This window comes from Azolla caroliniana, unplaced genomic scaffold, assembly GCF_043228905.1.
Source record: "Azolla caroliniana isolate FFs.n. ecotype wild unplaced genomic scaffold, voAzoCaro1.0.p SCAF_2, whole genome shotgun sequence".
In the NCBI taxonomy this organism is placed as follows: domain Eukaryota; kingdom Viridiplantae; phylum Streptophyta; class Polypodiopsida; order Salviniales; family Salviniaceae; genus Azolla; species Azolla caroliniana.
In genome coordinates, this window is record NW_028230437.1 from 23562438 (window position 1) to 23706616 (window position 144179).

The 144179-nt window shown below is 36.5% G+C and overlaps 13 protein-coding genes across 17 annotated transcripts in view; 6 read left to right on the forward strand and 7 right to left on the reverse strand.

Moving 5' to 3' along the window:
- The first annotated feature begins 13796 nt into the window (after positions 1 to 13796).
- Positions 13797 to 23876, forward strand: VPS34 (vacuolar protein sorting 34). Its single transcript, XM_087315481.1, has 17 exons — positions 13797 to 13947; positions 14916 to 15009; positions 17726 to 17822; positions 17908 to 18066; positions 18270 to 18479; positions 18631 to 18809; positions 18903 to 19050; positions 19117 to 19212; positions 20136 to 20271; positions 20530 to 20651; positions 20752 to 20943; positions 21280 to 21450; positions 21707 to 21844; positions 21950 to 22104; positions 22853 to 22996; positions 23073 to 23220; positions 23567 to 23876. Exons 1-17 carry the CDS (start codon positions 13839 to 13841, stop codon positions 23702 to 23704), a joined length of 2436 nt encoding a protein of 811 aa, XP_087171607.1. The 5' UTR covers positions 13797 to 13838; the 3' UTR covers positions 23705 to 23876.
- Positions 23877 to 25500: 1624 nt separating this feature from the next.
- On the reverse strand, positions 25501 to 29904 carry LOC147867692 (expansin-A10-like). Its single transcript, XM_087315482.1, has 3 exons — positions 29674 to 29904; positions 28411 to 28744; positions 25501 to 26391 (listed from the first exon to the last, which is right to left on the reverse strand). The coding sequence occupies exons 1-3, from the start codon at positions 29822 to 29824 to the stop codon at positions 26088 to 26090; spliced, it is 789 nt and encodes a 262-aa protein (XP_087171608.1). The 5' UTR covers positions 29825 to 29904; the 3' UTR covers positions 25501 to 26087.
- Positions 29905 to 37994: 8090 nt separating this feature from the next.
- Positions 37995 to 41680, reverse strand: LOC147867693 (pentatricopeptide repeat-containing protein At4g18520, chloroplastic-like). The gene is made up of 2 exons (XM_087315483.1): positions 41652 to 41680; positions 37995 to 40974 (listed from the first exon to the last, which is right to left on the reverse strand). Exon 2 carries the CDS (start codon positions 40920 to 40922, stop codon positions 38652 to 38654), a length of 2271 nt encoding a protein of 756 aa, XP_087171609.1. The 5' UTR covers positions 40923 to 40974; positions 41652 to 41680; the 3' UTR covers positions 37995 to 38651.
- A 15420-nt stretch (positions 41681 to 57100) lies between these two features.
- Positions 57101 to 63610, forward strand: LOC147867694 (uncharacterized). Of its 2 annotated transcripts, XM_087315484.1 has the most exons (9): positions 57106 to 57369; positions 59113 to 59228; positions 59837 to 59905; positions 60386 to 60501; positions 60597 to 60651; positions 60975 to 61095; positions 61181 to 61228; positions 61558 to 61652; positions 63233 to 63610. In XM_087315484.1, the coding sequence occupies exons 2-9, from the start codon at positions 59154 to 59156 to the stop codon at positions 63344 to 63346; spliced, it is 693 nt and encodes a 230-aa protein (XP_087171610.1). In that variant the 5' UTR covers positions 57106 to 57369; positions 59113 to 59153; the 3' UTR covers positions 63347 to 63610. The 2 variants fall into 2 exon arrangements, with proteins under 2 accessions (XP_087171611.1, XP_087171610.1); XM_087315485.1 differs by lacking the exon at positions 61558 to 61652 and having other exon boundaries at positions 57101 to 57369.
- Positions 63611 to 66170: 2560 nt separating this feature from the next.
- LOC147867695 (pentatricopeptide repeat-containing protein At3g02330, mitochondrial-like) lies at positions 66171 to 68789 on the reverse strand. The gene has a single exon (XM_087315487.1). It carries the CDS (start codon positions 68752 to 68754, stop codon positions 66529 to 66531), a length of 2226 nt encoding a protein of 741 aa, XP_087171613.1. The 5' UTR covers positions 68755 to 68789; the 3' UTR covers positions 66171 to 66528.
- Positions 68790 to 70847: 2058 nt separating this feature from the next.
- Positions 70848 to 74268, forward strand: LOC147867696 (uncharacterized). Its single transcript, XM_087315488.1, has one exon. The coding sequence runs from the start codon at positions 71121 to 71123 to the stop codon at positions 73818 to 73820; it is 2700 nt and encodes an 899-aa protein (XP_087171614.1). The 5' UTR covers positions 70848 to 71120; the 3' UTR covers positions 73821 to 74268.
- Positions 74269 to 76974: 2706 nt separating this feature from the next.
- On the forward strand, positions 76975 to 80184 carry LOC147867697 (uncharacterized). Of its 2 annotated transcripts, none has more exons than XM_087315489.1 (3): positions 76975 to 77534; positions 79637 to 79759; positions 79890 to 80184. In XM_087315489.1, exons 1-3 carry the CDS (start codon positions 77027 to 77029, stop codon positions 79946 to 79948), a joined length of 690 nt encoding a protein of 229 aa, XP_087171615.1. In that variant the 5' UTR covers positions 76975 to 77026; the 3' UTR covers positions 79949 to 80184. The 2 variants fall into 2 exon arrangements, with proteins under 2 accessions (XP_087171615.1, XP_087171616.1); XM_087315490.1 differs by having other exon boundaries at positions 76976 to 77534; positions 79900 to 80184.
- Positions 80185 to 81645: 1461 nt separating this feature from the next.
- Positions 81646 to 86831, reverse strand: LOC147867698 (SUMO-activating enzyme subunit 1B-1-like). Of its 3 annotated transcripts, none has more exons than XM_087315492.1 (10): positions 86691 to 86831; positions 84591 to 84642; positions 84263 to 84452; positions 84081 to 84160; positions 83867 to 83986; positions 83499 to 83552; positions 83349 to 83415; positions 83064 to 83167; positions 82336 to 82443; positions 81646 to 81938 (listed from the first exon to the last, which is right to left on the reverse strand). In XM_087315492.1, the coding sequence occupies exons 1-10, from the start codon at positions 86783 to 86785 to the stop codon at positions 81834 to 81836; spliced, it is 975 nt and encodes a 324-aa protein (XP_087171618.1). In that variant the 5' UTR covers positions 86786 to 86831; the 3' UTR covers positions 81646 to 81833. The 3 variants fall into 3 exon arrangements, with proteins under 3 accessions (XP_087171618.1, XP_087171617.1, XP_087171619.1); XM_087315491.1 differs by having other exon boundaries at positions 83499 to 83555; XM_087315493.1 differs by having other exon boundaries at positions 83499 to 83555; positions 84567 to 84642; positions 86691 to 86707.
- Positions 86832 to 91159: 4328 nt separating this feature from the next.
- Positions 91160 to 93347, forward strand: LOC147867699 (RNA-binding KH domain-containing protein). Its single transcript, XM_087315494.1, has 2 exons — positions 91160 to 91482; positions 92872 to 93347. The coding sequence occupies exons 1-2, from the start codon at positions 91243 to 91245 to the stop codon at positions 93292 to 93294; spliced, it is 663 nt and encodes a 220-aa protein (XP_087171620.1). The 5' UTR covers positions 91160 to 91242; the 3' UTR covers positions 93295 to 93347.
- Positions 93348 to 95695: 2348 nt separating this feature from the next.
- LOC147867700 (ubiquitin-conjugating enzyme E2 22-like) lies at positions 95696 to 100593 on the reverse strand. Its single transcript, XM_087315495.1, has 6 exons — positions 100479 to 100593; positions 97566 to 97710; positions 97379 to 97456; positions 97022 to 97134; positions 96500 to 96603; positions 95696 to 96344 (listed from the first exon to the last, which is right to left on the reverse strand). Exons 1-6 carry the CDS (start codon positions 100479 to 100481, stop codon positions 96041 to 96043), a joined length of 747 nt encoding a protein of 248 aa, XP_087171621.1. The 5' UTR covers positions 100482 to 100593; the 3' UTR covers positions 95696 to 96040.
- An 8794-nt stretch (positions 100594 to 109387) lies between these two features.
- Positions 109388 to 118180, reverse strand: LOC147867701 (uncharacterized). Its single transcript, XM_087315736.1, has 10 exons — positions 117692 to 118180; positions 116694 to 116893; positions 115181 to 115224; positions 115029 to 115098; positions 112599 to 113369; positions 111463 to 111815; positions 111171 to 111382; positions 110326 to 110582; positions 110027 to 110205; positions 109388 to 109471 (listed from the first exon to the last, which is right to left on the reverse strand). Exons 1-10 carry the CDS (start codon positions 117817 to 117819, stop codon positions 109388 to 109390), a joined length of 2298 nt encoding a protein of 765 aa, XP_087171862.1. The 5' UTR covers positions 117820 to 118180.
- Positions 118181 to 124138: 5958 nt separating this feature from the next.
- On the reverse strand, positions 124139 to 131793 carry LOC147867702 (U-box domain-containing protein). Its single transcript, XM_087315496.1, has 16 exons — positions 130850 to 131793; positions 129544 to 129748; positions 129309 to 129460; positions 128037 to 128340; positions 127780 to 127932; positions 127423 to 127626; positions 127182 to 127294; positions 126973 to 127102; positions 126798 to 126887; positions 126376 to 126579; positions 126189 to 126284; positions 125976 to 126098; positions 125523 to 125615; positions 125264 to 125431; positions 124826 to 124915; positions 124139 to 124715 (listed from the first exon to the last, which is right to left on the reverse strand). Exons 1-16 carry the CDS (start codon positions 131746 to 131748, stop codon positions 124611 to 124613), a joined length of 3129 nt encoding a protein of 1042 aa, XP_087171622.1. The 5' UTR covers positions 131749 to 131793; the 3' UTR covers positions 124139 to 124610.
- A 10334-nt stretch (positions 131794 to 142127) lies between these two features.
- The window catches only part of LSMT-L (Rubisco methyltransferase family protein), a 4805-nt gene continuing 2753 nt past the window's right edge, over positions 142128 to 144179 (forward strand). Inside the window, exons 1-4 of the mRNA XM_087315497.1 lie at positions 142128 to 142658; positions 143239 to 143267; positions 143369 to 143583; positions 143879 to 144001. Of these exons, the coding sequence (XP_087171623.1) occupies positions 142141 to 142658; positions 143239 to 143267; positions 143369 to 143583; positions 143879 to 144001 (885 nt within the window). The 5' untranslated portion in view covers positions 142128 to 142140. The remainder of the gene's footprint in view (positions 142659 to 143238; positions 143268 to 143368; positions 143584 to 143878; positions 144002 to 144179) is intronic.

The window sequence follows — 144179 nt, forward strand, 5'->3', positions numbered from 1 at the left end:
CCTCCCCAAAATATGATGTAGGTAACCACTTCCATTCCCCTGGATCCCATTCCAATGCACATAATGGTTTTTTGCCCACTACCATAGATCCCACCATGGATGAAGAACATTAGGATGAAGGTCTAGGATCCAAATCTTATCTACCTTGGCTAGAATTCTAATGGGTTTTACTATAGCCTCAGCGAGACATTCATCTTCTAGGGGGATCAACACTAATCGTCCATCTTTGTAAAACATCATAACTCAAGAAAGAATCCTTATCTCTAAGGCCATAGACTCCAAGTAAATTTTGAAAATTTGAAAATAATCCCACCCACTTATGACAATTAGAATGTATGTTATCCATCAAGGGTAGTTGCAATTTCCTTAACTCATCAACTATCATCTTTCCTCCTCTTAATCCTCTATATTCTTGTTGCATAATATCAGTAGGATTGTGAACAAAGTGTTGCCACTTACTAAAAGATGAATCCACTTGAGCCCAATTGAATCTCACTCTCCTCCCAAACATAGATCCTTCATCACCTAGAAATAAAGGATTCCAAACCAAGGGTTGATCTAACCATTCATCCATCAAAGTGGGCCAGGCTTGTTGCAATTTATCTTTTAGTGACCACCAGGCTCACTTTATTGCAACAAAGAACCTATCATTCTAAAATATTCTATTACGCAACAAGAATATAGTGAACAAGGTCAAAAATAGTTATTACTTGTGAAATAAGATATATAATCAAGGAACACAATTGGTGAAAGATAAAATCCTCCAAAGCTTATTCCTATTGTCATGTCATGATTCAAACTCTTGACCTACTGTATTTAATCAATATGTTTTAACCAATACACCCAATACATAATCATGTTACCTTACTAGATTATTGTAGATTATCTATTCTAAATGTTGCCCCATGCAAAGACTCATTTTCATGCACAAGCTTCTAGAATGTTTTAGCTTCTGGAGCTTTCTGGAAGCTTCTAAAATCCTACATGTAGAATAGATCATCTACAATAATCTAGTAAGGTAACATGATTATGTATTGGATGTATTGGTTAAAACATATCGATTAAATATAGTAGGTCAAGAGTTTGAATCATGACATGACTGTTGTCATGTCCATGACATTATTCCCCTACTAAGGCCGCCTTCGAAGATGCCTCCCCGGTTTTTGTGGATATTGGTGATGAAATGCATGAACAATATCCGGTGCATTCTCTAAGTGTTGGGTTGGTTCCCAAGTTGCATCTGAAATGGGATACACTTTCCATAGGACTAAGTATTGAATTTGTCGTCGATGCCAATGAGAGTCTAGAATCTTGTCCACCTCATACTCCTCACCTGTGGAAAGCTCAATTGGAGGTGGAGGTGGAGAGTGTCTTCCAAGAATAGTAGATGGATGATAAGGTTCGAGAAGAGAGGCATGGAAGACATTATGAATCCGGAAATGTGGAGGAAGTTCCAGCCGGAAAGTGACGGGATTGAGACACTCAATGATGCGGAAAGGCCCCAATTTCTTGTAATCCAACTTTCCACAAGGTCGAGTAGTATCGACATGGCAACGTAAGAGCCAAACATGATCACCAACTGCAAAGGCGGGTGTAGCGGAATGATGTCGATCAACTTGTGCATTAAACTGGTCCCTTGCAAGGATGAGTTCGAGGGAGAGGTCTTGATGAGTGTCGACTAAAATACGAGCATGTCCTTCTGCTGACGGGTTGACAAAGTTGCCAGGGATGGAAATACTGAAACGGGGATGGAAACCATAGTTGGCGAAAAATGGGGTGACCCTAGTTGAACCATGTCGCGCATTATTATATGTGAACTCTGCCAAGGGTAGGAGGTCAACCCAATCATTTTGTTGGTAGCTAAGCGAACGTCGAAGGTATTGCTCAAGAATTTGGTTAACCCGCTCAGTTTGGCCATCGATTTGAGGATGATAGGACGAAGACAAATTCACTGTTGCGCCCAATGTTTGAATGAGCCACCGCCAAAAATGAGAGACAAATTGGGGTCCGCGATCTAAGGTGACATCATTTAGGACCCCATGAAGCTGCACCACATTCTTTAAAAATAGATCGGTTGTTGCTTCTGTTGAAATAGTCTTTGCACAAGGGGCAAAATGAGCCGTCTTTGTAAACCGATCTACCACGACGAGCATTGTGTCCTATCCATGGACAAGAGGCAAGTCAGTGATAAAATCCATGGAAATTGATGCCCAAGGCCAGTTGGGAATGGGAAGTGGTTGGAGCAACCCATATGGCCTATGGTGGACGACTTTGGATCTAGCACAAGTATCACATGTCTTGATGAATTCCTTGACGAACTTCCATGGTTGAGGCCACCAATATCCTCGTGAGATTAATTCGAGTGTCTTTGTAACGCCAAAATGACCAACCAAGGGGTCATCATGACACTTTTGAAGAACTTGAGTTTGACATCGGCCCTTCGGAACATATAAGAGTTGGTCTCGGTAAAGCAATCCCCCCTCAAATTTGAAGCAGTCAAGGTCTTGCTTGGTCTTGGATTTAGACAGATCAATAAGACCTTCCTGAATTGCATTGGCAAATTTGTCGGTGGGAAGTGCTTTGGCTATCTCCTCAAGCAAAGAGTCTTCATGGAGCATGCATGTGGCGAAGAGCTGGAATTGATCTGGTTTAAGCAAACATTGAGATTGTTGAGCATAGGCATCATCCCTTGGGCTCAACTGAAAATCCGACCATCATGAAAGAGCATCAGCCTTCATGTTTTGTGCCCCCGGCCGAAAGACAATTTCAAAGTCATAGTCTGCTAAGAAAGTTGACCAATGGGCCTGTCGCCGATTCATAGTACAGGTTGTTGAGAAATACAATAAATTTTTATGATCTGTTAATACCTAAACCCGATGTTGCGCCCCAGCCAAGTAAGGTCTCCACTCCGTGAAAGCTGCCACTATAGTCGCAAGCTCCTTGTCGTAGATGGGATAGTTGATTTCTGGAGTTGTGAATTTTCTGGAGTAGTATGCCACCGGTGTCGTGTGAATCTTCACACACTATGTAAAAAAATAATGAAATAATTATTATAGATTAGATTAGTAGCTTACTATAGAAAGATGGATATACTCAAGAGCTTCAAAATGTATTTTACTATATACAAAATGGAGAAATACATATCAAGTTATGAGAAAATGAAGTTTGATTAGATAGAGAAATTAGAACTATCCCACATAGATAGGAAAGTTAAGGCCCTGGCTATATAAACACCTTGAGCTCCCTCATTTTTCATTTGTGCTAAGAGCACTTTGGCCACTTTGTCTTGATGGATGATGGTGGCCAAATTCCCTAAAACCGGAAACCGGCCGGTAAGCAAATCTGGAAACGGGCCCGGTAAGCAAATCTGGAAATGGGCCGGTATGCAATCCGGAAACCAGCTGGTATGCAAAATTGGAACCGGCCGGCAAGCAAATTGGAACTGGAACGGGTATGTAAACCGGAAATTGGTCGGCAAGCAAAGCTGGAAACCGGTTGGTAAGCAAAATCGGAACCGGCAAGCAAACCGGTACCGGCCGGCAAGCAAAACCGGAACTGGAATCGGCCGGCAAGCAAAATTGAAACCGGAACTGGAACGGGTATGCAAACCCGAAACCGGTCGGCAAGCAAAGTTGGAAAACCGGCCGGTAAGCAAAACCGGAACAGTAACCGAGACTGGTAAGCAAACCGGAACCGACCGGCAAGCAAAACCGGAATCGGAACCGGCCGGCAAGCAAAATCGAAACCGGAATCGGCCGGCAAGCAAAATCGGAACCGGAACCGGCCGGCAAGCAAAATCGGAACCGGAACCGACCGGCAAGCAAAATGGAATCGGCTACCGGACGATGTTGGACGCGGACGGATGAAAGATTGGATCATGCAACAAACTAAAGTAAAGTGAAGAGAACTAAAGTAAAGGCCATGTGGACGCAAGCAACTAAAGAAGGGAGTGCATGGAAAAAGTAAAGGTCACGTGGACAGTCACATGCAACCAAAAGAAAAAGCTAGGCAACTAAAAGTAGAGGCCATGCAACAAAAAGTGAAAAAGTTATGATCAAGGGAGAACTCCATTTTTTTTCCATTTTTTTTCCTACACTAGGATAGACTCTCCATATTAATATTATTATTTTTTTCTTCTCAACTCCCTTATCTTAGGGAAGCCATAACTCTCGAAAACCCTAAAATTCCCTACGGAAGCCATAATACTCATATAACCTAATCCTAATCTTCCCTACGGAAGCGATATCTCTCAAAACCCTTAATTTTTTTCTTTTCTATTAATCTTAGTAAACCTAAAACTTCTAAATCCCAATCTTGGGACATATTGTAATTTCTTTTTCCTTTGTTAATGAAAATTATTAAATTTCTTCTTTATGTTAATTGTTAAAAATATAAACGCACACATGTGATTATCCTTCGGTCGGAGGCCCCGGGGTCCTGCCTCAAGTTAGCGTATCCTCGTCGTATTTTCGCGACACCGGATGTAGGATGCCATCATCATCGGGTTGGGATAAGATGGCACCAATGGCAAAGTCAGAGGCATCTGTTTCAACTTGAAAAGGCTTAGTAGGGTCGACGTGAAGGAGGACTGGAGCCCGGGTTAAAACTTCCTTGAGTAGGTCGAAGGCGTGTTGAGTAGATAGAAATTTGCGAAACCAAGGAACGACTGGACATCCTTTACTCGTTTTGGAGTGGCCCATTCTTGAATTGTCTTGATTTTCCGTGGATCCATGGTGATGCCCTAGAGGAAGATAACAAAACCAAGACTTTCTATGGAATTGCAATCAAACTCACATTTTTCTCTCTTGTCATAGAGGTCATGCTCCCTAAGTTTCGAGAGAATCAATCGAATGTGGTGAGTATGCTCTTCAATGCTCGACGAGAAGACAATAATGTTATCAAGGTAGATAACGACAAAGTGATCGAGATATTCTCGAAATATGTCGTTCATCATATGTTGAAAAACAGGGGCTACATTTAGAGCCCATAAACATGTATAAATACAGGTGTTCACCTTGGCCTTAGTCAAGGTGAACAACACCAATTACGGAATCATAATTTAGTTCTTGTTCTCTTGACTACTTTCTCTCTCTCTTTCTTATTATCTTGTCTATGATCTCTCTCTCACTCTCTTAGTATTGAGCCTCGTCTACTTGTCCGTGACACCTATTAAACATGAATTGACAAGAATAAAGGGGCGACATAAATTACAAATTAGGGAAGGTTAACACCCACATACTAATAGGTCAAGTAGCACATATTCGACTCCTTTAGAAGATGATATGCTCGAGAAAGTTCCCCAAATGCAAGATATTGTACAAACTCGAGGCGAGGATCGAAATCCTACTTAACAATCAAACTCAAATCTCGTTATAGCTCTAAAATCAACACAAGATCTAGTATCTCTGGTGTAGAAGGAAAAACAAATTATAATCCCCACAACAACATAGGTGAAAGATAATGATAAGACCAATCAATTTAGCAATTTGGTCCCAAGTTTTGTGAAGTATGAGACCACTTGTGATCACATAGAGCATTTCAAACAAATAATGTGAGCTTATAAGCCCTTACCAATTTGAAGTAGGTGGCCGCTTTTGATCTCACCTTTGATGATAATGTAGGCGTATGGTTCATGACACTCTTAAATGATTTGTTACATGACTTTGTATACATAAAGGAGGAATTCCTCACCAACTTTGCAATGTGGGGGACTAAATGGAACGATCTCACTCAAGCAAGAGGTGAGAGAAAAGGCACATGATTATTAGGTGTACAAAAAGCTTATGCGTTGATGTGAACATGATACAATATTTCCAATAAAAAACTAATGGAGTGGGTCATTCGTGAGTTGTATGACTCCACATTGCAAAAAAAAACATAGTGTAGATCCTTTTAAGCTTCCATAATCATGACCTATGATAATTATATGATACGACTCCCAATGTTGACATTAGCTACCATAAACCCAAAAGAGACATTAACTTCCATGCAACCACCAATCGGGACCCAAAAGATAGTTAAATGCCCTATAGGTTATGCTATATGTGAGAACATAAGGTGCCCCACATGCCAACACCATCATAGGGGGCAAGTGGACGATCACAAAGTGCCCCATATGCCACCCTATCAACATATGAATTACAAGCTTATTAGAATGGACTACAAAACAATGAGGCAGATGTGAGACCTAACAATACAATGAACAAGTGGAAATTATGCTTGCACATTTAGCAACCTAATTGAACCTTGGAGAAAAAACTAGGCATGTAGAAGAGTACATAGACCGCCTTAAACAAAATAAGTCTAGCGAGGTATCGAGATCAAATTAATGATTGGCAAAAAGAATAAGATATTAAGGAGAAGTAATAGATTAAGGGTGCTTAACCACATTGACCATCCTTGAGTGAAGGACATGAGACAATCATAAAATACCATAAATGACCCATACCATTAAATATTACCTTATGTTATACCTTGTCTTTAGAAACAAAAGATCCAAAGAAGAGAAGTTGGCCTCACTAATAGAGTTTAGACAATGTCTCAATATGGTGTAATGAAAGGGGTAGCTTGTGCCCTCTATATATCTCAACACCTAAAGTGCCAATACCATCATGTGTTTCCACGTGTCATAGGTCCTGATGGGTTTCTCCCGACTCATAGGATAATTGGAATCTTAAAATTCTACTCTTAACCCATTAAATTTTAGATATAGAATTAGCCCATAAGGTTATGCCCATAACACAAGGCTAGCCTACATTTTGACCAACTCAAAGGATGGGCTTTCCGATAGGTAGAGTCTAACCACCACGTGAAACAAATCATAGCGATAAGGAGGTTAATGTAATGGCCAAGCACCCCAACAAGTTACTAAACTAAATACTAAACATTTTGATGGTGAAGTGAATTTTGCATTATTGGAACAAATTCTCATGGTAAAGTCCAACTACCCATACTCGAAGTGTGTCAAATGGCTTGACACTTAGATTAGGAGAATAAGGACTTGGATCATATCTTAGTCAAACACATTTAACTCCCCACCCAAGAAATGCTATGGTTGAATCCACATCCTTGATATAATGTGCGTAGGTTGGTCAAGGGAGAACTTTATGTTGGATACAAGGAACCCTTAGTGACAACACTACAAAGTAATAGGGCATCAATGAAACCCCTGAGATTGAAGGACAATTTGATTCCCAAGGAGCACGGCATGACTATATCCGCAACACTAGACACGAAGGTAGGAGTTAGTCTCATCATCCATTATTGTTGGCAAAAGATGTTACATAACCAAAAAATGGTTGTCTCTAATGTAAAATCGAGAATGGCAAATGCTTCCATCCAAAGAATTGAGGGGATGACAACAAACCATAAGTTAGAGGTATATGGGGTTGAGTTCTAGCTTACGTTTATGGTGATGAGTTCAACAAAGTAAGTGGCTTACAATTGTTTTTTGGGATGACCTTCCTTAAGGACGAATCAGTTGCTAATGGATCTTGGATGTGACGTACTCTATATGTGAAAGGGTAACCTTGGACGTGAACACCTCATTGAATATGAATCGGATCCATGGACTTGTCATGGATGGGATCTACCTAGTCTATACAATGTGTTTTGCCTAGGTCATTTTTATGTAAAAAATGGGTATTGGTCAAACCTTTTACCACACCCAAGTCTTGAAAGAATCATGCCATAGGATTGGTGCAAAGGGAACAAATGCATGATAGAATAAGGAAAAAGCACTAGAGCCACATGGCATGTTTGGAAATGACTTAGGGCTAAGGAGGGTATTAGTCAAACCTTTTACCACGCCCAAATCTTGTAAGAATCATGCCATAGGGTTGGTACCAAGAGAACAAATGCGTGATAGACTAAGAAAAAAGCATTAGAGCCATATGGCATGTTTGGAAATGACCTAGGGCCAAGGATGGCATAAAGGTGCAACCCAACTTTGCTTCCCTAGACATAGTTGAATTTATTGTACAACTAAACACGGATGACACAATATGCCAAACAATCACCCATGCACGAAAATTAAGTTCTTCCAAAGCATAGGGGCCTTAGGCCAAGGATATCAAAACTTGATGAAACCCTCAAAGGAGGTTGTCTGATATAAACAACGTTCGACACCCCACTCATGGATTTGAGATCGGTATAACGGCATACCACATACCTTGATGAAACCCTCAAAGGAGGTTGACAAATATAAACGACGTTTGACACCAAACTCATGGAATTGAGATTGGTATCACCACATACTAAACCAATTTTATCAATCCAAGTGTGGGTGCCCAAACATGCCATTTGCCCTAAAGGAACCAAGGTCAACAATGGGTGGCAAAAAGTATCTTGAACCTCACACACTCTCCAATATAAGGGTTGATCAACATTAATTAGTAGAGGTTCGGTCACCCACACCATCATCATCTCATGTCAAGTTGTTCCAACTTGAACAAAGCCCACACTCACAAAAATAAGGACGTTACCACGAATGAACAAGCAAGCTCTTGCGACACTTTCAACTTTAAGTACTTTCACCTTAAGACACGAATGATGTAGTTGTGTTCTTTTTGTTGCCTACCAAGAAATGGTCAAATAAGTTGTAGGACCTTCATTGCCATAAAGTATCTTAAGTGATGGTACCTAGTTTTACCAAATATTTCAATTGTGTGGATTGATTGGTTAATAATAACATTATTATTATTATTAGTTTCCCATTTATTTTCTCTTTTCTTTCACAATGACTAATTTTCCCTTTTTTACATTCATGTTTTATGTCACGACCAATGTGATGTTAGACATGAAAGTCGAATAGGTTATAATAGCTAAGATATTGTATGGTTAGTCTAATGTTAAAAGAATCATCACAAGGTAACTTGCATCCATGGACTTGTTGATGGCATGTTTTTCATAGAGAGGTGCAAATTGGCACACATTCATGGCCTACTTTTTGGATATTTGGTGTATGTAAAGGGGGTTCTCACCCTAGTTGTCCTCAAGAAGTTCAACTTTAGTTATTGGGTATATTAGATTCTATCTAGATTCTAGTCTCATCTTCCTCTTTATTGTTCTTGCTTCTCTTTTTTTGATTTTTTTGCGTTACGGTATCCATGCTTGTTTCGCTCTTTGAACATCGTGCAACAAGCATGATCATGATTATTTAATTGTTTATTTTTCTCCCTTTTATTATTCTCTGAAGCACCTCTATTTCTCTCTATCGAGTAATTAGACTTTTAACCTTTGACCTCTCCCGTAATTTGTCACATAATCTATTTTCTTCCTATGTGTTGTCTATCTCTCCTCTCCTATTTTCTTATTTATGCAACTCCTATCTTTATTGCCTTCTCCTTCTCCTTTGGTTCTTTTCTCCGTCTTTCTTCTCTATCCCACACTCTCCTACATCTTTTCATGCTCGTGCTTACACCTGCGAAGCATTCACATGACCGTTAAGAGCTACCAACTGTTCCACAACAAATCATCCTTTTTCCTTTGCCACCATGCATCATCTCTATCTAATTCAAGGACTCCCTTGAGATTATGATTCAAATTCCATGAAGCCTAGCAAATTACACAAAGGCTCAATTTTACACACTGGTAGAATCCCACGAAGAGCCCAAATTATACAAAGAAATTCCTCGAAAGGCTTTAAACAAAGCCTCAATTTGCGTGAAGGATTTCTACAAACCTCAAATCAAGCAAACCCTTTCCACAAAGACCAATTTACACAAAGGTTTTCCACGGGGTGTCATATCTCATGAAAGATTTATACAAAGGTCCACTTCCACAAAGGCTTTCTGTGAGGGCTCATTTTCGTGGAAGCTTTCAAGTTCCAATGAGGAAATTACACATGCAAATGCCATAATCACATGATAGCTAACAATTTACATGAAGCCAAAATAAATAAATGAATACACGATATAGACTACAAAGAACACAAATATGTATATTGTAGCAATAATATGCATACACAAAATGATATATAAGCAACATCCATAATATTGCTAATATGAAATACTAATGATAAGAATAACGCAACAACACTATTAATATTATACAACAATAACAACGTTAAATATATAAATAATAAAAATAGGAATGGGCTATTTGCCCCCCCCCCCCAAAAAAAAAAAAAAAACCTTTTTGGCCTCCTAAAAAAAAACTTTTTAGCCCCCCTATTTTGGCTAAACTTACAACACTTCTTTCCCAATAACACTTACAACAATACCTTGTTGGAACAAATATGCTTGTCAAGTGATTTGGTTGTTGTAATGAAGTACCAAATAGCTAAAATGAGTTATATTAATGGAAGTCAAATACAACCTTCTTGGTATTACAAAAATAAAAATAAAAATTTGATAGTTCTCACCTCAACCAAAATGTTTTTGTGATATATATAAACTATTACACTTTACAACCTCATAAAAAGGTTTATCAACTATTACATAAAAAGGAATCGTCGTCAATAACATTCTTAGTATTGTAGGGGCAAATAGCCAAAATGGGGGGGCAAATGCATATCGCAAGTGCGTGCATTGTGACCAGCTTGATCACATTTGGAACATTTGCGACCGGTAGAGTACTCAAATAGTGACTTCTCCCTTTGGTTGGCCTTTTTGTTCTTCGACCCTGCAGGGCGACCTCGCTTCCTAGTTACCACCACTGGATTGGAGAGAGACTGCAGTGGTGCTTGACTTGCTTCATCCAATCGTGTCATGAGAACAGCAACCTGGTCATCGTCAGTTTCATACAATCTTTGCTCGATTTTCCTCATCAAACGCTTTCTAGGAGACAAATATGGCTTAGCTATAGAGGCGTGTTGAACCATTGAACACGCAATCAAGTGCCATTGACAGTGAATATCTTCAAGATGGAATCTTTCATTTCTTTGGATGCATCTCAAAATGTCATGACAACATGGGACACCAAAACTTGATCGAAACAACCCCGTACATTCATCACCATAATTGTTGTCAATAACTTTCTTGTACTGCTCCAATAACTTGTCTAATGCGTGTTTGGATATCTTCTTTACTAGCGGCCTCATGAACTCGAGTGCACGTCGATGTGCCTGTGTAGACTTGTCATACTCCATTTTGGTGTTCAATTCTGTCAGTTGTGTGTCCAGTAGTAAACGGATTTTCTTGAATACAGTGAGCAGATCGTTATTAACAATGCCTAAAACCCTCTTGACAACATAATGGTTGCCTTCAATGCGAGAGGTGCTGGTCATTCCAAAGTGAGGGAAGCGACCAGTCCAATAACGTACAATCTTGTCTTTGTGAATCAACCAAGTCTCGTATACATACTGCACCAACGCATCGTGACTTGGTCGCCATTTCATTTGAAACGTGGCCCAATTAGCCTCAAAATCTAGCTCGCTGGAAGAGTATAGAAGCTAGTTCCAGTCGTCCATATAGGCATTTGTGTCGTCAGTGCTTGCAAACTTCGTCGTTGCATAAGCCAGAATGTTTTTGTTGACATGCCAGATGCAAAGCAAATTCTTTGTAGAAGGGAACACGATAGCAATTGCACTCATCAATGCAAGTTCTCGATCAGTTACAATTACTGATGGTTTTGTCACAAATTCGAATGACTGCAATGCCCAAACATACATGGCTTCTATCTCGTTGCATATGAACGCAAATCCAGCATTGAACGTACTATTTGTAGCCGTAATTCCAACGATGTTGAGCAATGGCATGCCAAATCTATTCGTTTTGTAGGTGCAATCCATGACAAATACCACATTGAACCATCTGGCAAGATCTGCTGACTTTTGATGACAAAAGAAAAGGCCACTGATTGAGCCGTTCGAGTTCACCTTGGAATTGAAGATAAAGTCGCCAGTGGAGATCTCATCGTATAACGCTTGAATTGGCGAGCGCCCGTCAAGAAACTCGGCTCTTGCAACCACTTTTTTGTTGTGGATTTCTTTCTTGGTGGTCCATTGATTTCTGGTTTTTTCTCTCAAGTAGGCCAAAGTTGAAGCTGCACCAGTTCCAGCATTTGCCAGGTCGTGAACAATGGTTTTTTCTGTATCAGTTAGTCTACGAGCCGTTGATATACCATCGAGATTGTCAGAAATAGGATGATTGTGTACAATAGCTGCCTTTTTAATAGTCCATTGTCCCGTTTTCTTCGAGAAGTTTGCTCTAATGAAGAATGGGCAGTCCATTAGGGGGGGGGGGGGGGCAAATAGCCCATTCCTAAAAATAAAACAAAATCAACTAAATAAATAATTTTATTATTCTTAGTTTGAAAATATAGATACTCTTCTAGACATACTTCTATTCCCCGCCTTATATACATACAATATCCATATATGGTCTACCATCATTCTCCTTCAGTCTAGGGGTTGGTTCCACGATGTATCAACTTCGGTTACAAGATCCCCGAGATGCCTCCATTTATTCGACAATAGATACACTAGACACCAACTCTATGGTGTTTTCCAAGACATCCACACAAAACCTATCTTTCTGTCCTCTCCCATGGCATTGGTGTTAAAGATTATTTCTAATGTAAGCACAAGACAAGGAAATAGATGATACATAATAAAGATAAAGAGAGAGAAAGAAGGGCGTCGATCCACCTGACCACCCTCGACTGACGGGATCAAGCCAAGCTTGAGCTTTGAACAATGTCATATACCACCACAGTGGCTTGGAGTCGTACATGGTACTAGCGCTTGCTTGCCACAAGAATCTGTTCACCACAAGATCATTGTCTCAACGTAGTTGAATAATGTCTCTAATGAGGTTAGGTAGGCCTGATCTTTATAGCCAAACCTGAGGCCTCTAGGAAAATTCACACTTGGGCCTTATGGGTTGTCTCAATCCCTAGGATTAAAAGCAATCCTCTTTTCTTTACACTCTCGATTAACCCTCACTCTTTTTATCCTCACATGTAGAATACTAAGATACAAACTGCCACGAGATAAATTACGGTCATGCGCGTAACAATTGGCGAGCGTAAATACGCGCATAACAAGCAAGGCTTGATGTCTCCAACTTCGGAGAAGGTGCCCAACAACCCCTAGATAGATGGAGGCCTCACATCAGTGTGTGAAGGTGGATTACTCATCCTCCATATCATGAATAGGGTAGAGAGCAAAAATATGTGTACGTGTAAAGGGAAGGATTTGGGCATGTCGAAGCCCGAAGAGGGTAGCTGAGATGGGGGGGGGGGGGGGACCTCGTTTGCAAATGTGTCACGTGGTAGTGTGAGATTGCTCATATTGGGTCACAAAGATCAGGGAAGAGAGGGCCAGGTAGAGCGACGCTGAGCAGGCAAGCGCGAGGTTTCTTTAGGGACTGTGCTCTACGAGGTTCGGTGTAGGCTCCATGTGAAGAGCATGAGTTACGTATGAGTGTAGAGTGGAGCGTGCGATTGGAGGTCCTCTCCAGTTGTCCAACATGCAAATGGTGGTTCTCTCGAGTTGTCCGGGAACCAACCAATGAACCAGCCAACCCACGAGGATGAGGAGGAGACTTGGGGGGCGATTAATCATCTCCACTTTTGTCTACATTACATTATAATTTATGCACATACGTTTTTATTTGTTCTTTTACATACATACTTTGTTCACTATTACTACTTCTTCCTCGCCATCGCCATCGCCATCGCCATCGCTATATCCATCTCCTCCTCCTCCTCGTTTTTTTGCGATGCTCAGACAGATCCAAACAGGATCCTATCCTCCGTAACAGAATTTTCCTTCCCCGTTCGGATTTTCCCTATTTGGACGAAGGATCCTTTTCAACACCAGTTTTTTTTTTTTTTTCTTCTTCTTCTTCTTCATTCAGACACTCGAAGTGTATCCTTCCCTTCCCCCTTTGGTCATGAACGGCCATGAGTTCAGGTTTTTCCTTTCTTGCGATATCAATCTTCCTGTTACTCTGCGCATAGAGACTTTGGAAGGTCAGATTCCTCTCACCTCATCTTCTCCAGGTATGTAATACTATGATCTTATTCTTCTATCTTCTGGTTTGTTAATTTAGTAGCTTTTTTCTGAACGAAATCCCAAATACTTTTCTTGCTTAATGTGGAGCATTAGAAAAGAAATTTCAGTCTTTGCTTGTTTAATTTAGTTCCTCGTCCAAACAAATATTAAACTTTTGATTCCTAATTAGCACGATCCCAGTTTTAATCCTGTCCGCACAGAAATTGCAATATTTTCTTTTTCAATTAGTAGGTTTTGAAGGAAATTTCATACTTTTCTTGCTTAATTAGTAGCTTTTGAGAGTACATTTAATATTTTCTCCCCTAATTAGATTATGGAAAGAGAATAGCTTTTCGGTTCTAACTATTAAACCTGAAAGGAAATCTCAATTGACTAGAAATCATTTCTGGAATGGGAATTACATTAGATTCTGAAAGAAAATCTCAATAGTATTTTAGCCCAATTAGCTTATGGAAAGGGAATTTCAACATTTTCTTGCCTAACTAGTAGATTCCCAAAAGAAACTTGTGTTTTTTTTTTGCATAATTACTTTATTGAAAGAGAGTGTCAATCTTTTCCTACCTGATCAGTAGATTCTGAAAGAAAATCTCGATATTGTTTTCACCTAATTAGCTTCTGAATTTTAGCTCTCATAAAATTGTTGTGAAAATACACATGCTTATGCAATTTTTCTTCTTATTATTTTGTTTCCTGTTTGCTTCTGGTGGGATATCTCAGAAGATGAATCTGGACATATACACGTGCTTGCCATACACAATTTCAAATATTAGAACTTGCTGGTTAGAAATGTTCATAAAGCTCTAGAAATGTGTAAATTTTCTGCTAAGTTACTGGTATTTCTTCAAAATTTCCTAGCATTTCATGCATGAAAAGTGTTCTCAGTTGAGTAGTAAAGAAAACAGTAAATAAGTACATGAGATTTTAATATAGTTCGGTATGTTCTGGTTTGTTTCAGATGAGGCAAGCTTAGTTGGACCATGCCCAGAGCTATATGTTGAATGTGGATTATATATTGATGGAATTCTTTTTGGGTTGCCTACTAGAACAAGGTAATAGATTATTTACCAGAAGCTGTCTAAATACATATTATACTGACTAGCTCCTAACATTACAGATGAAAGGGAAAACCTCTGAAATACACCTGAGTTCGCTTTATTTCCACAGATGCCCCTGGTAAACTCCCTAAAGAGAGAAACAGGGACAATTTTACCATACAATTGCTCAGATAAGACAGATAATTTCTGGATAATGGGTTGCGAAGAGAAGTTGGGGAAATAGCAAAATCATGGTAGTAATTTCGGGAAATAAAGACAAATGCAGAGTATTTCAGAGTTTTTTTTACTCTTTGCCTTGAGTCACATAATGTTGTAGCTTCATCTGATACTGAACCATGTTCATTATCGATTTATGAAGATAGATAGATAGATTCTATTATCATCTTCAGAGGTCAAATATGACCTATGAGACCTCAGAAGAAATAGAGGAGGAGATTGAGATAATCAAAGACCTATTACAAAACTCAAATGAGAGCCAAATGGTTGACGTTAAATAAATGTGGGAAGTGGAATGGTTTGTTTATAGCTTTTTTCTCTGCCATATATATCACATCATACTACATCACAAGGCAGTGAGTGCATCACATTGTGCTTTGCATGTAATTGTTAAGCGTGTCATAGGAACCGACCTTCAGGGAACAAACCGACGATTGCATCAGTCAATGTGGGAAATCAATAAGAGTGCATGCAATCTCAAGGCCAAGTGCAAATGAGGAAATGCCATTGACAACACTTGGCGCAAAACTTCAAGGAAATATATGTGAAGGGCAGGCGAACTGGAATGAAGAGCAGAGCAGTCCCCGTGGGCCACTATTCAGTCACGGCAGCCAGGTGTCAAGGGAGACTATATAAATATGAGTGATGCAAGGAGAAATGGACCGGAAAAAGAGAAGCTGAATTAGTGAGCAACTTAGCCATGATTAGGAAGTTTGTGATGAGCCTATGGCATGATGCAAGGGTGCAAGTCCCATTGTATTAAGAGTGCAATCTCTGTTGCATATGGTGAATACCACTTGTTCTTGTGGTATCTGATGTGTCTATAGAGTAACTAAGTATTGAATGAGAAAGTGCTGGAGGCATCCCTCTTTAGGGATTCCAACCTTTGTGTAATCAGAAAAAGAGATGATTATATATGAACAACCAGGGGGCCCAATGTGATCCATAGGACAGACAATTGTTACAAAGCACTGATCCCAGCCATGTAGATATGGGGAGATTTTTAAATGGTAAAACAAAAGGAAAAACTGAGCTTATTTCCTAATTTCACTGTTTGGATCTTCCACGAGTTTGGTTCTGTGATAGAGTAGACAAGCAAAGTGCATCCTTAGTGTTGTTGGCAATGGTTCTGTCCTTGCGAGGTGTTCTTGAAAGCTAGTACAGTCTTTTAGGAACCCTTGAAAAACATGCTCGACGCCTCATATGCTGGGCATCCCAAAGTGAAATATTCCTCTTTCTGGTACATTGATGCAGTGTAGGACACGTTCTTTGTTTTTCTGCTCAATATTCATCCACACCATGTGTTGCCCTTATCTGCGGGATATGCAATCTTTTTAAGGACCCAACAATGCATTACACTTATCGAACCTCTTCATCACCTGTGGGTACCATGATCTATCTGCATGTTCTGGTGTTTCCTTTTGCTTCAATGCGTCAAATGCCTTACATTTAATTCTTGGAGGTGGCCTAATACAAATCCGGTCGATGAGGTTTGCTGTCTGGAATACAAATGCTTCTACCAGAATGAGAACGTCTCCAAATTCAGCTGGATGATTTCGTGTGGGGCGAATGCTTTGCTATGTATCATCCGTGACATCATGACTAGTGGATACACTATTTGTGTCCACGTGTACATGGGGAGTCCTGGAGCCCATATGGCTGCACAGTACAAGAGGGCAGAGGTGACCCTGGTGTCAAATAATCATACTTTAGTGTGAGGGTCCTGGAAGTTTGCTTGTGGTATTGTTCTAGCATGACTGTAGCTACATATCCATGACTGAGTTGATCCTTGGTGGCTTGGATCATAGAGATGCACTGATTCATGCTTGTAAATTGGCTCATAGATTTACATAGAAATTCACTACTTCAACGTGCCACTCCTGATAGGGTGAGGATGGCTTGTCTGCGAGTCGTTGCAGATATGTGGAAGATCATGGCGTTAGCCTTTCCTATGTTTACCGTGGGCCCTTTTTTGTGGAAAAAACCTGTGGGTTTTGTGATCAAGGAGACAGATAGGAGAGAGGAAGAGTGTGATATTGTCTGGATCTCATTTGAAAGCCTGTTGGAGTATGGCAACGCGATACTGAGGTTGACCAGATTCAGCTTATTACTGTGCCTGTTTTTGCCCATTCCATTAAAGGGAGCAAACAATCTCTTGTTTATACTGTCCCAAGCACCCGTAAAGTGGTTCATTGAGCAGTAGCTCTTAGCTTTTGCTGCAGCCTGTGGTTTTGAGAGCTCTTCCATTTGTAAAAGCTTAATTCTCCTTATCGTTTAGTAGTGCCTTCATTTTCTACATTCACAAGTAACTCAACTCCTTCCTTCTGCATTGAATAACTAGAATACTTGTTACTTATAAAGCTTTAGGCTTTGATTATCATACCTTTAACATTCTGTATTAGCACTAATTACCTAAGAGTTTTGAATTGAATTTATAATTTAAGAGGATTTGATAGTTATTTATACTAACATAAGTTCATTATTCCTTTTGCAGACTTGCATCAGCTGAGAAGCCATGCAGGTGGAAGGAGCTTATCACATTAAGTGCAAAATATCGTGATTTGACAGCAGATGCCCAACTTGCCCTTACAGTGAGTAATTCATGCTTTGGTTAGTATAAAAAATATCAATTACAGTATATAAACATTTTATCACAAACTTTAATTTAGTTTATAGGTATGGGATGTTTCTTGTCCAAGGCAAGAAGTTGCTGTTGGAGGAGCTACGTTACAACTCTTTAGCAATAAGAAACGACTGAAAACTGGAAAACAAAAGCTTAGATTATGGCGCGGCAGAAGTGCTGATGGGTCATTACCTTCAAGCACACCTGGAAAGGTTATTTCATAATCTTTGATATTTTTTTTGTTGTACACATCGACTAGAAATTCAAAATGTCAGTTTAAAAAGAAAAATAAGACACTAACAAATACCTTTGTTGAATCCCTGGGGCTTTAATGTGGTTTATATTGTATTCATGGGCATTTAATGTAGGAATGTCTACTGTAAATGTAGTTGAGAGAGAGTGTTTTGAATCACAGGTGCCAAAGCATGAAGGAGGAGAAGTGGAACGATTAGAAAAGCTTCTCAATAAATATGAGAGGGGACAACTTAGACATATTGATTGGTTGGATCGGCTAGCATTTAAATCCATTGAGAAAATTAAAGAGACAGAGAGCAAGTTGAATGGAGGCACACATCTTCATTTGATTGTTGATTTGCGTACATTTGAACATCCGGTGGCGTTCCAGGTATTTGCTTGTGTTTAGCTTTCTGATCAGAAGTTTATAATCATTCCCATGAAATAAGCTAGGTCAATAAAATAACTCCTGAATGGGGTTGTGAGGTCAAAAAGAAATAGTTGATTAAATGATATAACAAATTATTTTCTATTTGTTTCAGGAAAAAGGGGGAAATTTACCTGTACAAGTTCCCATTCTTGCAGCAAACCAACTAGTACTTATTTGGGATCCAGAGGTTGGGAAACAAAACCCTTCTGAGAATAAACATTTGAAGCTTGCAAGAAGTGTAACAAGGGGAGTCATAGATCGTGACTTGAAACCAAGCAACTCAGAGAAAAAGTATGCATTGAAGTTCTGAACTTTCTATTAATATTTCTCGTCTTTTGCTTTATAATTGCATTTTACAGAAATATTTAATAATTGTGTATATAGAGAAATTGAAAAGATACTCAAGTACCCACCTACCAGAAATCTAAATGGAGAGGAAAGGCAGCTACTTTGGAAATTTCGATTCTCTCTTATGTCAATGAAAAGGGCACTCACTAAATTTTTACGATCTGTTGACTGGAGTGATGCTCAGGTAGATTTTTTATTCATTCCATTGTTAAAGTTTATGACTATTGATATCTATTAATGACTTTTATAGGAAGCAAGGCAAGCTATTGAACTCATGCATAGATGGGCAACTATTGATATAGCAGATGCATTGGAACTGCTTTCTCCAGTATTTGAGAGTGAAGAGGTAATCAGAGATTTGTGTTGTGTATTCATATTCTTATTCCAGAGATTTTACAAGCTACTCTATTTATTGTTTCATTCATCAGGGTTTATATTTGATTCGTAAGGTGATACAAGTTCACATTTTATTAACCTTAGAATCTATAAAAATGTAGCCTGCTGATAGTCTTTCTCATTTGAGGGTTTTAATGTATGGTTCTACTTGTTAGAGACATGATAGAAACTCTAACGCAGACTTATTGGGAATTATTATAACCTTTCCTCTCCCTCTTGTTGTTTGGATCAATGTTGGAGAAAGCATGAGGATGTATGCTGATTTTGGCCAAATCGTGAACACCTCTCTTCTCCACACCCAGATAACAAAGAGAAAAGATAAATAATCCTTGTTGTTCTGATCAATGTTGGATAGAACACGAGAAAACCATATATAAGTTGATTTCCTGCTAATTCATATTGGTCTCTCTTCCTTTCCCAGAACAGCAATGAGAAAACCACATATAAACCTTGCTGTATGGACTGATGTGGGGAGGACATCGGTATATAGGTTGGTTTCTAAGAAATGCAGAATGACATCTCTTCTGTATGCACATAAGTGTTTTTTGAATTGACATTGGAGAGAAAATGATAACATGGATTGATTCCTAGAGATTCAAGACTTTTTTATAGAACCTCATGCTTCTATAGTTTGGACAATGTTGAAGAGATCATGTGAACATAGGTCCGTTCACAGCTATTCATGATTTTTACATAGGATCTTATTCTGTTGTCCCATGTACTGTATTCAGTTTCAAACTATAAACTCTGTAATTTATATTGCTTTCTAGCTAACTCATGACCTTTTCACAGTATCTTAGGCCGTTATCCTCTGTATTGCATTAAATCTTAAATTATAAACTGTTTCTTTTACATTTTTTGCCTATTGTGCAGGTTCGTGCGCATGCAGTGGCAGTGCTTGAAAGGGCAGAAGATGTGGAGCTGCAGTGCTACCTCTTACAGCTTGTACAAGCCTTGAGATTTGAGCGGTCTGATAAATCTCCACTTGCACATTTTCTTGTGCATCGTGGTGAGTTATATTAACTGTTGCTGTTTACTCTCTTAGCAAATGCAACCTCAATGTGAAGGCATAAATTTCTTCTTCTATCAAATGAATTAGATTTCTAGCATTTTTTGTGAGACTGTATAGAGGGATTAGCATATATGATCTTACTTCTCTTTAATATCATGCCTAGGATTGTCTTCCTGATTGTGTCAAATAATAATGGTATGATTTCTTTGGGAACATAATATTTGTTTTGTATGATTTTTCTGATATTTTCTGCAGCTGTTCAGAATGTTGAGCTAGCAAGTTTTCTAAGGTGGTATGTAACAGTTGAGTTGTATGACCCTGCATATGCCAAACGGTTTTATTCAATTTATGAGCTACTTGAAGATACAGTGAAAAAGGTACAGACTGCGATTTGATGATATTGTTTTTATGTAATAGTTTCTATAATGTTCTTAAAAACTTTTTTGACTTATGCTTTTGACTGTTGTGTTTTTGAAGACGAAAATTGATGGAAAAGAAGATGGAGGTGAAAAGATGTGGCAGAGTCTTGTACGCCAAAATGAATTGGTTGCACAGTTATGTCGAGTCATGCGAGATATAAAAAACGTCAAAGGAGGAACTCAAAAAAAAATTGAAAAGCTCAGGCAGTTGCTGTCAGGTCTTCTCAGTGAGCTTACATACTTTGATGAAGTATGTAACTATTTTTATTTTCATGTTTATGTAAGGAACAATGCCCAAAATATGCGTATGTTTTTCTTTATTGCTCCAAATGCCCTTGTCAACCTGCCTTCCAGCAATTTATGTGCTATTTGAGCAATTATATGCTCAATTCATTGCCTTCCCCCTTTTGTCAATTACTAGCAGGACATTTGGAGAAATGATGAAAACTTAATGTTGTTTGCTATACAAAAATTAAGAAGTATTTCAGGAAATAAGGAAAAATGTGGGAGCGTTTTGGAGGTTTTCCCTTTATACAAAGTCTCATAAAGAATGATTCTGAAAACTGATTTTATTGTCATATTGCAGCCCATTCCATTGCCGCTGGATCCCAAAATAGTTACTACTGGGATCGTTCCGTCAGAATCTTCAATATTTAAGAGTGCCCTACATCCCTTGAGACTGACATTTCGTACTGCGGGTGGAGGAAAATGTAAAGTTATATTCAAAAAGGGTGATGATTTGCGCCAAGATCAATTGGTGAGGAAGAATAATCAGTAAAGATGATCTGTTTTTACTGGAGGAAAAGTAAAGGTTTAACATAATGAATGGAGTACCAGCTATAGAAAGGAATATAAATATGAGGAATATTGTGAATAAATCATATCAGAGATTTCAGGCTAACCAAGAAAAATAAGAAAATTCTTGAGCCGTCTCATGAGATATAAGTTTTCTCATATGGTTATTTATATGATCTCATGTACAACCAAGGTTAATTAGTTTCATTCCAATGCAGGTGATTCAGTTGGTTTCTTTAATGGATAGGTTACTCAAACTTGAAAATTTAGACTTGCAGCTTACCCCTTACAGGGTTCTTGCAACAAATCAAGACGAGGGAATGGTTGAATTTATTCCTTCAAAATCATTAGCTCAGGTTTATGAAGCCTATACAATGAAGTTTGTTACTTAGGAGAAGATTACAGTGAGCATGAAAAATTCTATTTCTATTTAACTTATGCAAATGTTTTTTAACTATCAGATACTGAGTGATCATAGATCAATCATCAGCTACTTGCAACAGCATCATTATGATGAAGGGGGTCCCTATGGAATCAGTGCATCTTGCCTTGATACGTTTGTAAAAAGCTGTGCTGGATATTGTGTGATCATGTATATTCTTGGTGTTGGTGACAGGTTCTCTGCTTCACTCACTCTTCGTGTGTCATTGCTAAAGTATTTACTCAAATTATATGTGTGTAAAGTATTTATAAACAGGCATTCTGTTTAGAAAGGTGTGCTGATTTTATGCTTTCAAACTGTTATGAAAGAAACGCATAGGGCAATAATGTGTCATAAAAAAAAATAGAATCAGTTATTATTGATTTACTGGGGGCTAACATGATCTGACTCCCCACAGTATTAGAATCTATCGTACTGCAAATGAAGTGCTCATAATTACATGCAAAATGAAGCAAATGATTGCGCGTATAAGAAAAGCAAAGATTGGAACCTTAGAGAGTTTTAGAAGAAGAGAGATATAGGTTGGTGGTAGAGATTGGTAGATATGAGAGTGTACGACCTGAGCGATATGTGCATAGTTATCACATTTAACATATCTGATTTGTGAGTATTTATTCTGCGTCATATAGTTATCTGTGTTGCATATTCTTACACTTTGTATCCTATTTTTAGTACCTTGTTTTCTGTAGTGGATAGTTCCAGCATTATATGTATTTTGGGAGAGGATTAGAATAATTGTTCCAATGGTTTCCAATGTATCTTTTTAATCACCAGATGCGTTTATGAGTTGCATGATATTGCATCTTGACACAATTGACTTTCACAGTTGTATATGTCATGCTCTTGCTTATGAATGGTGTTGGGTGCATATGGAGACGGTTCTGATCTATGAAATCAGTTGATTTTCCTATTGTTAATACAGGCATTTAGATAACTTACTTCTGCGTGAAGATGGCCGACTTTTTCATGTTGATTTTGGGTTTATACTTGGTCGAGATCCCAAGCCATTTCCACCACCGATGAAATTATGCAAGGAGATGGTAGAAGCAATGGGTGGAGCAGAGAGGTGAGAGGTTATCAGGACTAGTATTATTCATAATCTAAAAAATAGAAGAATAAATATTGAACTTTTCATATTACAGCCACCATTATGGACGTTTCAAATCCTATTGCTGTGAGGCATATAATATTCTGAGGAAATCAAGCAATCTGATTTTGAATTTATTCCATTTAATGGCTGGAGCAAACATTCCTGACATTGCCATTGATCCAGAGAAAGAGATTTTGAAGGTACACAAAAAACTGTCATCTTTTTATGATTGTATAAAAATGTACAAGCAAAATGCTATTGTAATTTTATCTTTATATACCACTGATTTTTTCTTATTTCTCCAAAACCCACGGGAAACCCTCAAAAAGAGACAAGGGGATGAATTGACCATATATTTGCTCAAGTAACTCATAATTCTTTTCTGGGGATTGGCTAGGGGTGTTTTGGGAAAATAATCCATTTTTGGTAGGAAAATTCCAGGGAAAATACCTGCCATTTTGGAGTTTTCCGAACATTGAGCAGACTTGTATATATATATGTTTGTAGTTCAAGCTTTTTTAAGTTCACATATATAAACTTTTGCAGCTACAAGAGAAATTTCGTCTAGATTTGGATGATGAAGCAGCTGTACAATATTTCCAGACACTAATCAATGATAGTGTCAGTGCATTATTTCCACAAATGGTAGAGACTATACATAGATGGGCTCAATACTGGCGTTAGGGTATTGGTTGCACTTGTGGTGCACAAAAAAATCATTAACTTCTAGCTTGACTTCATACTTCACCAAGAATGTATAAATGATGCGTATACATACATGACATTCTCAGAACAAGTTTGTTGTAAAATGAACTTTTTGTAATGTAAAAGGAGCATCTGCAAATATTTCTGAGTATGTTCTCTTGAAATGGAACCATATGGCATGGTATTTTCAAATCGACTTCTGTAGTTTTAGTATAGTGGGTATTTATTTGACAGGTAATCTTAATTATGATTCGGTTTGTTATGGTGAATTTGATTTCTTGTATGTATATATTTCAATGTGTGCAGAAGTTTGATTGCAAAACATATTTTAATTTCCTTGACACTATTTTGAGGTAATTTGAAGACAATGAAGTGTAGGTGGCAAAGCATGAACTATAGTAAAGGCCACAAGCGTCACTGGTTCTTCTCTCATTCTCTGTCAGACTATAAATGCTCATTTGTGGTTTCGTTGTTAATTTTGACAAACAGTTTTTGTCCTTCTCTTTTTGTGGTGTTGTGATAGTAAAGCTTATGCTTTTCCACCTTAGGGTTGTGAGTTCAAGGTCCCATGTCCCAAATCATGGTTATGGCTTCCCAAGGATGTTCAAATATTATCATCATCACGATAACCATCTTAATGCTTCTGGCCTTCTGCATCATCTCTCGCATCATCTCTCTTTATGAATCAAGGATATACTTGAAAATGTGTCTATCCCCACTTCAAACTTTCAGATAGTGTTTTAGTAATGATTATGGAATCGAAATAAGATGTTCATTTCTCTTTCATACATGAGATTTATACCATACATGGATTAATTCTAGATTTTCTTGGTCTCGTAATTTTTATTATCACCTTTCAACTCATTTAAATTGGTGGACATTTGATGATCAGGTAATAAATACTATGGGGTTATTTCATCCAAGTTCATTTTGATATGCTTGATGCATAGCTCATAAGCATAAGATTGTACTAGAACTAGGGATGAATAAAGACATTTCGTTACTTTTGAAGTGGGCGAAGAAGACTTATCAAGGTTCCCAGGAATTTTGAAAGTCTGAAAATGGGATACATAGGTCAAAATTCTATCACCATGTTATCTTTGACCCTTCTCAATTGTCAAAGGAATAATACATACATTTATTCATGTCATAATGTGATCAGTTAAAGAGCCTTTTGATGCGATCCTCCCACCAACTCTTCCACTAGAGCTTTTGAGGGCATCATTGTTATACATGAAAACATATTTAAGTGGAACATTAGCAAGTTCCCCATGAAATTTTGTATCCTTATTTTCAAGGATGAATGCATTTTGGAAATGAGGGAGTAGTGAACTAACTAATGCTATCTATTTATTTATGTGTATGTGTTGTAATAGTTAAGATCGTAATGACCTTATCATTCTTTGAGGATACTTGAGAGTCATGGGGAAATATTAGGGGAATTTGGCCATGAAGTAACAAGCTAGGATTGGGAAATAGGATAACATTTAGGTTTGCTTTTGTATTTGTGCATGATACAATGCATATTTAGTTTATACTAGATAACATAGTTTCATTGATTTGGATTGTATATTGTTGTGAATCACCAAGTCTAATATCATTGGAATTAGAAGGGCACAAAAGACAAATGTTGGCAACAAATAAACATGAAGATAATCGAGTGGAACAAAGAAGAAAAGATAACATTCAATATTCTTTATGATTACTACTATTTTTGCATCGATGTATATCCTTGACCTTTGAAATATGAAAGTAAAGAAAAAGTGAACAAAGATAACAAATGACATTCATATGATGTAGTTTTTATATTAGGGAGAAGGAGAATAAATTTTATAATAAAGAATGAACATGCACAAAATGATGAGTGCATTGTTCCTTGGAAATACATTAAGGGGGTGGTTAAGTATCCACCATGGCATCCACTATAAGGGGTAAACTACGAATGTATCAATAACAAATAAGAACTCGAGGAAAAGTTAGTGGAGAGGGTGGAAGTGGTAGAAATAGAATGCATAAAATAGTCGAGCGATATTGTGTATATGATTTGACTATTGTAATGATGAGACAAGAATCAAGATACATCACATAACATGGTTTTACTATAAGGTATGGTTTATGACTATATTTATCATGAATATAATTTTGTACAAGTATACATTTACAAGCATGATAAGAAATTACCTATATGGATATGACTTGGTATGGTAATGAGTAATTCAATGTCAGTGTGGTAAAATTATATTTAAATCTTGATATTTATGTGATGCATTCTAGATATTGTGAATACTTATTTATTGAGATTAAGGGGGTATGAATAATGATGTACTACATGAAAAAATTATTGAGAAATAGGTAGTTGGGGCTAGAATTGTGCCCCCGAAAATGTTTGGCCATATTGCCAGTTTGAAGGGGCAACGTTGAATGAAGTAAGGGTACGACCGTCACTTGTGGTGACACGAAATGAAAGTGCCTGATTGTTGAGGATGGCATTGGTTTGCCAATTTTGTCCCCAATTACGCCTCATTACTTGCCACCCTGTTCTTGTACCCTTCACAGACATTGCATGAACTGCCCCTAGACCACCAACATTTGTCACCAACACCAAATTGAAGTAGGAGTGTCCGTTGATGGTGAAACGAATGCCCCCTGTCTTCCTACATGTCACTCTGTGTCGACAAACAAAATTAAATGTAAGAAAAAGCTTTACATTATTATTAGAAGGCAAGACCATTATTTGAAATTGTAATCCACTCACTCTCACCTTTAGTACATTTAAATTATGTAGCCAACTTAGGATAATTTGATGGAGCATGTAAATATAAGAAAAAAAATATAAATATTTTAAAGTTGAGTGCCCATGATTGAGTTGAGGAGCATCAATTGTGTCCTACCACTATGAGCACTTCGAAGGTTATGATTTTGCATAGAGGAAACAATAGAAGTGTCTTTTGTTGTTGTACGACTAGGGATGTTGACCATAGATTTCTTGAAAAAAGAAGTTACATTTATGAGTATACTGATGCCACGGAGAAAAAGGCTGATGAGGAACATGTGGATCTCAGCAAGCCATGTGAGAAATAATACCATAAGCCTTGCCATTTGTTTGGCAAGAGAAAGTCTAGACCTTGATGTTTGCACATGAACTTTGAAGGATGCATTAGGGAGGGGTTGTGGAGGAATTTCAAATATATATATTGGCATCAACCTTAGTATAAGAAAGAAATCTTACTTGAAAAGGTAAAAAGAGTATATAGGATCCACAAAACTTACAATTCAAGACAATTCAGCACATTGTTAAATTTTCTAAAAGAATACATCAATATGATGTGCAAGATGCCAGAAAGCATGTGAAAGCAAGAAATCTTGAGGCACGAGACCTTGTGTATGCCAAAGGTTCTATTGAGTATGCATCTTTGAATAAATATATATAAATAAAATCAAATGGAGTTGGGTGATCATGAGACTTCTACGTTAAGTAAACTCGTGAGAACACATAAATGACAACATGTGAGTTTTGTAAAAGATCAATGCATTGTTGAGCAATAAGGAAAATGTATACTTATTTGGAAAGACACACACATGCACGCACGCACACACACACACAAACACACACACATACGCACAAACACTGAAATACACAAACACAAGTTGTATCTTAGATGGTAAGGTTGTTTCATGTGTTGATCCACAAAAGTTATGTGTTAATCCCTTCCCTATATACTCCAATGGACACTACTAAAAGTAGCCCCATATAATGTGTTTTGAATTCGTGTGCATGCACAGGTTCGTATGATCAATATGATGGGACTCAAGCCATGGTGAGGATCAAACTTGGGGCCTCTCAAAAGCTAATGAATTTGATAGGTTTGAACTCGAGTGCTTGCATTTGGTTGATCTTTTTGATGGAACTCATGATGAGGATCCAATATGGGGGCTGTCAAAATCAACTTGATGAGAGAGAGAGAGAGAGAGAGAGGGTGGGAGAGGAAGAAGATTGGCACATCCTTCAAATGCACTAGTTTGTCTATCTCTTCAACAATTGGACAAATTTTTAAAAGCTCGAGCCTATACTTTAATACCTCGATCCTCAACTATGCATCCTCCTATTAATATGGTAGGTAGTCCAAGAAGAACAAAGGAACTAGCAAGTGTGCATGAGATAGCACTATGTCCGAGTCTCTTGGGACACACTAGAATAATGGGGTAAAATGTCTCTCTTTCAAAACAAAGCAGAGGTTTTGGTTCCCCCCCAACACCCCAGCATATAACTCCAATGAAAGCTATATTAAGTACCAAGAGTGAAAATGAATTAGCATAAAGTTAGTGCAATAATTCCTACATTATACACAAGCATGAATAGATCTAACAACCATAGCTTAATCCACCTAATAACCATAATGACATCTACCTCAAGACAACGGATCGACTCAATGGCATCCAATCAATCCCATTTCTAATTAAGATTGGTTCATATCTGCTCAGCATTGAATCTTTTTTGTCTTTGTTTTTCCGATGAGAATCATATTTAGAGAAGCATATGTAGAAGCATAAGTAGTCAATTTTTAAGCTCTAATTCTCTCTCCATTGATGCACATTGAATACACCACCTACTAAATTCTAGAGAACTCAAAATAAATTCATTAGCAAAAATTAGGCTTCTAATTCTAATTCAAGCATACTATTACCGTCGGTACTCGACGGGGACAATGCCGCCTTTGTATCTTGCGATCCGGAGGAACGCGGGTTGAGCAAGGTCAAAATGTGGCAATGGCGGGTTACACCACCCGCCCGCGTTGTTGGGTTGGGCATAGTTGGGCGGACAAAAGTTGGTTGCCGTCACGACGATCCCTGCGTTGCGCCCACGGGCCCCCCAAGCTAGACACCAACGTGGGTCATCGACACATCGCAAGTGGAAACATGCGCCACATGAACGCCCCTCATCGAAGAGCACACTGCTTAATGCTGCCGTTTGCGTGCCGTATCCACTACTGTATAAGTTCCCATATCCACATGCTCCTCCTAATTCCATTTAAACTTGGATATATTCAAGAATCAAAACACATAATCCACATCAAAGTGATATATATATATATATATATATATATATATTCCATATTAGACTCATGAACTAGCCCTAACAACCTCAGTCCACAATGCACATACATCAATGAAGTAAGGTCCACAACATCATCAATTGGGGGTCTAAACAACAAACATTAAATTAGATCCATCATGGACATGGTCATCATTGATCAATGCACAAACATCATCCTTCATAATCCATTGTAGGGACTAAGCACAATATCATTCCAATGACCATAAATTTCCTACATAGCCTACGTTCAAATTTAAAAAACCTTCGTACAATACATCTACATCACCCATCGATGTGCTCTCGATGTATACACATCATCACATGCCCATAGCCAAACAACCTTAGACTCCCAAACATTTGGCATACATTGATGGACCTCAACAATGATACACAAAAAGTGTACTTACAGAATATCTCACTATGATTTCCACATTACAAAATAGAACCTAACATTATGAAGCCATGCAAGAGGAGTTATAGCATATAAAAACCTAGTGAGCTAGACTTACATGCCATGACCACATGACCTAAATAGATTTTGAATGCAAATAGTATGTAGAAGTTCATATCGTCAAACGTTGTCGGGAAACATGAGGGAATTGTGCCTATTTTATGCATATGAGACTTGAAGGTGACAAAAGCTAAATAAACATAAATGTCACATGAAACATGGTCCACGACAATAATCTTAACACCAACTTTTAAACGAGTCTCTAACACTGATGAGAATTCTCTAAAACCTAATCTCAAAACTAACATTAGGCCAATAAATAACATTCGTTGAGGACACTAATATTTTGAGGATGATGGAACCAAAGTAAAGTGTATACATCTTAAATGTGAGAAGATATACCCATTGTGCCCGATGCATCAGATCCTCCATAAAACGTTGCGTGTGCCCGACTCCATCTAATTCCTAATTGACCCTCCACTAGTACACTTACTCTCTCAAGTAACACTATCTCGATAATCAATGCAAATGTTAGAAGATAGATTGCTTCCATGTTATGCTCAATGCTCTATAACACACACTAGCACACATGCTCTTGATCTTCCTTTTCTACGTTCCTAGAAGTTTCGTCCTTTTTATAACATCACAAAAGTTTCTCCACTCACTTTCCCATTTCCTATTTGTTTGTGCCCATGTTACTAAGTTCTCATGATTCATTAGAATTAAGCTTAGAAAGGCTAAACAAAAAGAGCATATTGACCCATACCTAGTACTCCTATCCATCCACCAAAAGTATCATATTAATTGAATTTACCATGAAAACCAAGGATACCGACATTGACCCATTCTGAGTGTTAGTGAAAGAAAATGTATAATGCAACATGAACTTGCATATATTCAACAATTGCCTTTAATTTTTCGAAGCCGTACTTACAAATACCAAGTTTTACGCTTGAGATAATTAAAGCAAAATTATAAAATCTTTGAGATAATGTTTTAGGTCTTGGATCTATTATCTTTAGGTATATTCAACAATTGCCTTTAATTTTTCGAAGCCGTACTTACAAATACCAAGTTTTACGCTTGAGATAATTAAAGCAAAATTATAAAATCTTTGAGATAATGTTTTAGGTCTTGGATCTATTATCTTTAGGTAAAATTATTTTATTCGAACATAATTTGACCGATATTATAATTTAACTTTATGCAAATGCTATTATCTTCTCATGTGAGGAAGGCCGAGAATGTTATTATTTTCAACTTTTGCATAATGTTATTGTATTCCCAACCCAAGAAGGCAATGCTATTATCATTCAACTTTTAGATTGTAATTTTAAAGTCATACTCTACAAATAAAGATAAATTGTTACATGGTGATTTATTTCCCAATCAATAATGGACTCATGACGTGTATTAGTGTGGTTTAAATCTTCACCTAAGGCCATTATTAGATAATAAAGAATGCATTAGATATTGCTTCACAACCAAGTGATTTATCTATTGCAAGGTGTATGTCATATCGATTATGGTGTGTCTACACGTTATATAGATGACAAAGAATTTTATATATCAATTGTATATATGTGTGATGGAAAGGCAATGACCTTCACATTGTGCTTTAGCATGTGATGTCTTTTGTTTTACTCCATAGGCCCTTTTTTTTCGAAACGCTCTATTCCTTGAAATAATCACGTATATATGCTCCCAATGCATCACCTTACGTCTCAATATATTAAATCTCATGCATGTAATTGTTGATTCCAAAATCCCTATCGTGGTTGGAGGCAAAAAAAAGTTGGGACTTACAAAACTCCATATAAGATAAGGAACTTTGCATTTTAGGGCACCTATTACCCCATTTGAAGTTCAATTCAATTCACGATCAATCTAGTTTTTCAGGTTGTTGAATTGAAGAATGTCTTTGAAAAAAGTAGACAAATTTTAGGTATTGTTTAAAATGCAAGTTGTGGTGCATTGACATAAGACAATCATGAGCCAAGATTAGTATAGACCCAAAACCATGACTTCATGATGAATGAACTTAACATGGTAACCAAATTATTGAAATTCCTAGGTGATTTTGCAAAGTGGTATTATGGCCCATAACATTATTCCTCTACAATGACATTTCATCAAGATGTCATGAAAGGTGTTCCACATGTGGGGGTTTCCTTATATTCTATGTTAACAATATTATATAAAATAGGTATGCTAGAGCTTACTCAAAGGTAGAGCTTAGCCGCCCACCCGTCCCCAATGGGCAATCCACTCCCTTGCCAATTGTGAAGTTAGTACTTTGGCAAATTGTAACTTGTACCATTAATTTACTTAGACTAGCTCTAATTATTATCATGCTAATTTAAACCTAAACCCTAAAGCTTCAAAGAGTTCAATGAGAAATGGTGTTGTGATATATAAACATTTCTCCAACATTATAACGACATATAAAAATCTATCATCCATGAGCAAAATCAGATAATGTCATAAGTCATGTTGTCGTGATATATCTTGTTTAAATGTATTTAATGCCTGAGAAATGGTGGCATAGAATCCTCCTTGCATGAGAGTTAGTTATGCATTCAGATATGTACATATTTTACAATTGGATATTATAACATTTCTTCTCTCTCTTTGTAGACTATAATCACTTGGAAGAAAATAGGGTAATCATTTGAATTTGAGCACTTAAAAAGTGCACTAAAATATGAGACTACATTCTTGAAATGGAGATCAAAGACACAAAGAAGTAACAACTAAAAGAAAGTTTAAGCAAGCTAGTGTTTATGAAGAAATATTTCTAGAGGAGCAATTAAAGAGACCATCTCTCTACAAACTAAAACTGAATAGCTTAATACATATGCTGGGGAGTATTTTATATGAATTTTTGGATTTTAACACATCTCAATATTTCGAAACCAACAATTCACAATTGAAATTCCTTGCTCATTTGTCAAGAGTAGTTTTGATGTAGCAAACTAGATTAAAGGAAATGTGGGATGGGGTTGCACCCAATGCATGGAAATAGTAGAACAATATCAATGACTTGGGTGCAACAGATTTACCCATTGCTATAAGGGATATTGTGCTAATATGTTTGATCCAAACCAACGACGCCTTGTTTGTTTGAATTGTATCTAGTTCTTCATCTATATTTAGAGAGCACTTTTCTATCAACATCCTGTAGTTGTGTTCAATTATTCACATATGTATTACAGCTTTCATATTGGTATTTTGAGAGTACTTTAGAGTTGGCATCCTACATTAGTGAAATAAAGCGCTAGTATCCTATTATGAGTTATGTCAAATCCATGATCTAGTCCTTTACATTATATTATTGCCATTCGAAGATACGAAAAATTTCCCTCCCCCAATATTTTTATGGGAAAAATACCAAGATACCCCCGGAAGTTCGTCTATTTAATAGAATGCCCCTGGAAGTTCCGAATTTACCAAACTACCCCTATGTCCAAAAAAATACACTCAAATCTACAAGGCTTATTTACCAGAGTACCCTTAAACCTAAACTTATTTACAACAATGCCACTATATACCTATTTTGACCAATTTCTACCACTTTTATTTTTCAAAATACATCATAAATCAAACTAAATTATCAAAATTATATTATATATAAAAAAATTCAATTGAAAGGTCACCTTTAAATCCAATTCTATGAATTTACACCGAGTTACACTGGCTTAATCCCATAAACCCAAAATTTGTGATTGAAGTGACCAAAACTTAATCTTAAAACCAAAACACTTAATCACACACCAAATTTTACCATTGGGACACCATTTTGAAGCCAAAATCCATGAATTTGCGGATTCATAAACAATTTGCGGCCAAAATGTTAAACCAAATCTCACGAAAAACTTTGCTACCAAAATGTCATTTTAAACGAAATCTCACATAACACATTGCTATTAAAATGCCATCTTAAACCAAATTTCATGATTTTACACTATATTTTGTTAGCAAAATGCAATCACAATTAAATCTCCTCAATCTCATCAATTTCAAAAATACTTGCAAACCAAAATTAATTATCGAAATATAATAATTACATGTTAATTTTGATCCATCTATAAAAAGTGTAATTCCAAAAATATCCACAAAATCAAATATATCTATCGACTCAACAAAATATCTAATAATGCACAAGGTAACCCCATATCCTGATGATGAAAACGATTGATCAACCCAATGAACAAGAAAGAAAAGAAAGACTACATTGTTAGGTACAAAGGACCCAAAGAATCGCTTAAGTAAAGAAATTTGAGTTTGAAGGGTATTCTAGTAAATAGGGCTTGTAGATGTGAGTGTATACTTTATAATGTGTATTTTTTTGGACATAGGGGTAGTTTGGTAAATTTGGAACTTCTAGGGGCATTCTGGTAAATAGACGAACTTCCAGGGGTATCTTGGTACTTTTCCCTATTTTAATTTATGAATTAACATATGTGTGGAAGTTTAATTCCTTGCCACACGTTTTGTTTTTCTCATAAAAAACTATCCTCCATTGGTATTAAAATTAAAGTAGGCAATATACAAGATAATCCAATATTGCAACAAATATTGTATAGCCATGTCGAATGACTATAGCCAATCTTTCTAGGTAAAGATAAATAATATTTCTAGCCAATCTTATTCATGTTCGGCATATCCAAGAAAAATGTTCATTCAACAACCCCGTTCTTTCAATCTCAGTAGACATCTCATCGCCACACGTTGTTCTAGCTAGGCCTAACTATCTTAGAAGTAAAATATACTCGGATTGAGACAATTTTGACCCTAGTGTTGGTGATACAAGTAGGAGGATGATGTCAAACCACTCTTGATCCTATAAGAAAACAACACGAATGAGTTAGAAAGCTATAAACGTAGTTCCTTAATACACCCAAACAAGCCTTCTTTTTTTTCCTTTTTTAAAGAAAGATGCACCTTAGTATATTATTTGAGAACTGTACATAGAGAAAACAGAAGGAGACATTTCATCACCCAAACAAGCTTAGGCTCACTTGATCACTCTTAATCACTTAATGTTAACTATTATGGAAAGACATAAATAAGAAGAAAGCCAAGCACATCAATATTATAAAGGGTTTCGTCCAATAAGTTTTTTTTCCCAACAATGGTTTAAAATTTTATTTTTTTTCCAAAACAAAACTCCTTCCATTAGTTATAAAATTTTACAAATGAGATGATTATGTACAAATCCCTATAGGGACGCGATAGTTCCATCTTATGTGGATGCCCACTAACTCAAGAAAGGGAGAGGACGACCATTGTTAGATGAAGGCTATTTGTTGTCTTTCAACTCCGTCGAAGCTACCCTTGAGGCCATCATATTGGCTCTTTAGAGAGGCTACAATTTCACTCCATATCTCTTGCAATAACATTGTTGGATGCATAGTTTGGTTGGAGAAGACTCGTCTACACCGTTGTTTCCATAGAATCCAAAGAGTTATTGTGCTGACCAATTCCAACAGAATTTGAGATTTGTCATTAAGAGGAGTTGAGTGGACATTGCCGATGGTGGATAAAAAAACTTCTTGTGCTTTTATCACCAAAGTCATCCCCTCCTCCTGATGCTCGTATCTGCCAACTGGGGTCTGCCATGATAGCCAACATATATTTCCCCACTTGATTGAGCCTTGCAGCTGGTATAATTGCAACAAGAGGCCAACCCCCCGCCATATTCGATGGGATGTTGGGCAGTCCCACAGAGCGTGTCGTATTGATTCTATTGCATTTGGACACTCTACACAATTAGGAGAGCTAAGGTTCCCACGTCGCCATGCTCCCACCGGTAGTGACTTATGTATTAATAGCCATTGGAACGTGGTAATTCGTCTCGCGTGTTGTTGTTTCTAGATTTTCTGCCAAAACTTGGTGATAATTGTGTGAGGAACTTGATACGTGTGTCAAACCTTTACAACAGTCGGCTCTCGGGCAGTTTGAGCAACTAGGATGTGGCGACCAAACACTACATAGTTTAATCTTGTCCAATGCTCATAATTACTACCATGGTAAATAATATATCTTGATAATGTTATCACGAAACACTTCTATAACAATGGAATCTCTTATAATTGAGTTATCCATAGGTCAATTTTGCCCAAGTAGCTTGAAGGGGTTTGTCTACCTTTTGAAGGCTTCAATAGCTTCTTAATTTTCATCAACTCTATGTTAGCAATCCAAACTCTACCACTTCCATCCTCTTAGAACCAACTTTATTGAGTATGAATGCTAAAAGAAACAATTGGGACAACCTTTGAACATCACGATAGGGTTGACGAGGAAATAATATTGTGAAAATCCTACTCACAAAAAAACCGCACTAAATGCCCTCCCCACTAGCTTTGAATTAAGACCTTTGACTTTGGGACCTTTTGTTTGGTCACTTAATTTACCTAAAGTCACAAATCCTTCAATTGACATTAAGTTTGGTTTCTTTGTTTACTACATGAATCATGATGCATTGAGTTTTCCAATACTTCGAAGATAGTACATTCATTCCTAATGCAATTGAAGACATCATGAATGTGAAAAAAAATCCTTGTCTAAAGAGGGAAAATTATTTCTCAACAAGGTACAAAAACAATGGGTACAAAGATTATTTAGAAACAAGCTTAGGTTTACATTGCCTCAATGTCATGTTTGAATAAACATTTCCATAGAGAGCATATCGTGTAAAGAACATTAAGATTTCACAAATGATATGATTGTGCTTATATGCAACTAGAATCTTGCATTTGCAAAATCCTATTTGGATTCTTAAATTTATGAGAAAAAAAGTTTGACAAAAAATCTTGTCTCTTAAAGAAAGAAAGTTTGACAAAAATTGTCACTTAAGCATAACAACCATTGACTTTCAATCAAGTTCTTTTGTCTCATCTTTTATACAGGTATAGAATGTTTGCAAAACTCAAAGCAAAGTGAGAATAGGTCAAGAAGTCTTGGATCTCCAACAAATACAATAGAAATTACTTCAAGCAATAAGGATTCAATATGATTCTTTCTAACTCACTCCAAGTTCCTCTTTGTTACTTTGATTGAAAGTTAAAACCAACATCATCATCATAGTCACGAAGCCCTTTTGTTCCTGAGCATTCTTCTTAGAATCATCCATGGTCAAGTGTGGGAAATTAGATTGTGACGCATCAAGACACATATTGAGTGACCCAGAAACAATCATGGATTGTCCAAGCATAGAGTCTACAAATGTTAAGACCATAACACATGTGATTCTCTCTAATGGTTAGATAAGATAGTACAACAAAATGAGTTAGTGAGACATATCAGGTATCAGAAGGTTTGGAATGTGAGTGGGGTAAGTTTCCCTTGTGAAAATTTGTGAAGTTGAGTATGATACATTATATGATTTAGCCAAATCCACAATCCATCTCCATGGAGATTCTTCGTTTTGTACTTCATAATGATCCTTAAGGTTGGCTATTAGTATTAGAAATGATTTACTTTTATTAGATTTTATGGCTGATGTGGATTTATGCCTTGAACAATGATATACTCAAAGGTTTTGTCTTTGTAAATTTGATCCTCAATCTTGCCACTAAAGCAAATCATTCCAAGGGTCATATGAGTATCATACATTGCAATAAGAAATGTGGGAGATCATAAATGATGTAATGCATATCCTTTATCATCATGTTTGTCAACTTTACTTGGCAACATAAGTAACAAAATCAACAATATATCACATGATGAGGTTCCAATTTGTATGAAGGCCAAGATTAAGAATAGTTTATTTATATCTAGATATGATCAATATTACACATACAAATTGTTTATCCACAAGTCAATGATAGTCCGTGTATCACTGAAACATAGATCATGTCCACGTCTCCTAAGAGTTTCATAGACGTAAATTTAAGCACTCGACCTCTCTAGCCAATGCGTCAATTTATCTCAAGAGTTAGGACATTGTCGTACATCCATTGAGACCATCTCTACATCTTCCCAAATCCCCATGTCTAAATTCTCAATGAAAGAATATGAAGTGATTCATATACTAAGTTATAAAAAATGAAATCTCAAAATGCCGTTCAAGCTCATCAATCTCCCAAAATGCCAACAAATAATGTGTTTGAGATAAACAAGCAATGATGCCATGTCAAATCTAACAACCAAAAAACAATCCCATATAATAAAAAGCTTATTCCATCACATCCGTCATTGCGCAATCCATGGTTAGTTTCTTGTAACCTCATGGTTTACACTTAGCATTCCATGTGAATGAATAGCCAAACTACTTCTCCCAAAATGGCATTCTTCACAAGCCCTAGGCATGCCCATGTGCACCTGTTGTACTAAGAGAAAGGGCATGCATTAAGAGATTGGAGAGCCAACATGTGAATTTACCCTACCATGCAAGTAGTAATTAACATCTCTTCAATTCCATTCAGGAGTTTGAAACTCTAAATTGTTTCAACCGGAATTGCTTAAAATTTTGAAACTTCAACCAACCCTAACCTTGAAACCTTTTAACCAAAACCATTTAAACCAAAAATCAATCAATCTAAACCATTTGAGGAATTTTCACATGCAAACCAAATGTTTCAAATTGTCTAACAAACCATTAAGTCGCACTTCGCAATTCAATTTCAGTTTGAATTGAATTATTGGTGATTGTTTACATTTAGTTTTCACATTTTCAGGAAAGAAAACCAGAACTTAAAAAGAATTATTAGGGGGTTAAAGTTAAAACTTCATAATAGTATTACATATGACATAACTTATAAAGTTAATTTTTATTTATTTATTTTAAATAAAGAATAGTCCCCCAATCGGTTAAGCTGTTAAGTCTTACATCGTTAAGACAATAAAGACTCAAGCCAAACCCTTAAACCCCCCGATCTAAAACCGTTTACGAATTTTGGAACTCAAACTGAACCAAACCAAACCAAACTGGTTAAGCTATTAACTCGCAGTTTCGCAGTACTGTTGTCTATTACGACATGGGGAGGTGTTAAGGGTCCCATAAATCAAAGACCTCAACTCCTTGTTTAGGTCATCGAATGAGAAGCACTCTTAATGTTCTTGCATGCGTGGCCAAGAGTTGCTAAAAGATTGGTCCTACATTTTGTGAATGTACCCCTTACTTGCAAAAAGTTTAAGATGCCCTATAAATAAGACCTTGAGTTATCTGGGATCATTGCATGATCACCATTCTTAGACTCTTGCTGGAGTATTAAGATATTGGATCTCCCGTGTGTAAACACACCCGTAATTGGAGAGAGGTTACAAAGCCCTATAAATAGGAACATAATTCTTCATTTGTATTACCAAGTGATCAATCTTGAGAGTGAGCCCAATATCCACTCTTATTAAGTGATTAAGTGGTTCTTGGCATTGTATCATAAAACTTCATAAACATTGTTGTTTTGTGCAATCTTCCATGCATTAGAAAGCTTCCGAAGCTCTTCAATTTCCTTCAGGTCTTGCAATTTTTGGCTGTCAACGTATATGTTTGGATTCAAGTTAACAATTTCATTAAAGCACGCCCTGGCTAGGTCAGTTTGACCATAAGTTTTACAGGCAGTGAGTAATGACATCCACCCAATGATACTAGATAAATTTGGTATACTTTGGAGCATTTTTATGGCTTCACCCAAGCACCCGGCCCTTCCTAAGAGATCAATCACACAATTCAAGTGTTCAATAGTTAGAGCCATATTACCCTCATTGATCATCAATTTCAATGATCGATGGCCTTCCTCAAGTTCACCCGCATGACTAAATGCAGCAAGAAGATTTGAATAAGTCCGATGAGCAGGTCTAAAACCTTCTTTTTGCATGTTCTTTGTACATTTCCATGCTTGTTTCCAATGACCTTGTTGGGCATAGCCACCAATCATTGCATTCCATACAACTATGTTACGATCTGGCATGCTTTGTAATACATTTTGAGCATCTTCTAGGAGACCAAGTTTTGAATACATATCAACAAGCAAGCTTCCGATGGCCACATCAACTTCAAAATTATTTTGGACAATCTCCATGTGTATAAGTTTTCCTTGTCCTAATGCACCCATGCTACAGCATGCTTTTAATACACATAAAAGTGTTACTTTATCAGGTTTAACATACTCTGATACCATTTTCCAATACAAATCAAGAGCCTTGTAGCTATCCCCTTGAAGAGTATATCCGGCAATCATTGCACCCCATGAGAAAAGGCCCCTATTTGGCATTCTATCAAACACTTCACAAGCTTCTTCAATGTGACCACACTTAGCATACATGTCTACTAGTGCACTTCCAATTACCATACTCATTTGAAACCCATCTTTTACCAGCTTTTCGTGTACACGTTTTCCCTCCAATATGGACCCGAGTCTGGAGCAAGCTTTTAGAATGCATGAGAATGTGACTCTATCTGGAAGCAAGCCTTCTTTTTGCATTTCATCAAAAGTCTCTAATGCATAAAGGTTGCAACCATGATGAACATAGCCAGCAATTAATGCATTCCATGAGACTACATTATGTATGGTCATAGTCTGAAAGACAATATGTGCTTCTATTAGGCTGCCACATTTACAATACATATCCACTAGGCTGTTGCCAACAATGACATCTTGCTCAAATCCACTTCTAATAATTGTATAATTAACCAACCTACCATATGATATTAATGTGGATGTTCCACATGCTTTCAATATACTAATCATGGTAGTTTTCTCAGGCTCAAACCCCTCATAATACATCCTGTCATAGAGTTCAAATGCAGCAATATTTTGTCCATAACGTGTATAACCAGAAATCATGATGCTCCAAGATCCTATACCTTTCTGGGTTAAACAATCAAACATTTTTCGCGCAGCATCAAGCTCCCCACATTTGGCATACATGTCAATAAGCGCATTCTCAAATATAGAATCCAAATGAAACCCATGTCCAAGTATTTGGTCATGTATTTGTCTACCCTTCGGTAGGCATTCAATGTTACTACATGCTTTTAGGATGCATGAGTATGTAGCTTTATCTGGCTCAACACCATCCTTCTTCATTTCTTCAAAAGCCTCTATAGCATCTTGATCAAGCTCGGCATTCATATATCCTGATATGATTGCATTCCAAGAGTAAACATTCTTATTGGGTAAACTCTCCAACACTACATCTGCCTCATATAGGATGCCACATTTTGCATACATTTCTACAAGGCCACTTCCAACCATAACATCTTCCTCGTCACCACTACATATAATATTATCATGTACCAAACGACCTTCCTCTATGTCTTTCCTATTGCAGCAAGCTTTCAATATGAATATAAGAGTGACTTTGCTTACATAAACTCTCTCGTTTTGCATTCTTTTGTATAGTGAAAGGGCAGGGATATCAAAACCATGTTGCACATACCCTCCAATAGTAGTACTCCATGAGACCACATTTCGGTTTGACTGAAAATCAAACACATATCGTGCTTCTTTAAAATAGTCAAAGCTGAAATACATGTCAATAAGAGTGTTTCCAACTATGGCATCTGATTCATACCCACTTTTAATAACATTTTCATGTATTGTTTTCCCTAACTCCACATTCTTAATGCTCCCACAAGCTTTCAAAACACATGAATAGATGAATGGATCAGCAATAATTCCTTCTGCTTGCATTCTCTCAAACATCTCAAGTGCTTCAACACCCTTTCCATATTGAGTATAACCTGTGATTATAGTGCTAAACGACACTACATCATGATGTGAATACATACAAAACACTACGTTTGCTTCTGCCAAGTTACCACATTTTATATACATATCGACTAGCATAGTTACAAGGGTACCATCTCTTTCTACACCACTTCCTATGATATGGTCATGGATGACTTTTCCTTTTTGAGAACAATAAGTTACCTTCAACATAGACAAATATATAGATTTACATGGTTTGATACATTGTTTTCTCAATTCATCGTACAAACTAAATACAACATTAGATTCTCCTAAAGTGGCATGCGCTAATATAATAGAAGACCATGCATATATTGATGGTTTCTCGATCCTTAAAAAAACTCTATCCACTTCTTGCAACTTACCACAATAAGAGAAAACGTTAATCCAATAATGGCCTAAACTTGGGATAGAATCAAGTCCATTATATACGATCAAAGAATACAAGTGGTTTCCACACAACAAATCTTTATGCTTTTTCTTAAAGCTCTGTATGTACTCACATACATTTTCAACAAGCAATGAGCAGTCATCTTGAAGAAGGGGGAAAGGAAATTTAGATTTTGTCAATGATGGGAAAACTTTGACAGATGATTCGACCATGTCTAAACTGAGTCAAGGACTCAAATTTAAAGAAAGATACATTACATATATACCTCTTCTTCAAGGTTTTTGAAAGCATACCTGTATTGGGTTCTTGTATATCTGAGTACATCATCATCATCTTGTTGCATAGTATCTCTCTTTATCTGGTTATTGGATTGATTATTTATACTTAGATCATGCTCCGACAAGGCTCATTCAGCCTCAAATCTAAGTAAAACCAAAATCATTGAGGAGGAATAAAGACTAAATCTACAGAGATGCCCCTATGTTTCAAAACATGTACCACACATAAGGGTACCCTTGTCATTTTTTTTATAGTCTAGAGGGTATTCTAAAGATATCGAAAACATTAGGCCGAAAACAAGATTAGCGAGATCCATATGTTGATGTCATGTTCATATTGCACAGCACCACTATCACATGACTTACCGAAAAGACTAAGAAGCCGTTGATGATGCCTTTGCTTAGATCACCAAAAAGTCAAGAAGAATGAGAAGATGTTGATATCTAGAAGGGTTATCGGGGGTCAAAAGAAGAGGGTGGTGACACTTGTGCTTCGACTTTGCCCATTCGCAAGTACCGTCATTCATGTTATAGAGGTAATTGTTGAATAAATTGGTATATGTGCCGAGAAGACATTGGGTCACTTGACCAGGGAGAGGCTTGAGCATAATTTCATTTTCAAGAACAATTAGCTTCCCAAAGAGGCCGAACAACTACTTATCGAAAGAGCGATGAGCACATGTGTTTAGAGATAGGCCCATCACCCCATGATGTTTAAAGATTTTTATAACAATGTTTATGGTTGTGGTTTTGGTATATGAAAAGGTTAGCTCATGGGGTAAAAACCATCACAAATGAGCACTTGGTCAAGCTAGATTTAACCCCAAAACACTCCATAGTCTGTCGTTTGGTTACACCAAGAATAATTACGAGAGAAAGTCAACCTAAAGGGAAAATGTTGTATTGTTGTTTTGGTGGACTTCAAAGAAGCCTTTGACACTATACCAAGGAATGAGCTTTGGAAAATAACAATAGAGATCAAAATGTCATTAGAATATAGAGCAGTTGTTGCATGATTGTATGAGCAAGTTGGGTGTCAATGGAAAATGGATGGTCGTTTCTTGAAGTACTTCTTGAGCAACACGGGGATCAAGCATAGGTGTCCACTCTCTCCCATGCATTGTTAGACTAGAAGAAATACTAAACATGGTTGCAAAAGAAGAAGGATTAGATGGCCCAAAACTTATGCAAGAGCAGTATATACTCATATATTACAGTGATGAGTGGGCTAATTGTTAACGTAGACAACAAAATTGATGGAAATAAAGGCAATACAACCAAGAAACTACCCACTCCTACAAACAATGGACAACAAATACGAAGTGGTGTAAAGTTTCAAATATATTGGTATTGATGTCCCATCAACAAATAGGTAGAATGTATGTCATGAGTTCGGGCGCCATTCGTGTTGGAGTTGTATAATATGTTTAAGAATCAATGCAACCAAAGCGATGTTGGGTATGGGAAATGAGATTGATGTTATTAAACATTATGGTTATTTGAGTGTTGCTTTATGGAGTGGATGTATGGGGTGACATGACCTCACTTAGTACATGGAATTCGTACTTACGTAAACAATTGGGAGTTAAATCCTTGATGTCTTATTGTTTCATGCTACTAGAAGCCTGTGCTCATCCTAAAGAGGTGTTACCCATACAAAAAATGTATAATTATATCAAAAAGTCAAGAATATGTCCAATCACAATTTGCCAAAACATACTTCTAATATAGAATGCAAGGTGTAAACAAATAATAAGAGAAAAATCCTCTCATTTGGTTGGATGCTTGACAGTACTAAATGGTTTAAACAATGGAGAATATAAGATCTATTGGCATTATTAGGTGACATTATAAAGTATGTGATCGTTAAAGATAGATTATTAGCGCGGTAAGGGTGAAGTAGCAATATGCTAAAATATCAAATTTGGAATATAACATTGTGAATGTTAAAGCTCAATGTTGGCCTCGATACAAGGTAAGAATGTCATAACATATCCAACCTCATCTACTACCCCCACGAGCTTTGGCTCTTGGAGAGCCCTTATAGTTCTTCAAACTCACTCACACAAGTTAAGTGTTGAGGTAGCATAATGGCATCATCACCCAAGTATGAAGATATGCAAGGTATGCAATGAAAACCTAGTGGAGGATGAATATAGCTTACTTCTCACATGCTTAACATATAACAAAATTTGCAAGAAGTATGATGAAGAACACCTCACTAAAGGAGAGAATCTATGTCAACTTTTGTAGATATGCCTTACCACCATATCTAGCATCAAACACAAAGGCATTGCACATACCCCATTTACAACGAATTCCTAATACCACCAAAAGAGAACATTTTCATTTATCTCTTATTTTAGGGTCTACATTGAGAAATGACCATTGTCATGACTTCAATCTTCAATTAACTACATGACAAAATTTCCCAAATGCTACATCCAATTAGACATTGTAATGATGGGAACTATCTTCCAACTAAACCATGGAAACAAAGTAATTGCTTATTGTTGACCAATGCCTCTTTAGGATTGATCCTAAAGATAGACCCCTAATCACCACTCTCTAAATAAAGAAAGACTTTCATTTGAAATGACAATTGAGAACACTATGTTGTTGATATGCTGCCATCCACGATCAAAGTTAGCTACACAGTGATGGTACAAGCTTAGACAATAATCATTAAAGCGACTCCACAGACCACATAGTGATGGTATAAGATATTAGGAGTTACTAGTAAAAAGTGAGTTAGGTAAAGGGTCCTACTACATCAATGATTTGCTCTACAACTTCTATCAAATAAACCAATGATTAGGTTGAGTATGTAATAAGCATCATCAAAGTCCAAAAACATGTGGGATGATGCATCGTTCACATCTCCCACCTCTATGATTTCTAGCTAAAACAAGCCATTAAACAAAGATCGGAAAATTGTCTTTTCTCTCATACATCTGCATGATTTCTTCCATCTACACGTCCGCGATTTGCACCACTTCATCCCAACATCTTCCTTGGGCCCTTATATTTCCTCGGAATTGAGCTCACGTTCTCTTTTGGTATTCATTAATTGGTTCCAAACATGCTAGATGAAAATGTTTCACTGTGTTTCCATAGTTCATATTGGACTCTACAAACAATAATGAACGTTATCTATATAATGTGTGAGAGAGATTTATGCATCTATTTACCACATGGATTAAGATAATGATCATGGAGCTTTAGCAAGCCGAGTTCTTATTTTTGTTTTAGTGTGGATGACATGAATTGACACATGCTTGTAATCATGATTTATCTCATAGGCCAATTTTGGCCTCTAGTAGATGTAATATTTCTTCTTTCTTTTCCTTTTCTCTCTTTCTTATCATAGTCAACTTATCCTAGCAATAAACTAGAAGGCTACCAACAAATGGTTGGAATTTGTTAGTTACACCATATATCACTTTTTCTTAGACTACATGCCACATCAATGTATAGAACTCAAGTAGTATAATTGGTACACAATACACCCTAAACCTTTTCCATACGTTTTACTAAAATTTAACATCTACATTATCATTTTTCTATGTTTGAATTTTAGAAATTAAATCATGTCCCATGGTGAATCTATAAGGACCCCCCCCCCCCCCCCCCCCTCCCTTTTCCCCATTGTCTCTCCATCTTAAAGTTGTCTATCAAGATTCTATCATCTTATTAAATTAGTGTTAATCTTGGACATGAGCTTCCGTGTACAAAAAAAACTTCGAACATCACATTTTCATGTAATAAGTGATTTGATTCAAGATGTTTGGTCTTATTCTTAAAAGTAAGACGAGTGTTTACCACTAGAATATCATGTTCGAATTAGTTAAACTCTTGAATCTATAAGAAACCATGTTAATATTGCTCCATCTACCAATTTTGCATGAGCTTAACAGCATCCTTATCTTGGTCGCACGTGCTCCATTGTAAATGCTTCTTTTATAACCTTGGAAAGGTCATTGTTTGCATTTGATTCTTCTATCACTAGACATGCATCGTTTTCTTGATTGACATTTGCATGTGCATCTCCGACTAAAGCATCTACAATTTCATCCATTGCATCTTCCATGTGGTGACAACATTTGATTCTTCTATCACTAGACATACATTGTTTTCTTGATTGACATTTGCATATTTGACATAACATGTGCATCACCAATTAAAGTAGCTACCATCTCATCATTGCATCCTACATTAGGTGACATCACAATACCAACATTCTTTTGCATCATCTCATTGTTTTGTCCTAATGTTTTAAAAGATAACGTGTTCATGATTGTTTGCATGTAATCTTTTCATTCATTTGTTTTCATTTATATGTAAGGTGCAATAGCACTACAAAATTATTAAAAAAATACGAACAAGATGGTGAAGCGATAAAGGAGGTTTTGGATTCAAGTATCAAGAAATAGGTTTGGTGAGATCATGCATGTTGACATTTCCCAAAATACCCTAAACATTTTGAAATTATGTATGCACTTTATTCTCTCTCTCTCTCTCTCTCTCTCTCTCTCTCTCTCTCTCTCTCTCTCTCTCTCCACGAGACATTGATGAGAAGCCATTAGATAGATATTATTAGCTTTCATGGGAGACTAATGCAACTTATGGGATAGGTTTAAGCCCATGGCCAAGATCAAACTTGGGTTTTGTCAAATTTTTGTCATTGGTGTTATCATGTACACCATGGAGATAAAAGTTCGGAAGAGAAAAATGAGCTTATGAAGAGGGAGAAATTGCAAAAGAAGGATAGTTTGAGATATGTATATTATGCAAAAGTTTTAGTGTCTTTTAAGGATTTTGAGAAATGAGGGGTATTTTGGGAAATCTGAAAGCGTGAGGGGTATTTTGGGAAATCTGAAAGCGTGAGGGGAATAGTTTGGTTAACTTCATAGATCATATGATCTATATAAAAGCATTGTTAACAACATGCAAACTATATAGCCCACACGATACCATACCTCATAATGATAATTCTTGGATCTCCCAAGCTTGTGTACCAATTCACACAATCTTCTTTTTATTAAGCATATCATCTACAGAATACATTCAACTTATTTTACCAAAATTAGAGATGATTAGGAGATACAGTAACCATTCGGTTAAGTGTGTGCCCACTTAAGTGCACCATTATATTAAGTGCGCTTTCTATAAAGGTCAAAATCCCAATCAAAAAAATTGCATTGTTCATGATGAAATTACATCAAGCGAAATTAAAACTATGTCCCAAACATTCAAAAAAACAATGAAAGAAAGGAGTTTTTAACAAAAAAAAAAAATTAAAAGAATTTGTTACGTGATGGTGGGTGGGGTTTCGTGATTGTGGGTGGGGGTCTCCTGGAAATGCACAAAGAGAAATGCAAGGAAAAAAAGAACCAAATTTCAGAATCGGTCTCTCGAGTCGTAGTGTCTGTGTGTGTGAGTTATGTTTTGTATGTGTGTGTGTGTGTGTTTCTGCGAGGCGGTAATTTTGATTCTCGTTAAAGAAAATAAACTTTCCTACTTAACCCAATTATCCTTTTCATTTTCCATATTCATTCATTCTTAACTATTTTTCTTTCTTTCTCTCCCACCCTCACTTTCTTAATTTTCTTTCTTTCTCTCCATCTCTTCTCCCGCCACCACCGCCACCGCCGCCCCCACCCGCCACCGCCTTCGTTCATTCTTAATTTTCTCCTTCTTTCTTTCTCTCCCTCCCTCCCTCCTCCCTCTCTTTCTCTTTCTGTGCATCTCGTTTATTTTATTTCTGTTCCAACCTATGCTTTCTCCCTTGCTCCTCCTCTCTCTTTTTCGATCTCTTCCATCTCCACCTGTACGACGATTCCTCAAACCTCCCGCCACTAGGAAGAGAATCCAAGGAAAAATCTCATCATATCCAAGGAAGTTCATTAGGTAGGCCTAACAAAAAGGCAAAAACTCAAGGTAATATCAAACCAGGAAAAAGTGATATCAAACAAGAGTATGTTGAAACCATAAACATTTCAGCTCACTTATATCACATTAATCGATCAAATTTGTAATGAAGAAACATATGATACGAACATAGAAGGAAAAAATTTCAAGAAACCCGAAAAAAAAATTTAAAAACCCCAAAAATTTTCAAAAAACCCCTAAATGCGCAGCTCGGTTAAGTGCGCACTTCACCCATGCGTTCAAAGTGCGAACTTAACCGAATGGTTACTGTATATAGCCTCCACTATGTGACTTTCAGCATACATGCTTGACATCAGTGCATATCCTACTATTGTATCAGGATCCAATTTCAAAAAGCTTCATTCAAGCACAATTTCCCCCTATCTATATTGCCAAAGCATCTACAAGCTATCAATAAGGTCAACCAACTACACATATTTGTTGCTCAAAGGTTTCAAAGCTAAAAAAAACCTTTATTATTCCGCACATACCCATAAATCATTGTGTTGTAAGCATGGTTGTTTACGTACCTGTATTTAACGTTTAAATACGTATAATACCTCATCATTTGTATAGTACATACTATACCTCAATGTTGTTCAGTTAAATATCATGTACATTTGTCCAATACGGTATTTAACGTATTTACAAAAAAACAGGTATAATACGTATTTATAAAGGAAATGTACTAAAACCCTAACAAAAAACAAAAGAAAAAAAAGATTTTAGAGAAAAAGAAGCCAAAGGAAGGAAGAAAGAAGAATAGAAGACATAAACATGTCTTGACTATGAGTGTGATAATCGCAGAAGATAGAAGAAGAAGAAGAAGAAAACGAAGAAATGAGAAACCTATCATGAGTGTGATAATCGTAGATAATTCCTCAATCTATGAAAGCATAATTGTAAATAATTACAATTTGAATTAGAACATCGTGATACACACTTACACTGATTTCTAGAATAAGGGAATGTCGATATCCATATTACTATAAGTATTTTAGGATGTGAAATGTTCAAATGTCTTATATGCATTTTAGGATATAGAACTATATTGTACATCACAAAATTGTGTAAACATAAATGTGTTTTACAATATTATAGATATTTTTTAGAAAGGTAAATGATTTTCAAATTCTAGAAGTATTTAACATACTATACGTATTTTACGTATTTTATAAGTATTTAATATATTAAAAAAATGTATTTAATGTATTTTTAAATTGGGAGGTACTATACGCGTATTAATACATTATATACGTATGGTATCCGTACCGTATCTAACAATCTTGGTTGTAAGACACCATATCTCAATTATGTTGCTTAGAAAAGACAGTGAATGTTTCTTACAAGTTTCCACATCTCACATATCATACATCATGGTTGTGCAAAGCTGAAAAACCTTTATTATTCCGCACATACCTAGAATTTATTGCGTTGTAAGACACCACATCTCGATTACGTTGCTTAGAAAAGATTGTGAATGCTTCTTCCAGGTCGAAAATATCTTACCATATTTGGCAAGATGCTCTCATGTTGCAATGATCCGCCATGATTCAATGCTTCTCCATCTTGCCCATATTGAATATTTCCTATTATAATTGGGTTCCAGCAAGTCACATCTCTAACTAGAAATCCACTAAAAATCTTTGTGCTTGAGTCCACCACAGTTGGTATACATATCCACCAATGCATTGCCTACCATAAAATTATTCCTTGCCAATGGTTGGACAACTCTTAAGATGCAAAAATAAGTGACCATATATTGGCAAGATGGTCTCGCGTTGCACTGATCATCGCATTGCAATGATCCAAAACGATTCAATGCCTCGAGTTACATTTTCTATAAATAATCTAGAGCTTTTTCAGCATGACCCTTTTCAACATATCCCGATATCAAAGCATTCCAAGAGACCACATTGACTGTTTTTTGTGCTTTTTCAAGCTTGCCACATATACCATACATGTCCACCAAAACATTCCCAAGCTCACAATTCACACAATCTTTTCCTCACATAGGCTTCAATATTAACTTTCTTTTTAAAGATTCGTACATTTCCACAATCCAAAGCTAGCAAGTCGTCATTTTCAATGTTATTCTATAATTATCAAGATGTTATTTGAACATCAATACGTTCACAAGGTCATGTCACTAATCACAAAATACTCAAGAGGAATTGAAAACCCTGCTACACAAACAACCCATAGTTGTTGGTTCCTAGTTAAAACATCTCCTTTTTTCAATGGATGAAATTTGTGATGTTTGTAGGTGCTAGAAGCTCTAGCTTTGGTAGAATATTTTGACACTATAGAAGCACTAGTAGTTTGAGCACATTAGGCACTCTTGGTAGGTATTCCTAACATTTTGTAAAACATTAATAAGACTTTAAAAAATGTCAGAGACAACTCAACATTGGTTGAATGTTATAGCATGCCCTTTTATGAAATGGGTGACATAGTTTTCCTACTTTGATTTCACTTTTGTTTTGGGCAATGTACGAAAAACTTATTTTATGCCCAATGGGATTAACAATTATTGCCAAATATACCATTGTATGTACAATGTGTCCATGAAGTTCTCGTGTTCCATAATTAGGTGGGGGAGCTCCCCATATCAGGAATGGTGCCTTACTGTGGAAGGTGTTTTTACTATTCCATATGCAACATATCAATGTCAACATCATAAGACATTATTGTATGAAATCATAGGCTATAGCTCCAAAATCACACGTGTTGGGGGTTTTCTTAGACATTGTGTTTGTGCATGTATGTTATGTTCTTGTCTTTTGCTTTCCAATTTTATGCAATATTGTCCAAACTTCCAACTATCCTCTTGTTTTCATCATAATAAGGCTTTCTTCAAACTATTTTCTAATTGGATTGCTTAATGTTCATAATGTGTTTGTGTGAGCTCATTTGAACTTTGAAGGGAATGTTTTGTGTACTGCAATCATTGTTGATCATACTATTTTAGAACAATATTCAAATATCAACTAGTAACAATCCATCACTTTATATAAATACACGCAGAGTCAATATGGATACTCGTGCATAATTTGACTATTAATCACAACCACTCAATATAGGCCTCTTATCCATCTCAAGAACTCAAAGGAGATTATAGAATCCAATTCTCATATAGCCAAGCATCCCTTTGTTAACTATTATTGAAAACATTCATATCAACCGCCAAGGTGGAAATCCTACCAATTCTAGAAGTTTAGAAGTTTTGGATTGTTTGACATTGAGACGTTTGGTGTATCAAGTCAATGAAGCTTAAGATCATATAGGAGATTATAGAATCCAATTCTCATATAACCAAGCATCCATTTGTTAACTATTGTTGAAAACATTGATATCAACCGCCAAGGTGGAATTCCTACAAATTCTAGAAGTTTTTAATTGTTTGAGTTTGAGACATTTGGTGTATCAAGTTAAAGAAGCTTAAGATCATCTAGGAAGTCAATAAATGGTTGAATTTGAACTCTAGCAGCTTTCAAAAAGGTTCAAGACCTTCCATATTTGAGTGTTCCTTATCAATAAATTTGCAATCGCCGTCTTCTAGAATAACTCTTCCCTCGCAACAATATATTTTAGTGTTGTCCTCTTTATGACATTTTATGTCATCGTGCTATAGATAGAGAATTCTGCTCCTTTCATTCTGCAAGAGATACAAATGCAAGTGTGGCAAAATGAGTTAGATATATGAAATTGAGAATGAGAATAAATAAAAATCTAGATATCACAGTGACTACTATAAGCTTCCAGGAATTTATATTTTCTTTGTCGATTTGTTCAATGTTTATAATATTTTTTATGAGACTTAATAGCAAGTTCTTTATATTATTAAAAAAAACATCAAACCTAAGTCTTTTTCTTAACAACATTATGTTATGAGAAGTGAGCAAGTATATATATGCTATTATGGTAATATATCATTGTCATGAAGAAAATGCTAGCCTTGTTTATCCAATTGTAGGGAATCAAGGAGTCATTGCCATTAGTTATAATTTCTTTTGAGTAAAGTGAACAAAAATCATGAATTTTATATCGATGTAAGATGTGTGTAATGTTGATCACTATAATCTTCTTTTAAAAGCATTATTGCCTAGTATATTTACCTCAATGCTCATCGCCTCATGACCATATAAGAAATAAAACCAACACGAGTGATATAAGTATGTGCATGTGGCACAACTTATGAATGTTTGATGTCAAATGCACACATATTCACCGCAATAAATAAATAAACGAGTTTTTCTCTATCTCCCATGTTACTTCTGCTTTCTCTCAAATCGAAATGTATAGAATATAATGTGTCGACTATATAGAGTCCAAGCAGAAGGGTTGGTATTAGTCCAATCTCCGTCACATGGTTTGTAGAATGTTGCATAAATTAAGGCCAAAAAAATGTAAAGGTTAAACTAATTTGCGATTTGACAACTTTTTTATGAGCTTGAAATTGAGATGCGAAGAAGTGTGTACATACTTATTCCTCATGGTTAAAATGTATTGATTTATGAAGAATTATTGATTCTACGAATCATCAATATATAATATATAAGAACCTTGTCCCACCAAGCTTGACGAACATTATGGAATAGAAATCCCAAGTTGTCTTTAACACTAGTCTCGCGTAAACCCTACAAGTTTTTAGTCCAATACACCCTAAAAATTCTCTTCAATTAAGCTAAATGCTTTTAAAACTGCATTTTTAGAGATCCAACAACTTTTAGAGAGTAAAGATACTAAATAACATTCATGAGACACCAAGTTGGGTAGATATTTCGAAACTTTAAGTGGGCCATGGGTATCTGGTAAACAATTTTATTTCGTTGTGCATTCGTGCATAGTGGGTAGATATAGATTCGGATGTAAATACAAATGCATGTGTATGTGTATGATGACAAGAGAGACATGAATATATATGTTTGAGATGTCTACTTGCATTTAGATGAGACATTGTGTTTACTAAACCTGAATTGTACATATCCATTGCAATGACACAAACATGTTGCATACGTGTATGTTCCTTCCATTCTCTAGAGTTTTGTTTTACATTCAACCCATGCATTTGACCACGCTTTCTAAAAGTTTATTATCTTTAAATTTCATCTTCTTCTTCAATGTGCAATGAATGTTATGCACAAACCTAAGAAAAACTACAATTGCAATATTCTTTTAGGCATATTTGAGTATTTCGAAAGAATGGTGATAATGAATTTAGGGAACTCTTTTCTTCAAGATCCAAAGTGGAGCTGAAATATGGGATGTTGAATGTGTTGAAATATTGAAGCTAGACATGTTGATTGTGTCACCTTGTTTTCTAGCATTTCGTGTTTTAGATAAATATCCAAATTTCAAGCAATAAGTCATAGAGGACCCAACTATGCTAAACAAAGTGCTCAAATTCATCTCAGAAATGTTTTGGCCACACCTACAAATGAACATATTCTACGTGTATTGCCATGGATTATGCTTGCTAGACCAAATGAAAAATGGACTTTCTTTTTTTCTTTTTCTTTTTCTTTTTTCAAAAAAGAATATACTCCTTTAGTTAAAATATACACAAACTCGATCCCTTTCTCGGGAAGGCCGAGCCAAGACTATCTTATCCTACACAAGAGATCTTGCTTATTTATCATACACTTTCACATATGGCTCTACTTATCATGTTGTTGTCACAATTAAATTAGTACGTTATTGTGATTGTGGACTCGTTGAACATAAATAACGAATATGATTGACAATACACATTGTGTGTATGTTCGTCGTGCATAATTATGGTGTAATGTTGCTTGCTATATATGGTTTGTTTGATATGAGAAAATGTTATGAAAGCTCACTTACAAAGTACGACCTTCCGTGCTTCAACGGTTAAAATTTTGCACAAATTCTCATGATTTTGGGAAAATGTCGTGAATAAACTTGCATAAAGTCACTATTCATGTTTGAATTATGTGTTAACAGTATATACATAATACACACTTCCAAAGGCAATTGCTCATATAAGACAAAATAGCTCACTATCTCGCCTCAAAACTAGTCCATCGCTTATATTAATTACCACAAGTGAGCTTCGAGTTTTATAACACCTCATTAACTAGTTAAAATTTGTGCCTTTACCTTTAGGATCGAAGCTAAGGTTACATTCCAAAATACAGGAACCTTGGGCGGTAGTGGGGTCACTTCTTCAAGGTTTCCCAAACATGCATTAAAATATGGGAAGAAACGATTAACTGTTCGAGTTTTTTCTCGTGAAATCTCGAGGAGAGTGTATTGAGGCCAGAACAACTCAATCAAATAATTTATTTATTTAAGTGGATTATTCTGGCTAGCAATATAACACCAAATGCATATATGTCTCGGATTTCGAATTATAATTAAATAGAATGCTAAACAATCACCATATTCCATCTCATCTTTGTGATATTTGTGATAAGCAAGTGGACCATTTGTAATAAAATGACTTTTCCTACCCCATGCAATTTTCTCGAGGACAAAGTATGGCACTTGTTACAAGTTCCAAATGTATGGTAGAAAAATATTTCTTGCTTTGTATTAGAAGGCACTTTAGCATGTTTGCTAACTATATTTAAATTTTATTCAAAGTGCTTCTTCACACAAAGTCAATGTTGATAGTCATGATTTCTATGGAATAAACAGAAACCAATATGATAATATATCATGCTTAGACTTTGTAGTAATTGTCACAATTGGGGTTGATAACCAATTTAAGACACAACATACATTGGTTAAGGTCTCAAAGTACGTCATTCAGATTGGGTAAAAGTAAACATTGAATGCAAATACAAGTGTGACCAAGGATTTCCTTGTCAATAGCTCAAGGGGGCTCTTAAATAGCCCTAGATTAATGAGATGGGGCTTATCAATTGTCACGAACTTCAAAATCGCTCCATGATGCCTAAAGTATCCCATGTATCAGGTATGTGTTACCTCAAAGGCGAGGTACATCAATTGCGTCTAGAATGGATAGGTATGCGTCCATTGTCCAAATGCGTCGAGAGACCAATTATGCATTGCAAGAGAGTTAGTAATATCTTGGTTGTTTAAGGGTTCATGTTTTCCGCTCTTCTTTGGAATTAGAATCTTAGGCCATTTAAGAATGCGTCCATTGTCCAAATGTGTCGAGAGACCAATTATGCATTGCAAGAGAGTTAGTAATATCTTGGTTGTTTAAGGGTTCATGCTTCCGCTCTTCTTTGGAATTAGAATCTTAGGCCATTTAAGAGCCTCCTTAGAGATATAAAGGAGGTGAAGTCTAGTAACAAGACCATGATTTCACTTCAAATTCCACACGCTATTCTTCATTAGGATTATGCACAATATATTCATGTATAGGGCTCCTACTTTGTAGACATCATTATAGTTGTATGAAGGCACATACAATGGAGTTATGACCATGATCACGCCTTGTGCATGAACATTGCTTTGATTGTGATATGCAACAAAAGAGTATTTGAGCTATTGGATAGATTAATGAACTACCTTGAACTCAAAGGAACCAAGGATAGATGGTTATACATCCATGACAATTACAAAGCTTAGACCATGCCTTAATCAACCGAAACTATCATCATTGTGCTTCGTGCAATCATGAAACAATGAAAATGATAAGAAAAATAATGTCTTGTTTTTTCTTAGCTTTAAGACCTAAAACAATTGATTGACCTTCAAAAGAAAGGTTCACATGTTTGCCACAAGGATTAAGAAGAGAAAGTCTAAGGATTAGCAAGAGAAAGTCTAGCAAAGTCACAATCAGCACTTGAATGATGGAGGAAATCATTACACGAATGAGGAGTAGAAAGAATGTACATATCATTAAATGAATTTGAAATCATTACACAATTTTCAAATGTTGAGCCACATTCTTCCTTACAAATGTATGACTATATTTGATCGTTGGCTGACCTTTTGGGCATCACTAGAAACCACATATGTTTCGCCATAGTATCATTTGTTATGAAAAGATTAATTTAAAACACTCATTCTCTGCTACACATGTAGTAGAATTGCGGAAAATGTTTGCTCCAGTATGTTATTGTGAAGCACATGGGCATGCCAGTGTTTGGGGACAATAGATCACTTGTAAAGGAGATTGGTAGAGTATGATTGAGATTTAGTTTTTTCTTTTACAAAAGAGTCTAAATAATTTTAAAAGAGGTTTGTATTTGTACATTGGAAGAGATATGCATGTTTGCCAAATGTTAGTGCCATGGATTCACACGAGCAACTTTCTACTAAGTGTATGAAGTTTTGTTATAATGAATTACATCTAACATGGCAATAGGAACTATATCCCCCCCCCCCCCCCCCCCCACCAAACAAAACAAAGTGGTCATTATTAGGGTTCTTTACAAAAAAATTACGAGTTTAGTCCAATAATCATTTAAGGCGGTTTTCCACATTATTTTTGAAAACTGCTTGAGTTACATGTGTTCAACCATACCTTTATAGTTGACTACATAAAAATGATTGGTTGTACTCGGATTGAAACCAATTTGCACACAAGAATATAGTATGCACAATACACATATAAACCAAAGCACAATGCTTGAATTTATCATCAAATAGCGGTTGAGAATGCCCAACTAGTGCCATTTGTGTTGGAGATCGAGATAATGCCGGTCAAGATTACCTATTTCACAAAGAATGGGCTTGTCTAGTCAGCTACAAATCAAACTATTTTGATGTCTCGAGAGACAAAATGATTGTTTGTTATATCATTTCCTTTTGTGTTGGTTGAATGAGTCAATCATTTGTGTATTGCAATATATCATAGGAATTAAGTGTTCCAAAGGCAAGTTCGCATATGCATGCATACAAAACAAAAAGGATAGAGAGAAGAAAACTCCCAAGTAATGAGCCAAAGGAGGCAACAGAGTGTACGAGAAATCGGCGAGACGCGTCGCATCAATGGTCGAGGGATGTCCATAACTCGGGTCTTCGGAGAGTTTGCCGGGTGGTGGTTTGTTATAGATGTAAACAGGGGGGGGGGACGGACGGACGTGTCTGGCAGGCAGTGCACACGTGGGGGAAGGAAAAAAAGAAAAACAGTGGGGTTGCACCAATTGTAATAGGTATAATGAGGAGACGAGGTCGGGGGGGGGGGGGGGGAGAGCGTGTTCTTTTCTCGTGTAGTGATGTGGAGGAGGTAGGGTGATGGCCGGCGGCGAGTCAACGTTGTCCTATGGGCCCAGGCGGTCGGACAATAGGTTTTTTTTTTCCCGGGGTTTGGTCTCCTCTGGCATCCATGAATCAAAGACACATATACAGACACATGTCTGCATAATATATATATATATATATGTATGTATGTATGTATGTATATATCAAATATATGTATGTATGTATATGTATGCATGTATGTATAATGTATGTATATGTGAAGATTTAAAGATGATGATGAGGATTTAGTTGTTTGTTATTATTCATTTAAGCTACTGCTTGAAGTGCTGTCCACACCCCCCCCCCTCTCTCCATCTCCATTTCTTCTGACTTTCTCCATCTCCATCTCCATCTTCATCTTCGATTTCCTTCTTCTTCTTCTCCATCTCCATCTCCATCTCCATCTTCGATTTCCATCTTCTTCTTCTTCTTCTTCTTCTTCTTCTTCTTCTTCATCTGCTTCTGCTTCCTTCCTTCCTTCCTTCTGAATCCCTCTCCTCCCTTATGAATCATGTTCTTGCGTTGCCTCACAAAGAGGCACGTCGCACAGGCTGCAGCGCATCCTTCTGATCTTCTTCACAACCTCTCCACTCCTGTCCCTTCGCACAAGCATACAGTAAGTTCTTCATTATCCTTCATCCCTGATAATCATTCTCTCTCTCTCTCTCTCTCTCTCTCTCTCTCTCTCTTAGAGTTCCATTGTTCCTGTGCCAGTTTCCTCCTCCTCCTCCTTTCTTTTCTTTTAAGCATTTTGACGCCTTCGAATTGTTTTCGACATTTTGTGAATAGTCAGTACTTCCATAAACTGACTCATGCCCAGCTTCAAAAAATTATTATAAAGATTGCTACAGTATGTTGTAGTTCCTTTTAAGAATGCTTCAACACTATGCGCGCAAAAAATCTCCTTTTCTTTCAACATTCCAACATTAATTTATGAATATTCATCACTCAAGAATCCAGCTTCAAGCACTTTTAATGAATTGCCACCGTATTTGCTGTTTTTTTTAGCATTTTGGTGATTGGCCTGAATAATTCTCAACATATATGGTATATTGCTGGAATCTGGCCTCAAATTATAGCAAACACTACATCACATCATAATGGGAAATCCTCCCCTTCTCCAATTTTCTTTTTCAAGCATTTCGAAAACTGATCCGAATTATCAATATTTATCGTATGTTGCAGGCATCTAGCCTCATTTTTCTGGAAATAATTGTCACATTATATGGGAAACGTTCGCCCTTTTGTGCTTATCTTTTAAGCATTTCAAGGATTGATACAAAGTTCCCAACAGTAACTTGTGAGCACCATCGCATTGATCCTGCTAAATTGTTGTCAAGATTTGTTCTTCATGTTTCTTTCCTCAACGTCTTGTGACCATTTATCAATGCTAGTGATGCATCAATCCTTCAAATTCTTTTAAAGATGATCACCCTACATTGTTTTTCGATTTCCTAGCAAGCATTTTTATTACTAGTCTGAATTGTTGTAAGGATTATGACAGTGGTATATTGCAGGAATTTCGAACTTAATCTTTTTGTATGAATCCCAAAAGAATTACAAGCCCTTGAAAAATTACCACAGTATGTGAGAATCCTTGAAAAACGCTCCCAATGTGTACAAATTGTGCTACAAAAACAATTTAGCATCATTATTTCCAGGAATACTTGAAAGATTGAAATGTCTTAGACATGTCTGTACAACTGTTTGTTTTGGCCATGTCCAAGCAGGATAGTTTTATATAGTTTCTTCATCTCCATCTTTGACAGGAGACAAAGCTCTTTCCAAAATAATATACAGAATTAGATGCTTAACAAAATTGTTAATGAGATAACTTATTCACTCTCTTTTTTCCTGAACTTCCAAACACTTGTGACAATACTAAATCTTTTCTCCTTTGATCAGTACACAAGGTTGCTACATCTTAACACTTTTCTTCTGTATTTCTTTGATTTTCTGAACTTTTCCCGAGTAAAACTAGAGAATGATATCTGAATCCGTTTGCTATTCCTTGATATTTATGCTTTTGTCAGGCCACCAGATTTTTAAACCAAGTAAAACCAGAATGGATATCTTCATGTTCCATCTTTTTGAATCAATTTTTGTCCCTTGTTACAGCCCCCGATATATCATTACTCTTTCATGGTATTCCTAAGTGTTCCTGTCTGAATTGACATGTTATTCCAACTATTTTGAGAAACTTTGACCCCTCTTTACAGTTCTTGAAGTTATATTGTTTTACCAATATTTCTTTGTATTTCTATGGTTTTCTGAACTTTTTTAAGTAAAACCACAGAGTGATCTCTGGATAAACTCATTATTCTATCTATTTAAAGCAATTTTTTGTTCTGCGTAGCAGTTAAGAGTGTCATTCAATCTTCAGTACGCTAACTGGGCAGAATGCTGTTATGCGGTTGTGCACATCAGAGAGGACAAGGAAACAAATGCTTGAATTTTGATCTCACACCACTTCAGGTATGTAATCTTGTTGTTTCCTACTCATTAACTACTAGAGACATTAGTAATTGTTAATATCATAAGCTTTAATATGTGTATTGGGAGTCAAATGAAGGTTAGAGATAAACCAACGAGCGCTCTTGTGGTAGTCTGGATAACTGTGGATGTTAGGAGTCCAATGAAGGCTGGACATAAGGAAGTCACCATTTTATAGTCGTTTGGATAGCTATGAATTGGATTCAGAAGATCAACCATACACAACTGTCAGGGTTTTAGCCTTATGTAAACGGTTACTCTAGATAGCTCTCTTTCCACTGATCATGCTAGGGACATCTATGAGTAAAATGGGAACCTCCTAATAATGCCTTGTTAGCCATAGCTGTGAGGATTGGTCGTGTAGGGGATCTTTTACTAGCCATTAGCTATTCTATTTATTTTGATTAATTGAAGAGTAATATGCTAAGTCTATTAGGTGATTTTTTCTTAACATTAATGACTTGTGGATTCTCAGCTCAGGAGATTACATTAATTATCAATGGAAAAGATTAAACTCTTAATTAAGAGTTCTACTCCTAAGATTAACGACATGCTGGGTTTTAAGATATGGTGGCATTATGATTTGGCAGGAACAAAGGCTCCATAGGCTTCAATGTCGCGCAGCAGTCGCATTTGACGGTACTCGATCTGATCATCAGGTATGTAAAAAATACTACTAGTTTTTGTATATGTTTGTCATCTGACACAATTTCTGGTCCTCGGAGAGAATTGTCCTGATAAAAAACTCAGTTTTGGCCCTTGGAGAGAATTGGCCTGATTGCAAATGCTACTAGTTTTTTGTATAGGTTTGTCATTCGAAACAATTTTGGAGAGAATTGACGCTTTTAATGAACAATACTACTGTTTTGTGTGTGTTTATCATTTAAAAATTTGGTGACAATCTGCCCTTTTTAATGACAAATGATAACACTGTTTTGTATGTCTTTATCATTTAACACTTTATTTTGAAGAGAATTGACCTGATGCAAATACTACTAGTATTTTCTGTGTTTCTTATTTGACACAGATTTGGGGATTGATGGCATACCTTAGTGGTTTATTGTGTGCATGTTTATCATTTGATATATTGTGTTAGTGAATTAATTTTATTGTAATCAACAATCTGTTTTTATTAACAGGAAGCATTGAAAGCCCTGTGGCATGCAGCGTTCCCAGATTTAGATTTAAAAGGACTTATCTCTGAACAGTGGAAAGAGATGGGATGGCAAGGCAATGACCCATCTACTGATTTCAGGTAATGACACTTATCATAAGATTTTCAGGGTTTTCAATTATCTTATTCCATTCATATTTCATGAGATGACCTGAAAATTGCATTGGACTTTGCAGGGGTGGAGGATTTATTTCTCTTGACAACTTGCTGTTCTTTGCAAAAAGATATCCAGTATGCTGATTCATATACTAGTGATTGTTTGAACTCTTCTATTATGCTGTTATTTGTTTCAATATACTGGTGAACAAGTTTCACTTCAAGGGTTTTTGAAAGCAAGCTAAACCAGAGAAAACTTTTGTGCTGGTCATATTTGTAGTCCTGGTCAATATTTTTATAGCTCATTGTTTTCTCTTTGTGTGATTAGTTTCAAAAAGTCAAAACCCATGCTCGATTCATTCCTATGTTTGTGACTAATTAGCATTGCCTCACATACATTGTGCTTTGTACATAATGACTTCTTTTCTCCGCTAACTGGTTTTTGATATATGAACCAGAAAACATTCCAACAATTATTGTGCAAAAAGGGAGGGAGAAGGGCGACATGGGAATATCCTTTTGCAGTCGCTGGGGTTAATGTCACATTTATGTTGATACAAATGTTGGAGCTTCGTTGTGGTATGAACATTCAAAATCCCTTTGTATTCCCATTTTATCATGGATGATGATCCCAATTGACTACTTATATTTCTCATGTTTATAGATAAGCCAAGATCCTGGGCAGGGTCATCGTTTCGGAAAATTTTGGCAGGTATGTATATAAAAAGAAGCATTTAATAAAAATGTAAAATTCTGAAATACCCTGCATATTCTTTGTTTCTCAAAATGCCCTTAAGTTTTCATGATTTTCTATTTGAGCAATTATATGATCAGTTGTCTCCATTCTCTCTCTTTCACGAGTTGACCAAGGGTATTTGAGAAAATAATGAAAATTCAGGTGCATTCAGGGTAAGAAAGAAAAACATGGGGGTATTTAGGACATTTCTCTTTACTAGTTGATGAGTTTATAAGTAGGCTATTTTTTTGTATGAGAGAATGATGAAACATCTTCCTGACCATGTTTAATCTTTGCTTTTGTAGAAGAAGAGTCAGCTTTTGATTTGCTCTATTGTGTAGCATTCAAAGTCATGGATACATTGTGGCTGGCAATGCATGCGTCATACATGGAATTCAATGTATGTGATTTTGTTCTGCTGCATAATTTTAACTTGAATGCAAGTGTAAGGTTACTGGACAACTGACTAACGTGAAGAGAGAAAGAGAGCTCAGACAGTCGGTTGTAGCTCAGTTAAGTGTTGTCCATTGGAGACCTTGATGCCTCTAACAAGTACCAGTAGATGTTTGAAAAAGTCTCCTTTATCCAGGATGCCAGAAGTTCAAAAAATTTCATATCCATAATATAGGGAGCGGGATAACCATCTAGCTTAGGCACATGAGGCTTTAAATAAACTATAGTTATAGTTGTGATACAGAATACAAATGAAGCTACGATGCAAAATAATTACTGCTTCTGTAGGATGCATCTAGCATTCAACTCAGCTTATGATTAATGACGATGCATTATAGAGTCCTCGGAATCAAAGAAGTGTCCTAGCAGCAGTTTACAATTGTGTGAAGGTCAACAAAAAACTAAGGTTTAAAAATTATAGGTAGAACAATATTAGAGATAGGATGCCAATTAACTTGTGTTTCCATGATCAACTGTGTGTGAGATAGATATCTTTATGACATCCACTGGAGACTGATTATGAAGCTGGGTTCTCTCAATTTTATGACTTTTGATGCTACGGTGTAACCCACCAAGCCAAACCTGGGTTCTCTCAATTTTATGACTTTTGATGCTACGGTTTAACCCACCCAGCCAACAGCCAGAGAGAGAGATTAACATCTCTAAAGAGGCCAAGGAGGCCAATAAATACCAAAACAATACAAAATTGGCTCGTTTGCTTGATTGAGAAATGAAAATTTTGAAATACTAAACAGATACAAAAGTAAGCTGGTCATATTGGCCCATCCTAAAGTCCCACAAGATGGCTCATCTCAATTGTTCTGTTTTGCTTAAGCCCCCATGGTTCACAATGATGCCGCTTATTTGTTTGCGTAGAGGGTATCTCATTCTTCTCCTATGTGGTATAGGGTATCTCCTAGTCATGAGTGCTTTCTCCAAGGTAATACCTGTAGATAAGTTCGACCACTACTCTACTTGGGCTTAAAGGGAGGTATGTGGAAGAGGAAGTTAAGGTTGATGCCCGTGTTTTTACCGATTGATGTGGGTCTGCCCTATCTCCTGATCTGTGCCTCGGAAGTCCCATGAGATAGAAACTCGCACAAATTTGATCCTTGGATTGCATGAGATAAAAAAGTTCACCTAAGGCTCTTAAAGTTGGTCCTTCAGGTTATGCTTACTTATGACATACTCTCCCAGACTACTATGTGTTCCTATGTTATATAGGTCCTTATGGGTTTGTTGCAGTTTGTAAGATAATCAGTTTCCCAAGTGTCCTACCCATAACCCATTAAAATCAGCTTTAGTGTTGGTCCTTATGGTTATGCTTATAACATACTTTCTAGACTAACCATGTTTCATAAGTACTCATGTATTTGTTCTGATTCCCACAATAACTGGTTTCCTAACTATCCTACTCTTACCTCTTTAAATTTAGCGTAAGAATTGGACCTTAAGGTTACCGTCTATGAGAGAGAGAGAGTTTAATATAAAAAATCATAAATAATATGACTGCATGGATGCTGCCAGATGGTATTGAAAGCTACACGTGATCAACTTGAAGAAGAACTCACCATGGAATCTGTGAGTAGGATTGAAGACATGCCGTCATATACTCTACTTTACCATGGAGTTTCTTACTAGGTCTTGTTGAAGGCACACAAATACATGTACAACATAAGGGACTTCTTCTTAAATCAAAAGTAAGAAGATGGCCACACTATACATTATAGTTGTAAAAATATGTTGTTTTCAAGAAAGCATGTGTTTCCTCCTTTTGTCTTCTTCTTCTTTTCCTTTCATGGATTCACCCTAGTGATACCCTATTAGACTATCAACTTCAAGATTTTGGGTTCAAATCTTGACTTCTGCACATTTTGGGTACGTTATATAACTTTTTCTGATCTACATACCTGGTTGGGCTCAAATTTGTACTTCCCACATCTCTCCCTCTCCTCCCTCCCCCTTTTCTTGGTAATGGGCTTACCCTAGCTCTTAGGAAAGAAATTAATTATGGGGAAAGGTATGAATTGCTAGCACTTGAATAACAAAATTACACACAGGGGAAGACTCGATACAAGATTCGAAGTGCATGATTTCTCGTGAAAATTGAAAGTAATTTGGTCAAAGGGTCAATATTCATAACCATCAACATTCCAAAATATTTGCCCTTCTTAAAACAAGTGAAGTCGTACATGTTTTCTCCACTCGAAAATAGATGGTCATGAAATCCGCAACGCTTAAGAATCAATAAAAAAATACCAATATTAAAAAGCGGATTTTCGTGAGCCATGCATTTTGATCGGTCTGAAAAGAGCTTTCTTATTTCTTATACGACATCACGTACTAAGCCTAGTGCGAGGACCAAGTCAGAGTAATCTAGATCCAAGTGAACACAAGGAGAGCATTTCAAAAAATACATTTTTGAATGTAACAATGCTACTATATTATATATGGTTTAATGTTCAAGTGTTTGAAATGGTTGGACTTTTCTACATTGGTAATAGAATATGTCTACCTTTATCTAAATTTCTTAATTTCCTATGAGTAAGAAAAGGGAAAGAAAAGTTTGGTGGTTGAAATTTTTTCCACATTGAATATATTGAACAAGGCATTATGTGCATGGAGCAATATGAGCTCCACATAAGTTATTTGCATCTCGTTTGCGAATAAATTTACATCAAACTTATGTTTAATAAGAAAAATGTCTTAACCATTTAAAATTTACAACGGCATAAATATATTTTCATCCTAAATATGTAAATATGTAATCATACATGAATGAGAGAGAAGACCTTTCCAATGGGCCTTTTAACAAATGGCTCAAGTATTACCATTACCACATTGAACTTCAATTTGAGTTTGGTGGACAATCTATATGAGCACACTTCCAAAGCTTGAAAGGATGGTTGCTTTGGGAATTTTATTTGTTGAAAAAGTCAAATATATTGGACAAAGAGGATTTGTGACCATGTAACTTGTTTAGCCACCATGTCCGCCATTTATATTGGCCCTTTGGCCATATAGTTCGTAAGGTGTTATGATTTTAGGGGAATGATTTTTCCAGTGCTTTAATTGTAAGGTAATCTATTTTCATAACTAATACATTATTCTTCTCAAAGAGAGTGAGTGTGTCATGGTATCACTATAGTCATTTTCACTCACAATTATTAATATAATTGTGTGTTTTCACCCAAAAAAAAGAGACCTTAATGCAAATTGGAATGTTCAACCCCAATATTTTTAGTCATCTACCAAAAAGGTGGCATTAGAACCAAAGTATCTAACCACGGAAATTCAAAGAGAAAGAAAAGTGTTGATAAAGAGGGTGAGTATGTTCCATGCATTTTGAAGGGCTGGCAAAATTTACGAGGAAAATTATGAATTGAAAGATAATATGTTATAATACACTTGCTTGCTCAAGTTGTTTTAAACATGAACAATTTTGTTAGGGGTTTGTTGAAGTGATTCATTATTTACAAGAGTGATAGTTAACTATTAATCAGGTAGGTAATATTATTGCTAGAGGTTGTGGAATTGATTCATTCAATGTAATGTTAGCTATAATAGGAAACATCCTAATCCATGAACATATGAAACATTGTTGATAAAGCCATGATAATAATTGAGTTTAAATAATGTAGGTAAGGTACGTAATACATGAGGCCCTGGGACATGCAACCCCAATCACCTAACATAAGGATCTATCATGTTCATTGACCAATACTTAATTTTCAATCTTTCGTAAGCCTTCAATATTGTTTAAAACTTAAATGTTTCTTATGTTACCATATAAAATATCCACTCACTAACTCCTCAATGGATGGATACAAAGGCTAAATCCACGATGATGAATGATGTTTGTGGTCTTTCCTTGAGCCTCCAACAATTTTTAATGCCATTTAAAATATTTTCTTCAATGCTTGAACACTTGGAATTCAATCAAAGTCAGAAGGAAGTGCATGTCAACATGAACACCCATAACCTCAACCCAATTGGCAAAACATATCATGTTGCTCTACCAAGGAAGCTATAAATTAGAGGATGCAAGGTCAATCTATATAAATACTTAGTGTATAGGGCACCCATAATCTATCATAGAGTGCAACAAATATGCAAGATTATTATGGTATCCTCTCGTATATAAGAAGCGTCTCTCGGGTGGCAAGCAAATGTGACTTTTTACATGCACAACTTAAAAGTATAAATGCCATGAATTTCTTGGAGTAAAAACAATATTGTTTGGTACATCATTCTTGATCAAGTAAGCTCTCAACTACTCTGAAGCACAAAACTATCAAAAAGCTCAAAGTAGAGCTTACATAGACTTGGGTATTGTCAATGGATATATTATTATTCAGGTGGGATTATACAACCATATGTGTATGTATATACATTAAATATATGAACTCTTACTATGTCCACAAATGTATGCTATGATATGGCAAAAGCATATAGGATACATCAGTCAAATCAATAGATTGTTACATATAGAATGTATAGCCACTAACTGTGAGCCATAGTTGCAGAACCAGCCGAGGGAGAAGAAAGCTAAAAGAATGGAGTGGGCTGTGCACATGAATCAGCTCTCACTAAATATGGGCTACTGTGAATCTGCAAAGAGAGTATGAGCCCTTAATGAAGATGTCTCTAGCTCTAATTAGATGACGACGAGGCCATGTTTGAAATATGAACATGATCACAAGTGATATCTAACAGAGAGAACTTTTTGTCCAATATCATATTTGGTTCCTTTTGTCACTCTCTTGCTCTCCTTTAGTTCATCATCGCCCTAACTATAGGTGGTTCATCATCAAATTTTAACTTCATACTAGACACTCCACTTTATTTTCTCCACCTAAAAAATTGTCCCTATGGGCACTTCTTTTCATTTTCTTACATTCCTCCATCATACCAGCATCACCATAGATTTCTGCCATGAGAACATATGCAGTTGGTTCAGATGCGTCAATCCGAACAAGATGATCGAAACATTGTCTACCTCTAACTACATCTCCTAGTGTCCGGCAATGGCTCATTAAGGACCTCCAACCCACTTCACAAGGTGAGAATGGAAGAGTTCGAAGCAAACTCTCAGCATCTTTCACATGGCCCGTCCGGCCAAGGAGATCGACCAAGCACATGTAATGCTCGAGGTTTAGTACCAATCCATAGTCGGCCAACATAGACTGCAGGTGTAGGAGCCCGTCTTCTAAAAAACCTCCATGACTACATGCAGAGAAAAGTGAAATAAATGTCGTGCAATCAGGTAATACTCCTTCTCTTTTCATGTTATTGAAGCATTGGATGGCCAACTCGTGTGCACCGTGTTGTGCATAGCCATTGATCATAGCATTCCATATAATACCACTTGGCCTTGAAAGCTTAGTGAACACTTGAGAAGCACATTCCATGTTTCCACATTTGAAATACATATCAATGAGAGCACTTCCAAGCATGGCATCTATCTCATCACAATCATCAAGTATATATAAATGTACAGCTTTTCCTTGATCCAGCCCTACGGTTGCAGCGCATGCCTGCAAGATACCTACAAGGGCGATACTATCAAGATGTAAACCCTCTTGTTGCATTTGATGAAATACTTGGAAAGCCTCTTCGCTATGTCCACACTGAGTATAGCCCGATAACATTGTGGTCCAGGTAACCACATTTCGATTGGGCATATCAGAAAACACTTTTCGAGCATCATAAATGCTACCATTGGCAACATACATGTCAACAAGTGCACTTCCAATCTTCAAAAGGAGGTCGACGGCATATTCAACTATAAAGCAATGCATTAATGTGCCTAAATCATAAGAGTTTCCAAAAGCGGCCGACCTTACAAGAGCCAAAAAGGTCACTTGATCAGGCTCTACCCTCTCTTCCAACATGTGGCAGAAGAGAAGGAGGGCAGATTCAACATGGCCATGGTCCATAAGACCTGTAATCAAAGTATTCCATGTCACAACATCTTTCTGCACCATCTGGTTAAAGACCCAAGTAGCTTTATCCAAGCTACCACATTTAGCATACATGTCAATCAATGCATTGTTACACATAACCACATTTGACTCCATCTTTTGGCGAGAGAGTTGAGAAGCCCCATCCATGCTACTACATTTAGCATACATGTCAATACGTGTATTATTACACATAGCCAAATCTCGATCCATTATTGGCGTACTATCCAAGTTGCCATGTGGTGTATACATGTTAATAAATGGGTTGTTACACATAATCACATGATTCTGCATCATCTGGCCAGCATCCAAGTTATCAAATTTACGGTACATGTCAATCGATGTGTTATTACACATAACCACATCTTGCTGCATTGTCTGCGTACGATTCAAGTTACAACATTTAGCATACATGTTGATTGTCGTGTTGTTACATACAACCACGTCTCTTTTCATTATGTTACAACCATTTCCGTCACCACATTTATCATCCATGTCTGTGACTATATCTCTGTTCAGAATTTGGGTACTATCCAACATACCACATCTACCATACATATCAACCAATGTGTTATTACACATAAAGCCTAGTCCTATTTGGATGTGGAGTAATCCTCTAGCCAAGGCATCTACATGCAGAAACGTACCAAGTTTCAGACAACATATCTGAGCACAAGCCTGAAGAACAGAAACCATGACGTGGCCATCAACATGAGCTCCCAATAAGACCATATGGCGATATAGTCTAATAGAGTCACAAGGTTTCCCATGCTTTGTATGGGCTGAAATGATCTCAGACCAAGCAAAAGAATTAGGGTTCGGCAATCTATAGAAGGTATTGCGGGCATCAGGGAAGTGATCAAAAACAGAGTAAAAACGGATGAGCTGAGATCCATAGAAGAAGTCAGTTTCGATGCCATGGGCGGTGATGATGGAATGCAAGATCTGGCCTTGTGAGAGAGGAGGGAGAGAAGGGTCGTTCTGCTTCTTCTGCTTCTTCTTTTTCTTGGTGTTGTGGTCGATACAGTCTTTGAGGATGCGAGTGCAGAAGAGACGAAAGCCATTGGGGAGGCAATCGCCCATCATGATGTGCTTCCTTCACCATTTTTGTGGCTTCACTGTTTTTTGGACGAAGACAATGAATGAATGAATGAATTGAATTGAATGAATGGAGTTAATTTAGTTTACTTGCCTTTGTGTATTGTAAATTGTAATGAAAAGTCAATCAAAATAGGGATGGACGAAAGCCGGTCGTCGAACCCGTGACCGACGACCAAACATACACAAGACAGAGACAGACAGAAGATAGACAGAGGGTTTTTCAGTTTCGGCGACTTTGGACACTAAACCCGTAATGATACACGAGAGAGAGAGAGAGAGAGAGAGAGAGAGAGAGAGAGAGAGAGAGAGAGAGAGAGAGAGAGAGAGAGATTATGTTATCGCCTTCCGATGTTAAATATGAGGTAGGCCCTATGAGACCAAAAATATTACATGAAATGTAATACATGTGAAAGTGAATAGCGACTCTCTATGTTCAAGAACTTTACCAATGAATGCTTGCAATCGAGAGTGCACATCGCGATTGTGTGTGTGTGTGTGTGTGTGTGTGTGTGAGAGAGAGAGAGAGAGATGGATCGGTTTTTGTTATTGTGCTTGGATGTCAAACACACGACCTATGCACGAAACAATTTTTCATCGACATTTCTTTGGTGGCGAGTAGAGAGTATGTCCATCACCACTATACTCTAAATATAAAGTTTTTGTGATTCACTTACCTCCATCAATGTGAAGATCGACGAGCAAAAGGTGATGCATGTATACATTAGTTATTGCTTTATCTCACTCGACTCTACCATCATTAGGAGAGATACATGCCCCGCATTCTCCAACTTATAATCAATGTTGTTGTTCAAAGAGAATTAATTACATAGGCAATGAGAAATTTTAGCATCAAGAAATAAATAATTTATTCACACTCGGATCATAGCTACACATTTGGGGAAGCTTGAATCAAGGAAGATTAGACAATGGTTGCAATCGAGGACGATTGGCTAACGATTGAAACCATGACACTGACAGTGGAACTACAAAAGAGAGGGGAGTTCTCAAGGTGGGCATTACGAAAACAATGTGAAGAGTTGGCTCTACAATGAGGCCAACCACATAGAGATAATTTGTTTGAAGAAGAAGCTTGATGATGGTAATAGTTGGGAATTCACGAGCTACGCCTCCAATTCTAAGTATGCTGATTATAGTAGAGTATTCTTAATGAACCAAATGATTTGACTCCATGTCTATAAGCAAACATTGGTATGATTATGTGTGGTTTATTGACTCCGGCACGTCCAACCACATAAGTAATCAATCATAATTGAATGGTTTCATGATTGTTAGACATGTAGCAAACTTGGGTATGCTTGCATCTTACATCACATCTAGCACAATAATCATTACATTGCCATTGTAAATTAGCAAGCTTTCTATGCAATAACTATTTCATCACTTTTCATACAAGAAGAAATTGATCTTGACTAGATCAAACATCACGTTACAATTGCTTATTTTGATCAAACAACAATTGTAAAACTTCTCCTAATCAAACTGACACGACAACAAAACACTTCTCAATCTAGTCAAATCACATCACAATAAACTTCTCCCAACCAAACCTAACATCGACAGATATACTTTCGCATCTAGTCAAACAACAATGGAAAACTTCGTTGCGTGATCAAAACAAACAATAGCAAAGGCATTTCTTCTTCCGGACAAATAACAATGGGAAGCTTTTCCCGGTCATCAAATCAAACCACAAAAAGAAGACAATTGTCGTTCCCATTAGACCACACAATACACCTCTCCCTCGGATCAAGCAACAAAACAAAACGTGCATCTCCCCATGATCACTAGATCAAACAGCAAACATGCGCTTGTCTTGATCTCCTTCCCGATCAAACAACATTGAGAGAACCTCCCAACCTGAGACATGTCTCTGTAGTATAAAAACAGGAACACTCTAACCGACACAGGGGGACCAAAGGAATAGATGGCTATGTGTGTGTGTTGTGGTTCGGTTCGGTTCGGTTCGGTTCGGTTTGGGGCGGGGCAGGGGCTTAAAATCAAACGCTTTTCCTCGTGTGAAACTGACGAAGTCGAAGAAGATTGAAACACATTTATATTCAGCAGTCTTGGCTATGGTGGTGATTCAAACTCTGCAAACCCTAGAAATCTGTCTCTGTCTCTGTCTACCCACAGAATGGCGACGAATGTTTTCCTCCCCGCTCTGCCTCCCGCCTTCAATCTCTGATCTTCTCTGTTTCAGGTAAGTAAGAAAAAAAGAAGAAAAGAATAATCATAAACAGGAAGCTGAACACAATAGAAACCTCTGCGCTTCCTTTCCTGTTTCCTGTTTTTATTTTTCCCCACCGTCTTTGCTCTCCGTCTCCGTCGCTATGTCTTACATCGACACTGGCGAGGATGAGGTGGATTATGGCGAAGCAGAAGATCAGAATGCTGTTGTGGCTTTTCCTTTGAATGTGAGATCTTCTGCTTCTTATGCTATTGAAGAAGAAGAAAAGGAAGAAGAAAAAGAGGAGGAGGAGGAGGAGGAGGAAGAAGAAGAAGAAGAAGAAGCCATGGCTGAAGAAGGATATGAGGATCTATATGATGATGTAGACATTATCTTTGAAAATTCTGCAGAGATCGGAAAAGACAAAGAAATGTTAGACTTAGAATATGAAGAATTTGATGAAAAAGAGGATGTTTTGCCTTGCAATGAGGTAAAATCTTCGTCTAGCACTGTTCATTACTCAGATCAGCAGAGAAATACAGAGAAAAATCTCTGTGAGAAACAAGTTTCAGCCGTGACTAAGCTTGATGAGAGATCGAGTAGCCAAATTGGACATGGAAATGAACAGATTAGGAATTTACCTGCTTCAGAGAAGCAAGTTTCAGCCCTTATTAAGCTTGATGATGCACCGAGTGTTCAAAAGAGCCATGGAAGTGAACAGATTAAGTTTTCTCTTTCTTCAGACAAGCAAGTTCCATCCATTGTTAAGGTTGAAGATATGTTGAGTGGTGAAAAAAGCCATGTAAATGAACAGATTAGTGGTCAACGAAGCCATGGAAATGAGCAGTGTAGGGTTTCTCTTGCTTCTGAGAAGCAACCTCCTGCTGTTGTTAAACTTGAAGATATGTCAATTGACTATGGAAATGAACAGGTTAGAGTCTCTGCTGCATCCGAGAAGCAAGTTGCACCTGTTAAGGTCGAAGATATCTCCAGTGTTCAAAAAAGCCATGGACAGGAGCAAGTGAGGGTTTCTCCATTTGTACAAATGGGGGGTATGCAGACTCAGACAGCTCTAGTGCATGATAGTAAACCTAATGAGATCGTTGCAGTAGTCTCTGGTATGTCTATCAACAAACGTCTACAAAAAGAAGAAAAAGAGGACGAGGAAGAAGAGGACGAGGATGAGGAAGAAGAGAATCTTGAAATGGATTCTGATTATGTTCACGTGAACTCTCATCCAAAAATTAAGATTGAAAATGCTTTGAAAGGTGCTAGTTTGGGAGCCAAAGCTCCTCCACTTCCACTGCAAGGGAGAGAATTTAAGCGAAATGACAGCGGTTTTGAAGAAGCCACTGCAATCTCAAAGGGGAACGAGGTTTACAACAACAGACCTCCTGTGGTCGAACAACATGGGGCTAGGAAGATGCTCGATAATAACAATGATAGGCTCAGAGGGAACGAGAATCTTGACCAAGAAGCTTCCCAAAGTGGTGGAAATAGAGTCTCCATAGAGTCTACTGTTGTAAATGATTATGCAGTAAAGTCTACTGGACAACAATCCAATGGATGCACAATGCTTTTTGTTGGAGAATTGCATTGGTGGACAACTGATGAAGAACTAGAGACTGCTCTTTCAGAGTACGGGGTCGTGAAAAACCTCAAGTTCTTTGAAGAGAGAGCTAGTGGAAAGTTTAAAGGTTATTGTCAGGTTGAATTTTTCGATCATTCTGCTGCATTTTCATGCAAAGAAGGAATGAATGGGAAAAAATTTCATGGACGCCCTTGCTTGGTCGCCTTTGCAAACCCTAGAACTATAGTGCAAATGGGAACTGCACAGGTTGATAAAGCTCAAGCACAGTTACGAGCACAACAAGCACAAATACAATCAAGGAGAACAATGAACAACAATAACAATAATAATAACAATAATAATGATAGCACTGCAAATACTAATACTATGACTATGACTACAAGAGGTGGAAATACTGCTCCCTACCAATCTAGTGGGGATAATCCACGTGGATATGGTAGGCAAAATGCTAATGGTGGTGGTGGTAATAACGGGAGAGGAAGCCATGGTCAGAATGTTGCAACTGGAAGAGGATCGGGAAGGGGTAGAGGCAACAATAATAATAACAACAATACAGGAAATAAAGGGATGAATGGGAATGGAAACATGGGTGGTGTTACAGCATTTGGTCAAAGTATAGTAGGTCCAATGGGAGGTGGATTAATGATGCCACAAGCTCTGATTGGACAAGGATATGATCCGAGCTATGGTCCTCCAAGAGGAGGAGGTGGGTATGGTGGATATGTATTACCGGGCCCTCCATTTACTGGGATGGTTCAACCTTTTCCTACTATGGGTCCAGGAGCTCTTGCAGGTGTTTCTCCACATGTCAACCCTGCTTTCTTTGGTAGAAATGCCACATCTAATGGTATGGGAATGATGGGTGGAAATGGTATGGATGGTTCTTCATGGGGTGATGGAAATATGAATGGATGGGGTGGAGATGACCATGATAGAAGGGGTCGGGAAGCTAGCTATGGTGATGATATGGGTGGTTCTGATTATACTTATAGTAACGAATTAGCATATGAACGAAGTAGGGGAGCGAAAGACTCTGATAGAGCTGATGCTGAATGGCCTGAGAGGCATAGACAGAGGGAGAGAGAAGGATATAGAGAACCGAGAGGAAAGGACCATAGGGATGATAAAGATGATGATTGGGAGAAGGAGAAGATGGGCAAATCGAGGAATAAAGGTCGTTCGATGATGGATGATGATGAAAGGCAAAATCAACGTGGTCGATCTAAAGAAGAAGAGTATGGAAAGAGACGCCGGTTAGCTACTGAACGATAGAGAGATCCTCATACTAGAAGAGTTCTATGTCTACATCACAAGTGCATATATTGGAGCTACAAAGTGCTTCATTTACCATCTTTTGCTGAAACGTTTGTGGTGTGTGGTATTAAAGGATTCTCTCATACTTCCAGTTCGGAGGTGGACAGAAGAATAATTTGCAAAAACTGTCTTTTTTCTTTCTTTCTTTTTTCCTTTTTTTGCAAATTTAATTGCTTGAAAAACTTGTTGGCTCTCCTCCCATGCCATGGAATCTACACTCTTTGGTACCAAAAGAGACTCTGATGTTTAAGACCTTTATTAGAATGGGTAGAAAACACTGCCATAATGTCAAGTTTTCATCATGGTCAATGTATGTAAAAGTATGGCAAACCTTACTCTTGCTATTATTATTGTGGAAGACATTCTCTAACTTGTACACACTTAACCCAAAGCCCCCCTCCTGTCTTGTATTGTTTTGTGTAATCTTACTCTGACAGCTATTCATTTCTCTTCTTCGGATACAATAAGACATTCCGAAATGCGTTGGATTCTTCCAACTATCTCAGAAAGCAGTATTTTTTTGTTTTTCCCCATCTTATAAAACATACACCCTGATCCATGCCATTTAGTAAATTCTTTTTGTATCAGTGCCTACATGATATTTTCCAGCATTCTTGTTCAGAGATGTATAACCCCAGTGATAGATTTTGTAAACAGGTTACATTTTTGTTCTAAGAACCGCATCAACAGATTTTCTGTAAAACTGAAGAAATTACCATGTTGCGCCTTCTTACAGGTTGCTGCGTCAGAAGCGAGAGTACTAGAAAACATCATTATTGCAGAAACTATACATCAGAATGTGATAGAAACTCAAGTCTATCTTACCTGATTCCCAACATCAGAAATGCTGGGTATTCATTGTTGTAAATACCCAAAAACCTAGGGGTATGTCTTGTATTTCTCCCTTCTGTTGTTGACTCTTGATGTTTTTTCCCTTCTTTCTTTGGATGTTTAAATGGAAGGTGACATCTAATTTATTCTAAATCCACATTTGGTCTTTAATTCTCCTGTTAAATGAAATGTCAGGAACATTATATAGGTAGATAGGTTAACAAAATATCATGGTAATCTAGTATGAAAAATGCATATTTCAATATCTGGTTGTATCATCCCTATGTTTTTGAAAGTTTCTATCATGTCATCTCATTTTACTGTAGTAAGATTGCTACTTAAGTCCCGTGTATGTTTTTCACCCATTAATTGTGTATACTTATAAGAATTCTTATCCTTATTTCGCCAAATACTCATAAGAGAAGATTGAGGTGAGATGTATCCCTGTTGTGAGTCTCGATTCCTATGGCTTAGAAGGAGATTCCTACCTAGTCTACGGTGCTAAATGAAAATCCTGTGCAATCTATTTATTAAATCCAAAAGTGAGGTCTGATTATACCACCTTGAGTTTGTTAACATTGTCTCTTTAAATGACTACTTTTGATGCTGTGGAAAGAATGCATGTGTTGAATCAGTGCGAAACCTGTTGCTGGAGACTTGAGAAACCATAGCCTTAATATTGCAAAGCTCATTCTTTATCTGTGTGCCATCATATCCCCATTTAAAACCTAGTTAGTGCAAGGGCCAAGACCTTTTGTTCAAAGGAAAAAAGCTAGCCTTAAATGCAAAATGTTCTTCTTGAGACCTAGAATAAGAATTGTAGCTGCCAAGATCAAGAAAACGTTGGTCATTGTGTGTATTGAGCGGCCAACCCCCTCCTCCATGTCATTTGGCATGGGGCGGCTATGTCAAACCAATATAGCAATGGATACCAAAGCATCTAATCACCATTTTTAGCAACTAATAATGGTTGCCATGCGAATGTCTTTCCCTTTGAAAGTATATTTAAGCACCCATTAGGAAACTAACAAAAGAGAATTTTAATGGTTTTTAGGAAAGAGTCAAAAAGTAAATGCAAGGCCATGCTTATCGATAGAAGGTGATAGAATGTAAAGACGTTTGCAATGGTTCATAAGAAATATGTAAGCTCAAGGCCATGCCAAAGGTGGTTGATCGTTGTCACTTATAGAAAACAAGTGAGCCCAGTTCAACAGTGGTTGCTTTACATGAATGGAAGCAGATCAAGCAAAGAAAGGCATTACATGCAACGGATTGGGCAACACAAACACGAAACTTAAAAGGGAGGCATTTCACACAACAACACATAGGAGTCTCCTAGGAGAAGGCATGTTCCCACGCCACAACGTGGATAACATGTATGAGGAAGCGAAAGGAAGACACACATTCATGAGGCAAGGAAAGAGGGCAAGTGTTGACGTGAGAAGGTTTAACAAACCATACGTACATAGACAATCAAGGCTACATATGTTTGATAAGTTGATAGGAACCAACATCGGAGAAGTGTTTTGGGAAGGGGTGTTTCTTGAAGAGTGTATGCAAAAGGACACAGGAGCATCTTTGTAAATACAAAGAAATTTCAGCAAGTAGAGAGAGAAAGAAGAAAGAAAGAAATATTAACGTTTTCTAAGGCCAAAGTTGGCCCATGAGACAGTTGGTTTACAACAAAACGGGTATTTATCCAATCATCAGAACTAAAAATAAAAACATAACTTAAGCTAAGAGAGTTCTAGTAGTGTACAAAACGTGGTATATTCGATAAAGGAAGTGACTTTGCAGTAAGCCTAATTTCATTTCCACCCAAGCCTCTCGAAAAGAAGTGGGAGGTCAGAGGGTTTTGGTGTAGGTGTGACCCATGGTCCCAGTGTAGGGAGTGCCCCAGCCATGGCATCAAGGCGGTGTAGCTCACATTCCCTTATTTTCTTTATTGCTTCTACACCACGTCAAGTTGCTTTGAAACCCAACATCCGAGGGCGTTTGGTTCTTCTTTGGTTTTCTGCTTCATCAAAGGATAAGGCCGAGTGATGCAGGTGTGTCGACATTCGTTGTCTCTCCCTGTTCCTTAAAAACTTCATTTGCTACACGTTGGTGGAACATTATCAACATTTTGTAACTTAATTCTCTCTTTAATTCTCTTTGTGTGTTGTTTTAGCTCTAGGATGTATTTGCCTAATTTCTTTTATATCTAGAGAGAGAGAGAGAGAGAGAGAGGGGGGTATCGACTGTAATTTTCCGAAACCTAAAGATCCAGAAAGAACAGAAAGAAGTCTTGATGGAAGGAAGAAGAAGGAGAAGGAGAAGGAGAAAGGAAGGAAATGGCGAGCCTCTGCACCCGACGAAGCCTCTCCCTCTTCGCCTCCCCCCGCCTCTTCCTCTTCCATCGCCGTAGCCACACCTCCACCCTTTGGGAGCGCCTCTTAGGTCAGAAGTACGAGCCCTCCCTCGCGAAAGCACTCAACGATGCCGTCTCTCAGTACAAAGCTTCGCAGAGTGTCCCCTCCTGGCTTCCTTTCTTGCCGAATTCTTCCTTCTGGGTTCCTTCCTCTGAAGAAGCGGCCCGGAGCCTTGAGGATCTCGCGGATCGCTTGAATGATTCTGATGGCGACTCTGATTCTGGAATTGGTTTGAGCAGTACTGATTGTAATCCTGATTCTCAATCATTTTCCCGTGGGAATTTGAATTTTCATGATGATGTTGATGAAGAGGAGGACGATGATGAAGGTGATGCCAATGATGAGGTTGTTCCTAGGAGCACTGCTTTCACTGCATTTCAGATCACCGATAAGCTTCTGGATATCCATCGACAGTCTCCTATTGAGCAAGGTACTGCTCGTCTGTTCACTTTGTATTTTTTTCTACATGATATTCGTTCTGGTTGTTCAAGTGCTCTATAGGACCATTTAATTACACTGAAACATTTTGAATCTATCCGTTTGCAACAAAGCATTCCGGAATATCTATAGAATGGAATAAGTGGTAATGGAAAATGAAAACAAGATTAAGATGTGGAAATATAGGTCCGTCTGGGATTGAAATTTATGAGCGTTATACTTCCTTAAATATATTGAGCAATCTTTAGGGTTGTTTTCTTGTGTTACTATTCAATCAGGCGTAATATTTCGATGGTATCAATAAAGTTTCAAGAGCAGTGTTAGTATCTCAAAAGAAACAGTTTTTTTTTTGCATAAGTAGATCAAAAGTAATTTTCTATATTATAAAGTTAATTTTCTCTCTTCTATCATTGAAATACTTTCCAAATTGTATAGAACCAACTCACCAATTTTGTAACAAAAGCTTACAAAACTTATTGTCTCAAGCAAATCCTACAAAGTCTTCGTATGTAAGTGGTAGATACAAGAAAATTCCATTTAATGCCACAAAGTTAGGTTTTTGTTGTTGATTATTGCACCATGTATCTTATTCCGATAGAAGTAAGAAATGTATGTATAACTGTCCACACAAGCAAACTTAAAAAATGAACAAATTGTCTGGAATTGTTCAAACTGACGTGGACAATTTGTAACAAACACACTTGTAGAACCTTGATGTAAAGCCTACAAACTTTGACACAGTATTTCTTTGAGAGAAATTCCAGATTTAATATATAGTTCCAGATGTCATATGAATAGATGGAATGGAAAGAAAGGTTCATTTTTGTTATTGAAATGTGCCCTGGATAAAGAAGAGCAAGCACCCATTTCCCACATGTTTGAAATGTGTTTGACTAAGTTCCCTTCCCAAGAAAACCTTTGCAGTCTGTGAACCTTTCATGCCCCTTTATAATATGAATACAAATTATAGTTATACACTTGTAGATATAAAGAGATAAGTAGATAAATCAAAGTTCTTTTTAATCCTTCCACCGAAGTTCATATATATAAGAGTTTATAGCCATACATTAAATTATATCATGTATGGTGTGCAACTTTGCTGTGTATTTGTGGTCTTTTAAGTCTTACATCAACATTCTAATCGCCACTTCTATTGGGAAACTGTAGAAACCACCTCCATATTTTAGATAACGAAAATTGAGAAACAAACCACCTTGAATGTGACATCTTCGTTTCATTAGGAAATTTCTTGAAAAGGATAAGATCTATTTTGGATAATCTTTTATTGGTAGAATCATTCTTGAATCTCAATCTTAGGCTTTGTGATGAATAAGTTTTGGCTCTATATACACCCTCATAAATTCTGGAAACTGTAGAAACCACCTCCATATTTTAGATTGCGATAAATTTGACCTTCCAACTATCTAATCCTTTAATCTTCTCTATTTTCTCACTTTTGCAACTATTACTTTGTTGCGCTCTTTTTCCTCGAGGCCCATTCTTAGTTGCAAATTTCACAATTTACCTATGATTGAACTACCACATCTGTACAATGATACCATACTGTGATGGTTGTGTATGACCATATGTCATTGTGGTGCATCTTAAAACCATTTTGGACAGGTGCTCTTAGTCCTGAGCATAAAAGAACATATCAATTTAATTCTATTTAAAATGTACATAATATTTTTCCTAACATCCGAACTTATCTAATGTATGTAATGTTTCAATGGCCTAGGCATACTCTTCGTTTCATCATGTCTTGTTTAGTGCTTGTTTAGGGTTTGTTTATATATGAGATGTCCAGAATCATTTGTTTATGAATTTGCAAGTTTTCCAGTCAAGGCATGAATATAAGTAAATAAGTTGGTCACAATTGTACCCTATGAATACCATTATTGGAGATTTGACAATATCAATGCTGACTAATATGTTGTTTCTTGCAAACAATATTACCTGTAAGATTGTGGAAGAAAATAATTTCAAGAAACATCGAAAATACTAGATAGATATATTCCCATACAACAACTTATAAGGAAAATATATTTGTTAAACAATGAATCAATGGTAGCATAATCCCTTCTTGTGACACAGGGACAACCATTGTACTAGTTGATCTTTTGGGAGATGATAAAGATGACAATTCAATTGATGGAGACACTGATGAGGATAGCGATGAAGACACTAATGAGATGCTCGTAATTGATGTTGCAAAAGGTGATGATTGTTATTGCCATAGCTGAATGTTTTTCAATATTTCTTTGGTTGTTTAGATCCTACATGGCATTTCTCTTATGTATGCACAAATTGAGTTATGGAATATGGGTTCATGCACTAAATTTGATAGTAATTGACAGGTTAACTGTTGCATCCTTTTACGGACTAGCAAATGTGTGTCAACATTAATGGAGAACCCATCACATCTTTTCTGCTGTATATATATATTCCTTTGAAGGTGCATCATGAGGATAAGTGTGACATGTATTTACAGAGCATAAGGTGCCACCATGATAAAGATTACTGCAATCCCCATTTGTTCTATGATGCTTCTCAGTATTGGAAGAGGTATTATTAGTATCATCAAAGGGTATGTTGGACATATCAGACCTTTATTTATATTAATTACTAACCAGTTTTGTGTACATTGTATATCTGGAAGGTTAAATTGAATGGACATGCTTGTTGAGTGATCATTGTGTATTGCATCGGAATCTCTTTCATGAGGTGGCAGTGATGATGAGCCGGTGCTATTATTGATGGCTCAATTTCTCAGTTTGATAACTCTTCTGAACTTGAATATATCTGACTGAATTTTTGTGAAGCGTGGATTATTTATTATTTAAGCTTGAATTTGGTGATGCCCTATCTCTTTATAGCTCAATTTAGGTAAGCTCAACAGGAATGCATCACTTCATCGCTTTACTATTAGCGAAACTTCATAATGAGGAATTGTGTTTATCTGCCTTGAGGGTGGATGGTCAAACGGTGGATGGCCAATATATTGGCCATATTTTATTTTATTTTGCAAACATCAAGAATGCCTAGGGTTCAGGAATATGCATCGATTGTTCAATTATCATTCATCACGTGTTTGATTGGTGAAAAACAAAGGATGGATATAGGAAAGCCTTGCCTTATAAACACCCCACCTGATCATGCTTCTTTATTGTTCTCATTTCACTTTTCCTCCAACACATGTCCACATGCGTTTGCCTATTGTCTTAGAAAGAAAAAGATACATTGTCTTCCAAGGCCAAAAATTGGCCCATTAGAGAAATGAGCACATCTAGAAGGTCATGACAATTGTTGGGATATATCACCTATGACCATGCAGTTTTAATGTTTGCAACATATTCATGAAAAACAGTAAGAGGAACAATGAACATATAACCCGCAAACGAAATTCACTTTCATGTTCAGGTGCAAACCTTCAAATTAATATATGCACCACTGGGAGCAGCAGATTTAAAAAAATTATCGAGGGCATGCTTGGGCATACAAACATAATCAATCATATTTGGTACAGGGCATAGAAGCCCAAATATATTGGGCCATCTTAATACAGACAACCATAAATATGCATCGACCTGTACTTGTACACCAGAACTGACTCTAAATATCAAAGATGCTAGATAGGATTATATTTTGCGAGGGGGTTTCATAAATTAATAAAAGCCTTTTGTTAAACTTACAACTTACAACAGAGAGACATCTCAATACATCTAGCCTCTCACAGAATGTCACATTTGTATCCCTGAAGTTTTACAAATGGATATAAACTAACTGAAGTTAAAGCCTCCCACCACAATGCCCTTATTCAAACCCCACACGTGCAATGATATGTGCGATAATTTTATGATTAATTCATCTCCTTTTCCCAACTAAATTTTTACTATTTGAGCAATTATATGGTTTTTATGGTTGTTGCAGGAAAACTCACAAAATATAAAACTTGGGTATTTCAGTGTTTTTGCCCCAATTCAAAGCATGCATGAAATTTTATATGCCACTGTATCCATCAGTTAGCACTTAATGCATGATATGACTCCTTACGACTGATCATTTATATGAGGTACTGAAAATGAGGCCTAATCTATATAATATACACAAAAAACGACGTAACTTTTCAGATTGTAAACATATTTGTATCTGCTCCTATCAAAGGAAGTTGAAATTGGCACAATACCTGTGACTAAGTGACCATACTCTGCTCCAGTTCTATAACTACAATTTCAATTGAGATGACAAACTGAGAAATGAGAGTGAAATATTTCCAGATTATATGAACAGCTCAAGATCTTGGGATATCTTCAATAACTCCTTTCCCATCTGATGGATCAAAGAAGAAGTAATTCTTTAGAGGTTCACCTTTCCCCGAAATGGCCTTGAGCAGCTCCTGCAATCAGGTTTTATTTGGGGCGCACTATTAAAGATATTATTGACACAATAATTCCTCTACAACATAATCATACGGTATAAAATACAATTTTAATAGCTAATATAGTTATTAGAATACTAAATATTAATAATATTAATGATACAGCAGTATAATGTGTAATGCATAACAATATACAAAGTCGAGAAATGAACTGTAATTGACCTCATTTCAACATTAAGAGGAAATGTAACGTTTTATTTTGTAGAAAAAAAAACATAACAGATATTAAAACTTTTAGCCTATGTTGCATACCTTAGGGAGCTAAAAAGAAAAGATACTGTGTATGCCTACAGGCATGAAGAGACGTGCCTATCAATGCAATCATGCAGGATAGATATCCTCTAAACAGTAATACCTGACCAAGGATTCCCCCAATTATAGCACATACAGGTGGAAGCTCCCTCGATCCACTACTCAAAAGCTTTTGCAGCATTTTCTCAGGAACCAACATTTCAGAGACTCCCTACATTTAAAATAAAATAAACTTTTAACAATTAACAAGATTTCTTGAGATGTTAATTCACCACTATTGAGTCATGATGATGCATCTTTCAGATTGATTCTAATTTAAATTAGATGGCATGGCTTGAAATGTTAAGACATCACTATTGAGTTCTGATGCATGATTTGCATGGTAATGTAGGCTGCATTTTCTTTAAACACTATCAATATAACTACTGAGTCTTGGTGAATGATTGCATCATTGTCATTTAGCGTAGATGGCATTTCTTTAAATGCCAATGCATTTCCTGTTCACCACTGTTGATTCATGATGATGCATCTTTCAAGTTGATTCTAATTTAAATTGAGACAGCATGTCTTGGAATGTTAAGACATCACTGTTGAGTCCTGATTGCATGATTGCATCTTTATCATTCAATATAGACTGCAGTTCTTTAAATGTATCATATAACTATTGAGACATGGTGAATGTTTGCATCAGTGTTGTAGATGGCACTTCTTTAGATGTTAATGTATCACTATCAAATCATCACAAAACTCATATGTTGCTTTGTCATTTACCATAGATTTTGTTTCCTGAATTTTTAATGCCAAATAGTTAAATCAGCTGATCCATCTTACCTGTGACTCACAAAGTCTCTTCCTTACATCCAATATACTTCTCAAGTCCTCGATGCTCACTTGGCCAGGGATCCGAGAATTCAAGTTTTCAAACTCCTCAAGAACTACATCAAATGTAAAATCATAAGAGAAAATTTTTCGGTCATAATTATGTACAATTAATCAAACAAGAATTATGTTGCAGAAGTACAGTTACATGTGAATGTGATCTATATTTCAAAAACGGTTAACTATGCTTACTTTCCAATGCAATGTATATCTAAGAGAACAATGAAGTCAGCTTACTTCTCAATGCAAAGAAAAGCTTGCTTGCCTTCTTCGGTAGCTTATCCCACCGAGATCCAATAGATTCCTGAAATAAATGAATCAATTAATCAATAATAAATATGGAAATTTAACTGTGAAAACGATGCATCAGATGGGAAATAACATTACCTCTAGACTACAGTACTGTAAACTTCGCACAGAAGGAGTCTCGTCATCTTTCGCCTGCTATTTAAGCCATCTAGGGTTTTTCTTCTACCTCTCTCTCCCTCTCAATACATATATGGGGAAACTCTGCAGTACCCTTCAGTTTTCGGCATTCCCAAATTGCTACTACGTCTTTGTTATTTCTCTAAATGCCCATGATAAATACTTCTTGACCAATTATTTGGTCATTCATCCCCTTTAGCTCTCCCTCGAGGGTTGACGAGAGGCATTTGGAGAAATAACATAAACTGAGGGGCATTTCCATAAATAAACAAAAACTCAAGTGTATTTAGGAAATTTTCCCTATAATATCGATACATACACAGCTATACCTTTAGGACATAGGAATGTGTCTGAAGATCAACAAAAATCTCCCCAAAGGGACCTCGGCAATCAATTGTGTAAAACGCAACTTTGTGCTCCCTCTTTCTACACAGAGAATTCACAAGCATCTGTTGTTCAATGAACAGTTAGATATGCAGTGAGTGGAGATGGAGAGAAAAAAATAAGTAGAAATATAAGTAAATAATAGATGTAGAATGATACCCTATACTTCAACGGGGAACGGCCTATAACAACAGCATCAAAATTATCTAAGAACGTAATGGGCTTCTCAGCTAGGATTCCTGCATTAATTTCTCATAGAGTAACCATTAAGAGTAACAAAATTGTCTAATTGTGCGAAAATATGATTTCATTGGGGAATTGGATGGCACAAAAAATAACACCTTTCTCAACTGAAACATGAACCATAGGATTGAAATCTTTCAAAGATTCCATACAAACAGTCGCATAATCTCTACTATCATCTTGATCTGCTGACATAAGAAAATTAGCTGAATCAACAGCTAATCTGCTAGAGGTTTCCTCCATTAAAGTCAAGCTTCCAATCCCAGCCAAAACAATATTCTTGCATAGCTGAAAATTATTAAGATACTCAAATAAACTTCAAGAACTACATATAGAAGATGAGATTGATATTAAATTTGTACGATTTCCAATCCTGTATGAGAAAATGTGCATGTGTAGTACTTGGCATAATAAGCTCAATCAGACCTCTGCCAAAACATTTGACATTCCAATGACTAGAACACGTCCTTTGCTAAGCCTGTACCAAAGACATAGGCTCAGTTAATTTACACTTGAATTATTCTTAGGCTCAGTTAATTTACACTCGAATTAATCAAAGGATATAAGAACCTAGTCACAAAACAATCTTACTGCACTCTTGGAGCAATAACCTGGGCTTATATTAGACGTGCACATCAAGATATGCAAATTATAAACAAAACAAAATTTCCCTGAACTAGAGAGCCTTTGGAAAAAACACAAAATTTTCCATGTTAGCATTTGGTGCCTGATACAAACTTTCGGAACATTAAAGGAAAACAGAACTAATAGACAGCAGACCAAGAAAAAAAACAGACTAAAAGCTGGCCAAAATCAAACTAAGCTTCTCTTCACTCTGTAATTTCTCTCTCCTACGTCTCTACATTAGTTTTAGTAATTTATTTATTTTGGGTGGTTGATCTCCAATATGAGAAAAAACGTTTCAAACACAATATTCTCATTGGCCATAAGGATATTTTTGCCTTATAAAGAATAATGTTTCAAGTTCATCAGTTATTAAACCTTGTGAATCTAACATACAATAATATTCAAAATTTTCTCAATCTTTAGGCTATGATTGGGCTTATTCTTTGCAGTTGTTTATTTTACTGTAAACTTTGTGCATATCTTTGAACAACATCAATCCCAAAAACAGCTAAAAGTTTACAAGAACTTCAAAAAATAGTGATTTGACAAAAAAGTAGCCTCTAATTTTCTTTCATTGGATATAAGCTATCCCAAGGCGCAAAGTGAACCATGGCAAATCTTCCAATGTAGAAAATTAAAAGAAAAGCATGTCGAACAAATTTCACAAAGCAAAGGGCGAACTTTGAAAACGAACTAAATTACTAAAAGAGCTACAAACGCCTCTAGAGAATTAGAAGAATGAAGATGAGGAGGTTGTACCATCAATTTCTATGAACACTCCCCTGCAGAATCAAAAAAGAATAAAGAATATGTTCTTAAATGCAAAACAAAGAAGTCTAAACCGAACAGAAGAAAAAAATAGAATGCATCATTTGAGAATCATACTATGGAACATAACTAACAATGTTACATTTGCACTGTAGAAAACAGTTGTGAGAAACGACAGAAAAACAAACTGAGAAATCAGAGCAATATATTACCAAGCATGTGTAAAATGTTACGTTTTCTAGATAGGTACAATAAAAAAGAAACAGAAAAGAAGATGCAGGATCAGAGAAGCATGTTATGGAGCATGGGTAAAACGCTGCACTTGGTACATGGAACAGCTTAAAGAAACAAATACTGAATCATTGAAGCATATTACGAAATATGAGTAAAATGTAATGTTTGCTACAAAGAAAACAATGAGAAGAAACACAAAGAAAAACCGAAAAAAAATGAGGAATAAGAGAATAATACACAGGAAACAGTCTGAAGAAACATCTAGAAAAAAAAAATGGATGATCGGATAAGCATACTATGAAACGTGTGTAAAATTCAGCACTTGCACCATAGAAAACAGTTCAAAAGGAAAACAAAGTCGAAACACAGAAAACATAATTAGAGAAGCATCAGTAAAATAGAGAGTTAAGAGGACAGAAAGCATAACCAGTGAAGCAAATTACGAAATATGTACGAGATTCTACAATTGCTTAGCAAAAGTGAAATGAATATTCTGAGAATCATATCATCAATGCGTGTAGTTACTCTGTTTGCAACGCAGACAATGTGTATAGAAAAATGGAATATAAAAGAATGAGGAAATGCATGATTTGAGAGGGCATATTAGGACGAGCAAAAATGTTCACGAAGTATCCGATCTAGGCATAAAGCCTGGTGTTTGTTCAGTTATGCAAGAGACAGCTGAGACGAGAAATAGAGGGAATCAAACAGAACCAAACGAGGAGAGTTGCAGCGAAACGAGCAGAAACGGGACGAGGAGAAACACGGTAAAACGGAGATAAACAAGGAGAAAGAAGGGGAACGGAGAGAGAGAGAAAGAGAGAGAGTAGAATCGAAGAGAAACAAAAAACGAGTGATTTCCATAAGAAATAGAGAGATGGAGGGGAGGAGCTTGACCTTCTCTGAGTTTCTACTCCCCAGACTCGAATCTGACGATCGTAAACGGCTGCTTCTTGCTCGGTCAGAAGCTCTGCAGGGAGAAGGTCCGCCATCGCCGATTAACAAAAGAAGAAACAAATCGCTAAAACTAGAACTGTGTAAAAAGCAGAAAGAAGAAGCAAGAAAGCAGAAGAAGAAGAAGAAGAAGAAGAAGAAAGAGAAGGAAATTGAAAAGAAGAGAAAACAAAACAAAAAAATCAAATTAGAAGTCATGTTTATTATATTTCCGCAAAATGCCCCTCTCCCTTCCATTCCATTTTTGCCTCGTATATTTCCCCAAAATGCCCCTCTCCCTTCCAATCCATTTTTTCTCAACTTAATTATAACACTCGCTCGACTTAATTCCCACTTAATTATAACACTCAATCATGACCCTCGTTATTTATGTAGGAAAGAGAGAGACACACACACAGGGAGCTCTCTCACTCTCTCTCTCTCTCTCTCTCTCTAATTAGCTTACCCTAATGGTAAGTCGTTACACTATTAGCACTATGTCTTGTGTTCGAAACCTAATTTTCTCACTTCTCTATTACTTCAAATATATCCCTTAATTCACTAGATGCCATTGTGAACTCCATTGGCCAACCTTACCAACTGAGCTACATTCATCTAGGCTCTTTTTTTCTTTTTTTATTGGTAAAAGCACGCAATTATATTAACTGTATGTAAAATCTGCTTAGTTACAACACTTCTTAGTCTCCTCTACCTATCATATGCCTATGTAGGGAGAGGGACGTCCTGTAATGCAATTAGAAAACCTGAATATGCACTTGAGGAAATGCTCTAACATCCAGAAATTCCACATAAGAATGCCTTTCAACTTCTTCATATAGACTTTCACACCATGTCTGCTAACAAACATAAAATTGTTACACGTATTCCAATTGTGTTACAATCCCCGATATGGTAAAAACTGGAACGATATCTTCGGCTCGTCGTTTGGACCATTTTGAATATAATAAGAGAAAACTCATTGTTGAGGCCTCAAATAACAATGGGTTAAAACTTGCCTCGTGTCTTGTAAGTATTTTCAAATGATATGCGACATAGGACATTTAATGAACCTATGGGTATTGTCCTCCTACAAAATGTCGCCAAAGAAGCACATACCTAACCCTAATCCTTGTCTCTTTAAGGTTAAACCTAATGGGAGCCCACGAATCGTGACTCTCCATATGAATACCTTTGTATGAAATGACAAATTGGAATGTCAACCATATTGCAATATTTAGCACCACCTTGCATTTGACTTACATACATTCCACACCATTTTTGCTTTAGGTGATAACCAAGATAATTATGTCATTGCATGATGATACAATATATTCGTAAGTGACCTGTAACAAGCATGTACCATCCTGTAACCGCCAATCCACCCATCCACCCAACATGCAACACTTGTTTTCATTGGCAAATATCCATGCAACAGTGATATATCTTGTGATTTCTTCCAAATAAATCCATAATTTGGGGGAATATATAACCATCAATTAGCATCTTCAAATTTTGGCAACCTTTAGGATTCCTTATCAACCACATCTCCCAAATCTACAACCCCTAAGAAAATCAAGGTAATGCAACAATCAAGAAGAAATAAGCAAATCATTTTGTAGTGAATTACAAAGTTCGTGATCACTTAATGGTGCCCACTCAAAAAAAGATAATGCATCTTACCATGACCTTATTGATCGTTGCTCGTATTGTATCTTTAGAGAAATACATCCGTCAAAGCAATGACCACGATGATGCATGAATCTTTGTTTTCCCATGGCCTAATCATTCATGCGCAATAAAATATTGCATCATAGATATCCATGGTCAATTTTGTTGATGCATATCTCATAATAATGCAAATCTTGAGCCATCAATTGCATTTCCAAATCCAATATTGCCGCACCACCTAAACTTTTGGGAGTAGCCAAATGGTCCCATGACTTCTCCCTTCCGCCATAACATGAACAGAAGAGGTTGTAGTGTTTGTAAATGCCTTTTTAGTCCAATGGAGCAGTTGTAAAAAAATATAATAACATGGGTATTATGATACATTGCACAACTTTGAGTCATACATGAAATGACTATATATTGAAACTTCTAATACATGTATTTGTCTTTCAATTTACTACTAATCTAGTCAACCAATTGAACGTTTGCAACATCAACATCCAATGGATACCCCAAATGCCAATAAATTGATCATCGTGTAAGCATTGGCCCTCACCACTCCAAATCACTCTCCGTACAAGAAATAAAGGCAAGACTTCCTCTAATTTATATGCAACCTTGAAGCCAAGGCGAATTGATCCCAAACTTGCATGCTCGTTTCAAGTTTATCTTTGGAGGCTTGTAGAAACATAAATGAATTATCAGCCAATGCTTGGGCCACCAATTGTCCACCAAATGTCACTGATGGGTAGAGCAAGGTAGAACTGAACAAAGCTAGGCAAGAGCAAAGTAGAGTAGAGCTAGGGCAGATGGCAAGGTATTGAGAGATGAGCAAAAAGCAAAAGATAGAATACTAAGAGATGAGCGAGAAGCAGAAGATAGATGAATCAGAATATTTGATTCCGTAATTTGCGTTGTTCACCTTGATTGGGATCAAGGTGAACCCCTATATTTATACACGGTGGAGTTTTGCATGCAAGTAGAGGGAGTTTCATGCAGGAGCTTCTACAAAGTTCTAGAACTTTCTGGAACATTAAAAAGAGATATATGAACCTATATGTATTGGCGTTTACATCATGATTCTATGTTTGATCAATCTGTTAGACTAATTGATTACATAAACAAAGTTGTGGGTTCCGAAACCCATATTGATTTGACGTATATATATGACATTACTAATTGAGTACATAGACAAAGTCGTGGGTTTGAAACCCATCTCGACTTGACGTGTATATAAAAAAGGAAGATGCAAACCCACAATATCACCACTGGTTACAAGATCGGACAACGTTACTAACAATGGATGTTTTGCAATAGCAAATAACAATGGACTTATTGGACATCCTCACCCCACGGATCTACTAAGAGAAACTTTCGGAGTAACTCCACCATTAAGCATCACACAAGATGTTGCAATTTGACCTAGCAAAAAACAGAAGCCGACACATACAAGGACCAAACCCCATATTATACATCACGCTCGAGAGGAAAGACTAGCTAATATGAGGATATGCTTTTTCCAAATCTAATTGCACCATAATCATTCCAAATTCTTGATGTGTATGTTGAGCATAATTGGTAGCCCTTTTAACATTCAATACATTATGGAATATATTTCTACATGCAATAAAACCATATTCTCTCTCTCTCTCTCTCTCTCTCTCTCACACACACACACACACACACCTCCTCAGTGTCCCATGCCATCGAGGGTTGATGCGAGTCATACCTTGGGTTCCGCAAGGATCGCACATGCTTAGCTAACAAGATCCATAACTACATCATCGTAGTCTCAAACATAAGTTAAGCCTCCCCTAATAAGAAGGAAGTTAGCAAGCCCTAACGAGTTCACACTTGAGTACTTTATGTGAAATGGTCAAGTGATAACACACTTAATCGTAATTGAATATTATAATTCATACCCTTGTTCTTTTTAGAATTAACCCACGCGTACTCATCATAAGATTAGGGAAAACTATGGGGAACCTATATCACGATCAATGATGGTTATGCCCAGAACGCCTTCCTTTGCATATGCATTGTGCATAAAAGACCATTCCATTTTGGCAAACGCAAATTGCGGCATGACCCCTTAATATTCCAAGAAGGAGAAAATGATTTAACCTTATGATAATGACCCCAACTCTGGCACTACCTAAGGAAACATACATTGAAACATGAACTATCGAAATCCTAGTTATGGAAGTCCACACAACACACGTGCGAACACACACACACACACACACACACACACACACAAATCATGTTACCAAACAAGAGATAATACCAACCGTGTTACCCACCAACATGTATAGAAAAGAAACACGTTCCTATTGGCAATATCCCACGTCCTCAAAAAAGCATCTCCCTATGCTAACAACATGCGAATGAATGCTCGATTCGACCAACCTCAGCTAGAAGGGGTAGACTCATGGAGCTCCAAATTTGGGGTACAGTCACTTCCTTGTGTATCCGTTGACAGAATCACGGAAAACCACATTCATCATCATCATCATTATCGGCGTCTTATTATTATTATTATTCTTCTTCTTCTTTCTGAGTTGTGTGCCTCTGGGAGGGTTGGTGCCGAGAGAAGGGCATTTGGGGAAATAACCAAAACCCATGAGGCTGGGCATTTTTGTAATTAAGAGAAACCCCACCCCCACCATCACCATCACCAACACATGCTAAACCCTAAAACTTCTGCAGAGAACTCCTATCCTCTCTCTCTCTCTCTCTCTCTCTCTCTCTCTCTCTCTCCTTCCGGCAGAGAGCTTCTCTGAGAAGCTTCGACTTCCTCTGCTTTCCTCCCTTCCAGCAGTTTCCTCGCCTGCTTCTTTCTTTCGCCATGGCGGCCACCAAAGTGGCAACAGTGCGCGACGAAGCAGAAGCTATGGAAGGCGTCCTTCCACTTCCCCTCAAGCCACAGTTCCAACCTCTGAGCGCGAACGAGATAGGCGGTGGACGGATTCAGTTTCGCAAAGTCATCGTCCCCCCTCATCGCTATACTCCCCTGAAACAGCACTGGTTGGAGATCTATACCCCTATCTATGAACAAATGAAGATCGATGTACGTATGAATCTCAAGGTTAGTATCGATCCTTTCTTTCTTTCTTTCTCACGTTTATTCGTTATGTCTTCCATTCATCCATCCATTCAGTCTTTGTTCTTTCTTTCTATTTTTTCCCTTTTAGTTCTTCTTAGTCTATTAATTTTCATAGTTTTTCTCCTCCTGTCAAAGAAATATGAACATCGAGCCGAGTTTTGCGGTCTTTAATCGCATTCCCTAACTTTCCGGCTATTATACTTCTTCTTTCATGTTTTTCTTTTCTAGTTTTTCTCGGAGCAGCGTTTATTGCTCTGAAAATGCTAAATTGGATGCTATAAGTACGGGATTCTTAGGAGATGCACGTAGGATAGGAGCCACTGAATCCTATGGTTTAATCATCCGCAGTCCTGTTATCTGTACTTCTGTCTTGTCTTAATAAGAAAATAGTTGTAGAGATTGATTTCTAATCACGAGATACTCGTATTAATTTGTTTGAGATGTTGGCAGACAGTTCCCTATATCTAGTACTTCTATGTTTTCAATTTTATTTGGCTATAGGTAGTTGGATCAATAATCATTATTCCTTTATGTTTTTAATGAGATTTTAATTGAGATACTGCCGCTGACTTAAAATCCTAAAAATGTATTCATGATGTTGAGCAATAAAGTCAATGTTAGAGAACTGTTAATAGAAATGTCAGAACTTATACTGGCTTGTTTGAGAACTTCATGCAATATGTTCTATGGTGATGTCTTCTCATATCTGTGTATATACAGTTCCAAAACTGGAATTTTACTTTTTTCAAATTATACTCAGTTCAGTCTTCCAAACATTAATATTTAATGGCATTCGAAACATTAATCTTTAATGGGCTTGATTCTATTTTAGACATTTTTTCACCTGTGCCCAGTGTATTTTTTCTAGTCAATTTTGTCGCCTTATCTTCTATTCATATAAAACTCAAACTGCTTTTATATTAAACCTAACTAAGGTCAGTGTCTGCATTTTCCTTTCTCAGTTTTGAAAACTCTGCTCCTCTAGTTATTATGGGTACTGGAAACTATGGATATGTACAAAATCAAGGCTGCCATCATGAGCGTTATCTTCTGAAATGTCAAGTGTGCTAATTCGAAGCCACTATCTTGCATTGGTTATCTCCATAAACAGTCGTGTCACTCTGTGCACGTGCCTGAAAACAGGAATTATATTTGTTTACCAAGTGTATTCCCTAAACCCTAAAGAAGATGCAGGGATACCTGGAAAAACAAAAGGTTTTGTGGTGATGCATGTCCTATGATAGATATATTTGAAGATTAGGAAAGAACGACTTTGTATTTTTTGTTACTCTAAATTTGTATTGTTTCTTTTTATTTTTTACTTGATGACAATGATGACCATTGAGAAACACTTGAAATTATTTTATGCAGACTCGAAAAGTAGAACTGAAGACAAGGAAAGATACACCTGATGCTGGCTCACTCCAGAAATGCGCTGATTTTGTTCATGCATTCATGCTTGGGTTTGAGATTGCGGATGCTCTGGCCCTGTTGAGGCTCGATGATCTCTATGTGGAATCTTTCGAGATCAAAGATGTGAAGACATTGAAAGGGGATCATTTATCACGTGCTATTGGTCGGCTCTCTGGTAAAGGAGGCAAAACTAAGTTTGCAATTGAAAATTCAACTAAAACGCGAGTTGTGTTAGCGGATACACGTATACATATACTGGGGTCTTTTGCAAACATCCGGGTTGCTAGAGATGCTTTGTGTAGCCTTATTTTGGGGTCTCCAGCTGGGAAAGTGTATTCAAAATTGAGAACTGTAGCTACCAGACTAGCAGAGAAATATTGACCCTTTTAAAAATGTTTCTTGAGAAAATGGTATTATAAATTTTTCTTCTTCTCTTTCTTCTCTTGGAGGAAGTTTTATCTTGATATGGGAGTTCAGTTTGTGATTTTTGTTTGGGCTAAGGATTGTTTGTTTATGAGATCTGCTACTTGGGTGGGGGCATTATGCATTATACAAATCATTGACTTCTAAGACAGTGTTTTGAGAATGTTCATATGTTTGTTATCTAAAGGATTCCAAAGTTATAGCAATGATTGTAGATCAGCTCCCTTTACCTGGACCCAACCCCCTCAACTCTGAAGTCAGAAATACATGTAGAGACTGGTGGTGATTTAAAGTGCTTACCGTCATCACGATTGGTTTTTAGTTGTACACAATTAAGACTGCTAAGATCATTCTAGAGTTGAACATGATGTTCTAAGGAAGAAACATGAGAATCAAAATTATGTACGGTTCATGGTTACTAAATACCCAATGTGTCCAATAATATGATATGGTTGCGTGACATGCAAGGAAATCACGTTTAAGATGGAATTTTTATGTTTAATATGTTTTAAATGATGTTGAGATAGTGCCATGCCATATCTAAAAAAGGGTATGGTTTTGGTTCTATTTCCATGTAGTGCCTGTTATGTTTATTCAATGGTTTAGCTTTAGTGTATGCAACTCAAAAGTGTGGGATTGCTCATTTTCTCTAATGGAGGAATTCTTGTTTAGATGATACATTCAATATGCAAGTTGAATAATGCTCATGTTCAATATGCAAATTGGTTTTCTCATTCTCATCTTCTGTTTATGCTCTTGGAGTAAGCACTTGTGATTTAAGTGAAGAATCTAACTTTGCAAAATTTTATGTATGGAAGGGAAAGTGGTTTTATGTCAATGATGTGTTTTCCATCTTTTCCATGTTTGTACAAGGTAGTTTAGATGTGAACAAGTGCCTCTAATTATGTCTCAAAGGAGGAGGCATTCACTGCTAAATATGAATGAGGACTTCACACTAGTAGATATTGCACAAAGCTTTAATGTTTTCCTTCCAACAAGAAAGGTTAGCGGTTGCATTTGAAACCCACACATCTAGTCATGTTTGTTCAAGCAGCCCAATGTACTAAACTAACTTGGTGAATACTGCTTAACTGCATGTGAACCATACATACATATATCTATGGAATCAAACTTCTTTTGCAAATAATTATTTTTGGTGTCTGGTTCAATCATGTTTACCCTGAAACTACTTTTAGTTTACATTAATGTGCAGCAAAGATTCTGAAACACACTTTCAAGGTGGTTAATTCATTGAATGTTTAAAACAAATGACTCGTTTGGGTGGTAATATATCGACAACAAGCTTCTAGGTATGACAAACGTTTGCATTTTTAGATAACATTGAATCTACTAGAAGGGCAAACATGATCGGACATTGTTCCTAAATCTCCAATATAAACTAGTGCCTGCATCTTTGAGCTCCCAGATTACATTGGAGATGAATTGCATGCATTCCTAGGTGAGGTATGCTTTTCCATAGGTTGCATTGCCTTTTAATTTCGCAACTCTTTACAGGTTAACAAGATTTCATGGATTATTGGTTGCTTGCACCAATTTTCAATTAATTGTGATGTTTTGAAAACAAACAATTTTTATGCAGTAACAATAATTCTATAGCATTCTTAACAAATGAACCAACAGAGTGGAGTAGGTATGCAGCAAGTGTAAATATAATCTTAATATTTAACTCATCATTACCAATATTGCATGTGTAAACACATACAGTTATACATTATTATATTATAGGCATCACGAAATGAATTGCAGCTAACTTAAGTCCAGGTGCAAATGTAAAAGGTATGCATACAGCAAGTAAATACATATACATACATTATGAGTATATACATACCACACACTTCATACTAAACCTACATATATTTGCTGTGTAAACACATGAAAATGCTGCTATAGGCATCATTAGAAATTTTTCTTTCATACATAAACAAAAGAAATGCAGCAAGCTTAATCCATATGGAGTACGCGGAATTTACTATGTATAGATTCACTATCTCATACAATAGTCATCACAAGCAACACCACGATAAATAATATCATCACCAACAATCTTTCTCTATCATACACAATCAAAACGATATGCAATAATAACCTCTTAACCCATCTACACAGACTGCGTATGTTGTGTATGTAGTCAACATACACACACGTGAACTCTCATTCTACAACCATGACAAAATAAATAAGACAGTAAAAAGTCATCACTGTCCTATATGGATCCCTATGCCTATTCAATCAATCAATCTCCCTCTTCAAGGAATCAATCCCCCAGTAATCCTTTCTAATCTTGATTTTCTTTCTATGCATATCCAAGCTAGTCCAAGTCTTTTTTTGGTTGTGTTCAGGACAGCAAACTACTAGACAATACACTAATATATGTGATATTTGAGAACCATCATCATCAGATCAACTTTTCTTCAGCCTTTTTGAGATCCACATTCTATTTTACTCCACTAAAAGATCAACACATCTTTTTGAGTTTAATAACAACTTTCTACTTCCGGTAAGTTCCCAAAGAAACTTTGCATCATCATGAAGAGGACTCAATTGCATCTTTCTTTTGTATTGGCCATTACAGCCATTAGTATATCCCTCTAGAGAGAATATTCTGTTTGATTGTATTCCTTTTTTCTTAGTTGGAATTATATAGAGAAAAAAGGAGCCCTCTCACGAGAAAAAGAAAATGCCATTACAATCTTTTCAAGCTTTTCTTCCTTGCTTCCATCTTCTTCTTGTCCACAGGCAATTTGGCTGAAGAACTGAGCTCGCCTTCAAATTTCTTGCCCAATAACGGCACTGCACTGTTATTAGACCCACCATTCGTAATACCTTCAAGGCTAATTTGATCCTTCTGTGATATAGTATTTACGATAGAAGGGAGCGGATGTGAGGTGATAGTATCTCCAGATCCTGCATTGACTGTAGTTGATTCCCCTATGCCCACAACTTTGGTCTTTGGTTTTGGCTTTATAGCATGTATGCTTGTCAATAACCTTAAAAAGAAAACATGTTCGTAAGATAACTTTTATCTGTATATACATCCATGCACAATACAATACATGCATGTGTACACACACACACACACACACACACACACACACACAGTGTGTATGGAACTACTATATGAATAATATTGATGATAATCTACCTAGCATGTCTAGCATATCCTTCATAATCCTCCATCAGCAGCTTTCCAGCCTCTTCATTTAGAGCAGACTCAGGAAAAGGCTCGATTAGCAAGCATCTCACAACCTGTTACATTTTTAATAGCATACAGAAAACATGTTTATCTTCATATTAATAATCAAGATCAAGAATGCAAAGACAACTAAATGACTCTGTGAGTCAAATAATTTAAACAGAATACACACCAGATTACTTATGTATTATTCACATATATGCATGTGTATAAAGATAGGTAGATGCACAAAGATCAAGTATAATTGACTGGGCAGTTTTTTATATCATGAAAACCAGTAAGTAGGGAAATATAGTTAATCTTCTCAACATTTCATATATATTAGATTATTGGTGAATATTAATAGTATATTGCTTATTGATGTGAGTTGTTCAAAAGTATTCGTGGTAAAAAATTGCAATTTCTTTCAAAAGCCTTGAAAACGGGTCAATTGGCAATTATTTGCACACAAAATATTCCAAATATTGTTACCATGAGGACATGCCGTAAACCAAGGGTGGGTTTCCAATCTTTCTTCAATGTGTTGACACAAACTTCTCCAGTCTTTGAGATATTTGGATGAAAAATCTTTGTCATGAAATAGCCTGTGGAAACATATGTATATAAGTAAATATAATATACACATACAATTACTCTTGGAATATTGTATTACATTATGGACAACGTAAAATTTACAGATGTACAAATGACCACTAAGCACCTGACAACACACACACACACACACACACTCTCTCTCTCTCTCAAAATGGCGACTATTTATACATATAATCGGAAAGAAATGCACACGCTTGTCTACTTATGATCAGAAAAAGGCTACTTCATACAAACCTTTTGGTGGTGTCTGAGGGAAATCCTGACTCAGAGCCAGCTTTATCCGAAAAATACCTCCTTCATATGGTGTCCCAGCTACAACATATTAAGACCAACAAAGTGCAAGTGAGAAATGCTCCACATTGAACACTCACAGTACACCTTATTGTATTTCTTTGAAGGTGTAAATAATGGCATTACTTACAGGGTCCTTCAATATCTGCAAAGATTGTAGATAGATTGTCATCATTAACTATTACACGAATATCTTCTGGAGGGCTCTCATCAAGGCTCTTGAGCTCACGTGCTAGCTCTTTGATCACTCTAGGTGGAAGGTTTTCATTAGTAGCCTACATGAAACAAACACAAAGAAAACAATTTATACACGTAAAGAGAATTATTTATTAGCACACCAAAAATCCATCACTAACTATTATCATAGCTGCTCAAAGAATGCATTCAAACAATGTTTTCATTACATTAAATCCAACTTTACAATAGAGCAAATTGCAGACACAATTTGCAAGCTTCATTACCATTGTGCACACACCATATACATCAAGAATTATAGTCATAATTTAGTTAGACAAATGTTACATCCATTTTTCAAGCCTGATTACCAAGATGTGAGTATGGTATATTATCTGAGGCATCACATCTATTTGCTACTAGGCATATGGTTAGATAACCACTGTACCCATTTGAGTTGCAATCATGATTCGTAGTAGATCATGTGAGAATGATCAGCCTAGCATTACAAGATTAAAGCCATTCTTTGGCTAAATGATCAGCCTAGTCCACAAATTGAAGTACTTTGTGGTGAGCTTACCCATATCCTGTGAGGGCTATGATTGATTGTCTTTGAACAGGGGTGGCTGATGACTTTTGTGATTTTTGGGTTTTCATAATGGGGACATTCTTACAGTCACATCAGGTCTCCACCAGTAGGGTTGTTCTTCTGGTCATGTCAGTTTTGGACGTGTAATTAGGGCAAGTGTATTTTGGAAGTCGTTGAATGTATTTTTTTTAAACCCATTGCTGACTCTTTTTCAGTGCAGCAAATAGAGTACACTCAGGTGCCACTTGTTTGCCCATATTAACTGTTTTACGTCTAGGTATGTGAATTGTCAGGAGTTCCCACAATCATGATGCTAGTTGTGGCCATGATTTGTCTCTTACTGCTGGCGGTACCACAAATTTAATACTGTTTAGGTAGCCACAACTTAGCTGCACCTTTATGCAAAAATGAGCTGCCATGACAGTATTGTAATGATTGCAGGCGTCCGTTGGGACGTGTCTTTTTGGCACGCCAAATGACAGCTATACCTTTGTTAGGAGGGCTCTCAACTGGATACATATTGATATTCTCCCATGTATTTCTTTCTTTCGTTTGAGGTCTTTTCATCCTTGTGACATGTATGAGGTTGGAAATCGGTTTTAATTTGAGCCTCTGGATGCTTGGTTCAATCATGCATTCGCTTGCCTGGCACCAATCTAGTCCTAACATACACTCCTCTTGACGGATGGATACGAAAATAAACCTTGCACAGTAAACCTGCGCATCATGGTTTGGACTTCACAAGAGAGGTTCCCAGGCAAGGAACTTCTACTCATTTAATATGGAACCCTCTCTTAGTGGTAGAAGTTCACAAGAGAGGGTTCCCAGACAAGTATATTATGTGAGAGGAATTGCATCTGTTCACAAACCAGCAAGATTATAACCACCATTTGGTTAGATAATAGTTAGTTTGCAAACTAGATAGTTACCCTTTGGTAATCATCCAAGAAATCACATCTGTTTACTACCTGGCATGATCATATTTATTTAGATGCGAATCTTATGCTTAATGTGTTCACATAGAACCCATCATTAAGTTAATGCATTGATATAAAACAAATGAATATTATGAATGCAGAAAATATTCATTTAATACAACTAAATGCATCAACTGTCTAAGACTAAGAAGCTTATTCTAAAGGTTATAAGGCATAGCAATAACAAACGCATTTCTTTCTTTCTTCGGCTACCTAACTAAACCAACAAAATAGACGATGAAGACAACCAAAAGTTGCACAAACCGGATTCTGCATGACATAACTAGATGCCAAACGAAGATCGCTTTAGGAAGTACACTTTTCTGCTTTCAGTATCAGAGTAAATGAATTCATAAAAAGATTTCCAGCTAGTACAGCGTCATAGACCAGATTGGGTAGTAAAAATACAATTTTTTTGGTATGTTGAAGACCTCTCTCGAGATGTGTTAGTGAATAATTAGAAGGAGGTAATTAATCTCAGACATTAATATTTCATAGACCAATATTGGACAACGTAAATATGGCCTCAAATAACCGAATCCATAAACATAATCAGATGTCAAATTAGTAGAACATCAAAGGTCAAAATATAGGAGTCAGAAAGTAAGTTTTTCAGTCTCTTGAGGACCTAAAATCAAATTGGGTGGTAAAAAATCAAGAAATTTCAGTGACAAAGATCAAATTGGGTAGGAAAAAATCAACAAATTTCAGCGACTTCAAGAATAAATACCAACTTGGGCTGTAAAAATCGCCAAATTTCCGTGACTTGAAGACCAAATATAAAATAGGATAGTGACAATTTCAGTGGCTTGAAGACCAGACACCAAATTGCGGACAACAAAGTTCGGTGATTTGAAGACCAAGTTAACATCAGGTAGTGAAATCAACATTTCAGTGCCCTGGAGACCGAAGAATGCGACGGCTTGCTCGTAAGTATTAGGGTTTAGGAGAAATAATCTTGTTGTTCCAAGGTTAAACAGTGCATTCCACGGTTAAACAGTAAAAAAAACACTTATTACATACATAATTTCATGTTTTCAAAGCCTAGACTGAAAGCTTAAAATCATTAGACCATTTGATATTTATCTATATCAAGCTATATAGAAAACAAACTTTTTTCAAAAATCAAAAGCAATGTGAATCGACGTAGAGAACAATATACCAGGAATGGAACAAAATATACAGTTAAAAAGACAGAGAGAGAGAGAGAGAGAGAGAGAGAGAGAGAGAGAGATCTTCTTGCGGAGAGAGACAGAGGGTAAATAGAAGAGAGAAAGCAGGAGAAGGTGAGGTGGGTAGTTACCATTTAAGGCAAATCTGGAAGGGGGAATGGGGAGGATGGATGGATTTCCTTCTCTCAGAAGCTCTCTGCTGCACGAAACGGCGAAGAAACGCCCACAAATGAAGATCAAGAGAAGAGCTCCTTTCCTTCTTCCCTGTGATAGAAACGCCCACAAGCAGGAAAAATGAAGAAAAAGAAGAAGAAGAAGAAGAAGCAAAGAAAAGACAGAGACAGAGACAGAGAGACAGAGACAAAGAGAAAGAGAAGAAGAGAGAGAAGAAGAAGAGACTGTTTTCTCCTTCTTCTCTTTCCTCTAGTTTTTCTTCTTTCTTCTTTCTTCTTTTATTTATTTATATAAAATTTTTTTACTCATTCATCATATGTCTGTATTTATTTCTTCCTTTGTATTTATTAATATATATTTATTAATTTCTTTATGTAGCTTTACTTACATACATACATTATACATACATACATACATCTCTCATTCATTGATGAATGTGATTTACTTACTCAATTGCTATTCATTCAACTAGCCGTTACATCTCTTCTGTCTATGTGGATAGATGGATCTATTTAATCTCGGTCCCCTTCTCTATGTGTATGATGTGTATGTGTATGTGTATGTGTATGTGTATGTGTATGTGTATGTGTATGTGTATGTGTATGTGTATGTGTATGTGTATGTGTATGTGTATGTGTGTGTGTGTGTGTATGTGCATGTGTGTGTGTATGTGCATGTGTGTGTATGTGTGTATGTGTGTATGTGTATGTGTGTGTAAGTGTATGTGTATGTGCATGATGTGTATGTGCATGATGTGTATGTGTATGTGTATGTGTATGTGTATGTGTATGTGTATGTGTATGTGTATGTGTATGTGTATGTGTATGTGTATGGGTATGCATATGCATATGCGTATGGGTATGCGTATATTGTCAATGACATGGTATGTGTATGGGTATGCGTATGCGTATGCGTATGCGTATGGGTATGCGTATATTGTCGATGACATGGTTCTTGTCGATTGGAAAATGACCATGCCTCCTCAAGACTTCATGTTTTGCTACTCATAGGTTATTTACCACCAGACTAGAGCCTTTCTAACTTTGGGTGTGGATTTGTCATCCGTTTGTTGTTCGGATATGATCCCAAGTACATTTGATCCTTGAAATTTTGCGCCTCCTTTTTTTCCCTTGGAGAAATATCCTTTCATTAGTTATGAACAATTATTACAATAAAAACTGACCTACCATCAAGCTACCATAGATCTGGTGCATTCTTCCTTAGGTCCCATCCCTCAAGGATAAATAGTATGAACACTCCACCACTATAGCATAACGCCTATATCGTGTGCTTGGAAAGGAACTTGCATTTGGATTTATGATATGTTGTAGGGTGATTGATAACAGGATTGGGTGCCATTAACCTCCTTTTGTGTCCCTTTTTACAGGGCTAATTGATTACGGCATATTCAATGACCGATATAATGGATGATCATTTATTGATATGTTCAGATGGATCAATGTTTGCACCATGTTGATAATGTGTCTAAGGGAAATGGTTGCCCACTCATACTTTTATATAAGATGGTGCACGTTTTTATAATATCAAGCATTACAAGGCTTTTTTACATGATGACATTAGCTTGGCGTATAGCATGTGAACTAAGGATCCATGCATAGGGATGGGTTACGTATTGGATGGAAATGATGGGTCACGTTATGAGAATGCACTTAATGGAGTTTATAGGATTGCGTACATGAATTCAATATATGTTTAAATGTTATTCAAGGAAGTTGGGTTGGGAATGAGGATTCCTCATGTGATTTTTGATCAACTGCAAATGCATCCATCCTTGATCGTGAACCACTTTGAGGACGAGGGTGGATTGGACCGAAGTCATGACCATGTATTGTTATAGTTTTCAACCCTTGGTTTGAGTTGATTGATAGTATCATCATTCATGGAATAATGAAGGAGGATCCCTCATTTGGTTCAAAGGTGAATCATAATGGTATTGTTGATGAAGCGAATTGCAGAGAAAGAATATTACCATATTCATATACGAGTGAGATATATTTGGGAGCCATTGATTGATGATGACAAAATACTTTTATTTTCTTTCTTTTCTAAAGGCAATTTGTAATTTGGCTCTCTTGACCCCACATATTGATATCATGTGTGTAAAGGACCAACATGGAAACCATACTATGTAGAAAATTGTCCCTTTACAATGAGAATGATTTGAACACTAGTCAACATCATCTCCGTCCTTCAAATTCTCGTCATGACTATGTTTTTTTCACCATTTTATACAAGAGCAATGTAATCCTTTCAACCCTAGGTTGTGAATATGCATACACTTGTATGTAAGATTTTTAAGAGAGAAGGCAACTACGGAGACTATGTACTCTTTAAACTAAAAACATTGAATATTTTTTTACACTGAACTGAACTTTGTGGCCATGTGTTTAGCATTGCCATCGTATTCAAGCCTTGATTTATGGAAATTGAAATAGTATGGCTATTTTCGAGGGGAAAGGTATTGGTTGTGTATGTTATTTTATAAACAAACACATGAAAGCTTTGAGGCTAGTTACTTTAGACTCAAAGCCCCAACCATAAGGTTATGAAGGCAATGCCTAGTATTTCAGCAAGTGATGTATTATTTCCTAACACAATTCTTCTATTTTTGCCTACGCAAATTGCATACCTAATGTCACAAAACAAATCGCATACCTAAATGTCACAAAATTTCTTTGTTTGCTAATGAAAAATAGTTATTGTAAACAAACAAAGTTCTTGAAAATAAGCTTAGTTTTTTTAATGATCCAAAGGCATTTCCCCTTTTTAAGGGAAGAGAACCTATTTATGCATATAAAGAAAGATTCCTAAGCATGCCTTCCAATCCATGATCTGATTTTTCAACAATAGTCTCAAGCTCGACATTCCAAGACATCCAAATATATGAGCATTGGGGGTAGACTCATTCAATCGATGAACACCTTCATTAATGTTTTTTAAGAGGATATATACTAGACAAATATGATACATATGCACACATGTAGGCCATGCATGCATTCGGCCATATGCATACACTGTTACACATATAATATTGACTTTTCATGTCATGAAGAGTGAACCTTGTTGCAAAACTAGAGAGTGTGAAGTATGATGGTGTTCCGTATAATGTGGGAGATTGAGAAAATTATTTTCTCAACAAATATGTAAGCATGTCTTCAATGATCTCTATTTGTTCCATACTCTAAATAATCTCACAGAGGAATGTCCCACCTTAAAAAGGTTCATAAAACTAGGCATCAAGGATTTTTCGATGATGTTCTGCAATGATAAACATGACCCTCTATTACGAGGCTCAAACTCTTTATGTACCGTGTGCAACATACGGCATCAAATGTTAAAAGTGTTCATATATCTCCACACATTACCACATTAAAAGTATGGTCATATGGAAAACCAAATATAATCCCCAACCATAAGCAACGATAAGATTAACGATAATGAAAAGACTACTTGCATAGTATCACTATGTATACGTTGGTTTCAAGTCAAAGGACATGTCAAATCGCTGATTTTTGTTGACCTGTGACTTTAACGAATTGTCAATAATAGAATCAATTCTTGAAAACATAAGACACTTACAAAAATCAATATTCAAAGTTTTCCCAATGTTATGTTTTCATTATATTGGAATGCCATTTCAACTAAATTGACAATGGTGAAATCGATCATAATCCTTGTGTAACATGTAGGATATTTTACTTATTTATTTATCGAGCTTGAATTCTTGAATGACGTCTTATGGAGTTATCCCTCACATTGAGCTAGTCATGTAAATGATAAACTTGCATACCTACTACATTCAACACTTGTCGTGTATGTTAATCATGATAATGGTAAACATGATTGGCCACATGACCAAATAGATACTTGTGGATTTGGTTTATCATTAACTACAATAGATGCTTGTGGGTTCTAGCCATCAACAGGCACTTTGTAATGTGGAAACATATAAATTTCCTCAACAAAACTATGCTTTTGGAATTGACAGGGAACTATAAGCTAGCTAAAATTAGTCTTAATCAATTGTTTCTTCGTTCTTTATCACTATTCCTATTACAATAGAAAATTTTGATTCCCTTTAGTTTATTTGGATAATGTAATGTTTCATAATGGGTCATCTTTAATCCAAACCATCTCATTTGATTTGAGAGCCACATCCAGCTTTACAAGTTGTCTTTCAAATGCATATCGACGTCAACCATGACTACATCATGATACTATGATAACATTAACGGCTTGGAAATAATAATGTAGTGTCATGATTGTATGACTTACATATCTCATTGAAAAAATACATGTCCAATGTAGTGTAGGCTACACTCATTGAGGATTAAACACTTCACATAATTGTAGTAGTTATTTTATGCATGTTTAAAGGCCAATTCAATGTGTCGAGTAATAAACACAAGTGAAATGAAATTGATGAAAGTTTCCATGATTTCAGTCATATATGTTTATGCGATACCAACTTAACATGTTTATCTCATGTAAATGTTACCATGGCATGAATACATGTATTTAAGAGGTGTAGTGAAAATATTATGGAATGCAGTTAATTATTTTCATCCTCAAGACCTAAAATTTTAATGTTGGTTTCTAGTTTGTCATGAATAAATGACACAACAAACTACTTTACAAAAGTTTTACAATGATGAGTTTGTCTTCAAACTCAACGACATGACATGTTGTTGCTCACAATTAGACAACTGTGTTATTGATAGTTACTTTTGTCTATTATAACTTGTAGTTGTTCATAAGTAAAAAATCATGACATGTAATGCTACAATACGTTGGAATTTAGAGATATGGATTGGAAATACGACTAAAACTATGGTTATTTACACAAAAAGAGAGTAGACAATTGTTTAACGAGGTTCACTTGATAAATGCATATATAATTGGTATGATGGTGACTATTTGTAACATTAAGTGTTTTCAAATTGTTCATTCATAACACTTTGTCATATTATAGAATATAATAGCGTGAGAAATTATAATGTCAAGAACACTCTATTTCAATGAGAGCACTCTTCAAAGAAAAATTTATCGACATTTTGTAGCATATATTAACGAGTGAAGGGTAAAGTCTTTTGAGGAGATCCACGCGCACGGAAATTGAATACATTTCATTAACATACCCGGGATGGTTGAAATCAAACTTTGATGAACAACTTTCAAAAGGTCTTAAAAGCTTTTTTTACTAGTGAATCATGGACAATGACAACCATAAAATTAAGCACCATGACTTAAACATTTGTCTTATTATGCATGCATAATATGCATCATGTTGAAATGGCTGACATAGCTCATACTAAGCTTTCTACGAACATTGTTTTTCTAAGTATAGTTTTATTTCATATAAGCTTTTGATGCAATGAATGACATCTCTCCAAGTGACTTTATAAAAGTTCCGCAATTGATTGGTGGACCACAATTGCCATGCTCATAAAAAAGGTGTGATTGTGCCATGTTGCAGTATTGGTTAAAAGAAGTGATGATCTGCAGATTTAATGCATATTCAACCTAAACATTGATTCACTCTATGCATTATAAATTAGATAGCATTCTCGCAATCGCATGAGGAATCATGACACATTTAAGTGGCTAATGATTCAAGTAGGATTATCTTGTGCTTTCATGTGGTTATAAAGTGGGAGAAGGATAATAAAAAATTGGCCATGATTTCATATCATACAACTTTCTTCTAGATGCCATACCTATATATCATGGAAATGGCTTTGTTGTAGCTAGCTAAAAAAGGCAAAGTTGATTATGACTTTGTCACCACCAAATATAACATAACATAGGTATGTAAGTGGAAAGTGACCTCGAGGTTTGTGGATGTCCTACTTTTGATCTTTGCATGTCATTGCCATTTTTTCATGCTAGTTATAATAATACGTAGCTATAGGTTTTCCGTCTAAAGTTGGTTCATGTATGACGTGTGTTGCATCTTTATCACGCCTTTACGAAGCACGATAATATTTACGGATGCTTGTGTTATCACGTATTCATGTTCCAATGAAATTTATGCATAAAATAAAAAATGATTTGTGGAAAATGTATGTGCTTTGTCATAAGTTTCACTTGTGATTTTAGAAGGAAAAGGATGGGAGATATGGTGTGTTTTCCTCTTGCAATAAACAATGGCCAAACTCAACCAAATCATGTAGGATTGAACCTAGACACTTCAACATATGCCAATCAAGCTCACAATAAGAAGATTTGCCTACAAATTAAAGTCCATCAAATTTTCTTAGTAAGAAGGTGTCAAAGTCGTAGAACTCTAAATTGTTAGAATGGCCTATCAAACTTTTTTATAAACTCAATACATGTGGTCCCATGGTCAAGTCCCAATAAGATCTTCTGCCTTCTAGACCCACAATACATCCATAGATACATGGAAGAAAACTTGTTGTAACTCCGCATTGTTAGCATCCTTTGAATGAAGTTAAAAGCTCGAATATGTTTTTCATCCACAAAATCAAGTCTCGATGTTGATAGAACTTTCATGGTAACTTTGTTGTATGTTTGGTGAGCCTCCATGATATTTCCGTATATTGTTTATGTGTCAATTGCACACTCAATGTTGTTCCATGTGTGTAGGAAGTTGTTCACATTCATTGCCCTATTCGCGCTACCAAACCTTTTATAAGGTTGATTGTCTAGAAAGCCTTAGAACAAGGTGATACAAATACACATATCTTTCTAGAATGTAAATAAATGTCACCCTCTAAAAACCTTGATATTATGGAAATTAGTGAAGCTTGGATAGATATGAAGGCCTTGTGCTTAAGTCTTGAGAAGCTGGAATAACCGATAGTAGATTTTGTAATATGATATGAATCATGATGCAATGTCAAAATATTGTTTATAAAAGGGGTACATTTAATAATAAAGCTCTTTTTAACTTCGTATAAAGTTTATTCCAAATTGGGTAGCTCTTCTTGTAAGCATTATATATGAGGTTAATATCAAGAACTTGAATGATACAATTGAATGAAGCTCCATAATATAGCAAACAATGAAGACAAGGCAAATTGGTTGGTTAACATTATAATTTATCTCAACTTTGAATCAGTACCATTATTGTTGCATGGTTTAATAGATATGTGTGGAGCTAGATCAGATCAAAAGTCACATTAGAGATGTTGTAATCAAGTGCATTAGATAAATAAATAAAAATACTTCAAATGTTTTAAATAGGCTTGTCAAGCTCAATATTATAACAAATTTGTGTGTTTCAAGCAATTTGTACAAATGGTCCAATGGATTCATATCCTATAAAATGCTTTAGAGATCATTTTGTACAATCCTCCATCTGGACATATCATGATTGTGAGAAGTAATGAAGAACCTACTTTTAAAAAGGTCTTGTATGACAAAGTAATTCTTGATTCATAAAAACTAATATTCATGCAATTGAATGGATATGTAAACCTCAATTGTTTTCTCACAAGTTGTGTTTAAGTTGCAACTTCTTTAGTTTTTGGAGGAAAATGTTCACTGTAAGACTAATTTATTAGAGCATTATGCGTATGACAATACACTACTATGGAGAGCCAAATAGATGTGTACATGACAATACAAAGAGATTGCTCCAATCATGCATCAAAGATACTAATTTAAGTAGTTGGAATTAAGTGATTAAAATGTTTAAGTAGCCTTATGTGCCTAAAGATAGTTGGTGTCTACCCAATATATAGTGACAACATGTTCCTCCACCATTGCAAGAATGCCCCAAAACTAGTGTAGGGAAATCTAGTTCTCTTGAAGCACATTGTGCTCCTACTTTCCATTGCAAGCATGGGACATGTTACATATATGAGTGGGCACAAAGAATACTTCGAAGATACTAAATTGCAAAGTCCAATTTTCTTGAATATTTTAAAGGTCCATTGACAGTGTACAACTAAACTCCTCAACCCTAAGCTTCTCATGCATAGTATGAATAAAGGTCTTGGAAGACAAGACCCTCTTGAGGTCTAGTTGTAATGAGCAATCACACACATAACAAGAAGACTAGCATCCACTTGTAAGTAACAATCCTTTACATGATACATAACCCAATCGACTTTCCGAAAGTGATGGAGAACAAATTCAATCAAACCATGTCAAATAGCCCATCTGTGGCATGAGTAATAATTGTCACCAAGCAGTACACCAACAGAAGTCATCAAATTGAGGTTAATATCACGTATCATGATCACATGATACTTGGATCTTGAAAAGAAGAGGACCTATATAAGATACCTAAACCCTAATTGTTAGATGTTGAGGGCAAGAATAAAAATAAGACCACTTACCAACTTATCTTATTTGAGGTAAGTTGCGAGGCAGATTTTCAAATCTTTGATTCCACAACAAGAACATTTGACATTCAATGGTGATTAGATAAAAAAAAGACGATCAAAAGGAGATGAAATCATGAGGTATTCACATTTCAACTTTGTGCGACGTATATTTAAATATTAAGAAGGTAAAATGATCACCCTTGACACATATTTGATCCAAAGCTTATTAAAATCACCACCATATGCAATGTCAAGATTAGTGGACTGCATGTATATACCATTGGTGTCAATTGACCAAGCGTTTAACGAACATTACTTCAATTTCAAATGCACAAATTGCATCTTCCATCTGCTTACATTGAAGAATGATATATACATCGTCTTGCATCTAGTTCTCAATTTTTGACTGTATGCAAGAAAAATTCAGGTTTACAATCTAGCTTTCTTTACATGCTTTCAAAATTCGGAGCATAAACAATTTCGTAAATGGCAATAGACCCCACGCTAATATAAGGAATAAGAAAGAAAAAAGAAAACAATCCTCGAAGACATTAGTTTGAGACTAAATTTTCATGTAGACTACCCGATGGTGGCCGATGACGAAATAGCTTTGCGATGCTCTTGCGCTCACAGTCCTGCATCAATATCACATTGTAAATACCCATCCAGCAAAGTGCACCAATTTTTTCAATTGTTCCTTTTTATATCTTGTAATGAGGGGTAGATTACAATCCATTTGTAGCAACTGAGGATAGGGAGTCAAACTCTTGACAACAAAAATGTTTTCTCTGACTTCATTTTATTTCTCCCAAGGGGAATTAATTGCCATTCACAGAACTGAGTGGCAAAAGCAGTCAAATTCTGGACATATGGGTCGCCAATTCAGTTAAAAGATTGTATTTTTGTTCTCTTAATGTGGGGTAGATTGCCAATTGCAGTAACAAAGGAACCAAATTCCCGACCTTCACCTTACATAATGACAAGCAGTTAAAAAAAAAAAAGATTTGTCCTGTCTCTTCAATTAGAGGGGAATGAATAGCCATTTATGGAACCCGAGGGTTGGACAAACTCGAGACTTATGACTTACATGGCATATAAATAAGAATGATTTCTTGCGCTAAAGAAACAAATAACAAACTGCAAGGCCAAAAAGAAAAAAGAAATGGTTCTCAACAATGATAGAAACTCACCTTAAACATGTTGAGATGAAACTGCTTCCCTGGATTTGATCTAACAAGCTTCATGTATGTGTATGCAAAGCTTAGCTGGTCACGAGATGTAAATCGATCTACTTCATTGAACCATAAACAAGAGAAAAGATTTGACATAGGAGAATGCTCTCGAATGATAAATGAACCTTCGGGAACATCTGCAAAGGTCTCAACAGAAAAAACATGCTGAATATACATGCAGTGGGGGGACCGGAACTGACCAAAACTTTGGTACAAACAAAATGTAAAATTTGTGAGTTTTGGATTTAAAAACATACTGCTTGAGAGTAGCCTTTTGGGATCTGATGCATTGAATCTTGTTAACCCATCTGCCTTGTAGAAGGCAAACTGCTCATCAATCACTGTATGATTGTACTTATTCAGTCTCTTATTTTGTTGCACTTCTTCCCAGACACAATGTCGATCATAGTGATTTGAAATTGCGTATTCATGACCTCCTCTCCATAAAAAATACTCTAAAATTAAGATAGGATCATTTTGCAAACGAAGCTTGCTATCAAGCCATATTGAGAACCTGCAGTACATTATCATACTGGGTAAATGTCATACAATCTCTCATCCATTATGTATATGTATACCCATGCAACGGTATAAATATTTCTGTTACCTAAGAAGAGAAGTCTAAATATCTAAATAAACAAAATGATATTAAACACCATGAATTTCAACCTCTGATGATGAGACACCCAAGAACTAGAAAATTCAATGAATACCAACGATACTAAGAGTTCAATCGGACTTGTGTATAGAGGTAAAGCAACCAAGATAGGCCCATTTGCATGGAGATAGCTTTGTCCATGCAGAGACTACATGGCTACCGTCCAAACACTAGACTTAGGGTTTATGGGGCTTAGTTACTCTTGTGAACTTAATTTCCTCTGCTAAGTAGTGGTGTTTAGCTTGATCTTTCTGAGATCATAAATTATTAACCAAAAGTGTAGTATGAGAAGCGCATATTCCTGTAGCCAGTTGATAGGCCTCAGTATCAGGCTCAGAGGATTATTGTTGGGTTATGGTGGATAACCTTTTGCTTTGTATTTGTTAACCACAAATTATACTTCACTAGATTTATTTCTACTTGATTCTTAATAATATCCGTTACCTAGCAGCTGGAAACAGCCGATGAGCCAAAAGTTTTGGAATCTTCCCGACCCGGCGTGCATCCATGTAAGGCATATTTCTCACTAATACAACTTTCCATGAACCAAGATAACCTTTCTCATTGACTTGTTGCCCCTCCAGCTTCATCACATCCAATGTTTGTTGATCCACAAACATAACAAAGCACACATCCTTCTTGAAAGATCCAATCAACTGCACACCCAATAGACCCTTTTGTTCAATATAAATACATGGTTATGATATAGGCTTAATCCACCAATAGAAGTGCATACCCTACGATTTCTTGGTGAACGGATGTTATCTGAACTCCCAAAAATGCAAGAAGTCACAGCAATCTTACAAGTGCTCATATATTGAGTATCCTCTTCTGTCAGATCAAAACCTGATGATCTAGAACTACCGTATTCCTGGATAAAACCACAATGGATAGGCTGATCTGAAGCAATGAAAGAATTATTCCTTTGAAGGAGTGTCTGATGACCAGCAAACCTTGGCTCCCAACCAGCTATTCCCTGAGGATCTTCATATTGTATGTAGTTTAAGGAGAAGTTCTCAAACTTTTTGTTAGGTTTGGGTTCCTGAACACCAGCAGTTGTGTCAAGAAAATCAATGTTGCACAGATAACCTGGTTTAAAAGAAACACAGTTAATTATCACACATAAAAAGGTTCTATTTAGTCAAGAATGCTATTCTTTCTTAACAGTGGTTTCTGGTGCTATTTTGAGACAACCAAGTATTGAATTTAACTCCCCACCTGTGACTCACAATGCCAGGGGCCAAACCACAAGAATAACCCCGTACTCCCAGGAGAGAACTGATAAGTCGTTCTTTTCTTAATCTCTCTCTCAGGAATGAAGTGCTTCACAAGATTTCTTTTTCCTCCCTCTAGAGCAATTAGGAGGTTCATGAATAGATGCTCAGTTCAATTTTTTGATTAAAATTTCATGACACAATCATAACTCTACATATACTAGATCATTATCATTGTTAACTCAGATATTTGTCTAGTGTTGGCCAGGTTAAAGAAAATAAACAGTGATAGTGTGATCAACTTTAAACAGGACAGCATTTCTTCGGAACAGTACACCATAATATACATGACACATACATTTAATGAAGGTTTTCCGTAGGCTGACAAGATAAGATTATATGTGCTGGTGACAAACACGTCTTTCAAGTAGTACTGAACTCTTTGAACTAAATTGTTTACATAGTGTAATGACTTTGATTTGACTTTCTTTGAATAGGATTGTATATGTAGGTGATGACCAGGTCTTTCATGTAGTCAATTCTTTGGACTAAAGTGTTTACATGATGTAATGATTTTAATTTGACTTGATTGATTTGAATAGAAGGAAACCATGCTCTAAAAGAAGACAAAAACATGGAACTTAGTATATGAATTTACGTTCATGATGCCGTGTTTTTTGTGCTGATTCCTGCCACAATGCAGATGGTCTTCTTGTACTTCTGCTATCACTTTCTGTATGCATTGCATTTAATATCTTTGAACTTTCCATAGAATTGTTCATTTCACTGCTGTTATGTAGCCCTCTGCCAGGTTCAAGGCTATGATGAGAATCCATGAATTTGTTTCGATGATCTTCCTTTCCCAATTCATGTGTAAGCTCATCATAATTATTATTAGTATTATAAAAGAAATCTTCCTCTACGAGGAAATGTTTTGTTCTGGCCCCTTCTGTTGAATTTGGCTGACTAAGATCCTCATCGAAAGTTCTGGCTTCAATGGTTTGACTACCTTTGTTACTAACATGATTTCTTGGCTCCTCTCTGTCGTTCAAGTATTCTATATGTTTTGTTTTGGAAGTATAATTTTCTTGCTCTAAATCTGCTTCAAGTTTTTGTTCATATTCACGCAGCTCTTTTCGGCCTTTCTCATTGTACAAGCCTCCATTGCCTGTATTAGACAGCTTCAAAGCATTATTTTTCTTGGAAACTCTACTTTTCTCAGAAATAGCTCTATGATTAGTTTTCCCATCATCTTCATCTAATGCCACATCACTATCATAATCTGAATATTTGTTACGCCTCCTATCATCTTTATCCCAGTATCGTGAATCTCTGTTTACGAGTTCCTCCTTTGGTAGAGATGCCTTGCCAAACTGAAGAGCCCTTTTCCTCTTATGACTATTTTCATCGTCAACATCCTCTTCCCAATCTGTAATAATTGTATACGAATCGACATTCAGCAAAATGTCGCATGGGTTTTGGAACCAACATTACATTAGGATACAAGCATAAACATCACTACGAAGAAAACATCTCCTGTGTTAGCTTACCATGTCTGTTGTGATTGACAACAAAATATTTTCTATGACAGCTGAATTTGTAAATAGTTACTTTAGCAGCTCAGAAGCAAAGAATCACAACATCAAAAGAGTAATAATAAAATAGGAAAAGAAAGATCATTATTACGCATGATATGGTGACTCATTGGTAATAATATTGTACAGAAAAACCATAAATTATATAGGTTGCGTCTAAATCGACGTATTGCCAAGAAAATGCGAAAAAAGATTGGGAAACAATCCAACAATAGGGATTAGATTTCCTTTAGAGATAAGAAAGGTATATTAATGTCGTCTTTTAAGAGGTCAAACAAGAGATTACATCTTACAATGTTTTTCTTGTCTTGAGAACAGAAAACCAAAATAAACACTAACTAATTATATGGTATTAGATACTCTACATATCCAAAAACTTGATTCTAAACTTCGATAGAATGAAATGATCAATCCAGGAAGTGCAAGATTCCTTGCAAACAAAGATGAGCCACAATACCCAAATGAAGTGAGATATTAAAAGACCAAACTCCTTAATTATCTAGTCTATCTATATGCCAAATAATATCACAAATTACAACGCTGCCTCCTTGAACATAGAACAAATATCATTCTACAGTGGCATTAGAAGATTAGAAAATTATTATGTTTAACAGCCATCACTCTAGAACGACATCTATTCTAATAGAGACACAATGGACAAGGCAGCGGATCAGCTTCTTTTGTTAGATATTGGCTCATGAGCGAGACAGTATAAATTGCCATCCCATTGTTGGCAGACTAAAAAACTTATCATTGCAATATTCTCCACTCTACTAGAAAAAATGGCATCCACTCTCCCTATGTATTTCCTTCCCCTGATTAGTCACCAATGTCTTCGAGATACAGAGCCAAGATGAAGGACAAATCATTCATATTTGTATGCACAGAGGTAAATATACGTCAGACCATCACATATATACAGACCCATGTAAATGTATGTATACATGACACCAAAACCAAGAGTTTGAGTATGAATATAAAACATACAGAAAACCCAAAAAGAGAAAATAAGCTAGTAAAATATGCATCCAAATACAGCAGGTATGGGTGCAATCTTCACTGCTGCACCTGAAGGAGGCAGGATGGAAGAAAGAATTCCTTCCTCTGAAGAGATGGACAAAGTGAGAATGGTATTTAATGTTCTGAGCATTTTTAATTCCAAAGACAGCCATCCATACATCCAACTGATTTTGCAGTGGCACTGCATTTATGCTGGTGCTATTAATGCCCATATATTTGACATGAAAATAACTATCATAAAGCTTATACCTTGAAAGAACAGTGTGCTAAATATACATCAGAACTTCTCGTCATCAACATGTTTCTGTTACAATGTTTACATATTTTCTTGAATGCTCATCCATTTCTCAATGTCAACATTTTTTTATTATAACGTTTAGGTATTTTTTATGAGAATCACAATTTTTTCTGTCAGGTTACACAAGATTCCCAGAAGAATTCACAAGAGAATTCTGATGCAAAAAACTACTCACTTGAATTCATTTTTGAGGAGTCACTAAGATTGTTTCTGGAGTTCCAGAATGTGCGCAAACTCGATTGATCCTGTAAGAACGTTGTATTAGCCAGAGCTTTCTTAAAGAAATAGGTACCATGATGTAGTAATAGACGTGTTCAAACCCAATACCTGATTTTCAAAGAAATCATGTGTTTGCAACAATGTCGGTTGACCTGTCATATAAGGAACAAGAAACAAAAATTTCAAGCTAAGAACCTACGATCGTAAATTGAGGTATGTTCTATAGTACGTAGCATAGCGAATGAGCAAAATCGTTTTGTCAGAATACACATGCATCAGAGAGAATTATGTGGAGATGGTCATACTTATGTGAGGCACTAAAATATGCCTTCCAGAGAATGGTGGAGTGTAGAAATGTGACCTTAGGCTGCTGCATGGTATCATAAACAATGTCCCGAAACATCAAAATTACACAAAACTAACAAATTGGTCGATATTATCAAACTCCCACTGCTTGACTTGAATCCTTGCTTTAGAGTTGAGAACTGAAAAACTTGTAGACGTCATCTTTTTCTTTCCTTTATGTTTCCGGAATCCACACAAATGTTCATTGTTATTATGTCATTTATAAGGATGGTGTGCAGGATGGAGAAGGCCAAGACAAACCACGGCAACCAAAAGAATGAGGCTTGGTCTATGGATAGGAAGATAGGAGACCATGCACAAGGGTAATTACTCCTTTATAGACCGAAATCTTAGATTAACCTTCCAGACCAAAGAGATCCTAACTGAAGGACCATCATCCACCAGTTAATGGATCTCTCTCTAGACCAATAATATGGACACGTTGGACATCCAATCATGCCTTATAGACACAAACTCAAAGAAATGGAACAATGACGCCAAGAATGGGAAATTGGAATGCCGTCCGCTCACATAACCACAACATTTTGGGGCACCCAATCACATCTTCTCAATGTGATGCCATTTAGCATGAGAAGGGCAGTCACCTTGCTCTCCACACAAAGTCATGATCTTGAAATTGAGAATGGAGCTTGGAGAACAAGCCAGGAAAAACAGCATTTGCGCACTCTTCCGTCATTTGTGCACTCTTCCGTCATCAGGGTATCAAAGATGAGGAGGATTTCATGCAATCACATCAAACATTCAAGGCTGTCTAACAATGCTTTCCACTATCAATTCCCGTATCAACCAGCCTCACACAACTTCTTCAAGTTGTAAACTTGTACATACCAACAGCAGCCTCTTAGGAACAAATTTGTACTGTCTACTAATGCATAGAAGGGACCTTAAGAAAATACAAGAGCCACAAGTGGCTATAGTCTCTGGTGCAGTAACACTCTTTTTTTGGGCCATCATGTTTCTGTCCTTGCAAGGACCTTAAAATATCATATCATAGATTGATTTTGGCCTCCAATAGACATTCATATATTCTTCTGTTTTTCTTTCTTTGCTTTGCGTAATTTGACTCCATGATCTCATCCCTCAAAGTCAACCTTTACCATTTATGTCATAAAATCCCTCAGGTGCTATTATATGTGCCAAGGACAATGTATCTTTATGAGATGAAGTTCATGAGCTGTTAAGGTATGTCTTAAAAAGCATTACTTTCAGTAATAAAGTATGTGAGCTGCTAACATGTGCCTTAGAGAAGACGTACCTTTATGTCGCCAGAGAAACGAGAGAAGATACCCTCCTCCAATGACACTGACACTGACAACACTCAGAACAATCAAAAGGAAAACTCCATATTCACGACCAGAATGAGGTACCCTCACTGCTGAATAACGTGATTGCCTTCGTCCTCGATTACTGTAATATTTTGATCCACTTCGGCTACTAGTAGAATCTGAAGGAGGCCTGATGCCATACGCATTTACATTCCCCTCAGTTATTACAATATAATAGTACAATCCAAATATTCTACAACTTGTAGCATCTGAAAGATTCCTAATGCCATCATATTCACATGCACATTTACATACTTGATACTGTTCACATTCACACACCCAATACCATTTGGTATTCACATATGTGATACTTGTCACAATGATACATGATGCAGTTGACAATTACATAGGAAAACCGATACACAATACTAATCACATGCACATAAGTGATAAGATTGACACCACATACATGATACAGTCACAAACATGATAACATTCAAATTAACATACACAATACTAATCACATGCACATAAGTGATAAGATTGACATCACATACATGATACAGTCACAAACATGATAACATTCAAATTAACATGCACAATACTAATCTCATGCACATAAGTGATAAGATTGACATCACATACATGATACAGTCACAAACATGATAACATTCACATACAATGACGCATTATACAAATCAAATTCAAAATGATACCTGAACATCCACACACCAGATTCCTGATACCATTAACATTCACAGACCTCATACAGTTCACTTTACAATATGCATGATACCATTCAAATATACATACATCTTGTAACTCGAATTCGAATTCGAATTCAAACTCACACTCACATGGATGATATCATTCACATTCAAACCATGTACACAATGCCATTCAATTCAGATTCCGACACGTACATACACCTGATACCATTCAAATTCAAATTTGCATACTAATACCATTCAAATTCAGGTTCATATACCTGATACCATTCACATTCCTTCCTTCAACAGAGTTTCTGATTGGAACAGCATCGTTGAGATTATGATGATCTTGAGAACGAAGAGAAGGTGCAGAAATCCCACCTCCTTGCAAGATGTAAGAGCTCATTTTTCACGCATCTTTATCTTCAATCCCTGTCATCCACTCCTTTGTGTGTTAAACACAAGAATCCGTATTCTAATGGGCACATCTTTCCTTTTCAATCATAAGGAACCAATTGTTTTACAACAAAACTCTCTCTCTCTCTCTCTCTCTCTCTCTCCGTTGCTTTAACTAGAACCAGAGGATGCTCCAAATTTGCAATCTGATTTTTGTCTGAGATAATGTACCGGATCACCAGCTTCCTTGCAACTTCGCTACCTAAATCTCTAGAATGTAATTGGGCGACCAAAGATTCAAATTAGAGTGTTTTTTTTCCCTTCTATTCTCGAACTCAATTAGGGTTTATATCCTATTTCCTGTGATAGAGAGAGAGAGACACACACACACACACAGGGAGTATGGAAGAATCTGTTTTGGCAAATTACCAGAATACCCCTCTGAGAGACTTTTCAGGAAATCTTGTTTTAGATATCTACTAAAATAGCCCTATGAGAAAGAAAGATACATTAACGTCTTCTAAGACCAAAATTGGCCTATGAGAGAGAGAGAGAGAGAGAGAGAGCACATGTTTCGGAGACTTTGGCAGTTGCAGAAAGCCAACGTGAGACCCAAGAGATGGACGGTGGTGATACCCATGTAGGACACTGCATCTGGAGACTTGGGCAGTTGCATTAACAACTAACGTGGGACCCAAGAGATAGATGCTAAGAGTGATGTATGAAAAAGGGATGCTATGTATTATTCAAAGAGAGAGAGAGAGAGAGAGAGAGAGAGAGCACCGAAATGTCGTAAGTTGTTTTGGAAATTTACCAAGATAGTCCCTACGAGAGAGAGAGAGAGAGAGATTGTTCCAAAATAAAAAGCTTGTGGTTGCAACACATTTGGAATATACGTAAATCTTTCATGTTTGATTGTGTAGGGCATCATGGGATGAAAGCCCATGAAAGGCATTCTCATGTAGAATTTTTGGATGTCGAAGTATATGGGGATCATTCCCTCAAATGCATATATCAGGTTTTCCATGGCTTTATGTGATGTTCCTATATGTACCTACATAGCTAGAGAAGGCTAAGAAGTTGTAACAATGGGTTTTACATGCAACTAATATAATTGTGTGCTTTTACACACATGGAGTCAAAGCATTTCTACGAAAGTTGAAGGGAGCACTAAGTGACAATTTTCTTTATCGGAGCAAGTAGAGATTCTTTCCTCAATGGAGTGCTTGTCTATTGGCAATTTAACATGTTCCACTACCCATGTAGCATAGTTAGTGGGTGACCATAGTCCATTGTGACACCCATTGTAAGTGTTTCTCACACACATTTTCACAAACGAGAGAGAGAGAGAGAGAACACTCAATTGGTAAGGTTGTCAAGCAAAGACTATGGATTCAATCGCCGTACAATTCACAATGGCATCTAGCAAGTTATGAAAAGAATAAATGATGTAATAATTATATGTGGAAGTCGATAGTCTAACATGTTGTCATTGTAATCTAATTATAAGACAGGGATGGATTTTATGTTTGTCTATTGAGGTCAACTATGACATGACACCAAATCCATGTTGTATAATGTTTGATGTTGAATATCGACTCTAGATGTTCACAAATTTTACTAATAAATGTTTTGATTTAGGAGTGCACATTGGAACTATAGGAGAAATGTGTGTAGGCATTAAATTGGATTGACAATGTGCGGAAAAGCAAACTCTAATGTGATGGAACGTGGAGCATTGTAATAGGTTTGATGCTCTAGGCTCACAAGGAGGTATGGATTTGCTACTTAGGGAAATTTTGCTCAAATGACAAATACCATTGAGAGATGTATGGAAATGCTATTTTTGGCACAAGTGACTAGTAATATCTTGGGTACCATTGTTCCATTGAGTCTCTTCAATGGTTATCATCTAAGGCTGAACAAGAATGGAAACTCTAGTTATGGACGGTGGAAAAACTTGAAATATAGTTGCCATTCTAATTGCAACTTGTAGCAAAGGTCTTCATTTGGAGTGTATTGATGGGGGTTTGCCTTTGGGATTAGCTCTAAAGCAACATGGACTAATACTAGGCAATGACTTCTTTGGTAGTGTTTAAGTGGAGAGATAATACTCATTGTTTCATCACTTCATAATTGAAGTTCTATTTCTCAGATTCGGCAATTCTTGCCATGTTGTTATTTGATGCCAAGATGGCTGGTGTTCACATAATTGAGACGGGTTGACATAAAATCAAATATTGGAGATCGTTTTCCTATTTCTATAGGGATTACGTCACAATTGGGATATGTGCAATGCTTTTATATTTGATGGTAAGCATGAAGTTAAAGTATATATATGGAAGTTGGAGTACTGATCTTACAATTTCTTTATTGGAGCACGTAGAAATTCTTTCCCCAATGGAGTGCTCATCTTGCATGTTTGCGATTCAACATGATCCACTACCCTTGTAGTGGTGACCACAATCAAATGTGGTAACATTGTAGTGTTTTTCACACATCTTCACCAAAGAGAGGGAGAGAGAGAGAGAGATGGATGTAGCTCAGTTGGTAAGGTTGCCCAATGGAGACCAGGTGGTCATGGGTTCAACCCCTACATTCCACAGTGGCATCTAGTGAAATAGAGATATATATGAAGTATATAATAGAGAGGTGAGGAAATTGGGTTTTGAACCCAACACACAATGCTTGTAGTGTCATCGACTTACCACTAGGGTAAGCTAATTACGATAAAATAAAAAAATAAAGAGAGAGAGAGAGAGAGAGAGATGGGAAAGTTGCTTTCGGGAAATTTACTAGATGCCCCTGAGATGGACTTGGAAATGTTACTTTGAAATTGACTCGTATACTTTGGGACCCCTAAGGGAGAGGGATATTTATCAGAGTATCCTAGGTGATTATCAATCATACACTCTTGTGGTTTCAAAACATATCCGTATGCATAGATTGAAATATTCGCATTCGTGGGGCCTGCCCCACGAATCCATACGAATACACGTAAATATATTCGTTTTCTTCTTTTTTTTGAAATTAAAATAAAATAAAATTGTGTTTTATTTACGAGCGAGTGAACAGTGGCCAACAGGAAGCAAAGACGCCTCACCCTACTCCCTCTGTGTGCTACTTACACCCTCGCTTCCCTCTATATCCTGTTCTCGACCAAAAATTAGGGTTTCGACAGAAAACCCTAATTTCTGTCATAATCCTAATTTCGACAAAATTTCTTCTTTTCGGCTTGCGTCATCGACTCCCTCTCATGCTCTACCTAATCCTACATCCTGTTGTCCGCTACAAATTCAGAGTTTCACTGAAACCCTAAGTTTTGCCAAAGCCCTAATTAATTAATTATTAATGCATTAATTGATTATTAATTAATTAACTAATATTTTCCAATGAATTAATTAATGTGTTAATGAATTAAGATATGTATTTGTAAATTAATTAATGTATTAGTGAATCAATTAATGTTTAAGTGAATTAATTAGTTAATAGTAAATTAATCATTATATTAATGAGTTAATTAATTATTGATGTATGTCTGTGTACACATATATGTATGTGTGTGTATATCTATCTATGTATGTGTGTGTATATGTATCTATGTATGTGTGTATATATGTATCTATGTATGTGTGTGTATATGTATATATATGTTTGTGTATGTGTGTATGTATGTATGTGTATGTATGTATGTGTGTATATGTATATGTAAACGAATGGTTTTATAATATTCTTAGGGCCATTTTCTATTCTCGAATACCACAAATATTACGGATGTCGAATCTCAAGAATATCACGCATGGGTCAATCTATGTCCGTATGTATGCCCCTACTGAAACATAGTTTGAAACGTATCAACATATGCCCCTTACAATAAAATGAAAGCAAGGGCCTTTTTCTCTTTTATTCCTTAACCATAAAGCAAGAGTTTAAATATTACTATTTAACTTAAGCTTTGACGTACATATAATACTTGGCTAATTTAAAGGAAAATAGTCACAAACATAATTACTCTTGAATTTTTGCATAATTATGATGCTAAAATTTTAGCTTTAAAATGTGTAAAAATCTTGGCGCGCACTACATACTTAACGCCAATGGTCTTCTTGACATGATGCACTGGCCACAACATTTCTCTAAGAACATTAAACAAATGATGTTTGTAAAAATAGTGATTTGATCGATTGTTGTTGTTGTTATTGTAAAGCACACTTGGGATGATTATGATTCCACATGGTGCCAATGCAACCCATGTATGTCATTGTTTTCAGTGATGAAGTGCACTTGTATCAATTCACATTGTGTTTACCAAGATTACAACTCGATCATGTATATTTGATTGTCCCTTGAATGTGTTGTTAATGATAAATAAATGTGTCACGAGGTTAACATGTCATACCTTGAAATCATGAAGGGTTTATTATAATTTTTCTTTAAAATATAGTGTTGTTTTTTCCAAAATTGGTGAGTTTTTAGACAAGCAAAGGAGTGCAAAAAAGGCTCTTTCTCATTTATACCGTGCACTCTATTTCGTTACACATGGAAAGATCTCAACATAGATTCTATATAAAATTATGCTCATCATTTGTGTTTCACTTGTGGATCTACTTTATGTCTCATTTGTCCTTCAATTTGTTATAAATGCCGAATCTATGTTGCATATTAAGTATTATGTGATCATTTCCATGATGTGCGATATCACACAAAGAGATGATTTGCAATGTACATAGTGTCACGCATTTTTGTGCACAGAAGAATCCTCTAGAAGGGAAGGTAATTCTATAACTAAAGAAACAATATAGAAACGTGAGTTGATAAAAACTTGGAGAAAGTGAATCTTTTGGCCTAGAAATAATGCCCTTGAAAAACTTACAATGAAACTTTTGAAAAACCCACAAGTCAAACATATAATATTTTTTTGTAGTCTCATTTCTATCATTCACCTTATCTCACGAAGATGAGAATTATAAGGCTTTATTCAAAAAGCAATTGACATTGTAAATGCAATTATTTTGATGCATTAAGAAAAACACCAAAATTAAACGATATAGAGAGGTTTTATGTTTTATTGCGAACATGTGTAAAATGTTGATTTTCAAAAGTATTTGATTGTAAGGTGACTCCTATTCTAAGATACTTGGGAATAGTATAGCCCTTAAGGCATCTAATGGCCTAATTTGATCACTTTCACATGTTATGGGATTATCAACTTTCTTTTGCAAGGGCATGTAGTGAGAGTAAGATCCACACAATCATCACTAAGAGAATGAATTAAACTCTTCTAGAATATCACAATGCATAATTTGAAGGGCCTCTTCTTAGATGGCAATGATTTCTTAGGTATATAATCTTTGGGGTTGTTTTGATAGAATTAGGTTACATCCATACAATGAAGATGCTCACATGTAGATTTCACGGAGGTCATGGGGACAACCCATCAAAAGATATCCTATACTTACAACATCATATATATTCACTCTAGGGAGGGGGTATCATGTAAGTTTGATAAAGGGGAAGGAATGGACCAAACTTTTACACATTAATGACAAACAAAAGGATACGCTTTCGAAGGGTGTGGTCTAGTCGCATAACGAGCAATAGATGTGTGTTTATGTATGAAATTCCAAAGACCATAGGCTTGTTAAATAGGCTTTGAAGGCACATGAAACATTATACAATTTACATGTGGTTACCTCTTCAATCACGTTTGATTATCACATCACAAGCACCTTTACAACCTTATCCATATTGAGAGATGCCAACTTCAACACGCCGTAGTTTAAATAATTGCATTTGGGGGAGCTCTAAATTTGTGCCAATGATTCTCAACCTACAAAGAACTAGGAACGGATAGTTTTAGACACGATTTTTCTACAAAAATCATATTTATCGGACAGAAGTGGAAGTGCATAGGTGGGGAGGGATAAGGAGTTGGACTTGGGCCTAAATAATCTTTACACCTAAAGATCATATAAAATTAGGGAATATCTTCAACAAGTGGTATCCATGCTTGAGACATGTGGAATCCAAAAACATTAGCTCAATCCATCTGATGACACTAATCACAAGATTTAGGTCAAGTACTGGATAACAATATATGAATTTTCATAGAATCTTTAGACAATGAATATGATGTAGAGGAGAGAGAACAAGTGTCAGGCTCATACATATCTATATCCTTCATAATACAAATATTAAAGAAAACAGTACACATGGAAAAAGCTGTGCAAAAATAAAAATAAACTTACAATACCATGGAATGGGCAAATAATTATTTTGGAGTTACGATATTGAAACAAACCATAAAAACATACAAATGAAGTACTAAGTGAAAGAATTGATTTGGAGCTCAATATTGAAATAAACTGAATATACAAAGCGTAGTCACTATAGTCTCCTGTCCCATTATTTTCAATAACACAAATAATATGTACATGTTTGCCTTTTGCAACAATGACTAGGTTCTGCAATATACAAGCATTGTGTTGAGTGATCATGTTCCCATTTTAAAAATAAAAAAACATGAAACTAAAACCCATTTTTTGTTTCTTTTATCACCACTCTTTGATCAAGATTTTGAGCTACTCTACAGAGAGAGAGAGAGAGAGAGAGAGAGAGAGAGAGAGAGAGAGACTTGAAGTAGATTTCATGGGTTTTATTTTTCGTTTTTCACATACGGATAATCAGATATATAATAAGAAGAACAGAGGAACTCACTGGAAGTTTTTCCCGTATCCGAAATTACCGAGAGCATTACGGACATATTTTACTTATTCTCCACACATAAAATTCAATTTTGTCTCATTTGATGCCATGTGACTTTATATATGCATCTATTTGAGCCTTCAATTCCGTATTAGGAATCAACATGTCTGGTGTCAGTAAGGATCGATTAAAGGGATCGGTCTGCATACAATTGATAAATAAATAAACATGTGATAGGAAATGACGATTTAGATGCATACACTAATAATCTCTACATATTATATATATATTCTTTATCACATATATTTTACCTGATCACTCAGTAAATGCCTCTGTATGGTAGCCCTATCAACAGTAGTTTTTGAAGAAGGGAGGATCACAGGATCTCTCATTAGTGTATACTGCAACCAGACAAAAGGCATAAGAAACATATACTACTATGCTTCTTTATCAAGATCTATGTTCCCGCTACAAGTTTTTCCATATCTTAAAAGTAAATTTCAATAAATCAAAGTTTCAGTTCAATTTAGAAAGGAAGCAAAGTCTTATTTCGTGTTCTTACATAATGTTATTCAATCTTCATGAAACATATTCTTTATCTATGATTTAATCAAACTTGCTTAGCATATGCTTATTGCTTTAGTAATACTTGCTGGGAACATCCAAATATGTTTAAATAGAATATGATTAAAAATATTATTACACCTAATAAAACTTGTGGAAGGTTGAGGGATTAAGGACTCAATTACCTGTATTGGGTCTAAAAATTCATCGGGAATGTCCCCAAGCATTGCCTCAGTATCCAACGCTTCCACAGCCGCAGCTTTAGCCTTTTCACTCAAGACTTTGAAGTCTTGTATAACATTTTCTGGCACGCTTCCAAGACGATGCAAGAGATCCAAAGCCTCCTTGAAGAGCTGCATGATTGATATTATAGAGACAGCATTATTCATAATGCAATTAGAGTTTCAAATGCAAAGGTTCAAAGAGGCACTGCAATTTATTTACCTCTTCTCGATATGATCTACCATCACTGGATATCGCTTTAGCAAATGTATCAGTTTTATCACCCCGGGCAAGGTTGACATATATATCAACAATCTTGACATTGGCCAAAAACGAAATTATACATTATTCATGACCCGATATACAAAATATTAAACTTACTTTAGGCAATGTGTCACTTTCACCAATGTACATATATACCAACAATCTTAATATTGCCCAGAAACTAAAATTAAGCAAGCATTCCTGATCCAAAATAGAAAAATTAAACTTGATTAAAAATGTTTTCACATTTTATAGCCACATGCACGTCATGTCAATAATCTTAACATTGCTGAAAAACAAGACCAGATATCAATCGTGGGCCAAGGTGCAAAAACAATAAGAACATAGTTACACAACCTTTATATCTTAATCTCAATGAAATGGTAAAGAAGAGGTTCAGGGAAAATCAACCTGTGAAAGCAGTTCTTTGGGCCGAAACTCATACTTTTCTGGATCTTTGACCTTCAGAGCCCTTCTCTCTGGTCCAACTAGCTGTAATAGAAAGTAGTTCAACATCGATGCTATTCTTTCTACCTGCAAACATTTTCAAAACTGAGAACCCGCATCATATCCATGTATCACTGAATTCATCTCTTCATCACATTGTCAGTGCATATAAAATACCAGCTCTGGTAAGAGAAATGCCCCGGTGATTTCCGCAGATGTGTACTGCATCATTTTCACATCTTCATTGGCCAGCATCATGTCAAAACGTACATGCTATACATAAAAAGCCAAAGGAAGCAAGGATTAAAGTTATAAAAAGCTCATAAAAAGGAAAATATGTATATAGATAGATAGATTGCAATACAGATTCCTGTTGCCGAAATTGACGGGTTCGTTCTTGCCGTTCCTGTGCAGGTCTCCTCTCCCATTCGGCTGTATTAGACATTTCAAGTTCCAATTCCTTCAGCTCAGGGATTCTTTTCAAGCTCTCGTCAAGCAAAAAGATGCTATCATTTATGAGAAGGTTCAAGAATCTCAAGTAAAATCCTTTCTCCTCCTTACTAGCAATCTACAAAGAACACACATAGCAGGAGTTTAAACTAGAATTCTAATTAGAATACATTAGGCAAGATTTCATTCATTTCTTTCATTGATCTTCAAGATTAGAAATCCTTGTAAGATGTAGACTTTGTCGAATCTCGTTGTTCATTATGGTTTTCCTAGAGAGGATAATACATCTTGATTGTTTCTTTCTTTCTCAAAATCAATGCAATGTTTGTTACTCACCATTTTCCAAGCATTCCGATGACTGGGTACCGTCCACAGGTATTCAAGGAGTTCTGATATATTATGACGAATATTGAACTTGTCATAAAACTGAGTACATAGGCCACAAAATGAGTGTCACGCATCATACTATCAATAGACAGATATATTCACTGGTACTTTTTATTAGACAAACCTGAGTGTGTGAACCAGTAAATTCAATATCAACATATAGCTTCAGAAGATTTGGAACTAGACATTCCAAAGCAAGCTGATGACCCTCAAAAAGTGAGGACATTGAACTGCTCTGCATTGGTGAGAACGAACTACAAAATGCAATAAAAGCAGGTGTAAGAACAACCTCTACTTTCCTCTCACAGTCCAGAAAGTGAACAAATATTGTACCTCTTTTGCGGCATCCAGGCATTTAGAACTTCCACCATTTTTGCCCTCAAGTAAGGATTTTTTATATGTAATGGACTCCCCATAAACATGACTATGAAGCTCATGAACTCATCCTGAATTACACAACAAAAATAAAGGCATCTATATCCATGATGTAAAACGTATAACATCAATGATGTATCACTTAACAAGAACAAATTTGTCGATTAGATAGAGTTATTGTTGACAATATATTACTCACCAATACAACACCATCCAATGCTCTGGGAATTCTTGAAGAGAATAGAAGCAGTTCCATAGCATCTTCAATGAAATGTTCAGGCATCGATGCAAAGACCATGGGGCATTCCACTGGCAGGGGCATCTGAAACCCGCCAACTAGACCAACAAGCCATAATATCATTAACCTGTAGTAGGTGAGACCTTGCTGCAGCAATTCCACATCCTACATAGATTCATAAATTAAGTCATTATTTAGAGCAACAAAGATGGAGATTTCTCTTTACATGAAAGAACAAATAGAATTCCAGAAATGAAACATAGGTTTACATTAATTCTTAATTAAGATACACGGTTTTCACAAGAAATCAAAACTCACCTTTAAGATTTGAGCTTCATAGCAAAACCTGGCTTGTGAAAGTTTCTCAATTATGGACTCAAGTTCCGTTATATTCTGCTCTAATTGAGGAGGTGAGCCAGGTCCTCTCATAGCTTGCAATGCGGCCAAAGCCTCCTTTTGCCTCGAATAATCCTTTAGATTCATGATCAAGTCAGTATATCAGCTATACTAGCCAAAGAATTTTGGGAGTTCTTAGTAAATACTAACTGAGATTGAACAATTTCAAAAGTATATACCTGCATTACGAGTTTAAAATCTGACAAAGCTTTAAGAAGCCCCAAATTGAGAACTCTTGCTGTCAAGAAGAAGCATTCACAGATGAATGAGTACTTTTGAGGAGGAGGAGGAGTGGAGGTTGAAGGAGATGCAGATGTCGATGTGCCATTGCTTGATGTCATAGTTTGGTGTGACACCAAGCGTTGGCGTTCTTCTTGCTCCATCCGTAATTGAGCTTGCCGAAAACCTTCAACACGAGCATAATTTTCTTTATCAACCCATTTTGCTACCTCCTCCGATGTAGCATGGATAGCAGTGAGACCACTATTTTGTGAATGTCAACCAGTTGCCAAAGTATCATCAGCCAATCCAATACATAAAATATTAAATATTTCATATACAATGTCATGCATGTTAAGCAACCACTCAAGTTGTTTTCCGCATAATGTTTGCACTTTGCACCCGTAAGTGGATAGCCAGTGATTGAGATGTATTCAATTTTTGTTCCTGTATGTCATTATCCTATCCCTAACCTTCCACAATGTTATACTGTCCCATCACCAATATATCATACCCAACTGCTTGCTTCTCAGCTGTAGCATCACTGCTACTTCTCCTTTTGTTTATATCTGACAATTATTGATGTATCAAATGTAAACACTTTAGACTAATTATTCATATGCCATTTTGGCCTTTTGCAGATGTTATTACTACATTTTATTTAGTAGTCTCCCATGGAGTCTCCATAGCTGTTTTATGGCATCAGCCAATATTCAAAAACGGAAACGATATTATGCTTGCAGATTTTTGTCCTGATCTCTAGGCTTCTCTGTTTCCTACAGAGCTTGGAAAGGCATAATATCTTCCCCAAGTTCTCCCACTTGAGATTTGCTTTCATATCTCTATCTGCTCTGGACTCGATGAGATGTTTTGATTTTAATTTGTATTATATGCTTCATGGGATGGAGCATTTTTCTTTCTATAGCTAACTGTATAATGGATGCTGCTAAATGTTTTAAGGTTAAGTTTTGGCATGCATCAAATGTGAAGTTCTGAAGGTTAAGCTTTTCTTATGTCTAAGCACCATGTGGCATGTCTTTGCAATATTAGACCACAAAAGCAATCTCCTTTATTCTGGTTAGGTTCTTCATAGTTTGAAATGGTTTGCACCATGGGATGTAGATGAGCTCTTAAAAGTAGCTTTTGGTCTCATTGGCCTTTCGAAAAATTTAATTTAACATTTCCTTTCATCTTTCTCTCCTTCAGTATTTACATATAAGGAAACCACTCACCTGAAATCAACCCGTGCTTTATGAAGAATATATGATGCATCAATCTTATCTCTCTTTGAGAAGGAGGCATCCAAAAATGGTTCACAAAGTTTGAGCATCACTGCACTTAGGCTAACAAACATACCCGAGCTCGCACACCTATATGGATCAACCTATTCACAAACAGAGTAAATATTCTTAGCACATAAAACCATCACTTTAAAATACAAGGGAAAGGGAAGAGCAATCTACACACCTGGATCTGACTCCTGCCAGCATTCTTCTCAATCAAATCTGCTAGGTACATCAAGACATGTTCTCGTGTATTTGAAGTTTTTAACAATTTCAGTAGGACCTCGTGCAAACCATCATAGAGTTGATGCATGATATTTTTTATAGTGGAGAAAGAGGCCAAAAGATCAGCACTGCGGCGGCTTGAAGCCTCCGAGAAACATTGCTGCCTGCAAACATACACAATATGCTTGGTTAATATATGCTTAAAAGCACACAGCATACCATACTATAAAAAAGTTAATAAGAAACATATAGTATTATAAACCAGTCAAAATATTGCTGCCTGTAAAGATACATAACATGCTTGGTTAACATATGCTTAAAAAGCAGCATATCACAGTGAATACGAGTGCAGTAACACAGTCCTGGTGATTATAGTATTCATAAAGCATATTAGTTCAAATTTACTACTAGTAGCAACACTAAGTCATATTTTCCATTACTCAACATTAGGTTCATCGTTGGCAAAGACTGGGCAGCGGGTTGTCCACAAAACCACTAATTTGGAAACACAGACTCAGTAAAGAACATGGCTTTGGCTATTTAAGATATCGGTTATAGTGGTGTTTGCGCATCAAAGGTCACTTCTGAAACCTAGGTCGATAGACCCATTCTAGTTAATAATCATATCTCTAAATGCTAACACAACCCTGACATGAATGCATCATCTACCTCTACACAGGTGTTAGTAATGTTCACAAAGTAGATTACCCCACATCTACTATTATTAGGGAATTTACATTAAGATTTTCAGTTATCCAGCATTCACATCAGTATTACTAGGGAAAATAAAGTAAGATTTTCAATCATAGAATATCTTACTTTATTTTCCCTATGATTGAACATTTAAGACCTTACCTTGTATGATCGAGTTATCACCTTAAAATAACTCGACCAGACAAGGTAAGGTCCTAAATGGGTCAACATTAGGTTTGCCATTTCCAAATATCAGGTTGTCCAAAATGACACTGATTTGGAAAAAGGGACCCAGCATACTCTTGATTTGAGGGCATAGTTATAGCCCTTGGCCATACTAAGCATATAGCTATTTTGAATATTGGCATCATTGCGGTAACATATCCCTAGAATAAAAGCATTATCTACCTCCTCATTGGTGATTGTGTTAACAAAGCATTTATCTAAATGAGATTCTCATAATACATTATCCAGCATGAGATTTAAGTAAATAACCCAACATTCTCAAAGTAATATTGCAAAGTAGATTACCCAACATTAGACTTTTAAAGCAATGTAATAAAGTACATTACCCAACATTAGGTTCGCCATTTCCAAAGATTGGGTTGTCAGGAATAACACTGATGTGGAAAAAGGGGCCCAAGATACTGTTCATTTCGAGGACCCGACCAGTGATATTTGTGCCTTTGGGAAGCCAATTTGGGTGGTTCACCAACACTTTTGCAACAGAATGATATGAAACCAACATTATCAACGTCTTGAGAGGTATTTGGAAAGGACCCAAAGGAGAGACTCGTGTCACACTACTGCGAAGATCATCAAATGCAGGTCTCCAAATATTCTCAAAGCCCGATTCATTCTCGAATCTCTTGATAAAATGGTCAAGAAAACCCGATGGCAATGTATGGTTATGACTATTACTGTCTATTCCATTAGTGTGAGAATTGGTGTTACCGATGATGACACTTACAATTGATTGCTTAAATGGAGACGAAACCGGGGCATCTTTATTTAGCAGTGAAGGGAACATATCGGGTTGTTCGAACATGATACCAACATAAGAGACAGTTAGTTCTTTTACCTGGGATATGGAATCTAGAATCTCCGATGAGATTCTCTTGTCCTTCATCCCTTGAACCTTGCGAGATTCCTCAACCGATCTCCGATAGCACCCAAGAAGGTACATGATCGCTGACTCTGGGCTGTGAGAATGGTTGTAGAGACGATCAAACAGCACTCTTTCCAGAACATCTCGAGAGAGAGCGAGCGGTTTGCTCTCACTAAGGAGCTCTGCTGCGAGCTGCTCTAAATATACGGGCGAGTTATTAGGGCTAGAATCAGGGTGAGGGGTGGGGTTAGGGTTAGGGTTAGGGTTTTTCTGTGGAGGTGGGTCCGTGTAGGAGAGTGTGACGTTGAGTATTCTTCGAAGAGCAAAGTCTTCGGTCTCTGCTGCGCTTCTTCCAGGCGCCATGGCTGGGCAAGCAAGCAAGAGCTTTGAAGAACAGAGGAGGAGGAGGAGGAGGAGGAGGAGGAAAGAAGGAAAAATAATAATGACTATAGTCTATGTATACATATATAAATTATGTTTGTGTGCTTTTCATATTCTTGTCCCCCTCACAAGCACCAAAAGGCTTCATTCCTTCCGGAGTTTGTATATAATTTGCCTTGCCTGGCCAGGCCAGGCCAGGCCAAACGGTGGCAGAAATGAAGAAGATGGTGAGAGATATGTACAACATGCATCTATAACCCTCACACGTGAGATGGATGGATGGATGGACAGATACAGATACAGATACAACACAATTGAATATCTCTCGAATGATGATGCCCATCCGTGACCTCCTCGCCAGGAAACTCTGATGAAGATCATCAGCCTACAAACTTGTTACTTGTCTGGTCATCACACGTCATTCTAAAGAAGGCAAGCAACCCATTGATGTAGGCCATCGCCCCATCGGCACCTTGTTTGGATAGGCCTCTCTCGCTTAGAAGATAAGTACATGATTTTGTTGAAAGAATGCGGAGCCCAACACTGAATCTGAAGATCTCGTCAGCAGCCTACAAACTTGTTACTTGTCTGGTCGTCACACGTCATTCTAAAGAAGGCATATAGCCCATTGATATAGGCCATGGTCCCATTGGCACCTTGTTTGGGCAGCCTCTCCCTTAGAAGATCTACATGGTTTTGTTAAAAAGAATGCAGAGCCCCAACTCCTCTCATTAGCCACAATCTTGTTACTTGGTCAGTCGTCAAGGGTCGTTCAAGCGGCAGCCCAAAGATAGGCAGGCCATCGCCAATCAACATCTCGTTTGGTTGACCTTTAATCTAGTGGATGATGTCGTGAAGATCCGTCACTACGTGTGGATCGTGAAGCGGAACCGTCGGGGTTCTGGACTAGAAGGATTTAAAGTTTGCACTAGCTTTGGCGAGAAAGTATTTAAGAGAGATTGAGAGAGATTGATATGACGAAAGAGAAATATTGAGATCAAGATTGAACTTTTAACTTTTAGATTTAAGAGAGAATATACATCAACAATAGGATTACAAGTTTCTTATTTTTCCCAAATTTTTCATTAGTTTTTCCTTGCTTGATTCCTCCACTCTTTTATAGATGCCCCCATGCATATGCTGCATGTGAGCGTGTAAGACATGCGTGTAATGCATGCTTGCCATGTCATCATCTAAGCTCTCGTGTATGAGAATTACAAGTAAAAGTATAATGATAAAATTATAGCTTTTAAGAAAATGACTCGGCTTAGTGGTAAGTCTATTGCCTCCTATCTTGGAGGTGTAAGGTTCAAGCCTTGCCCACATCCCTTCTAAAACACAAAATACTACTTTTGGTCTTATATTTAACACCGATAATCTTCAAAACACCATGCACTGCAATCAACTGACCATGTAATCATCTAAGCTCTCATGTATGAGAATTACATGTAAAACTATAATGATAAAATTATAATTTTTTAAGAAAATGACTTGGCTTAGTGGTAAGTCTATTGCCCCTTATCTTGGAGGTGCAAGGTTCAAGCCTTGCTCATATCCCTTTTAAAACACAAAATACTACTTATGGTCTTGTATTTACACCGAAAATCTTCAAAATACCATGCACTGCGATCAACCGACCGGTTCAATCCAATCTCGATCTGATCTTGTCCGTCGCCATCCGGTCCCGATCTTGGTCGTCGGTTGCCATCTCGCCGGATTTGTCCGGTCACCCAAAACCTTTACAAGTAGTTAGGCCACACCCATTCATCTAGTTAGTTTAGCTCAAGTCACCTTGAACATTCTATGATCCACTCATAAACACAAAGTAATAGATTTTGGCCCTGCTTATATAATTTGGGATCCTTATTTATTCTGTCTATGTGGGATATCTCATAGCTTTGTTTTTTCTCTTCTTCTTCACAAACTTCATACCCACATAACTTGCCACTTAGTTGACCGTTTCTTGTGTGGTAAAGTGTATTCGAAAGCTCTTGAAGACCTCCTTCTTTTTGTACCAAGATATTAAACTAGTATAAAATAGTATATTCACTATTATTGTTTTATGTTGTGTGTGAAGAACCACACTTGATTTTGTACATTTCATGCAATTTTCACACCGTTGCCGAAAATCTTCACGACAACGATCTACATGAAGGATGTGGAGCCCCACTCCAACCCTATTTGTTCAACTCACTCTCCCACGTCCTCTCTTTCCATGGATGTTGCAAGTGATTGTGTCTCGTGTACAAAAAAAAAAACACAATTATTTTGAAAGTAATAGCTCAATAAAATGGGTCACAAGCTTTCCATCATGAGAAGGAACACACCTTTCAAATTCAGAAGACACCCCATCACTCTCTCATCAAAGACAATTTGTTGACCAACATTATCCTTTGATTTAGGTAAATTAGTTTATCAAGAGGTTGAGGGCATCCCATATTGCCTCTTGTTGAGCTTTCACATATTTATTTGTATGGAGAAATTTTAAGAGTTGGCTTAAGTTACGAGCATCTCAAAACTAGTAGAAATTCATGCATCATATATTTCAATCTTCATTCCTTCTGACTAGTTTAACAAAGATTTTGTGATTTGAATAGTATTGGAGTATGAAGTTTGGTTTGTAGTTATCAGAGCTCAATAAATGCCTTTTTTAGTTTTATTTTACTAGTGGGAAATCAAAGTAAGGAGTATCGGGGATAGTAGTAGAGGCCAAGACAATTAGTACTAAGGATAGAGGAGAAGAATGAGGATTAGCAACGTCGGTCTTAAGTCTCCTAGTTGTTCTTGTATCTTTCTTCATATAATATAATATACTTCTTGTTGTCATCACTCTCTCTCTCTCTCTCTCTCTCTCTCTCTCTCTCTCTCTCTCTCTCTCTCTCTCTCTCGTGATTCTCACACACTCTTTCCCTTCTTAGTACTAATCCTCATTCTTCTCCTCTATCTTTAATACTAATTCTCCTTACCTCTAGTACTATCCTTGATAGTTTGAACCGAATTGGTTCTCAATAATGTCATGTGCCTCTTTTTATAGTGTGCTTAGGAGTACTCGTGACATTTCTAAATTGCTCCAAAGAAATCTAGAATATACATGGATTTCCTAAGTAATATAATAAATTAAAAGAATATTTTTTATGTTACAATGTATAGCTTATTTGTAGGGCTTCAACCCCTATGACACAATGTCATAGGTTCAAAACCTTTGAAGCCATACCATGCTATATCATGATAAGGAGAAAACCTAAAGAAAAGTATACAAATGTCGATTAGACACTAAAGAGCTTAGAAGCACTCAAAGTAAATAGTGTAAATTTGCAATGTGATGTCTTTAAGTTATAGAAAATCAAACAGAGATTGCTTGAGGGATTGCTTAAAGATGCTAACTTCATGTAGTTGGTTTTGATCGAAGTCCTTACGGGCCGTCTAAATGGTCCAAAGTGCCCAAAATCTTGTCCATTGGAGAAAATGGGCTTTGTTGGATAGGGCGCATGGAATATGTCCAAATAGCCAAAAGTGCTTCCCAAACCTTCATCCATGAAATGTGGGAGAAAGCTCAATAATTGACTACTTCATGTATCTTGTATTTTTTCTTAACACGCAATCCATATAAAGAAGCTCGAGTACAAAGTTATTGCTATAGCATTATGGGCAGTGGTACTAAATAAACCAATGGTATATGAACAAGAGGATGTTGTAGATACTCTTGCTACGAGATATTGTCTGATGCAAAAAACATGTATACATCCAAATCAACAAACACAGATTGATCAACTTGAAATATGGCAATGAGTAAGTAATATCACAATTTGGTATATTTGGAAGGTGAGATGTTTGAAGGTATTCCAAATTGTGACTGAATGACCTAGCTAAATAATTTATGGTATATTGGACAAGGAAGGTGCATAATCTCAGAGGTTCTTTGAATAACATAAAAAGTAATATGCAACAGGCAGAGCTACAATGATTGGAGTTTCATGCCATATGGGACAAAGGAATATTTTATAGACGGCTTTCTGATAAGGTGGTGTGGTTCTACTCCACCGAAGTATTTATTTAAGTTGACAATTAAAACTTCATTACCTAAATGTACATATTTTATGCATAGCCTTAGGGCATTTCTCAATACTGATGTATTATCTGTTCTGGAAGAAAAAAGTTATCAAAGCTATTGTAGTGCATCAAATCTCTTCGTGTGCAACTTCAAAATGTATAGATCCTTTTCTAGTCCATCTTGAGGAAGTTTCTTGCGAATTTTCATTCAACCTCATTGCTAGCTTCCATGGTTTAATGGTTTTGGGTCTCCCTTAGTGAAACCTAAATCCTCAAATTGAGGGCCCTTCTATTTTGAAGTTCTGATTCATTTGATCATGCTCTAGTTTCAAGTTCTATCTTCAATTAATAGTATTTTGCCAAGTTCTATTAGATTCTTTATGTCAATCTCTATTTTGATTCTTGTTCATGATTCTTCATTTGTCCTATTTCATATTCACGTGATTGCTCATGATTTGATTCTTGGCCTCTTTGACCTCATTCTTAACCTATGTCTCAATATCATATTGCCTCTGTACTTGTTTTTAATGACACCGATGGGGCACATTCATATGTTGAGTCCTCAATTCTCTATAGCTTTTACCACAACTTTGTTGGCCTTTCGTTGTCATCATAATTATGGGTACGTGAAGGCCGTGGAACCATGGGGGATTTGAACCAAGAGAGAAAGGTGACATGATGGCATGGTACACATAAATTGTTTGTTTTTATGTGCAAATGACTCTTTAGCAAGGTCGTGATTAGAAGTGTTTTAAAAAATGGTTGTCAGGCAACAAGCTAACAAAAAACCAATTGGATTCACAAATACGAACTTGTGTTTACAAGGATTAAAGTTCAAATCGTTGAACGTATCCATAAAATAGATCCTAACAAAACTTTGTGATTTTTTATCTCACAACTACAAGAAATAAATTTGTTAATGTAAAACCCATGAAAAGGACTTCCATTATAAACCTTGCTCGCAAGAGAGAGCTCAAGAAATCTATCATGAGACATATAAAATTAGATACAGTGGGGATGTGTTTGCCAAAAGGGAGTGGAGTAGGGCAAAATAACAAAAGAAAAATAGAATGAGAGGATCTCAACTTGATGTTTTTATTAATAGTTTAATAAAAGATAGAGAGCTCGAAGTTAAAATACCTTAGCCTTTTGTAGGCTATTGGCATTTTACCATTATGCAGTATGAAAGGACAAAGAGGGGTACACTCATTACAAAGTTTTCAAGTTAAATATTGGGACATTTAGAGCCTAACTAATCCAAAATTATGTGTTGTTGATTACAAACTATCTAGGTACCTAAGGATCTCCTAGTTACATAACACAACTCCATTGGCTATTTTTATAAATGGATAACACCTAGCATGTTCATGAGAAAACTTATTTAAAGGTTGATCTACAAGTTCCTTAACATGCCATTATGTGCCTTATCCATATCTATGTTTTTCCTCATCCATTGATATTTTCTCACTTGTCTAAACTAGGCATGAAGATCAATCGACTTTGCATGACATGGTGATCGCTCAACTCTTGACTAATAAATATTGACTTCAACGCAAGTATCACTCGACTACCTATTACTCAATTATTAGCTTGAATAAATTGTTGGCAATCACTCTACTCTCCTGTCACATCTTTGTCATAAGTTATTATATGAGCAAATTTTCTTGCCTCATTCTTCAATTGCCCTCTCTTTCATTGATTGCATTATTAGAGGTGACATCCCAATGGTAGTAACAAATTTCATTGGGGGTGGATCCACCGAAGCAATGATAGCCTAATGGCCACAACATCCCAAATTGTGGATCCACCACCAATGAAATAGTGGAAAACTTCAAATATATTGGGCTTTAGGTTCCTTCCAATCACAAATTGAATGAATAGGGTACCCATTGCTTAGTAGGAAAGAGTGTTTATTATGCATTTTAGAACATATAAAATGATGATGTTGGGTTCTGAATAAATAATACTTTCATATTTTGTGCTTCCCTTCAAGGGTGGATGCATGTGACCATTAACATCCATAAGTTTGCTTAAAAAGGGTTTGAAAAATGTCCAAAAGCACTTTCTCACAAAGTTTCTTAAAGTCAAGCTACAAATACCATACATGTGTTTGCCAAAAAATTTGAGTAGAGACAAGAACAAGTGTACATGTATCTCGAGATGCATCGTTGAGGGTGCATCATGATATTCAAAAAGTTTTTTTTTTTTTACCTTAGACAATTTAGAGACAAAAACCTTTCTATTACGGTAGAGTGGGTCGTTAGCAATGTAAAAGGTTCCTTTTGAGGATGAAATGTTTATGGCATTTGTTCCGGATTCAACTCTAACCCAAAATGTTCTAAAATAACTATCTTCAAGGTGCTTTCCTTGAAGTTGTTCATACAGACTAGATTTAATTTTAGTGAAGCTAAACATGAGCTTCATGTATATTATTTGATACATCAATGAGTGTGTTCGTGAATCCTTTACGATATTGTATAGAAAAGTCAAAGTCTTGAATGAGTTCTACCCATTTTGCCTTACGACTCGTGAGGTCTTGTTGGTCACAAAAATATTTTTTAAGAGAAGTGAAGGAGCCTAGCAAACATGTTCTATAAGTGTTGTAAATGACTCATCTAGATGATCATTCTAAGGTATCAAAATTGTAGACTTACATGTTTAGCCTTTTAAAAGGTTCACGACGTTGTCAATTGGGAGTATTTACGAATAGATTGTTGCAAAAAACCCACAAAACCTAAAAATGAACATAGCTCTCAAACGGTTTGAGGAATCAATCATAGTTTGACTTTCTCTATTCAAGAATGATCAATTTGCACACCTCATTCAACGATTAAATGTTCAAGATAAACAATTGACTTATTGAAAAAAATTCACATTTTGCTAGCTTGGCATAAAAAATTTCGTCTCATAAAGTTTGACGAAAAAACATGTTTATCTTGTTCATCTAGTGTTTGGCTATAAATATGAATATCATCCAAGAATACAACAATGAATTGCTTGAGTTGATCTCGAAACATATCATTCATTTATTGTTCGAATGTGGTTGGGGCATAATTAGAAACTCGTAATGGCCATAACACATACGAAATGTTGTTTTTGGAATATCATTTTCGGCAATTCGAATATGGTGATGGCAAGTTCCCAAATCAACCTTTGAAAAGTATTTATCTCCTTGTAGACGATCTATCAAATCATCTATTCGAGGCAAGGAATAATTATTTCAGATTGTGACTTTATTCAAACAATGATAGTTAATACATAGTCACCAATTGTTTTAAGTCCATATCACCTCCCATTCAAATCTTAGGCATGAAAATGGTTATTGAGTATATGCTTAAGGCTTAAAAAAATCTTCTGACATTAATTTCCTATAATAACATGAGAAACAAGTAGAAAAATTCAAGCAACATACAAAATCAAAAATTTGATGGATGCAATATATGAATACATGGCTTGGAAATCTGGATGTATACTAACAATTATGTGCAAGATATCATTGGCAATTGCGTGCAATCTCAATTATGTGGCACTCATTCGTCTTTTAAGTTGTTGAACATTGAGAGTCATCATTCACTTTCACATGTATTATGTGTGGATTTCATATTTATTTGTCTCATAGGATATATTTAACCCCCGAAGACAATAATAAAATCTATCTATCTATCAATGAAAATACAGAATTATATTATTTACATGTGAAAAACACTAGGATGTCACAATAACTAGTTTAATGTATCTAGTACATGGCTATTGGGACATGTTGAAACACGAATAGCCAATAAGAACATCCAATTGAGGAGAGAACAACAACATCTCTCTTACTCTCAAAGTGGATATTGGGATGTGTTGAAACTCCAATAGGTAATGGGAAAACCCCATTGAGGATAGAATTTCGACATCTCCCTTTCTCTCAAAGTGGAGGATAGATGAAGAAATTATTTGGAAGTTGGGATTCATTAGTAATTACACTTGCTTCATATGTGTTGTCTCAATAGTTTCTGGGTAATGTGTGCATTGAAACGAAACCATTGGAGTTCGGAACTAAGAGTCATGTTAACTTGAATGAATAATCACTTGAGGTTTGTGTGACAACAATGTTGTTAAGAAACTAAATGTCAAAGTGGGAACATAAAAAATAAATTAAATAAATACCCAAAAGCACATGAGAAATGATAACGCTTGGGTTTGTTTGCCCGGAATATAATTAGGAGATGAAGGAACATGCTAGGGGAAAGCAAGTATATTGTCATGATGTGACGAGTGCGAAGGGAGAGAAACACAAAAAGGTAAAGTGTACAAAGGCTTTGGATTTTGGTCAAAGTAGTCAATAGTGAAAAAAAGAACCAAAAGAAAATTAAGTTGACAATTATTGGTAATAAAGGGGTAAATGGTTCAAAACTTCTTAAAGATGATCGACAGAAAAATATGAGCCACAATGAATCAAGTGACGACAAGGAAGCATGCACTAAATGTGAATTGTCAACGTACATTTTGCCAAAAGACAATTAATTACCCATGCAAGGATAAGCACAAGTGCATGCTCAAAGAAAAAAGTAGTGATGCATGCTAAAAGGAGAAGAAACTATTTCTATTCAACAAACAATTCATTCACAAAAATAAATAAAATTTTTGGAACTTCATATGTTCTACACTATTGGTTTCCTACTCCCTAATAACCCGTCTTAAAATCTCTCTCTCTCTCTTTGAGGTTGTCCCTAATTCTTTCATGGTTTAGCAAGATGTTCAAAGTATTGGATCAAGCTTTTCTTATATTGGTTTTGGACTTGTGCACAAGCCAATGCTTTGTTGAGCACCTTTGTCTCCTTTCAAGTCTGAGAATTGTATGGATTGTGAATCGGACGGTTGGTTAATGTAGTGAAGTAGAATAGAGGATGAACGATGGAGTAGCAAAAGAAGTCAAGCAGTCAATACCCTAACCATATAGTAAGACAAGGAACTGATAAGCAGAAACTTGTCGGACATAGAGATGCCCATATACAATTGCCTAGAAAGCATACCCATGACAAAAGAGATAGATATGGGTATATAGAAAGAAAGCACACAAGAATTGATAAGTGGAAGTTTGTCAGACATGTATAGAAGAGATGCATGGATACGAGTGCGTACAAAGCGTACCTACGACAAAAGAGATAGATGGGTATATAGAAAGAAAGAAGCACATGAGAATCTATAAGTGAAAGTCAATCGGGCATGTGTAGAAGAGATGGCCGGATACGCGTGGCAAAAAAGTGTGCCCAAGACAAAAGAGATAGATATGGGTATATAGAAAGAAGCATTTGCCCATACCCAAGGCAAACATCAACAAAACTTGTAGCAATCGGCAATGGTTCAGTTCAGTTTAGTTTGAGGGTGTCTAACTCGAACAATTAAAAAAATTGAAATTTAAAGCGAAGTGGACCGAACCACAAAACCAAATTTACCAAAACTGTTCCAACTGAACCGTTAAATAAAATCCAAACTCAAACCCAAACTAGTTTAGAGATTTTCAAACCGTTAAAACCACAATTTCGCGGTCCCATTTCAGTTTTCAAGTTAGGTCAAATTTCAAAATTTTAAATCTTTCAATATCTTGAAATTTAATTTCTTCCTTGAAATGTCAGAATTACGCTTAAATGAAAAGGTTGTTCAGAAAAATATTTAAGAAAAAATAATCAAGAGACAACCATAAACCATTTGAAGCATTTCAACCACGGTTTCAAGCTGTTTGAACTGAACCAAACTGAATTGTTGAACCTCCCCCAAACCAAACCGAATCGTTAAAAAAAAACCTGAACCTAAATGGTTCGATTCAAACCGAATGGTTTAAACCGTTAAGCCGATTCCTAGACAAAAGAGTGATGGATGGGTATGTATATATGTGTATGTACAGAAAGAAGATGCAATGAGGAGTCAAGACGCCCATAAGACCAAAGCCAGGACAAAACCACCCATAATAAGACCACACCCAAAGTCATAGTACGTAATATACTCGAATGCATTGGCAAACATTCTTTTTTCCCATACGAATGAAAAACGAACGCGCATGTTATAAAAAATATTCTTATGTTTTTATTTATTTATTTACAATTATTTACCTTAACTTTCTTAGTACCTTAAATAAAATGATTTCTTATAATAAAGAATGAATACAAAAAGTATGGTATTGAGTGTTGACCATACTTCGAGAGGGTGTTTAACATACGCGAATGATAGAAAGAAGGGTAGAGAATGCGAATGCACGAATGATTCGGACTATGCAGGCCAAGTAGTAAAAGGATGAGCCAAGAATGAAGAAATGGGCAGAAGAAGAAACAAAGAAACACAATGAACACCATCATCCCTTCTTCCTTCTCTTCCTCTTCCTCTTCCTCCCTCTTCTTCTTCAACAGTGGCAGCTATGGCAGGATTCGAACTCGACCCATTCCCCCTGCACTCTCATCGACGCATCAAACCCTCTCTTCTCCCCTCACAGACACCTCGCAGATACAGCAAAAGCTTGAATCTTTCCACTCATGGCTCTATGACAAAGGCGTCTTGTCTGAGAAAAATAGCATTGTTAAACCTAAGATTTGTGATGTTCCTTCTTCCCCTCAGAGACTAGGTCTTTTTGCTCACAAAAGATCTATTTCCGAAGGTGAAGAAACTCTCAGTGTCCCTCAAGAGCTATGGATGAGTGTCGCTGTTTCTCATTCTTCCCTAGAAATTGGTTCTTTTTGTCGCAATTGCCGGCCGTGGGTTGCTCTTGCACTTTTCCTTCTCTTTGAGAAGAATAAAAAGAGCTCGTCGGTTTGGTGTGCTTATATAGACATTCTTCCGCCCACACTTGATTCACCCCTTTTCTGGTATATTTAATTCTGTTATGGATGAATACATATTTTTTGTTGTTTCAATCTTTGTTGAAGTATTATAGTTTGAATCCATCTTTGCTTGAATCGGTGTTTGTCATGATTTATGGTTGAATCAATGTTTTCTTCTCATGTTTTAGATTTAATCAATCCTTATTTGGAATCCCATGTTTCTTACCATGTTGTAGATTGAAACAAACCTTGTTTTAATGAATTCCATATTTTTGCATCCAACTTTGGCACAATGTTATGGTTGAATGAATGATTCTTATCATGTTATGGTTGAATCAATCTTTGGTTATCATCCTATGATAGCATCAATGTTTGTTACGATGTTATGGCTGAAAATAGCTATCTTTTCTGTAGGATATCAATGGAAACTCATGATTCATAGGATTTAATGTGAAAATGGTTGGAATATCATCTTAAGGACTAGTTTATGGGGGAATCTACTTGTCTACCTAATAATATCATTCAAAGTTTGCATTGAGATGCCATATATGTGAAATATCTTCCGAATTCACTGATATGTTTTCCAGAAAGGAATTCACAATGTCTTTTTTTCTCTCCATGGCAGGTCTGAAGAAGAATTGATGGAGATTGAAGGTATGTTTTTTGATCTTCTAATGGCTAGTTTCTTTATAACTAGTTGACAAATTTCAACTTATCAAATTATCTGATGCCGATAATCAATGCTCGTTAAATAGGTACCCAAATAATTGGATCAATTTTAGGTTATCGGCAACATGTAGAAAGTGAGTACAGGAAACTCCTTGAAGAGACGATACTTCCGAATCCGGGGCTTTTTGATGAATCGGTTTTCACACTTGAGGCCTTCTTGTGGGCATTTGGTATTCTACGATCTCGAACTTTTCCTCCTCTAACCGGAGATGACTTAGCTTTGGTTCCTTTAGCAGATCTCGTAAAGATTCCAATCTCAAATCCCTGGTGTTGAGTGGTTTCGTGATATTTTTTAAGTAGGAATTTCTTATTATAAATGTACTCTCCTAATAAATTTAGGAATGTTATGGAGAAGTATGAAATTTCTGGTAAAATTTATTATTAATTTGATATAATATGCATTATAAAAAATAAAAATAAACATTTGACGATATTAAGAAGAATCAAGCTTTAGAAAGGTTCACTGCATGTTTAAAATGTATTTCCTACCTTTTTTTTGGGCCACTCTAATTTTTATGTTTACTTAATTTGTGAAGGTGAATCATGGAATGGTTGTTAACATGGAAGGGCCGAGTTGGGAAAAGAAAAGTTCTGGTTTCTTCCCTCGACGGGAATATTTATCGTTGCGTGCACCAAAAGCTATCAAAGAAGGAGAGCAGGTGCTCAAAACATTCGAAGTTCTATGCAATCAGATGAATGAATTTACATGGTTTTGAGTTTTATGTATGTACATATGTACGTATGTGAAGGAGAGCATATTGTTCTGAGTTTCTTGGGAAACTCTCTATCTTCTTCATCATATGTAATATATATGATTGCATGTTGTAGATTTTGGAA

Excerpts from the sequence above, each read along its gene's own strand:
- LOC147867700 (XM_087315495.1), bottom strand. Across the intron at positions 97,457-97,565 it reads TGCAGATATTGAAGGACCCT|CTGGGACACCATATGAAGGA; the intron begins GTAAGTAATGCC and ends AATATGTTGTAG. Across the intron at positions 96,604-97,021 it reads GTTTACGGCATGTCCTCATG|GTTGTGAGATGCTTGCTAAT; the intron begins GTAACAATATTT and ends AAAATGTAACAG.
- LOC147867694 (XM_087315484.1), top strand. The coding sequence starts at position 59,154 with ATGCTGTTATGCGGTTGTGCACATCAGAGAGGACAAGGAAACAAATGC. Across the intron at positions 59,906-60,385 it reads GTACTCGATCTGATCATCAG|GAAGCATTGAAAGCCCTGTG; the intron begins GTATGTAAAAAA and ends TTTTATTAACAG. Across the intron at positions 61,653-63,232 it reads CGTCATACATGGAATTCAAT|ATGGTATTGAAAGCTACACG; the intron begins GTATGTGATTTT and ends GGATGCTGCCAG.
- LOC147867702 (XM_087315496.1), bottom strand. The coding sequence starts at position 131,748 with ATGGCGCCTGGAAGAAGCGCAGCAGAGACCGAAGACTTTGCTCTTCGA. Across the intron at positions 126,580-126,797 it reads ATCGGAATGCTTGGAAAATG|ATTGCTAGTAAGGAGGAGAA; the intron begins GTGAGTAACAAA and ends TGTTCTTTGTAG. Across the intron at positions 125,432-125,522 it reads GTAGATCATATCGAGAAGAG|CTCTTCAAGGAGGCTTTGGA; the intron begins GTAAATAAATTG and ends TCAATCATGCAG.
- LOC147867699 (XM_087315494.1), top strand. The coding sequence starts at position 91,243 with ATGGCGGCCACCAAAGTGGCAACAGTGCGCGACGAAGCAGAAGCTATG. Across the intron at positions 91,483-92,871 it reads ATGTACGTATGAATCTCAAG|ACTCGAAAAGTAGAACTGAA; the intron begins GTTAGTATCGAT and ends TATTTTATGCAG.
- LOC147867697 (XM_087315489.1), top strand. The coding sequence starts at position 77,027 with ATGGCGAGCCTCTGCACCCGACGAAGCCTCTCCCTCTTCGCCTCCCCC. Across the intron at positions 77,535-79,636 it reads ACAGTCTCCTATTGAGCAAG|GGACAACCATTGTACTAGTT; the intron begins GTACTGCTCGTC and ends CTTGTGACACAG. Across the intron at positions 79,760-79,889 it reads CGTAATTGATGTTGCAAAAG|TAATTGACAGGTTAACTGTT; the intron begins GTGATGATTGTT and ends TAAATTTGATAG.
- LOC147867698 (XM_087315491.1), bottom strand. The coding sequence starts at position 86,785 with ATGGCGGACCTTCTCCCTGCAGAGCTTCTGACCGAGCAAGAAGCAGCC. Across the intron at positions 83,987-84,080 it reads GTTCCCCGTTGAAGTATAGG|ATGCTTGTGAATTCTCTGTG; the intron begins GTATCATTCTAC and ends ATTGAACAACAG. Across the intron at positions 83,168-83,348 it reads GCTTTTCTTTGCATTGAGAA|TTCTTGAGGAGTTTGAAAAC; the intron begins GTAAGCTGACTT and ends CATTTGATGTAG.
- LOC147867696 (XM_087315488.1), top strand. The coding sequence starts at position 71,121 with ATGTCTTACATCGACACTGGCGAGGATGAGGTGGATTATGGCGAAGCA.
- LOC147867692 (XM_087315482.1), bottom strand. The coding sequence starts at position 29,824 with ATGGAAGCAATCTATCTTCTAACATTTGCATTGATTATCGAGATAGTG. Across the intron at positions 28,745-29,673 it reads TGATGCATCGGGCACAATGG|GAGGAGCATGTGGATATGGG; the intron begins GTATATCTTCTC and ends AAATGGAATTAG. Across the intron at positions 26,392-28,410 it reads GTCCCCGTCGAGTACCGACG|AGTGACATGTAGGAAGACAG; the intron begins GTAATAGTATGC and ends TTGTCGACACAG.
- LOC147867693 (XM_087315483.1), bottom strand. The coding sequence starts at position 40,922 with ATGTTTGAGAGAATGCAAGCAGAAGGAATTATTGCTGATCCATTCATC.
- LOC147867701 (XM_087315736.1), bottom strand. The coding sequence starts at position 117,819 with ATGAGCTCTTACATCTTGCAAGGAGGTGGGATTTCTGCACCTTCTCTT. Across the intron at positions 115,099-115,180 it reads ATGATTTCTTTGAAAATCAG|GATCAATCGAGTTTGCGCAC; the intron begins GTATTGGGTTTG and ends ACGTTCTTACAG. Across the intron at positions 110,583-111,170 it reads CGGCTGTTTCCAGCTGCTAG|GTTCTCAATATGGCTTGATA; the intron begins GTAACGGATATT and ends AATGTACTGCAG.
- VPS34 (XM_087315481.1), top strand. The coding sequence starts at position 13,839 with ATGAACGGCCATGAGTTCAGGTTTTTCCTTTCTTGCGATATCAATCTT. Across the intron at positions 18,810-18,902 it reads CCAAGCAACTCAGAGAAAAA|AGAAATTGAAAAGATACTCA; the intron begins GTATGCATTGAA and ends TTGTGTATATAG. Across the intron at positions 22,105-22,852 it reads ATTCTTGGTGTTGGTGACAG|GCATTTAGATAACTTACTTC; the intron begins GTTCTCTGCTTC and ends TTGTTAATACAG.
- LOC147867695 (XM_087315487.1), bottom strand. The coding sequence starts at position 68,754 with ATGATGGGCGATTGCCTCCCCAATGGCTTTCGTCTCTTCTGCACTCGC.